Raw genomic sequence first — 124,838 nt, 5'->3', positions numbered from 1 at the left:
ACTGTTGGGAAGTAATTTGCTGATTTTACACTTGGTATAGCTTTCATTTCATAGAAAACATAAGTTATACCATGGCCAACCTCAGTTTGGGAATATCTTAAGAGGAAGCATGCAGTCATTTTTATGCATCTATGTAATTATTGTTGTACAATACAGTACTTGAAATAACAGAAGAGGGGCTTGGACTGTCAAGTATATAATTTACTGAATGTTCCACCACTTATGCTGTCCAGTGCCCTCTGCTGACTAACCTTCCCAAGCTGAAAGAGGTTTTGTATGTATCGTTCTCATTTATATGCATATATGTACAGTAATAATTGTTGTACAATACAGTCTCTGAAATAACAGAAGAGGGCTTGGATTGTCAAGGATGTACCAGTAATTAACGGAATGTTTCACCACTTGTACTACCCTTTGCCCTCTGCTGACTAATCATCCCAAGCTGAAAGAGGTTTTGTATGTATTTCTACCCAAAGATTTGCTGATATGATGCATCCAAGAGAAAAGTGACTGACATGCTGCAAGTGTGAAGTAGATGTGGTGGAATACTAGGGGAATCTATGACCCTGATTGTGTGTGTTTTGAGGAAAGTCCTATACACTATGAAGCTGAATTCCATCTCCAGCTCAGTATAAACTAGTGAATGCTCAGTCATTTTGTAAATATCGACTGCCAGATCTTTTAATGAAACTTATGAAATTCTATTGTTTAACTCATAACCAACCATTTCCTTCCCAAAAACTTTTTAGCAAGAATTGGCTGTGTCAGACTTTTGTATATATTGTATCTTTATTTTTATTGCATCTGATTCCTTAACACCCACATGCCGGGCAATATTTAACGCAGTCATCATCTCACTACAGGCAATTTCTCAGAAACCTCTGAAAATTGCTTGTTTTCAGACCTTAATACAGAATTCTCAGAAAGTATAACACACAGGGAAACAAATTAGCAACCATTTTACTTACCAACTCTTCCTCTTACGAATGAAATATCCCCAGATTTGTGGATCCATGCGTTGATGAGTAATGACATGAGGAAAAGAACTAATTCGTCGTGAGAGGAGGCATTCGTGCATCTGCCCGTGGCGCCAATAGTGGCATTGCTCTCAACGCGATAACTTACTCCACTGCTAGATAAACTAGATGCTGTTGCATCCAGGGCATGCCTTATGGCACTATCACTGAGCCCTTTTCTAGTATCCTTGGAAAGAAGCTTGGCAGGGGTGGATAATGGACTTGGCTACATGCGGCGCAGATGGAATCAGACAAAGAGGACCCTGAGGAAAACGTTTTACACCTGACAGAGGCACAGGACAGACTGACTCTTGCCTGTGTGGTATAGAGGGACTCCCTCCCTACCATTTGGTGGCAAGATGAAATGGCGGCCGGTTCAAACGGTGGCTGGAAGATACTTGCGTGTATACATGTCACCCGTCGGCCCCACTAAAGCCTGATTTTGACGTGTCGCCCGGTGGATGGGGGTTAATTATAGTAGAGTCTTCGTACAACACGAGATAGGTTATGCAGAACCTCGTGCAAAATCAATTTTGCGCTAAAACGTGACATATGTTTACATGTTAAATATGAGGTTAGGTTCTAGGAGCCTCATATTTTTCATTAAAAATATATTTATAGATAGATTACTAGAAATACGTCTGCCCTAAGGCACCGAAGACAGTGTGTTTACATATGACCTCACTGACTGGACAAACCAGTGCATAGCTACTGCATTCTAACCTAACCTAACCTAACCGATTAGTTTTGCCCCCTAATACTCCCCATAAAAATTTTAATCACCAAGGATTGTCACTAAGCCTCATGAAAATCCTCATTACAAATCAAGCAAAAACTTCACCTAAACAATACGTGAATAACAGCCGGCCAGCATCACACATATTTCGTCACGAATCACTTTCAAAGCCCATTAAAAAAAAAAAAGCAGTGTGAAACTTTCTGAAAGCCATTAGTCATCAATAATAAAGAAAAAACAAAAGCTATAAAGAAGTTATCAGCACGGAGTGATTGCATATTTCACTTTTCAGATACACACGAATGCAGTAAGCGTGAAAAATCAACAAGTCAGCCAAACAGTATAATTTGTATGACAGTATAATTCACAAGACCTGAACTCACATAATTATCTTGCCTAACTGTTTATGTCAATACGTAGTGTCTTCACCTGTCATAAGATCTGAATTTTCTTGACCAAAGACGGTCAGTTCATAACAAAGCTTGAGCACAAAGCTTTTTTTTTATTATTATTATGTGGTAGGTGGGGGCGCTTACCATCCACTCACTTGATGTAGTGCTGCTCTCAGGTGTCTGCCCTTTCCTCTCTTCCATCCTTCTTTCCATCCATCCTCTCCTGTCTTTCTTTCCTTCAGTCTTTCCTTGTCCTTCTGCCTACAGGTGACTTTGCACTCGCTCTTCTGTCTTTCTTCCTTCATTCTTTCCTCCTCCTCCTGTCTGTGGGTGACTACACTGAGTGACAAGCCAAATGGTTTCTTGTACACCAGAAAACCATTTACTATGCTGGGTGGTAACCATATAACCAAATTTTGGCGCCTGGTGGTTTAGTGGGTAATAATTGTGCTCCAACCGGATTGAGCTGGTAAAGGTTTATATCCAAGGGGTGGTTGGGGTTGATTGCTTATGTAATGCCACTCAGGGATGAGTGAGGCTTGTCACTCTCATCTTAAATGTCAGGACCAACTGCCTAGCCCTGGGCTCCTACGCTCCTCTTGGGCAACGTAGGATTGGCTGGTGGATGAATGGATGGATTATCCATCATCCAATCCTACATTGCTCCATGAGGAGTGTAGGAGCCCGGGGCTAGGCAGTTGGTCCCGACATTTAAGATGAGAATGACCAGCCTCACTCATCCCTGAGTGGCATTACACGAGCAATCAACCCTAACCACCCCTTGGATATAAACCTTCACCGGGTCAATCCGATTGGAGCGCAATAATTACCCACTAAACCACCAGATGCCAAAATTTGGTTATATGGTTACCACCCAGCATAGTGAATGGTTTCCTGGTGCACAAGAAACCATTTGGCTTGTCACTCAGTGTAGTCACTCACAGGCTGAAGGAGGTGGAAAGAATGAAGGAAAGAAAGATAGAAGAGGGAGTGTAAAGTCACCTGTAGACAGAAGGACAGGGAATGAATGAAGGAAAGAAAGACAGAAGAGAATGGAAGGAAAGAAGGATGGAGAGGAAAGGGCAGACACCCGAGAGCAGCACTACATCGAGTGAGTGGTTATTATTACAGTATTATTATTATTATTATTATCCCGACTCATTTTATGTCTGATCGTTTGCATTTAAGCTCCAACGCCACACGTGACTTTGTGCAACAATTTTACATTTTCATGTAGAATAAATGCTTTTTGTTTTGTTCATAGCACTTTCAGGGTGCTTAGGCATAACTGAAGTTAGTTTGGAACCACATGCTCAGTTTTGAGAGGAAATGAGGAGCAAGGATATAAGAAAATAAACTTCTCATCACAGCAACCATTCACACAACACTGAGGTAGGCAGCAGGCTGTGGCAGGCGGTATGGGGGTCACGTGGGTCGGGTTGGATAGAGGACCAACAAAAGCATAACACATGCGTTGTATCTGGAAATCCAGTACCAAAACGCACCCATTTCCCACAGTTTCTGGTGCAATTGAGTGGCATTACTGTGCTATTAAGTAATTATGGGAGAAATTAAATGTGCGTTATTGTAAGATCGTTGTTTTGGTTGGTCTAAAATTGCGACTCTACTGTACCTGTTTTCTCCTTCAGTTTTTTTTCAATAGCTTACATTAGTTATTTTAGTTTGAGATCTTCCTAAAGCAGTAAAATTTGTCTCCTTGTTTTTGGGGTATAACAGGTTTTGGCACTTGGTCATAAACTACTGCCACCGTTACAAGACTGTTCCAGAGGATGATAATGTAGTCCAAGTATCTTCACCGTACAGGGCTCATTCCATTGATAGTGATATCACTCTTTGTCAGTCTCTGTAACTGCTGCGTCATTTGTGTATCCCACCTTGGTACCAAATTACTTCATACTGCACACCATTTGCCCATGCATACCAAGTTTTCCATATACAGTCCAATTGCTTAATACATGAGAATTTGGGTGGTAGAAGACCTCACCCTCTAGAAGTTTTGTGCTTTACAATTAACACACCTTATGGGGAAAATTGTAATTGGTAGGGTGGCTGCCTCAAAAGCCACCCTTTTGGCCCCAAGTCTGTCATTTTGCCTACTTATTGTGGGATATTAAACACATGCACACAGTAAGTATAACCCACACAATGGCCTCTTACCTTAAAATCTATGCAGGAAAGACTTACCGGGTAGTTGACTTGAAGAGATGGGGTTCCAAGGCAGGGCAAGGCAGTTGCAGTGCCTGGGCTCCAGCATCTTCCACACTGCCCGACTCCATCATACCACCACCACCAACACGCTCCACATCCGTCATGAACCCCTCAGAGTCCAAGGCAGACACAACAGATGCACCATCGTCATCATCCTCAGCTGATGTTGAGGACACTGGATCTCCTTGTTGTGGTAAAGAATGGTGATCAGAGTCTGATGCCCTCAATTCACTTCCTTGGCATGCCTGTCTGGCTAGTAATGGAAGCTGTTTTGTACGGCATCTAGAACCTCTTGAGCTATCACTTTACAGTTTTCATTCATTGTCATTTGATCTTGAAGTTCGTGAAGGGCTGCCAGGATTTTGCTCATGTTTTGGATCGGAAGATCATCACAATCCACAGCCATGACTTGTCATGATCCGCGCTGATGTCATAACCCACGTCATTTCCTCACGCGCTCAACAGGAGTAGGTCGTGCTCTGCAGTGCAACATTGGATCCAGCTCACTTTGCTGCCTCGACTTCGCGTTTTCAAAACCATTTCACATTCTACTGATTATTTAATTATTTTACCCCCCCTGTCGCGCTCTAGGCATTTTCCGTCAAAGAAACTTGTGTAGCAAATGGACTGTACTGCACCCCCTTAGGACAGTGTATATCCTAATACAGTATTGTTTTCTGTTTGTGTATGGGGTAGGAAGATTTAGAGCAACATTGCATGATTTATGTGTGACATACTTCAGAGAAGTTTCAGTTCCCTCTCTTCCTCTCCTGTGGTGTAGAAGTTATTAACCCGCCCCGCCCCGTCGACGTATGGGTACGTTGCAACATTTTGCATTTGCCAGTCCCAGCGACGTACTGGTACGTCGTGCAATTGCAAGGTCCCTAATTTGCACAATTTTCAATTTTCGCGCGTGATTTTTCATACATATACACGGGACACCTTCCTCTATTCCTCTTCAAGATGCCAGGCAGGGACAATGCCTTACACCGCATAACCTCCCCCCCTCCCCCCCTCCCCCCCTCACGCCATTGTCTCGGCAATTCACCTGTTACCAGTGACCTGGCCAGTAAAGATATTCAGGGCCAGAGTGATTCCCCAATTGATGACAATGTGGAGGACAAAGTTTACATAGCATCAGAGGAAGAAACAGTCAGAAATAATGATCAGGTAATGTGGCAAAAGAAGGTCAGGTATGGTGATGAGCTAGTGAGTGAAACAATGCTTATAATGCCTATATTACTGTTTGAAAACCAATATACTCTCGTACTACATGTAGATTCGTACCAAGTAAATAAATAAATACCGTTTATGAGTGGTGTGAAATAGTTGTCCTCCCATAGAACTCGTTTTCTTTGGTGCCAGCCTGTTAGAAAACCCAGTCAGGTAAGGAGGTACTGGTACCTGGATCGAGTATTTTAAACCTCAGGTGAGCGATTTCTCTTTGAATTTTCGATGTTTCTCAGCAAAAGCGGAGGTTTTAGCCAAAAAAAAAAAATTTGAAAATACCTCGGGATTGGGGGATGTCAGAGGTGCGAAATAGCTCGGGACGTGACGGGTTAAAGGGTCTGGTGTCCAGCTGCACTTTGTTCACATTAACATGGCCTGAAATTTCCATTTGTCTATCTAGAATTAGAATGTTAAAGCATAACATGCTTACCATCCACTCACTCAACACAGTGTTGCTTTGGGTGTCTGCCCTTTCCTTCCTTCCTCTTCTGTATTACTTTCCTTCATTCTTTCTTCTTCCTTCAGCCTGTGGGTGACTTTACACTCCCTCTTCTGTCTTTCCTTCATTCTTTCCTTTTCCTTCTGCGTATGGGTGACTCTACGCAGTGACAACCCAAATGGTTCCTGTACCCCAAGAAGCCATTACCACGCTGGGTGGTAACCATATAACTAAATTATGGCACCTGGTGGTTTAGTGGGCAATTAAGGCACTCCAGTCAGATCGAGCCTGTGTAGGTTTATATCTAAGGGTTGGTTGGGTTTTATTGCTTATGTAATGCCACTGAGGGATGAGTGAAGCAGATCACTCTCATCTTAAATGTCAGGACCAGCTTGCCTAGTCCCGGGCTTGTACGCTTCTCATGGGGCAACAAAGGACTGGATGATTGATTGATGGATGAAGTGTAACAAAAGGATAACATTAGAATCTGGTGGTATTTGTGAAGTGCAGTGGAAAGGCTGATAGCCATAGTGTTGGCTTATTCTGCCATTGTAGACTGCTGGAAATAGGGTCTGAAAGTACAGAATCTCAGATATAGGCGTGTTCTCAGGGAATCTCAACTTTAATGGGAGTAAATCCTCAAAGGTCATTATGAGCATCATCATTAATTTCTTTCTGTTGAACGTTTTGACCTAAGAGAAAAAATCTCCATCAGCTTAAGATGGACGTACTAAAGGGGTCATTGATTGGTGAGACACATTAGCTATCCTGAAGTGGAAGGGGGTTGGTTTCAGCCACCAACTGACTCGTGCCAATTTAGTGCTATGTAACTTAAGTGCCTAAGTTGTATAGTTGGAGACAGAAGTTCACCCAACAAATCACCTCTTCTGCCTCTCACTTTCACAGTGCTGGTTATCACGTGTTCTGCTTCTCACTTTCCTTTGCTGGTTAATATTCTTGTACTAAGAAAGGACTGGTGTTTCTTTGCCCATAGATGGTTTTGCTTAATATAAAGCACCTGGAAGGAAAGACATGCCCCAGGTGTGAAGTAGATGCAGTGAAACAGTAGGCAAACATTTGTCCCAGACTGTACATGACTGCTCATTGGGATTCAAAGATGTCTTTGTCCTGGCAAAGCAGTGGTGTATTAAAGATAAAGAAATTACATCTGACATTTGCTTTTTCATCCATCCATCCAGCCATCATCCAATCCTAGGTTGCCTAATGAGGAGCGTAGGAGCCCTGGGTTAGGCAAGTTGATCCTGACATTTAAGATGAAAGTGACCAGCCCCACTCATCCCTGAGTGGCACTACATCAGCAGTAAACTCCTACCACCCCTTGGATATAAACCTGCAGCGGATCAATCCAATTGGAGTGCCTTAATTACCCACTAAACCACCAGACATTTGGTTATATGGTTACCACCCAGTGTAGTAAATGGTGTCCTGGCATACAGGAAACCATTTGGCTTGTCACTCAGTGTAGAGTCACCCATAGGCAGAAGGAAGAGGAAAGAATGAAGGAAAGAAAGACAGAAGAGGGGGAGTGTAAAGTCACGCAGGAAGAGGAAAGAATGAAGAACGGAAAGAAGAGAGGAAAAGGCAGACACCCAAAGCAGCACTACATCAAGTGAGTGGATGATCATAATTTAAGTTTTTACTTTTTTGATACTGAATGCACCCTTACCAAGAGTGAAATCCCTTACGACATGTAAGAGTTCCTCAGTGTAATGTATAGTACAGTATTATCTGCACTTGTTGTATAGCACAATAGTGTTTCTTCTGATGTTTTTGGTACAGTATGTCCCTTCTTAATTGAATACATTTTTCTGTAAGTAGTCAGAATGATATACTGTGTATAAAGTATCATCATATTGAAGGGGCTAATGGAGACTGTAACTCCATCAGTACAAGTTGTCTCCAGAGTTGAGTACAATTATCTAATGGTTGCCAAATTGAAATAAAAATGTCATCATATTACACTGGTTAAGTTTCTTTAAATATGTAACAGTAGAAGTTGCATACAAGGGCTTTGTGTACATAATTGTGTAGGGACAAGTTGCTTCAACTAATAAATGAGGTGCTCTTCCCTTGAATCCTACGTACTTTCCCACAGCTGTTAAGTGCTTCACCCCGTCCAAAAAAGTTATCCACTTTTTTTTTATTATTTATTTATTTATTTTCTCTCCTGTGTCCACCTGTGGGCATAGGCATCACAGCCTGCTCCCAAAGCCTAGTAGTCCTACATACTATACACCTGTACATATCACCACTTCAGCACTAACACCCATCGTCCATATTGAATACATGCTAGGGCTGTCTCATACTGGACTGGTTTATTGGTGTTAGCGGGGGGTATTTTTATGACGTTGACAGGGCATATTTTTTTTTTAAATAATAATAATAATAATAATAATTAAACTGGTCCCTGCTCTAGCCCAGATTCGAGCCTGGGTCCATCAGGACTGCAGGCCACCTTTCTACCAATTCAGCCACTGCCTCCCCTTTAAATGTTTCCAGGTTGTGATGTTGATATGGATGAGCTGGAAAGTGTTAGGAGAAGTACTCCGAGATAGTTTGGCCAGGTGAAGAGAATGGAGAATGAAACTGCCTATGAGAGTATATGGGAGTGAGGTGGAATTGGAGAGGGGATGGGAGAAACTCAAGATGAAGTGGAGTGAGAGAGGGGAAGGGGGAGACAAGATAAGGTGGAGGGGTTGGGTGGTGAGGTATATGAGTGAGGATGGTATGAGTTGAAGGGAGGGCAGTATGATGGCACAAGACAGGGTACTATGGATGTGTTTTTGGCCACCTCAGGGATTAAGGTGTCTGGCTGTATATAGATTGAAAGATAGATTGCAAATGTTCTGGTGGTAATGTTGATACTACAGAGGTGTTGGGTTAGAGGAGAATCTGTGTTAACCAACTACAGGTCAAATTCACATGGTTGCCAGAGGTTTTCCTGTTGTATGATAGCTGCCAGGGAAGTTGGGTGACCTCCTGCAGCTTGAATGATATGAACTATGGTAGCCTTGCCTGGGGCTATCCTGTGCTTCTAAACAGGGTAATACAGAAAGGAATTCCTTACTGTTTTGTTGTATAAACAATATTTAATGGAATCCTTTGTTTATAATCAGTTAATGTATTATATGGTAATTTTTTGTGATAGATGTCAATTAATGAACATTAAGTATTAACTTTAACCAGCTCACATGACTCACTTTGCTGCATAAGTTCATCTGATATTGGCAGGTGTTAAATACTGAAGATGTGATCATGACAGGGTTAATCTTTGTATGCTATGTGAAAAAAAGTAACCCAGAATGCCATGTGGGGTCTTGAAAGACCTCGACTTAATTTTTGGATTATCTGTCATATGCACAAGTTACAAATGTTAAATTTTGTACATATGTTGCCCAGGACACGGCGCATGTAGCCAGTCCACCACGTGTCCCTTTTGTGTTTTATAATTGTGTTTTTTTTTGCGTGTGTTTCTTAATGAAAGTAAAATTATGATTCTCTCAAAATATTTGAAAGTTTGCACACATAATGAATAGTGTGGCATATATTTTTAGATTACATCATTCGTGTTCATTCAGCATGCTCGTAACGTACAAAAATAATTGTATTATCAGTTATAATACCATAGAAAAAAAAAAAATCGTGAAAATAAAATTATGTAAAAAATTTGGTTGAATCTATGTTCAGAACATAAACATGATTGATATAATCCAAAAACCCCTAAAAGATTTTTGGAAATGGGAGGGATGTTCCATGATCCTCCCCTGCTGACTGTAGAACATCTCAGCATTGAGTGACAAGGTCAATAATATCTATAATCTGGGGAGGGGGGAGGAAGAATGCTAGGTGGGGTACCGGACAACCCCAAATGAAGTTTGGGACGTCCAAACTCCTGAACTGTAAGAGTCTTTCCACTCAAATGTTGTGTGCTTATACACTGGCCAAACAGAATCATTGTTCACCAGATCCCTAAAACATTGAGTGGCTGAAAGGCATCATTAAGAAAATGTGTTGGGGTCAATCTGACCCTACTTGGTGTACGAAGGGTTAATAGCAAATGTAAAATATATTTGAAGTACTGTATACGGAGTGAAAGGAGTAAGGTTGAGGTATGATGGTTAATTTGGAATTGGTACAGAATGTGGAAAAGGCACTAGAATTTAGAAGACATTGCTGTAATAAATCCATTGTACAATTTGGGACAATCCATCCATCCATCATCCAATCCTACATTGCCCCATGAGGAGCGTAGGAGCCCAGGGCTAAGCAGTTGGTCCCAGCATTTAAGATGAGAGTGACCAGACTCACGCATCCCTGAGTGGCATTACATGAGCAATCAACCCCAACCATCCCTTGGATATAAACCTTCACCGGGTCAATCCGATTGGAGCGCAATAATTACTCACTAAACCACCAGGCGCCAAAATTTGGTTATATGGTTATGTAATATTTCTCCTCCTCTGCATTTTGTTTTCATCTGCTCGTTGGTTATGAATAATATAGGAATTAAGTACGGATATTGAAGATAGTGTGTTTTAGAATTCTTAAAGAGAAGTATAAAAAAATCACAGTAACACTGGTGAGGCAGAGTGTGAGTTTGGGAAGAGAAAATTGAAATGAGAAAATTCGATATTTACAGTAAGGACTGTGACAGAGTTATTAATCAAGGAATAAGAGCTTTGGAGGAGACCTGTGGCAAGGTGGAGACCAGTGTTTAATCGGCTAGTGTGAGTATAGCTTTAATTATAAATTGTGGCAGGGTTGGTGTACAACACATACAAACTTTCACCATGGTTAATATGAGGTTATGTCACAATCAGAAATTTTGCCAGCATTTCCCTGCTGTCTGTAGTGATGGGAGCTATGAGGTGAATTATTTTTAATTGACAGCCATGTGAAGCACACAATGACTAGAGGATGAGGAAAAGGGATATTCTCGAATGTTTCAAGTGGAAAGAGAAATTTGGAAGGCAGGAGGTAATGCAGTCAGAGGATTACATCAAACTTTTGTTTGTGACAGATCAGCCTGTGAAGAAGGCATCCATGGGATGCAACTTACATCCCTGGGGGAATGAGTTTGCCAAGTCAACACTGAGCCTTGTATTTTGCCACTCATCCTATCACTGGACTTTGAACAGTGATCCATGTGCAGTAAGTGATGTCACTGGACTGGATGCGTTTTTACGTATTGGAGGTAGGGTTACAGTTTCAGCACTCGCAAGTTCTCATCACCTGTTTTCAGCTGAGAAAATTATCTGGTGTTAGCTGGAACAGAACATTAGCAATGTCTCCACCATTTGAAGTGGACTCTCATGGGAATTGTATGTTGATGATTTGGTGTTGATTGCAGAGAATTAAAGGGAGGCAGAGGACTGATGTAGGAAGTGGAGAGACAGTATGGTGCACAAGGGCTTGAGAGTAAATTGAGATAAAACAAAGATGATGGTATCTAGAGTTGGTGGTGGTACTGTCAAAGAGGAGGGAGAGTGGCCATGCATGGTTTGCCGCAGGGGCATGGGAAGTAGTTTAATTTTGTGCAGTGTTTGTGATATGTGGGTGCATAAGAGAAGTAGCAGTATTAGAGGTAAGCTGCAAGATAATGCTGATTTCATATGTGCCGTGTGTCAGGGAGAACTTGCAGAGATTGTCAGAAGTGAAAGGATTGATCTTCCTGGTGAGTCTCTTGAGTTTGTGGAAGAGTTTTTTTACCTAGGAGGCATGTTATGTGCTGGAGGTGGGGTTGGAGCCATCTCTTTGGCTAGTGAGAGGAGTGGTTGGAAGAAGTTCAGGGAGATGTTGCCTCTCCTGACATTGAGAGGGCTCTCCCTCTGTGCTAAGGGATCTTTGTATGTGGCATGTGTTAGGAGTGTAATACTATATGGTAGTGAGACCTGGACAGTAAAAGGAGGAGGATATTCACAGGCTCAGACATACAGAAATTGGTAGATATGCAGTGCATCCTTGAGTGTGAAGCCTTGGAGGGCTTGGTTACGATGGAATAGTTAAGAGGTAAGATGGGACTGGAGTGTATTGGTGTTATAATGTACAGAGGTAGATTGAGATGTTTTGGAGATGTGGAGAGGAAAAGGGATGACAGGTGGGTGCAAAAAATGAGAAATATTAACATGAGGGGTAGGGTTGCGAGAGGCAGACTGAAAAAGACCTGGAACAAGGTCATTGAGTGTGACCTCAGGGATAAGGGACTAAATAGGGAGGCTGCCAGAGATCAAGCGGCATGGTGAGCTGCCATTAGGTGACCAAGGCTGATACCTGTAAGCACGTTGGAGCCTTTATAAACGAGATGAAATGAATGCGAGTGTTAATGGTGACAGTATTAACACTCGGGCACCTGTAATTTACTCTCAAGTGAATAAAATGATTGGGCTTTAGCTGAAATCAGTTGTCCCAAGTGTGACAGATTTAAGGGATTTAATCATCCCCAAGCTAGGCAACTATGGCCATATAGCCCTGCTAGGTTACGGAAGCGTGCTACCACACCCGGCATTGTGGTGACACGTCAGAGGCTTGAACTTGCAACCTTGCAATTACGAGTCAGGCACCCTACCTCTGAGCCACTGCGGGCCCTCCAGCTGTGACAGATTAATGTTTTATAATACTATTCTGGGGTTCCTGGCAGTTGTCATGCTGCATTATGAAACAAAAAGCATTGTTGGCAACATGACTATTGTATTAGTTTGTCTCTTGTAGCCCTTGCCATATAGTGCAGTTCTCATTTCAGATCTGAAGAAGGTACCTATAAGAAATGCATTGAACTTCTTGGAAAAGGTGGCAGTTGCTATCCACTCTTTGATATACTGTACCAGTACTAACACTGGTATCGAAGAGTAAGAAAGAGAATATGAAATTTGGCGGATGTGGCACTAGGAAAATATATGAATAAAAGTCTAAATGAATATGTACTCAGTTACAGTTTACTACGTTGGGTGGTAACAAACCAAACTACACATGGTGGTTTAGTGGGTTAAGTCATTCCAACCAGATTGATTTTAAGGGTTTATGTCCAAGATGTTGTTGAGGTTTATTGTTCACATAATGCCACTTGGGAGAGTGAAGCTGGTCACCCTTGCCATTAATGTTTTGACTGAGTAGCCTAGCCCCAAGCTTCTGTGCACCTTATGGGACAATAAAAAAAAAAAATATGGATGGTAAATAGATGCAGAATTCAAGGATGGTGTAGGGATGTGGTGACCCCACTGTATAGACAGGGTCTAAACTTTTATACTATTCAGTTGCGTCTGTTTTGCTTTCCTCCTTGATGCATCATATCATGAAGAATCATCCATGGGTACAGAGGCTTTAATGTCTCTGTTAGCTTAGAAATATTAGCCAGTGGAAGTGAATGGAAAGGTACAAAAGGCTAAATACAGTAAGGTAAATATCTGTCCCTGACTACCTTTATGAACAAAAGTTGACCAACAAGCCTTGCAAGTATTGTATCCTGCTTTCCATTATCCTCATTACTCCTGAAATGTCAGTGTATCCTTCCATTTGATACTTTTTTGTTACTTGTTTCGTGTTGCCATAACACATACTGCATTTTCATATAACACCCTCCAGAGGGAGGGGGAGGTCAAGGATGAGATGGAGTGGATAGATATATGAGAGAGGGATGTGTGAGCTGGGAGCAGGGCAGTGAAATGGCAGGGGACAGGGTGACGTGGAGGCAGCATGTTTATGGCCACTCCATACAGTATTAAGGCATCTAGCAATAGATAGATAGATTGATAGACCTTCCAGTGCCAGTCACTAGGGAAGGGGAACTGAACTGTGATCATGATACCATACTGGTTCTTCCAAACAGATTGGAGATGAAAACATTCTTTGAATTAGCTGCCTGTCTGCTGCTGACTCTTGTCTCATTACTATAGTGTTATATTACTCTCATTGTTGTAATAGTACTTCTCATCATTACCAGTTATTTGTACAGTGCTCCTTTGGCATTCCTTTCCCTCTGCAGCAGCATGCAACATCAGCCTGTCCACATGCATTCCATTTCTGTTTACCTCAAATGCTAAAAGATGTCTGTTATGCTCAGTCATGCACATGGACAACTGGTTAACTCTGAAATTGATTCTCACTGTATCTTTCCTTATGCGTGTGCTCATCATTCTGTCAGTACTGTTCAAGAACTATAAAATGAACACTTCTTGCTTTTGAGTCATATATTTGTCTTTTTGTGGGAGGGGCTTTTTTTTTAACCTTTGAGCTTTTTCCTGTCCCTTCAGTACAGTGATGCCTTTAATATTCTGTTCTGGCTGACAGGCAATTTTATTTTGCATTCAAGAGTCCCCTCTTTTGAAAATATGACATATGTCTCTGAATTTCATTTTGGGGGTCCTTGAAGTAAGAAAAAAAAAAAAAAAAGTGACATGCTTTGAGTGTGATATCAAGTACTGTGTATTGCTATTGTAATTAACCTGGAATATAATTGTTTTGTTTTTTCTTTTCTTCTTTCCTTGCTTCTTCCAGACAGTATTATTAAATTTAGAGAAGGTTTGTCAAATACAAGGAGTTACTAAAATCCATATCAAATCCCTGGTGTTCAGAGAATCTCCTAGTCTTGGTAATATCACATAGTAGAGGCAAGAAAAAGTATGGAAAACATGCCCAAGCTGAGTTGACTGTATTCCATACTGGATACAGAAACTCTGATGCCACTCATAATACAATTCATACAAAGTTCTTTAAAAGTCAGACTACTGTACTTTGAATCCACCTCCATACTTAGAAATATTCTGTCTATATGTGGGAGCATTCAGAGTAAGAGGAGTGTCACTGGTACTGTCATGGTCAAAAGTTTATTGGCACTGTTTTGTTGCCGAGATGGTGGAAGGTGTTATGTGAAATATTTTTTTGTGACTAATATGAAGAGCCCAACAAAAAAGAATGAGAAGAAAAGACAATCTCTGGTAGCAGTTCGAAGTGTGTGTGTACACACACACACACACACACACACACACACACAAGAAGCATATAGACAAGATTGAAAAAGTTCAAAGGGCCGCTACAAGATGGATACCAAGCTTAAGGGACCTAAGCTATGAAGAAAGACTAAATAAACTGAATCTACCAACACTACAGGAGAGAAGGAAAAGAGGTGACATGATAATGCTATATAAGTGCATATCAGGAAAGGAGAAAATAGACATAAATGATTACTTAACATATGGAGAAGCATCAGCAAGAGGACACTGCAAAAAACTCATAAGAAGAGAGGTGATAAAGACGAAAGGAAATTCAGTTTCCCAAACAGAGCAATTGATCAGTGGAATGCACTACCGAATGAAATAGTGTGTGCCAAAACAATTTCCAAATTTAAGGATATGTACGATAAATATGGTTTAAGACACGGGACAGTACGAGCTTGACTCATTCCTGTAAAGATACAATTAGGTAAGAACAATTAGGTAAGGTAAGAACACACACACACACACACACACACACACACACACACACACACACTGCTCGCTGGCGCAGTGGTAACGTTCTCGCTTGCCATCTGGTAGATGGGAGTTCGCGCCTCGCTCAGGTTGCGAAAAGTTTCACTGACGAAGTGGGTGGTTACTGCCCCCCTTGAGCAAGGGGACGGGTGTGTGGGTGTGTGAAGGTCACAGCCTTGCCCTTAGATCGGACTATATGAGCTCTCAGCTCCCTTCCGGGAGGGTAAAATGCTGACGATCACGACCATCAAGTGATCCTGACCGACCCGGTGAATTACACACACAAAGAAGGATATAAACAAGATTGAGAGAATACAAAGAACAGCAACTAAGATGGTCCCCAGTCTGGCAGACCTGTCATACAGAGAGAGGCTGGAAAAGCTGGATTTGCCTTCCTTAGAGGAAAGGAGAAAGAGGGGAGACATGATTGCAGTGTTTAGGACCATGATAGAAGTAGATAAAATTGACCGAGAAGATCTGTTTGTATGGGATAAGAGAACAACAAGAGGACACAGAATGAAATTTAAAAAGTCAAGCTACTTGAAGGATATCAAGAAATATAGCTTTCCTTACAGAAGTATAGACTTATGGAATAGCCTGGACAAAGAGATCGTCCAGTCTAAAAACTTAAACGAGTTTAAAGCTAAATTTGACTTATTGAGAAACAGCAACGGAAACCCACGAGCATAGTACATTCCGTGTATATCACAATTAGGTATATTAGGTATATACATAAATATTTGGAACGACTTAGACAAAGAGATGGTGCATGAGAAAAACATTCATGTGTGTAAAGGTAGACTTGATAAATGTGGAGGAGGAATCTGAAAGTTAATGTAAACAAAAGTAAAGTTATGATGTTTGAGAGGAATGAAGTCACAGAGTGTGCAGTGAGGTTGGATGGTGAGGATATGGAGAATGTGAGTGCATTCAAGTACTTGGGTAGTGTGATGAGTAAGGATGGAACTTTGGGGGATGAAGTGCGTGAAAGGGTACAGCAGGGAAGGAAGGTCGTTGGTACACTGAAAGCAGTGATGAGAAATAGGGAGGTGAGTATGTAAGAAGTCACTGCATGATAGTATTGTAATCCCTACCCTGACGTATGGAAGCGAGGCGTGGACCTTGCAAGAGGGGAACAAGTCAAGAGTGAGAGCAGTGGAAATGAGTTACTTGAGAGGAGCATGTGGAGTGACGTGGAGGGACAGGTTGACGAATGAAGAAGTGAAGGAACGCTGTGGGATGGATGTGGATGTGGTTGAGAAGATTAGGAGAAATACACTGAGGTGGTTTGGACATGTGGAGAGAATGGAGAATGAAAGACTGACTAAGAGGGTGTATGTAGGTGAGATGGAGGGAGGGAGAGGGAGAGGTAGACCGAGGATGAGGTGGAGGGATGGAGTTGAGAGGTATATGAGGGAGGGGGGGGGGTGAGTTGGGAGGAGGGTAGTCAAATGGTGGGTGACAGAGCGACGTGGAGGCGTTTTGTCTGCGGCCACCCTTTGCGGGATTAGGGCATCGGGCTATAGATAGATAGATAGATAAATGTGGATATGGAGACAGGACAACACGAGCATTGCTCAATTCCTGTATACTACAAATAGGTAAATACAAATAAGTAAATACACACACACACACACACACACACACACACACACACACACACACAAGTACTAGAAAATAGGATACTTTCTAGTAAAAATATGAAGCAAACAACAACAAAAATGTGAGGGAAGGATACTCTTTAATGGACAAGAGTAATGAAAAATGTGAATGCCAGGACACAGTTCAGGCCAAAGATTACTGTCAAACTTTTGCTCATGACGGCACTTCCACAGCCACCCACATCACCACCAAACATCTTTTTCTTCCCATATTATTTCACTGCTTCATGGGTAAATGCAACTAGGAGGCTGGAATACATGATGAAAAAGGCAGTACTGCTGGGGTACACAGAAAACTGTTGACAGGGAGAAGTGAGATGACCACTTCACCAGTCACCAGGAGCTGTATTCCTGAAGTATCTGAGCTGATATTGTCAATAAATATGTATCTGTAACAGCTAATTATAATCAGGAATTGCATTTTGTTGCATTTTTCACTTTAATATTCATGGTAGCCGGTTTGGTAGCTCTATGAGTAAAGAAAAAGTATAAACATGGAATCATGTGCACAGCTTCAGCTCAAGGACAATTATGAATATGATCAAATGACCTCAGTTCCTAGCCATAGAAATTTACTTAAAAATGTATCATATGGTCTTGTTCTAAGTCCTCTGATGAGGAGGTCAGGACTCACTTCACCAGTGCCTAATTTCTGAGATATTTAGATAAATAATCCATTCATCCATAATCCAGTCCCTTATTGCCCCATCAGGAGCATTTTGACCCAAGGCTAGGCTCAGGCCAGAACATTTAAGGCCAGAGTGACCAGTTTTCCCCCTTTAATACTTTAAATACAGTATACTGTGGATTATATTTCAGGGGGTTACAAATAACCACCACTATCCTTTTTATTGTCAGTATGTTTTTGAATTTTACTGGCAATCTCTGTTATATGTAGCCTTTTAAACATTTATCTGTTTTACTAAGTCCACACTAAAGAAAAATTACTTATTAAAGCTGATGGTGATAGGCCTTTTTTCCCTAATTTACTGTGACAATAATTGTGGAATGTTTTCCTGTGATAGAACTTTTCTCTCACTTGAACTGAAAACTGCCTCCAGTCTGGTAAATGCCAGACACCTTAATCCCATAAAGGGTGGCCACAACCAAATCACCTCCATATTGCCCAGTCCTCTGCCATTTAGCTGCCCTCTCCACATCTCACACATCCCTTTCTCATATATTTCTGCAGTCCATCCTTCCATCTCATCCTTGGTCATACCCTCCTCCTCCTCCTCCAGTTTCCCCTCGTGTCACTCATACACCCTTCCAGCACATTTATGGCATTTCAGTGTTGATATAATTTGCATGAGTTACCTACAAGAACATGCTAAATATACAGTTACAGAAATAAACTGGGTAGGAAGAAGTTCTAGGGAGCCTCCTTAGCTGACAGGAATACTCTGTATAAACTTATTCATCCAATGGGGCTGAGAATTTTTTGTAAAGCAATAGCCCTGTATCCTTTAACCCCTTGAGTTTGATGATATTTTATATTATTCTTGCAAGCTCCATGTAATTTAAGTGAAGAGGCAGATGAAGTTTTAAAGTCCCATTACTAGTAGGGGACTCTTCAAAGGCAGAATAAAATAATTTAGTAGTAGCAAGAATAAAAATTAAGTTCTTTGGCTGAAGGGGTTAATTTTGGGTTTGGTATGGCTCTGTACTATGCTAGGTAAATTCTCTCATGAAATTCATGAACTTGCAGAGTTGTTGTAATTGTAAAGATATTTATGTATTTATTTATACGGTATATTTATTTATTTAATGTATTTTTACATAGCCTCACACAACTACAATACACACATAGATACTGTATAGCAGTATGAAGAAGTCAGTGTATTAACACTACATTTATTTTATGATAATGTTTGTAAAGGTTGCAGTATTTATTGCCAGCTTTCATATAATGTACTGTGCTATCAGATACAGGCAGATGACTGTGTGTGAAACCAGGCAAACATGCTCGACTTTGTTTATTTTCAGTTACTAAATTTTAATTTTCAGTTTCATTTATTATTATTTTTTTTCTGTGTAAAGCCACATGCATACCTGTTCCCTACTTACACAGGTTGCATACATTTCTGTATGGCAGTGTTTCATGTTTGCAGTGATCAAGCTTTTTTCCTCCTGATGGTTGTTTTCCAAAGTGGATGATCACTTGCAGCATTCTGGCCACCGCCTTAACCCCAGTCCTTTCTCAGGACCTCATCACATGTTTTCCATGGCTTGTGAACCAGGGCAGCACATCATGCTGTTACTTTCACACATTTTCTTTACATTTCTAAGCCACCTCAGCCTACTAATGCACATCACTTCACAAGTACTTTCAGTGCCATAGAATCCTCTTATCAACACAGACTGTTCTCTCCCTCTATGGTGCAGTACACATCCAGTTTCATCACCATCAGATCTGTGAAAATCTTCCGTGTTGATTGCCCATGTTGTGCCAAAATATCTATCTATCTGTTGCCAGACGCCTTAATCCCGCACAGGGTGGCCACAAACAAATCGCCTTCACATCGCCCTCTCCACCGCCATTTCACTGCCCTGCTTCCAACTCACACCCCTTCTCTTATATACCACTCCACTCCATCCCTCCATCTCATCCTCGGCCTCCCCCTCCCTCTCCCCCCCTCCACCTCACTCACATACACTCTCCTTGTCAGTCTCTCACCCTCCATCCTCTCCACATGGCCAAACCACCTGTGTGTTCCTCCAAATGCTTCCTATCACATCCACATCCACACCACAATGCTCCTTTATATCCTCATTTGTCAGCCTGTCACTCCATGTGACTCCACAGGCTCCTCTTAAATAACTCATTTCCACTGCTCTCACTCTTGACTTGTGTCCTTCCAACAACGTCCAAGCTTCACTTCCATATGTTAGATTTGGTATCACAATACTGTCATGTAGTAACTTTTTCACTTCCATGCTCACTTCTGTTTCTTATCACTGCTTTCATGGAACCAGCAACCTTTCTTCCTTGTTGTACCCTTTCAAGCATTTCACCCTCCAAACTTCCATCCTTACTCATCACACTTCCCATGTACTTAAACGTACAGTACTCACATTTTCCATTTCCTCCTCATCCAACCTCACTGTACATTCACTGACTTCACCTCTCCCAAAGACCATCACGTTACTCTTCCCTACATTCACCTTCAGATTCCGTTTCTTACACACACTCCCAAACTCATCCACCAAGCCTTGCAGCTCCCTTTCATCTTCACTTAACAACACGGTATCATCTGCAAACAACAGTACAGGGAGTTTCCAAACACTACCGTCTCTCACTAGGGCCACTCCAACATCCATTGCCCTACCTTGTATCTCTTTTATTACCCCATCCATATACAGATTGTGCATACACAAAAAATAAAATATCCTGTTAATATGCAGGGAGAGTCCATTCAATATCAGAAGGGACATTAGCTCTCAGAACTTCTTCCAGTCACTTGTGGGTCTTGCAGTTGAGCTAGCTTCTGCAGCCACTGTCCTCCACTGGTATAATAATATCTTCCAAGTAGCAAAACTCATCAGCACACCCAAAACCCAGATCTATATCACTCTCTTCCAGTCTTGGATGGACAACATGATCTCTCTTAGATATAGGACACTCATGATTTGGTATGATTCTTAATCTACATTTCGCACCACCACCACATCTCATTATGTATTCAGTGTTCACAGTTGCCACACAAGGTGAAGTTACTGTTGCCCTCCTTTCTGCATGCAGCACAAGACCACACAAACCACTCTTCATCAAGCCTCTGTTCATTTCACAATCCATAACTTTTGTCTGCTGTCTGTTTACTCTTGAATTACTGCCGTCTATCCTCTAAATTTCTCCAAAGCACCCTTCTTGCTGTCAGCAGTCAGCAAAACTCACTTGCATACAACTCTCAGAGCAACCCTGACCTAAATCCCTAAGTGTTTCATGCACCATGATAAACAGAAAAGGAGTCAAGACAGTCTCCCTGGTACACAATCACCTTTACTGTAAGGTTTTTGCTCTCTGCTTCACTGACCCATACATTGAACTATATTATGTTTTCAGTATTGTGTGTACCAGACACTCGTGCAGACCTAATATTTTCAATCCCCAAGATACAGTGTCTCTTGACATCCAGTTGAATGTTTCTCCAAATCCTCAAAAACCAAACAGAGTTTCCCTTTTTCCTAGGAACTTTTGTAATTGATGAACTTTGAAAATAACATCTGCTATACTTCCGCATGGCACATGTCCAAATTGCATTGTACAGTATTAGTTTTCATCCTACCCAAACCTTCTCAGAAGCTTTCATCATCTGGTCTAACATTTTCAAACCCTTTTTGTTGCATATAAACATTCACAATCACTCTTCAGTCAGTCATCCAGCACAAAGTCCTCCTTCACAGTTGCAGTGATTTAACCGGTTACCATCCTGACATACAAACTAAGATGCAGATACTTTATAATGGATTTATGACTCAAGAAAGAATTTAATTTGTACAGTATATACTGATACAGTATTTCAGCAATAAACTACTGCAATATTCCTCCAGCTAATACAGAAGATGGAGGAATTCAATGATGTTACAGTGTAGAACAATACATTTCTAAAAAACATATCCAGGAAGCATCAAAGTGTACCATACTGTGATTGCACTATTATATATATATTAAATACAGTATTCCACACATGTTAGATGCCAGCACTAAGTATTTTGAGTCAGGGGTTAGTGATAGAAGCACTTCCAGGTTTACTAAGTAATGTGGGTAGGTTAGTGAGACTCAGGTGCAGTGAGCTTTGTAAATAATTAGTGGGCTGACTGGCTAGTTGTGCTATGATGATTGTTGGTATGTGTGATTGTCATAGTGATGTACAAGGCAACTGTTCTCTTCAGGTTGATCCATATCATGTTACTTTTATAACTGTAAAGTGTGCACGTCATAGAGTGTCCTGGTCTGTATACTATACCTTAATTGAAATTCATTGCACAGTTGCATTAGAGTTTCATTCCTGTGGGGTTTCAGTTGTGTATACTGCATCAGAACACAATACCTGTACTGTATTTTATTTCATAATGTGATCATCATACCTTGTAGTTAGTATTGTGTAGGCCATGTTTCATTGCATTTTTATCAAGTATTACTAGAGTCTTTAACACCTGGGGCCATAGACCAGGCAGCCTAGGAGGTTATATAGCATCTCTTCCCTGGTGATTTATTGTGTCTAGTTTAACCCCTTTAATACAGTAACATACTGTATTTTATATTGTATCATTGCCACCACCAGACAGTTTATTCTGCTTTGGAGAGACATGGAACTTGAGGAGTAAGATAAAATCCTCACTAACTCCATCACTACTTGAGGTCAGGTGAAGCAAGACAAAAGTAAGAAAATACATTTATCAGATTGAAGGTGTTAATACTATCATAGACTGCATGAATAACATACAGAATATTAATGCACCATATGCAAACCTAAACTGTTAAGGAAGAGATGCAGGAAAGCCTCATTAACCATCATGAAGTTGGGTTCTGGACCTGTATCCTAATTGGCTTAAAAAGCTTTCCAGCACCTCCTTCTTGATAATTAAATTTGCATATGATTTCTGAATATCTCTTCATGCTGTTCATGTCTTTTCTGTAAGGCATAGATTGCAGAAATAACAATACAAGAGAATGCCTGTACTGACATGCCCTCTGCAGAAATATACTGGTAAGGAAGAGTTGCCGGATAGCCATGTAAGCAGATGGGAAAAGGGTCTTGGCTATCTGAAGGATGATTTGGTTCCGTTATTACCCTTCGTAGAATATCAGAGTACAGCAGGCCCTTGTTATGTATCACTTTTATTATGTACATGTACTGTATACTGCAGTTCCTTTGTAGATGACATAAATATTGCCATTTAAAGTTTCATTAATGCCTGTGATGCTGATTTGCCAGTTTTTCCTGCATGCTTGCAGTTAACAGATCTGCTGTACCCGGCATGAATGGGGTTGAGCAGCTGCAGCATCAGTAGCAGCTCCAAATGAATAGAAAAAGTTGTGATTTATTGGAGTACATTGTGAAATATAATGAGGACCACATATAGTTGCTTATTTTGCTCCCGAAGTGACTGTCTCTAGGAGCTTGTATGTTTAGTGTAGTGAAATTACAGTATTAGTAGAAGAATACAGTATGTTGTGTGAAACTGAAAATACTCTATGGACAGGTATTAATGAAAACTTATCACAGGAATGTGGCTGTGTTCACTGTCTAGGCTTGGAGTTTTGCTGGTTGCAGGCTTATTTTATTACAGTATAATCTACACTATTATAGGAGTGGCATGGTGAAATACATTGTTCATCAAGTAAAGAACTGGGGGACACAGAGAATTAGTGCAGCATAGGCAGGTTTCTTTAACCAACTTACAGTAATGCCTCTTTACAGCCATGAGCCTTGGCTTGTGGTCACCCTCCACCACTATCCCTGGGTTGAGGGAAGTTGTAGCCAGGGTTTCATAACAGTGAAGATGTGTACTGTTTGAAGATTTTGAACCACATGATTAATAATTTCTTTGGAAATTGTGCTACCATCTCCACTTCTAAGTACAGTGCTACAAGAGGTCTCATTTCAGTGGCCTTTTGTAACACTGGTGTACTGTATTTGTTTACATATCTTGCTTACTGTGTTGTAACAAGCCTGCTGTAGTAATGAGACCACAGTAGATTAAAACATAAATAAATGTAGTGGTACCACATAACACCCCCAACACACCAGCCCCTGTAGTGCTTAGAAGTGGTGCTTGTACTGTACCTTGTGCAGTCTAGCAAAGCCTCAAACTACTGTGCTACCTGAGTGCTAGACAATAGGTCTTCATCCAATGTGAAACCCTTGGTTATGACATCCTTCCAGCCAGGGCAAGATTACAGGGTGAACAGTAACAATGGCTCATGACTCTGCTGTACTGTGCACATTGTTTTCTGGTGTGTCCCACCCAACACCTTATCATACATGTATTCACCACTGGATATTCACTGCATTAAAGAATAATTAATTTTTAACCCCAGACAGTAGTAAACTTCAAAAGTTGTATGCATGGAGTTTGTGTTGCACCTGAGAGTTATATATGTAGTGAGATGTAATTACCTTATATTAAGGTCTTTTCCTATCCTTTTTATAAGGATACAATACATTATTCAAAGCAGGGGTACAGTTTGCTGTACAGTACTAGTAGTTAGTGTGGATGAGAAGTCACTGTATTGCTCTCCCATGGTGAAATTAAGATGTAGAATATTTGTGTGGGTTGTTATTGTTCATGCTATTAAACCCTTCAGTCTGATGATGTATGTTAGGTGTTATTCATGGTGCCTACCGGCAGTTGTATTCAACTTAGGAAGGACCTCCAGTACTGAAGGGGTAAATGAAAACTCTGACCTCTCCAGTTTTAAAATCTAAGCTGAATAAAATCGTGTGGAGGATGGCAAGATTGTAATAATGAATGTCATCAGAATGTAAACGTTAGGCTTATGCATCCTCTTGATTTGTAGACCCATGGCAGACACCTACTAGTTCTTCAATGCTGTTATAATAATGGTATTGTGAAAAAACATCTGTACTCAGCAGCGGAAAGCATTTCCAGTCTAGTCAGTTGTATAAGCCTGTATTTGTAAGAGATAAGTACCATAGTTCATGGTAATGTGAAAAGTGTATCATAAATTGTTAACTAGGATCTTTGCACTAATTTCATGCTTGGTTGTCAGCCAGAGCTTAGTTATAACTGTTACAGCAGTAAAGTATTCTAATGATGAATTATCAGTAACAACTAATACATAGTTTGTACGTACATATTTATTGTGCCACTTGTATACCTGGTTGGTTCACCTATCAGGTGTTACATCAGAGTATTATTTATAGGTTTCAGTGCACATTATCTGATGGGGATTAAAGAAAAAGCTAAATATTGCCTATTATTACACAGTACCTCCTAAACCTTAACTAGATAATTACTGTGCCGTTACCCAATTGTAGCGAAGAATAAGTGAGCGAGAAATTATCAATTTATTTACCACGTTACTGTTAACTTACATTAAACTCTTTTGATCATCATCATGACAGGATGATCATGAAGTCTACTGTACAACTCCATCGATTTGTGTTCGTATGTAAAACGCAGAATCAGCTCCTCTTGATATCGTAATCACATCAGTGCGAAATATAGGAATGTTGTTGTTATGTAATTGTATCAAATAATAATAGACTAGGGAGAGTTAAAAAATATAAATAATTTGTATAGGGTTTTGAGAATGGACACTCCATTGTTCGTACGGCAGGCAGGCGTGCTGCTGCAGATATTGCCGAGGCAGCAAGGCAGGATGTTTTGCCCCAAGGAAATGATATGCAGTATACATATAAATTTATTATATTTTTGGTTAACGTAGCTGTTTTATATAATAATTAAAACAGTGCAATTTTATTTTTCAAATTGTTCGATATGTTTTCCCGTTAGCAAGCATCCCAGAACAACAAATCCGATAACTTTTCAGTTCTGGATCATATATTATGGTGTGAGGAGGGAGCTGGTTGGTGTGGCCTACTTTTTTACCTTTCCGTATTAATCTTTCATTGAAAATATAGTATTTTGCACAAAGAACTGAATAGCAGACGATGCGCAGAGTAGACTCTGGCGGCAGGGTAGGCAGAAAGGTGAAGAACACTTGAGGTGGTGTAGAGGAGAGCCGCCATATTCCCTGTGTAAAGCGGATGGAGGCAGCTGTTATAAGACTGCTAGGCTGACTATAGCTCGCCATTCTCACCCACAGTGTCAGTTCCACCAGCACGCACTCCTTAACTGCCTTGATCACTGCCAGAGAACCGTGAATGCACGTTCTGCCCGAGGAACAGGAGGTTTGATCGTGCCTAGAAGTAATTTGTTTGTTGTGACCAGTATCTCCCTTTCTACGGTATAGAAAAATATCTTCAAAAAATTCTGGAGATCGTACGTGAAATATATGACTAGCTCAGTGGCACCCTACAAGGAAATAACGTGGTGCAGGCGAGGTGGTTGTGTTGAGGTTGATCAGGTGGTGGGCAGTAGAATTGATTGTGAGTGGAGGGCGAGGTGGAGGCTGGAGGTGTAAGGAACCCAAGAACCCAGTGGAGGTGAGAGGCCAGGGGTGCAGGAGTGAGGTAGTGGGGGCTCGAGGCCAGGGGAGGCAGGGACCATGGCCGTGCAGCCCTCCAGCAGCGCCGTGAGGGCCTTGTCCCTCGAGTACCGCGGCCTCCAGGAGGAGCCAGTCGAGGGATTCTGTGTCAAGCTGCTCAACGAGGACAACCTCTTCGAGTGGGAGGTTGCCATATTCGGTCCTCCTGATACTCTCTACCAGGGCGGATACTTCAAGGTGAGCCCCACTCTTCACCCACAAGTCAAGGCTTCCTGGTAACCCATATTTGTTGGACACAGGTCACACGTCATTGAGGCATGGCCACCTCCATGAAAATGAAACATAATTTCAGGGTTTCGTATATTGCCTCCACTTACCTTCACAGCAAAGGTGGATGGAGGTTATATATTCACCCCTGTAGCCAGCCGTCGAACCACGTAACCTTTTCTTACTGAATTGTGATGGATCGTTACTTGATAGAGGTTAGCGACACAGTGGTACCGTAACTTAATTCATTACTCGATCATCTAAAGTAGTTTATCGTTAGAAAAAAAAAAATCCTTCGAACCTGTCATTGGAAGCCTGAGACTATACTTTAAGAATTAACACACCGACCAAAAATGTGAAGTTAAATCATAATCATCCCAGCATCAACAAATGCTTGGGGTTGGAGGTCCAGTAATAGAAACTTTGATAATTGAAACCGTAATTTCCTTAGTCATAAGCTATATTCAGTCACACAGATGTGCACCACATTACTGGGCAAAATTGTTGTCAACTTAGTAGCATTATCCTAAAACCCATACAGTGGCATTATCCCAAAACCCATACAGGATTGGACTGACATGTAGGATGGAGACGCTTCCATTCACTGCCCAAGCGTGGAACCCTTGTCGTTGTGTGTCACTACTATTGCTATTGAGGCCACATTTCGAAGTTAAACTCATTGGTTTGCATGTAAGACATAGCCTATACACGCCAATTACTTTGCAATTTTTGTGAGCCCATGATGGCACCAGAATTTAGTCACTACTGGAGAGTGAGGCATGTATAATCCTACAGAGTGAGACGTACATGTATGCCAAAATTCATGTACGCATATGTTGAAGTTCGTCACTACAGTGACGTCTGTTTAATTATTGTCACCGCCAGACGATTTTATGCTGCATGGGAGACATTCGTATGATTTAAGATACAGCCTTCATCAACCTCAGCATGTTAAAAGTATCGCAGAGAAATTGTGAAACTATTATTTAAAAGAAAAAAAATCCAAACTTGCCTGATTTAGCTTAGATGTTGTTCAGATGTGCGTGGGTGAAGTGAAAGAAGCGTACATGTTTACAAGGCGTTATCACGCAATATAATTATAATGGCTGAGTTCATTGTGGAAACTTTAAAACCTTCGCAAGTTTTGGTGTGACCAGTTTTTGTTACTTTTTTTTTTTTTTCCTACCGTATGATATTCAGCTTGCGATTTTTTTTTTTTTTCCCACAATCCGATCACGTACCTAAATGTTCTGTCAAGTGCCAGGCACCTTAATCCCGTAAAGGATGGTCACAAAGAAATCGCTTCCACGTCGCCCTGTCCTTTTGCCAGTAGGCTGCCCTTTCTCCCAGCTCAGACCTCCTTTCTTATATCTTCATCCCCCCCATTTCATCCTTGGTCTCCCCATCCACTTCTCAAATATCGGTACTATCTCCTACCCTTGAACTGAAATAATGCGATGGGAGAAAATAATAATAATAATAATAATACGTCGGATTCAAGGGGTTAATATCCGCTGAACACATGCTGGTCAGTTGTGAATAACGTAACGTAACACTTTAGGTCGAATGATTATACTCGTTTTAACTTGACCCATGTTTTCGTCCTTTTGCAGCTTATTTCGCGTAGCTCATTGGCAGAATAAAACAGTACTACGGCTTTACATCTTTTCCATGGCACTTCATGATAAACAGTACAATTAGTCTAGTGTTAGGTAATCCATTCCATGAAAACTCGGCATTCAAAACTGAGAGATGGTGATTTTCTGCCAAATTCAAGTGAAAAGGTTATAACTAGGTAAAGGAATGACGGGAGCGATCTCAGACCTGTATTATGGTCCATTCAGTACGGTGCGGTATATATATATATATATATATATATATATATATATATATATATATATATTGTAGCTTTTTTTTTTTTTAACCAGTGGACATGGGAATTTTTTTTTCTATTTTCCTTTAAAGAACAAACATACCGGTAACCTACAGGAATTTCCACTCGTAGCCAAGATATGTGTTTGTGAGAAGGAATTGGTCATAGCTTGTACTTAGGAAATTGATCGTAAGGTTGTTAGAGGGAAGTGATCTTAAGTTTGTTAGTGGAAAATGATCGTAAGATTGTGAGAGGAAATTGATCGTAAATTTGTTAGTGGGAATTGATCGTAAGTTGTTAGTGGAAACTGATCGTAAGTTTGTTAGTGGAAATTGATCGTAAGGAGAGGAAATTGATCATTACGTTTGTGGGGGAATTGATCGTGTGTGTGTGTGTGTGTGTGTGTGTGTGTGTGTGTGTGTGTGTGTGTGAAATTGATCGTAAGTTTGTTAGTGGAAATTGATCGTAAGGAGAGGAAATTGATCATTACGTTTGTGGGGGAATTGATCGTTTGTGTGTGTGTGTGTGTGTGTGTGTGTGTGTGTGTGTGTGTGTGTGTGTGAGGGGATTGATTGTAAGTTTGTGAGAGGGAATTGTTTATGTCTGAATGCTGGCCTTGGGTTTTTTGGCAGCCTACTTGCGTGACACCTGTGTATCGTATCACCTGCACTATACTCTGTTTAGTTTAACCTGGCCCAAAATTGCCATATTGAATGTTGAGAGGTAACAGTAGATTGACTAGAATATTCTGCTAGTCACGAGGAAGTATTATAGAAAAGCAGTGAACTACGGAATATTGGCCGCAAATGAACACTGATCGCTGCCAAGTAGTGAATTGCAGTGCATTTATTGTTTACTGCACTACGTTATTATTATTATTATTATTATTATTGTTGTTGTTGTTGTAGCTATCATCACACCATTTATTCAACTAAGGACAGAGTTAACTATCTTGTTCACAACTCTCATTGCTACTTTTAGTCCTTCCTACATTGAATAAAATCATTTGCAGGAAGGAAGAATAGATTATAAGACCGCACCGTGTTGCTGGAGTTTAAGTCCACCACACTGACCTAACGAAATAAAGATAGAAATGCTCCTGTCCATACAATATTGTGTACGGTATTTTATGTACGAAATATACAGTACACCAGTTAGATGGGCTAAGCAATGAAATAAGCTTTTAAAAATTGCGGAAATGCGCAGTTTTTGTGGTTAATAATTATAGAAAATTACGATATCAGTCTGCATTCACAAATACTGCATATTGTAGACCTAATGCAGCCTAAACTCACAGTGAGTGAAAGCAGCATCCAGGTATCTTCCCGGAGTTGCCTAACACTGACTAACTGATCTATTGCAGCCACTCTACTGGCTTATGTTCTTATGTACCGTAATAGGCCTATCCTTCAGCCCTAACCTTGACAGCCGCATTAGTGTGTGGAGTTAGGTAAGACCGCCATTACAGCAGGAAGGGGCTGCTAGAGTATGGAGAGGCTGCGAGTCAAGTAGAAATAAACGCTTTTGGTAGAAATTGCACTGAAAGTAATTAGCCTATTATGAATCTTAAAATTCTTTACAACTTTAAATAAGATTTAATTATATTTTGGAGATTAGTGGAATCTAAGTGTTCATATTGCAATGGATTAAAAGCCCGTGGGTGTATCGCTGTGGTTATTTTGCCGTCAGTTGTACAACATTGTTATTTCCACGGAATTAGATACCAGGTATCTTGAGGCTAAATGAAATACCGGACACTATGATGAAACAGTTTGTCAGGTCCTTTATGTCTGTTAACGAATTTTCATGGCGTTTCGGTTAAAAAAAAAAAAAAATACTAGATAAGTTATCATAAATGAGGGAAATCGCGACGTATAAAATGTCATGGTAAAATGCATAATAAAACTTCATTGTCGTAAACAACGGAAATTCTATGGTTTTGTGTTCAAATACTGATCATGTTTAATTTTTACAATAGCTACCGTACGTTCGTTTACCATAGCCTATGTATTCAGTTGTATATTTTGTGTAATAACCAGTCGAACGTGTAGGAAAGTGGAATATAAAGAATAGGTGATGTAACTATCAATTTGTAGAGAATACAAGAGATTCTCAGTTCTCCCGATCATAATCAGGTCAAAAAATACCGCACGATGTGTACGGTATATACAGTATATAGCAAACAACGAGCTGTGGCAAACGCCATTGAGGTTGTGGCTAGTTTATACTCTATAAAGATATAATTCTGAATACTGGAAATAGCCCTCCCATAGGTGGAAGTACCATGAAAGCAACGTTTGTGGGAATCCCGGGGTGACGTCATAGTGGTGTTACGCAGCCTCACCAAACTTCCCCTGTTGCTGACGCCGTATGCAAAGTCTTTATTATATTATTATTATATGGACTTTGGCTGCATGACCTACCGGTACAAACCCAACCTAACTTCACTTACCAGTCTAACTTAACCCAGCCCACCCTAACCCAACAACATAATCCAGCCCTCCCTAACAATCCAGCCCAGTTTAACTTGCCAGCCCAGTCCAACCTAACCTGACCTAAGCCAACCACTCAAGCCACCCTAACCTAGACCAGCCTAACCTAACCAAATGTAACCGCTGCAGCATAGACACTGACACTCTTCGGAATACTTCGTGCTACTCTTCAATGTTGTTACCGAATATTACATCTTTGGTAGTTTAGACAAGTACTGTGAGGAAAATATGAGTGTATATTCCAAAGCTTAGTCGAAATTCCCTCAGCTGAATGAAATCGTTTTGTACCATGAGACAGAATATTTATTGTGTTTATTATTGTCCTGGTAACCTGGTTTTTGTAACGTAGCTAGAGAGAGAGAGAGAGAGAGAGAGAGAGAGAGAGAGAGAGAGACGGCAACATGGTACACTGGTGGGGTACACACCATGGGACAGCAGCATGCCAACTAGCGCGTTTGCCTTAGCCTGACAGAGATCCTTAACCTCATTCACCCGAGTTGGTTAGGGGTGCGAAGATTGGAGAGATTTGACTAGTAACCGAGGAGCCTCACTGTAGTTCATGGAGCCTCGAATTAAGGTTTAACTTGCGAGGATGACATAGTTCCGTAATGTGAAGGCAAACTATTAATAGACTAAGCTACCAAAGGCTACTATGTCATGGCCGAGCTCTTGGGTGAAGTTTGTGTCCCTCGTCTCTGCCCACTTAGCAGTGCTGTTAGGGACCTTGATGTAATTTAGATTGTTGCTTGTTGTACTGTTTGCTAGGGGAAAAAAACTAAAAAATATCGGCCTTTATAACGTTCGATATTAATTCTTAGCTGTATTTATTTCACTAAACGCTTATATAATTATGTAATTGCTCATGTATCATCCCTCTGGCCGCTACCACGTCACCCACTCATCCGGCTTAACTCATTCAACTCAACATATAGGCCTACGTCTCTCTCTCTCTCTCTCTCTCTCTCTCTCTCTCTCTCTCTCTCTCTCACACACACACACACACACACACACACACACACACACACACACACACACACACACACACACACACACACACACACACCTCACTCCCACACAATCAATAAATTCACGATTTTGTCAAGAACACTTCTGCCCTACGTGAATATTCAGTTTCAGGCGAAGGGAGGGAGTGGCATGTGGTGTGATAGGGTGATGCAGGTGTTGTGGTGCTAGGGTGATGGTGTTGTGGTGATAGGGTGATGCAATTGTTGTGGTGATAGGGTGATGCAGGTGTTGTGGTGATAGGGTGATGGTGTTGTGGTGCTAGGATGATGCAGTTGTTTTGGTGATAGGGTGATGCAGGAGTTGTGGTGATAGGGTGATGGTGTTGTGGTGATAGGGTGATGCAGTTGTTGTGGTGATAGGGTGATGCAGTTGTTGTGGTGATAGGGTGATGCAGTTGTTGTGGTGATAGGGTGATGCAGTTGTTGTGGTGATAGGGTGATGGTGTTGTGGTGATAGGGTGATGCAGGTGTTGTGGTGATAGGGTGATGCAGGTGTTGTGGTGATAGGGTGATGCAGGTGTTGTGGTGATAGAGTGATGCCTCCCTTGCATTATTTTACAGATATTTTTTTGGCAAATGCTCAGATGAAGTTGTGTCCATGGTGCCACCTCTCCATGCCTTCCCTCGTGCTACACGGGCATCTGGTAGCGCTCATGACTGGAATGTCACTCAGCCATATTGCAGAACTTCTGCCTATCAGAATTCTTTCATTCCCCGAACTGCATCTCTCTGGAACTCGCTTCCCCAGAGTTGTTTTCCTCCAAATTTCAACCCACAACTGTTCAAGTCTAACTGTTACAGATATTTTATGAACAGAGGACACCAGTAATCTGGTGCATGGATTGTTTTTTTTTTACCCGTTTGTTTTTCCTTCCTCCGTTCTGTTATTAAAAAAAAAAAAATTGTGGTGATAGGGTGATGCACGTGTTGTGGTGATAGGGTGATGCTGGTGTTGTGGTGATAGGGTGATGGTGTTGTGGTGATAGGGTGATGGTGTTGTGGTGATAGGGTGATGGTGTTGTGATAGGGTGATGGTGTTGTGGTGATAGGGTGATGGTGTTGTGATAGGGTGATGCAGGTGTTGTGGTGATAGGGTGATGGTGTTGTGATAGGGTGATGCAGGTGTTGTGGTGATAGGGTGATGGTGTTGTGGTGATGGTGATGCAGTTGTTGTGGTGATAGGGTGATACAGGTGTTGTGGTGATAGGGTGATGCAGTTGTGATGATAGGATGATGCTGTGGTGATAGGGTGATGTTGATGTTGTGGTGATAGGGTGATGCAGGTGTTGTGGTGATAGGGTGATGGTGTTGTGGTGATAGGGTGATGCAGTTGTTGTGGTGATAGGGTGATGGTGTTGTGGTGATAGGGTGATACAGGTGTTGTGGTGATAGGGTGATACAGGTGTTGTGGTGATAGGGTGATGCAGTTGTTGTGGTGATAGGGTGATGGTGTTGTGGTGGTAGGGTGATGGTGTTGTGGTGATAGGGTGATACAGGTGTTGTGGTGATAGGGTGATGCAGGTGTTGTGGTGATAGGGTGATGCAGGTGTTGTGGTGATAGGGTGGTACAGGTGTTGTGGTGATAGGGTGATGCAGGTGTTGTGGTGATAGGGTGATACAGGTGTTGTGATAGGGTGATACAGGTGTTGTGGTGTTAGGGTGATACAGGTGTTGTGGTGATAGGGTGATGCAGGTGTTGTGGTGATAGGGTGATGGTGTTGTGGTGATAGGGTGATGGTGTTGTGGTGATAGGGTGATGCAGTTGTTGTGGTGATAGGGTGATACAGGTGTTGTGGTGATAGGGTGATGCAGGTGTTGTGGTGGTAGGGTGATGGTGTTGTGGTGATAGGGTGATGCAGTTGTGATGATAGGATGATGCTGTGGTGATAGGGTGATGGTGTTGTGGTGATAGGGTGATGCAGGTGTTGCGGTGATAGGGTGATGCAGGTGTTGTGGTGATAGGGTGATACAGTTGTTGTGGTGATAGGGTGATGCAGGTGTTGTGGTGGTAGGGTGTACTGTTGTTGTGGTGATAGGGTGTACAGTTGTTGTGGTGATAGGGTGATACAGCTGTTGTGGTGATAGTGGGTGAGGCAGGTGTTGTGGTGATAGGGTGATGGTGTTGTGTATAGGGTGATACAGTTGTTGTGGTGATAGGGTGATGCAGGTGTTGTGGTGATAGAGTGATGGTGTTGTGTATAGGGTGATACAGCTGTTGTGGTGATAGTGGGTGAGGCAGATGCTGTGAGATGGAGGGTTAGGTGAGGCAGATGCTGTGAGACAGTGGGTGAGGCAGGTACTGTGAGGTGGAGGTGAGGCAAGTGCTGTGAGACAGAGGGTGAGGCAGGTGCTGTGAGATGGAGGGTTAGGTGAGGCAGGTGCTGTGAGACAGAGGGTGAGGCAGGTGCTGTGAGATGGAGGTGAGGCAGGTGCTGTGAGGTGGAGATGAGGCAGATGCTGTGAGACAGAGGGTGAGGCAGATGCTGTGAGATGGAGGTGAGGCAGGTGCTGTGAAATAGGAAAGATGCAGGTGTTGCGAGACGGGAGTGTGGCGGGCGGGGGGGGGGGGCACAGTTCAGTGGTGGGTGCAGCGAGTTTACCTCCACCCTCCTATCCCTCCTCCTCCCCCTCCCCCTCCCCCCCAGCGCCCTCCAATGCAACTTCCACAAAAACCCAGCACCGATTTAGCATCACTGTTGAAGAGAGGTGGCTAGTGAGAGGTGGGGCGAGGTGTGGTGTGTGTTGTGGCATGGTGTGTGTTATGTTTGCTAGGGTGTGGTGGGATGGGTGTTAGAGGATGCGTTGTGTATTGTGTGGTGGGGTGGAATGTGGTAGGCGGTGCAGTGTGGTGCGATGGGGTTATTATTCTTTTAGGCTGTGTAGTGTAAGGTGTGTGTGTGTGTGTTATAGTGCCGGTGCGTGTTATGTGATGCAGTGTGTGGTGGGGTGCGTTATAGTGCGGTGTGTGTATCGTTACCTAGTGTCTGGTGGGCTAAGTGTTGTTATAGGCCAGTATAGTTTGTGCTGCCTTGGCCCTCATAATATACGGTACGTGTGTGTGTGTGTGTGTGTGTGTGTGTGTGTGTGTGTGTGTGTGTGCTTATCTCATTCTAGTAGTTCAGTTACTCTTCTAGGAGCTGCCTAGCATGGGCCAGCCGGCCTACTGCAGTTATCCTCTCTTCTTATGTTCTTGTGTGTGTGTGTGTGTGTGTGTGTGTGTGTGTGTGTGTGTTAGTATTTTTTCCACAGGTACGATACTACGATACTGTTGTGTTTGGTTGGGTGTAGCTTGTGATATGTGTTATGACGCTAAGTAGGCTAGTGTGTGTTGGGGTGAGGTGAGAGGTTTGTAGGTTTGTATTGTGTGTGTGGTGGGTTGAGGTGACGCTGTGTAGTGGTGCATGCTGTGGTTATCTGAACTGTGGTATGGTGTAGGAGTGAGGCGGGTGTGGTGGTGTGTGCCGTAATGTGGCAGAGTGGGGTTTGAGGTGTAGGCTATTGTGGTAGTATGCGAAAGTTAATCGGACGTAGGTAAGATGAAAGAATGTTGATACCTGTGAGTGTGTTTTTAAAGTGTAATAATGTGCAGTGTTATGTAGCAGCAGTAACTGTATGGTGTCTAGTAATTTTTGGCACTGCACTGCACGGTAACAGCAGCGTAGCTAAATACGGTAGTTTATGTGAATTGTGACAGAAATATGGTCATACCTGGGGCAGTGTGAGGCATGGTAGTAGTGTATGATATTGTAGGCTAGTTGAGCAGTGTGTGATTGTGTGACAGTGTTGACGAGGTCTAGCACTGTGATATATAGTGGTGTGGCAGTGCGGCATGGTAGTACTGTTGTGCAAGAGGGTAATGAGGTACGGTACGGTAGTTGTTTAGCATGGCAGTGTGAGGCAAAGGCTAGTAACAGTGTAGCCTGGTGTTGTGTGGCCGTATGTGGTGTTACATGAGAGATGCAGTCTGGGACAAAAGTTCGTCTCATATTTCACCTCTCCTGCTTTTCACTCCCCTCTGTTTGCAAATATTCCTAAGTTGAGGGAGGCTTGATTTGTTTCTCCGTCCACTGATGATTCCCTTTGACAGGATGCGTCAGTGAGGAAAGTGGCTGACATGCATCGAGAATAAAGTTGAGGCAGTGGTACAGTAGGCCAGCTTTTGTCTTTACTGTGCAGGAGTGAGGTGTGTGCAGTGAGATGGAGGGACAGCGTTGTGGTGGCGACCGCTCTGGAGGGAGTGGGAGGGGAGGAGGGAGGTGAGGGGAGGAGGAAAGGAAGCGAAGTACGAGTTAGCAGTGAGGGGCAGGTGGGTGGAACACGTGGGGGCTCTGCCAGGCCTGACCAACACCATACCGCTGGCAACTCTCACTATCGTCTGTTTCTCTGCCTTTGTATCAGTCCTACCCTCCATCCAACAACCCTGAAACTTTTTTACCCTTGTTATTATTCATTGTATATCGTCTTTTTCTGCGCCTATGCCTTGTCTCCGCCTTACTTCCACCCTAAGACATGAATCCTTGTACCAGGCCTTTGTTCTCCGAGTCGACTTATCGTGGCCTTTGCAGGCAGCCTTGTGTGTCTCCTACTCTTTTCCTACCCCACCCCCTTTGTGTTTTAGGATATTTGACGAAAGGTATTAAAACTCCCATTATTTATTTATTTTTAATTCTTGATATTTACAAATTGTTTTCTTGAATTCTTGAGAAGTGGATGGGTGAGAATAGCCTCATTTAGCCCCATCATTATCAGTTGGTTCGCATAAGCTAAATAACATCGACTGGAGGTAGCAAGAACAAGCAATTACCTCATCTTAGTGAACGGGTTAAGTGACGCAGGAAGCCTTCTCAACATTGTTCCAAGAAAACACCCGGCGCCTTCATATATATTCCTTCTGTTCCTTGTGACCGTAAGTTTCATCACCATCCTTCATAATTTCATTGAGGCCTCCTGTTTTTTTTTTTTTTTTCTAAACAAAGTAGAAGTATTTGACATCAACAAGAGTAAACGCCAGAAGTACATCAGCGTTTTAAATGTGTTAGTCTATTTCCGACGCAACTGAAGTACCTCTGTGCAAGCTTTTTCAGACTCAGGAGTTGTCCCTCATCCCATCCTGTTCGCGTTACACCATCCTTTTAGCCTACCTCTCACCTAACGATCCATTCACCTTTGTGTTTTTACCTGACACATATTATGATTTTTTACCTTACGTCTGTTATATACCGGTATATTTTTTATCTTGCGCAGTTATATATATATATTTTTTTACCTTACGTCTTTTATATATTTTTGATCTTACGTCAGTTATAACTAATATTTTATCTTACGCGTACTGATGTCTATTGATTTTTACCTTACGTCTATTATGATTTTTTTTTAGTTATAGCCTGTATATATGTGATATAGTGCGTGTGTACCAATAGGGCTGTAGCACTTGGCCACTCCACCTTGTACCGATGTGATTCTCTCTCTCTCTGTTCTGCATAGGAGAGACTTCGACGTGGGGTTAGGTACAGCTTTCATAATTATCCTTTCACCAATAAGGCCTGTGCACTGAGGAATATGAACTCGTCTGGAGGTAGCGCAAATGTAGCCAAAATGACGCCTTCGTAGTTAGCCTAAAGTGCTAAAAATGTTGTTTCTCTTCATCCACCCTGTTATCTTGCTATCCCGGGACGAATTTACACAGACAAGGAAAAGCCTGTTGGAATAAGGATTTGACGAATTGCATGTGTGAGCCAAACTATATATATATATATATATATATTTTTTTTTCACGTTGCACCAGCTTCTTCAAAGATATATTATTTCCTGGGGGTATAAAAAAGTTAGTTCCTTCAGCCCAATGACGTATTTCTCAGCCTTTTTTATGCATGCTGCTTACACACGATTTTATTTGAATTTAGAGGAGTTTTAATTCAATTTTAGGGAGACTTTTAAAAATGGAGGGGTCGAGTAAGCTTCCATTAACCCGTTCACTACTAAAGGTCCCTTCCAAGATAAATAAAATCGTCTGGAGATTGCTGGAATAAAAATTGATAATACGTCTTATCATTAAAGGAATTAATTATGGAACAAAACGTCCTCGGATTGAAGTCTTATTAAATCACAGGGCGGAAAAAAGTTTTAAAAGTTTCACGGCAACATACAAGAAAAACGATATATTTTGAACACATAAAGATGATGTGGTAGGTGGTGGCGACCATTATCCACTCACTTGATGTAGTGCTGCCTACTTCTTCCCTACCCTTTATCATTCTTTTTCTGTGCCTGCCCTCCTCTCTTCCTATTTCTCCCATCTTTCCTGTCACTTCTTATTGCTTTTCTTTCCTTTACAGGTGGCTTTACATTGAGTGACAAGCCAATTGGTTTCCTATAAGCCAAGAAATCATTTACAGCGCTGGGTGGTACCGGTAACCATATAACCAAACCATACGTGCTCCCTACGTGTCAGCAAGTGGGTTGGTGGAGGGTTAGAGTCCCTCCCCGTAAAACAAATAACTCAAAGTCAAATGGCCACACCTTACGGGATTATGGCGTGTGGCAATAGATAGAAAGATGATTTGCCAGTTTCGCCAAATTTAAAGTGTCAGTATCCGTTCTGTGGAAAAGCAGGGATATTTTTAAAGCCCGTTTGCCAGTCTGCCAGGATGTACAGTACAGTAAGTACCACTTTTATGGAGAAAGTTTGTGGTATCGTTGAGAACATGTATAAGACGCTTCTCATTTTTCTCAGATTTACAGTAGCCGTTTACCAATTGTGTGTACAGTTTGTGATGGCTACTTTTGAACACCTAAAGCTGATTTGTCATTATTTCTACATTTGCAGTTCCTATACAGCCTAAGTTGGGTGCAAAAGTGGGTAGCTACTGTATATTTTTTTTTAAAGAGGGTAGAGCTTGTTTGCCAGATTCACTAGATATACAGTAGCTAGCTTGAACATTTTTTTTTTTTTATGGAAGAAAGAAAGAACCAAAGGCCAGGAGCCCGCAAGACTGTTCCGTCAAAAAAAAAAGAAAAAAAAAAAGTAACAGCAAAATTCATGATCCATTCATTTCGAGTTGTATGGAAAAATATTATGGACGTAAAAACTAAAATAGATTTGTATGTTTCCATATATTTGTATGTATGTATATTTGTATGTTTCCGTATATAGAAGTTGTTTGGAAAAATTGGTATATAGCCTATATTTTGAACATAAACTAGAACTGCTTTGCCAGATTTACAGTTGGTATACCTGTATCAGTTGTATGGGAAGTTGTGATACATTTTGCAACCCATCCTTGGCTCGTGTTCTTGTCGGTTAAGGAAGCTCCCTAACACCTTTTCCTAAGCGATTTTTTTTGCATATTACACCTTATTGTTCTATTCTTTGTTACCGTATATAAATCCTAACACCGCCTTATTATGCACAGATAAATTACCGTACAAAAATATGCCGTATTAACCGGCCATACCCCAAAATAAATCGCTAAGGAAGAGGTGATAGGGAGCCTCCAGCCATATATCCCGTACCTTGAGAGAGAGAGAGAGTGTTGAATAAAATCGTCGAGTGGCAGGTAAAAATAAATAGTAAATGCACTCTTAGATTGAGCGTATAATTCCAGCTGAGATTTATGCAGTCGTGAATCTTGGACCGTATTGTTGATAGGAAAGGAGGGTTCGTAACATCATCTCCGTAGCGAATTATTTTGCAAATTACCGTACCGTACATCATTTTATCTTGTGTAGGCCTAGTTGAGTGTTTGTAGGGTATCGTAGCGGCTGGCATGCAAACTCCTGTATTAACGGTATTATTTTTATCCATCTGTAGGACTGAGATGCTTATTAGTATTATCCATCTGTAGGACTGAGATGTTTATTAATGTCCATCTGTCGGTTATAAAATGCACCTTTGTCCACTAGATTTCATTCAGGCCTCAGTCAGGTCAGCAATGAGACACAGACGGAGTGGAACAGAATTGAATATTTTACTATGTCTGCCACCCTTTAACTGTGCCTGCCACCTCTTAACTGTGCCTGCCATCAATTGCCTCATTCCTCATGTTCTCCTCACCGGCACTTGTCTTCATCTGTTAACCTCACTTGTTTTGTTATCTCCTGTTATCCTCACATGTTTTTTATCCTGTTATCGTGGCCTTGCACATCACCCATCCTCCTGGCCCTGGTTATCAAAATTCACAGCCACTATCACAGTCCATGTCCGGTCAGCAGAGTCTGGTCTCTTGTTTGCAGTCACCGTCCATTCATTTAAACTCGAGACAAGTCCCTCTAGATGCAGTCAGTAGTTCCTTTACACTCGAAACTTAAAGGTATCTCAGGTCAACAGTTGCAGTCAGTTGTTAATTTACTTTTTCAGAACTTGATGTATCGTCATGTTTAGAGTTTGTCAGTTTTTTTTTTTTTAAATTGTTATTTCTTGGCATAATTTGACGGGATCTTTTTGTCAGTATTTGCAGTCAGTATTTTTTCTTTTCCTTTTTTTCTTTTTATTTACGTTGTCAAATATCTCATGTCTACGTTTCAAGTCAGTATTTTTTTTCCTTGTAAAATTTAATGGGGTCTCGGGATATCCACAGCCGAAGTCAGTAGTTCTCTCCCAGTCAGAATGTAATGGGATCTTGTCAGACTAACCAGGAACATTCAAACTGGCGTGAAAAATCATATCTTCGCTTCATAATTTCGAAACCCAAGACTTACGAAAAGGTTATTGATGTCAGCGGTAGTCTGCCTTTCAGAGACTGCTGCATCAGTGTCCTCTTTCTTACTGTAACTCAGACACTGCACAGGTTTCGTTTGTACAGTTTGTTGTGGCTTACGTTGTGTATGAACTGCTTCTGTGTACGTACCGTATGTCTTCACTCAGTGCAGCCACCATAAACACCTCAGGTAAACTAAAGTAACTATGAAGGGTGGAAAAATAGGGGAAAATAAACAAAAACTAAAATGAAGCGCCGAGAACTCCGGCCCCGAGCAGTCTATGCTACACAAAGCGTGGCTCGGTATGCCTCCCACGGACTCGCCATACAAATCCCATGATAGGGTTCATTGTGGGTTGAAATGAGACTAAAGATAAACTGCCAGCCCCATATTACCTTGACCTTTGACCCCGTGACCTTGCTGACCTAACCAGTTCATCGTCCCTCCTTACTGTATCACTGATAAACGTTTGGTCGAAATCCGTCGAGGGGTTCAGGAGATATCGCGCCCACAAGAATAAACTAAGGCGACCCCATATAACCTTGATATTTGACCTCTTGACCTAGCTGACGTAATCTGTCCATCATCTCCTCATACTGTATCACTGACAAAAGTTGGGTGTAAATCCGTCAAGGGGTTCAGGAGATATCGCACCCACAACAGTGTTACAGACGCACAAACCCACGCACGCACAGACCAGTCACTCAGTGCCTCCTCCAACATAGATAGGTGGAGGCACAATGAGTCAGAGTGAAAAATATAAAAAATAAAATCCTTTCTAATAATAGTTGTTGGTGTGGAGACGGTGTTTGTCCAGCAGAGTGGTCGGTAGCCTTCATACCTGGCGGGAACCTTGATCACAAAGGCTAGTCTACCTGAAGTTTACAAGCTCTGTCATTTGTCGACTCTGCTGTACTCTATTCCTCTTCCTTGAGCAGCTGTGTGTGTGTGTGTGTGTGTGTGTGTGTGTGTGTGTGTGTGTGTGTGAGAGAGAGAGTGTGAGTGACCGTAGTGCTCACAGTTTTCATTTTTTTCCAGCCCGATGACTAACGGTACCACATTTTGTCACTTTTGCTACCTCCAGACAGTTTTATTCAGTATAGGAGAGACTTAGGAAGAAGGGAGTACCGTATTGTTGCTTTCACTAACTCCTTCTTCACTACAAAAGCGGCCTTAAAATTATCATAGGACATCTGGAGGTACAGGAGTCAAGAATTATAAGCGTCACTGTTGCCTTCTTTCTCAATCGTGGCCTAAAATTACCACCACTCCGTCATGAATACTGAGTTGTAGCCAGAGATTAACACAAGGCTATGATGCTAGTCGCGAAGAAGTGCTGTGGAGAGGATGTTGAGCTGTAGCATAGTTCTGCCACTGAGATACGTGATGGAAGCTGCTGAAGGGCGTGTTGTGGATTAGTTACCACCTTCCACTTCCTCTAGCACCGTTGCCTCGTCAGCTTGTTAATACTCTCAGTTCTCTGTCTCTGCCTTCTGGTATTACCCTTATTCTCGACGGTTACGGAGGCTCCCTAATGCCTCCTCCTGAGCGATTTATTTTTAGATACGGGTGGCTAATATCGGTGTGTGTTATGCCGAGTATGTTGGTAGTACTGGAATGATTTAAATGACACAGGAGAAGATAGCAAGGAGTAATAAGCAAAATAAATCGCTTAGGAAGAGATGTTACGGATAATTAAGTTTGCCCTTTCCTCTCACCTCCTTCATGAGAACACCATCCGTATAAATCAACTTTCTGTACCATTTGTTAATTATCCAGCATGCTTACTTTCGTCTAGTTACTTAATACAGAGTACGTGAAGGTATAGGAAGTCCCTAAATATGACTTTACCGTAAATATATAACTTTAAATATGACTAAATATGACTTTAAATATATGAATTTTATTATGACTTTAAAAAATACTTTAAATGTATGACTTTGAATATCACTAGACCCATGACTTCCAGTTGTAAGCTTCCTGTACCGTAAGAATACATGTTAGACTGGAAAGGTTAAATTGTTTTGAGATTTGCATCTTGTTTCCAAAATCAAGGCAAGAAATTGGTGGTTTGACTCCTTCATGATTTCCAGTTTGGACCTTAACCCTTTCCGTACGATGACGTTTTGAACATTGTTTCTGTCCAGACGATCTATCTGTCTATGTCTGTCTGTCTATCTATCTGTCTGTCTGTCTATTGCCAGACGCCTCAATCCTGTAAGGGGTGGCCACAAACAAATCGCCTCCATGTCGCCCTTTTCCCCTCTCGATTTCACTGCTCACCCCCCAGTGCCCCCCCCCCCCTCATATACCTCTCCACTCTACCCCTCCATCTCATCCTCGGCCTCCCCCTCCCTTGCCCCCCCTCTATAGGAAGCTAGCCTATATTCAGCCCCTATAGTTCAAAATAGCAGAGGACAAGTGGAGGCGATTTGTTTGTGGCCACCCCTTAGGAGATTGGCCTGTGACAATAGATAGATGGATAGATGGAATAAATCCGCTTAAACCAGTTGATGTTAACGGTGTTAGGTTTATACTCACGTCGGGTAAGGAAGCTCCCTAACACCTCTTCCTTAGCGATTTATTTTGGGATGTGGGTGGTTAATATCCATCGCACGTTACTTATGAAGAGAAGGGCGATATTGGAGGGATTAATGGATGACAGGCGATGACAGTAAAGTGTGATAAACAAAATAAATCGCTTGGGAAAAGGCGTTAAGGAGCTTCCATGAGAAACCAGGCCTCTCATTCCACTCGCCTCTGGGTTTGTATTTTCAGTGGCAATAAAATGCTTCGTAACACTTTTTTCATGGCGATTTATTCTGTATCTTGCCTCTTTGTGTCCTCTTGTATTTTGCTGTATAAGGAAGATATTGGGATGTAGTAGGAAATATAAATCGCTAAGGAAAAGTTGCTACGGTCTGCTGTACGGCCCTTACCAGCCTCAGAAACATCAACGATTCTCTCTCTCTCTCTCTCTCTCTCTCTCTCTCTCTCTCTCTCTCTCTCTGTGCACTCCTACCAGACTGTTTTATCTAGGTTATGATGGCTTGTATTCTCGTAGGGTAAGGAGGCTCCCTAACACCTTTTCCTCAGCGATTTATTTTTGGATATGGCTGGTTAGTATCCGTATGTATGTTATATAGCCTATGCAGAAGATGTCGATGTTAGAAGGATTTACACAGTACAGAATAGGAAAGTAAGGTGTAATAAGCAAAATAAAACGCTTAGGAAAAGATGTTAGGGAAAGGTGTTAGGGAGAGTAAAATAAATCGCTTAGGAAAAGATGTTAGGGAAAGGTGTTAGGGAGAGTAAAGTAAATCGCTTAGGAAAAGATGTTAGGGAAAGGTGTTAGGGAGAATAAAATAAATCGCTTAGGAATAGGTGTTAGGGAGCTCAACCAACGAGACTAGGGTCCTAATTCTAACTTCTAAGCCTGGAATCATCTCTTGAGTTTTCATCCTATCTCTCTGTGTCTTCCTTACCTACCTCGTTATCGCTGTTTATCTCCGTTATCTTTATCTTATTTGTCTTGCATGGAGAATGTGGAAACGAAAAATTACCTGAACACATTTATTCATTTATTTATGTAGAAGGAACGGGGGAAAGAAAAATTGCACACACACACACACACACACACACACACACACACACACACACACACACACACACACACACACACACACACACACACACACACGCACGCACGCACATACCGTTTAGGGCGAATGTAGAGTTGAGAGCCTGGCTAGGAGAGTGAATGGGAGTGAGGCAGGTGGGAGGTGGTAAGAGGTGTCGTTACTGAGTAGGGACAAACACGCCTGGAGGCCCTGTTTGTAGGTCACCCATCATAGGCTAAGGCGTCAGGCAGGAGACAGATAGATAGATAAGCAGGTAGATAGATGGATAGAGATAGATAGATAGGCAGGTAGATAGATTGACAGATAGATAGGCAGGTAGATAGATTGACAGACAGATAGATAGACAGATAGATAGATAGGCAGGTAGATAAAGTACCGTTCGTCTTCAAGGACTGTGGGCTACTTAGACGACATAGGCAAGGCTGATGTTACTACGACTTATTTCGCGCAGTGTTTATTTCGCAGTGTTTGTGCGCAGAATGTTTATTTGGCTTTATGCGCAGTTTATAAGCAGCCTTTGTTTCGCATCGTGTTTGCTCAGAGGGCTTGTTTCGCTGACCGTGTTTATTTCGCAGTGTATTGTGTTTATGTCGCTGAGTGTTTATGCGCGGTTTATCAGCATTATTTCGCTTTGTTTGCGCAGTTTTTCGCTGTTTGTGTGTAGTATTTATGTCGCTGAGTTTTTATGTGCAGTATTCATTTAGCTGTGTTTATGGGCAGTGTTTATTTCGCTGTTTATGCGCAGTTTATTTCGCTGTGTTTATGCGCAGAGGGTTATTTCGCTGATTGTTTATGCGCAGTGTTTATTTCGCTGTGTTTATGCGCAGAGGGTTATTACGGTGAGTGTTTATGCTCAGGGTTTGTTTCGCGCAGTGTTTATTTCGCCGTGTTTATGCGCAGTGTTTATTTCGCCGTGTTCATGCGCATTGCTTATTTCACTTTATGCGCAGTGTTTATTTCGCTGAGTGTTTATGCGCAGTGTATTTCGCAGAGTATGTTTCCTGTGTTTATTCGGCGTCACACTGAACGCTGTATTTAAAGGCTTAGTACATGCTGCCCTGGTCTTATCTTTTCTTTGTACCGTTTTATTACCGAATGATTGTGCATAAATAACATACTAGAGGATATTGAAGTGTATTTTGCTGACTAAATAGCTAAGGAAAAGGCGTTACGAAATCTCCTCAGCAACTTAAACTGCGGACCTTCAGGGACTGATGAAATGATTGAGTAAATATCATCCACTCACTCGATGTTGTGCTGTCTTTAGGTGGCTCTACGCTGAGTGACAAGCCTAATGGTTTCCTTTAACCCAGGAAACAAGTTATCACGCTGGATGGTAACCATATAGCCAAATAGTAGGCTGATATGGAGCCAGCTATGGTACACTGTTAACTGGGTGGAGATCCATATGTGGCGTCCATCCGGGAACTCCCCCATTCTCTTCCCCGCCCCACGCCGCGGCAAGGCGCTGTTTGCCGAAAGGGAACATCCATTCATTGCTCGGGATGGTCCTGTAGGGGCGGTTACTTGCCTGGGGTTGATGGATCTGCTCGCCTTGACAGTTTGGGGTTGCTCAACAAAACGTTAACTAGTGCACCGTCAAGGTCTGATCACCTCATCACTACGAGGACGTCTTATTTTAGCTTATACTTGCTATCATTTATTTATTTTTTTATTTTTTTACGTAGGAAAAAATTTTAGTACTCAGGGGAGATGATGTACTTTGATATTTTTTCTGCTGCCAGACGATTTTATTTAACAGAGGGTTAAGCGAAGGCCATAGGTAACCCATCCAGTGCTAGGAAAATGAAAAAAAAAAAAAAAAGTCTTGGGATAGCTTAGCAAGACCAGGAAAATACCGCCCATCATCAAAATAAAGACTGATGAAGGCAGCATCTGAGACCTGAAGTTTGACAAGCCTCTCTAATTTAATACATATATACCGGTACTGTAATTCTGGAGATGCCAGGAATTGATTTTAAAAAGTGTCCCGGTGCAACTAAGACCAAATTTAAACCATCATTCCCGCGTTTATTATCCACAACACCCCCGATTTAGCGTTTAATCTGGGAAGTGCATGTTCGTTATCTTGATAATATGTTTTTGCTGTTTTTTTTCCGCAGAGTTGGTTTGTATATGTTTTGAATTGTGTCTTTGCAAAACGTAAGAAATGTTGGCTGTGTAGTGTTGGTCTGTGTAGCATGGTAATCCGTCTTAGCACTTCTGTCGAGCGAGATTACGACACTAAACTGTACTCATTTCACCTAAACTTGGCCCAGCTTTTCGTCCTTTTGTACCTTATTTCACGTAGTTCAGTGGTTGAAACATTCGATGGCTACTACGGCAGAACATCCTTCCCATAGCACTTTTTCGTGACTAGCATCATTTTAGCGTTAATCCATCGTTACAACCCAGCATGTAAGATAGAAAGATATCAATTTTGAGCCAAGGTAGGATAAGAAGTATAGGTTTTGGACGAACACGTATCACAACACTCATTACGTCACAATAATACGTCAGCTTCCACAACAACAGGAGCGAGAAACGTCAGGCTGAACTAGAACGTGAGTAGGGAAGTGGTTGAATGCGACTGGCGACGAATAAGACTGAACCGCGTAACAAGCAAACGTGATCAGGAAAGTAAATACAGGCAGTGGTGGTCAGTTCTTTGTGCCAGTGATAGAGTTGTGTAAACGTATGAACTGTGAAATGGAAATGATGCTAGTGGTAGAAATGTGATGAGAAGTTGTGTATAGAGGTATGGACAGTGAAATGATGATGGCAAGAGTGTGTAATTGTGATACGAAGCTTTTTAAAGGTATGGTGGTGGTAGTTGAGGTTTGTAAAATATGATATCAAGTCTTGTGAAGGTATGAGCAGTGATATAATGAAGGCAGTAGAGGATGTAAGTTACTGTGTGGCGTTGCGTGTGTGGTGTGGTAGAGCTGGCGTGGCGTGTTTAGTGGTGGTGGTGGAGGGTCGCATGGTGGACTGGTGGTGGTGGTGGAATCAGCTGAGCGCGTGACGTCACACCCAGCTGGACCCTCTCCCTCCCTCCCACCCACTGCCCCCCTGCCTTCCTCTTCCCTTGTCTCTCTGTTCCCTCAACCTCTCCCTCCCTCCTCCCTCCCACTGTCTGTCCCTTCCTCCATCTCCCTTTGCCTCTTTCCTCCCCTTTTCTCTCTCTTCTTCCTTTCCTCTGTCTCCGTTACTCCCTGCCGTATCCCTTCTCCTCTCCCTCTGCTCCCCCGCCTGTTCTCCCTCCCCTCATACTCTCCCCCACCCTGTTTCCTGTGCTGCCTTGCTGGTGGTAGCCTCCTGTGTGACGGAGTGAGTGTGAGGGTGCCACATGTGACGCCCAGAGAGCTGTGTGCTGTGGCAGAGAGGTGACTGGTGTGGTATGGTGTGTGGTGGGGTGAGGTGTGTTACGTGTTGTGGGAGACGGGTGTGTGGTGTGGTTAGGTGTGGAGTGAGATGTAGTGTGGTGTGGTGTGGAGTGAGATCTAGTGTGATATGGTGTAGGATAGTGGGGGAGAGATGAGTTGTGTGGTGTGGTGGGAAAGGGGTGAGTGGTGTGGTGTGTAGGGTGGAGCGACATGCAGGCTAGTGAGCTGTGGTGTTGTGTGGTATGTGGTGGGAGGGGGAGGGGTGCTTTGGTGTGGAATGAGGTGCAGTGTTGTGTAGTGTGATGCGTGGTGTGAAGGAGGGAGGTATGGTGTGTAGGATGGGTGTGATCGAGGAGGAGTGGTGTGGTATGGAGTGTTGTAGTGTGGTGTGGTGGGAGCGGAGAGGTGTAGCCTAGAGTGGTTTGGTGTAGTGTGGTGTTTGAGGGTTGGGGTGAGTGTGGTGGAAAGAGAGAGAGAGTCAGTTCTCTTCCGCCTCCACATCGCCCCTCACCGCGCCACCTAGCCTATCATGCAGCCTTACCTTCTTGGAGACATGAATAAAAATACACCTCTATTTTTCTGTCTAACCTGATTGCTGCTCCATTTCCCAGTGTTAAATTAGAGAGAGAGAGAGAGAGAGAGAGAGAGGAACTGTGGGTCTTGTGAACTAAAAATAACGTCAGATTGTGGTAGGCGATGTTGATTATGTTTATGGTGGATATTGTGTAAGGGAGGACAGTTAGCCTAGCAACATACTAACCCACATACTCAGGGACACTGCTTCTTGTATAAACCTCAATAACCAGTAAAGTTAGACCTGCCGATGTTTTATAAGAGGGAATCCAGCAAAGAGAAAACTATATTGAGTATTGAATGATGCTTTGTTAACGCTTTCAACACGGTAACGTTATTTGTTTACGGGTAAGTGTTTATTTATTGTCTCTTGGCTGCTAAGGACTGAAGGGGATAGAAGTAATGCGTGTTAAGTAGGCTTGGATTAACTCTCACCATCGATGACTGTGTTAAGGCCGCGTGTGCAGTTGTGTTGTGGGGGAATGATACCGTGAATGTTTTAGTAGGTGGAGGGGAGATGTGAAGCTTGCAGAGTAAGGTATGTGTGGTGGGTGGTGGGATGCATTGAGGCTGCTGGTGGTGGTGGTGGTACAGGGGAAGGCAACAACAGCATGTGAGGTGAGCTGAGGTTGAGGTGGTGCCGCCAGCTTGCCAACTTCGTCTCAGGTCAGCGGCTGGCAAGTGGGGCACCTGCCTTGCCTTGCATCGCCTCACCTTGACTCATCCGCACCCATTCTGTACCTTTATCTTACCATACCGTACCGTACCAGGCCGCACTGTACCCCACTCACTGCTGCTTCTTACCCTGGTTGGGTTAGTCACATGGATGCCAGTTTACTCGTGTCCTTGTTACCCTGTTTACTAAAGCAAGTCACCTAGTCACATGTGAGGCTGGATAGCGCTATATACGTTGTGTATGGCAAGAGTGTTGGCCCTCAGGGAACGAAGTGATAAGTCTCAGGTCAGTGTGTGTACTGTATATACGTATATAGCAATTATCCAAATATGTAAATTACTTGATTACGCGTGATTCGTTGATTTGCTGATTTCCATGGGGAAAAAGAGAAAAACCACCTCCAGAGTACTCTGTGTAGCTTGCATCGTCAGTGGATGTCTGTATACAGAATACACAGTGTTCGGGATATTTCGTGTTTTTTCCTCTTAAGTCTCTCTCTCTCTCTCTCTCTCTCTCTCTCTCTCTCTCTCTCTCTCTCTCTCTCTCTCTCTCTCTCTCTCTCTCTCTCTCTAATTTGGGTATTTTAAATTTTTGCAACAGGTTTACCAATTACCGGTACTCCTTTTATGCTTTCTTGATGTATGCTTTGGCGGATGTTGCTTTGAGGATGTATTAAAATGCAGGCAGGCACTTTAAATGGCTATAAAACAGTGTGTGTGTTTAGAGTGTTATGTTGTGAGAGCAGTGGTTTTGAGGACTGTGTGCGGTAAGGTACCCGGTATACTGTAAGTGTTCTTAGAATAATTTAACCTTCAGTTGTAAGGAAAACATCGTTGGTGGTGAAGGGTGGGAGTTCCTTGGTGTGTGTGTGTGTGTGTGTGTGTGTGTGTGTGTGTGTGTGTGTGTGTGTGTGTGTGTGTGTGTGTGTGTGTGTGTGTGTGTGCGTGCGCGCGCGAGCGTGCGCCAGCGTTTGTTCTCACCTCACCTCACCTCAGCACAAACAAGAGAACAAGGGAGATGGCTGCCTTCCCTCTTTTCCCGGTACCGTAGCACGAGCCTCGTCCCCTCCCACACCACGCGGGAGGGGGGGGGGGAGAACAAGGGACGTACCAAGCACCTCAACTCCCTCACTCCCATGACGCGTTTTCTTCATCTTCCTGCTTCCAGAGGCTTTTATTAAGTGATCTTTGCAGCTATTGAGATAAGGTAACAACAGTCATTAACTCTTGCATCACGACAAGGCTACTGAGCTGAGTAAAATCGTTTGGTGGAAGGAAGAATACAATATACTCTTTTTACTCTAACTTGGCTTGGTTTCCCATCTTTCCATCATCACGGCTCGGTTTTAGCGATAGATTAACACCAGAATATGATGCTGGTCGTGAAGAAGTGTGATGGGAAGGATGTAGAGCCACAGTATTGCCTTATTCTGTTATTAGGATACGGGAAATGGGACGGCAACCTGGTTCGGGTAGAGTAGAACGACGGCAGACGACGTTACTTGATTTGGCTTTAGGGGGTTTGCAGGATAAGCCAATACTAGCAGTCGTAAACCAGTGTCGCGTAATGGGTTTGTTTTGGCGTGTTGTCTTTCTTGTCTTTTGTAAACGATTGTCAGTAATTTTGTTTATTTCCTACTCCGTTTTCATTTTCAAACTCTTGTCACTGTTTTCTTCATCGTTTTTTCTTTTTTTCTAGTTATAACACCATTTGTTTTGTTTATTTCCTACTCCGTTTTCATTTTAAACTTGTCAGTGTTTTTTTTTTTTTAATTATAACGCCATTTGTTTTATTTCCTAGTCCATATTCTCTTTAAACTCTTCTCACGTTTTCTTTGTCGTTTGTCATTTTCTCGTATTTTATGTCACTGTCGTATCTTTATTTTTTTATTGTCAGTAATTTTGTTTTTTTCTGTTTAAACTTTCAATAATTGCTTTGTTTCGCGTATTTTCCTTTTTATTTCTTTCCTCAAACCCGTCTTTTTTTTTTTTTTTTGCGTTATTCCTTTATTTTTAAATATTGTCACTACCAGTAATTTTTTTTCTTTTTTTCTTTTGCTTTCGTTGGTTTGGTTGTGGGTAGGTGTGAGGGTGAAGAGTGTAAACAAACTAGTAAACAATGAAAGCGGATTGTTAGAAAAGTGTAAATATGGAAAGTAGGGTGTTTTTTTTATCCTTCCCAGTACTGTTAACCCTGCCTCTCCCCAACCCCTATCTCCCTCTTCCTCTTCCCCCTCCCTCTCTCACCCCCATCCTCCTCCCCCAACCTCCATCTCACCGTGATCCTCGGCCTCCTCCCCCTCTCCCCTCCCTCTCCAACCCCTCCCCTCCCCTCCACCTCCTCCCCCTCTCCCCCTCCCCTCCCCTCCACCTCCTCCCCTCCCCTCCACCTCCTCCCCCTCTCCCCCTCCCCTCCACCCCTCTCCATCTTTGTCTCCTCTCGCTCTCACATACTTCACCCCCTCACTGACACTTATCTTTCTCCTCAAGACGCGTTTCACCACACGTCTTCCTTAGAATAGATCCTTAGTGTATCAGTGTACCTCTCTCTCTCTCTCTCTCTCTCTCTCTCTCTCACACACACACACACACACACAATAACGTAGCTCCGTGTATCTCTCTCTCTCTCTCTCTCTCTCTCTCTCTCTCTCTCTCCACTTGGTTCATTTACACCATTCCCGGAAGCCCTATTTCCACTTCTCAGTTTACCTCTCCCCTTCCATCCTCTTCTCTTCCTCTGATCCATTGCCTCCCCCTCCCCCCTCTCCTTCCGCTCCTTCCCAGATCTTTTTCATATTCCTTCGTCTTTTTTCCTTATCTTTTCATATTGCTTCGTCATCATCCCTTTTCTTTTCATATTCTTTCGTCATTATCCCTTTTCTTTTCATATTGCTTCATCATTCCGTATCTTTTCATATTGCTTCGTCGTCATCCCTTATCTTTTCATATTCCTTCATCATTCCATTTCTTTTCATATTGCATCGTCATCCCTTATCTTTTCATATTGCTTCGTCATCATCCCTCATCCTTTCATATTCTTTCGTCATCATCCCTTTATCTTTCATATTCATCATTATCTTTTCATATTGCTTCGTCAACATCCCTTATCTTTTCATATTGCTTTGTCATCATTCCATATATTTTCATATTGCTTTGTCATTTTTCCTTATCGTTTCATATTGCTTCGTCATTCCATATCTTTTCATATTGCTTCGTCATCTCTTATCCTTTCATATTCTTTCGTCATCATTCCGTATCTTTTCATATTGATTTGTCATTTTCCCTTATCTTTTCATATTGCTTCGTCATCATTCCTTTTCTTTCCATATTGTTTCATCATACCTTATCTTTTCATATTGCTTCGTCATCATTCCTTTTCCATATTGTTTCGTCATCATCCCTTTATCTTTCATATTCATCATCATTATCTTTTCATATTGCTTTGTCATCATCCCTTATCGTTTCATATTGCTTCGTCATTCCTTATCTCTTTTCATATTGTTTCATTCCTTATCTTTTCATATTCCATCGTATTCATCCATTTTCTTTTTTCCTCGCTTCGATGTAAAACTCTCCTCCCTTTTTCCTCTTATTTTCTTGCCCCTTTACTTTCACCTTTCCTTCCCCTCTTCAACTTTTTATTATGTAGTTTTTTTTCCTTTTCCTTTCCACCTCTCTTCCCTGTCCACGACCTTCCTTCACTCATATTATCAGTGTTTACCGTCTTTCACCTCTCGCTTTTCTTTCTTTCCTTTCCTTTCATTCTTTTACTTCTGTTTTACCCTGCTAGCTTTCTCCCCCTCCCTCCCTCTCCCTCCCTTCTTTCATCCTCTCCCTTTTTTTTTTTCATCTCAGTCTACCCTTCTTTTCTCTCCCTTCCTCTCTTCCTGTTTCCAGTTTTCTCTTACCTCATTCTTTCTTCTCCACATTCCCTCCTCTTCCTAGTTTTCCCTTCATTTTCCCTTCTTTCCCGTCCCCTGTTACCTGTTTTCTTTCTCCCCTCTAATCCCTCTCTCTCTCTCTCTCTCTCTCTCTCTCTCTCTCTCTCTCTCTCTCTCTCTCACCGTGAGTCATGCATCCCGACTTCGCAAAAAACCGTCAACTTCTTTGTCATCACAGTCACCTTTATCAGAGAGAGAGAGAGGGGGGGGGTATGAGGGGGGGGCGTGAGAGAGAATTGTAATGAGTAAGGAAGAGAAGGAAACTTAGCTTGTTGGAAAATGACCAAAGCTTGTGAGTAAAGCATAGTGGTGTGTGTGTGTGTGTGTGTGTGTGTGTGTGTGTGTGTGTGAGAGAGAGAGAGAGAGAGAGAGGAAGTGCAAAGTGAGTGAGGAAGTGCATGAGTAAGTGTAGAGTGAGTGAGGAAGTGAATGAGTAAGTGTAGAGTGAGTGAAGTGCTTGAGTAAGTGTATGAGAGTGAGGAAGTGCAGAGTGAGTGGGGAAGTGCATGAGTGAGAGAGGAAGTGCAGAGTGAGTGAGGAAGTGCATGATAAGTGCATGAGTGAGTGAGTGAGGAAGAGCATGAGTGAGTGAGTGAGGAAATGCATGGGTGAGTGAGGAAGTGCAGAGTGAGTGAGGAAGTGCAGAGTGAGCGAGGAAGTGTAAAGTGCAGAGTGAGTGAGGAAGTGCAGTAAGTGCATGAGTGAAGAAGTGCAGAGTGAGGAAGTGCATGAGTGAGGAAGTGTAGAGTGAGTGAGTGAGTGAGTAAGTGCATGAGTGATTGAGGAAGTGCAGAATGAGTGAGGAAGTGCAGAGTGAGTGAAGAAGTGCATGAGAGTGAGTGAGGAAGTGCAGAGTGAGTGAGGAAGTGCAGAGTGAGTGAGGAAGTGAAAGAGTGAGCGAGGTCCCGTCAAGGCTTCGTGCAGCAGAGGTGAAAGTGTTCCTCATCTCATCGAGGTTCTTCCTGTTCCCCCCCCCCCCTCCACCACCACCACCATACGTTTAGCAAATGGGGTGGGGATGAGGTGGTGGTAATTGTGGTAGAGGTGTGGTAGTAGTAGCAGTAGCAGCAGCAGTAGTAGTAGTAGTGATTCGTTTTGATGTGTAACAGCAATAAAATGGAGCACGGTACCGTACCTACAAACCAAGGGAGGCAGTACTGAGAGAGAGAGAGAGAGAGAGAGAGAGAGAATCCTGAACACTTGAATAACTAGTGGTTCACCGGAAATCCTTTAAACAGTGAAGAGTTGGTTTCTTGTTTTGACGTCACTGATAGACTGAAGGATAAGGCTATTGTGTGTGTGTTCTAACCCTCTAATCCCTGTTTTAACCTCCCTAATCCCTCTCTGATCAGGTGATGGCCGGGTTTTATCAGAGTGGAGGGTAGATTCAATTAGGCTGGTAACCAAGGAGATCCGTACCCTATAACAAAGGCTTCTCCTGCCTCATGACTAAGGTTTATTGAATTTCATGTACCCGGATGTGGAAGTGACACGGTACCGTCAGATGAAAACAAGCTGATCTTTTATTTGATTTATTTTTTGCATTAACCTGGCCCAAATTTTCTACTTTATAAGCTCATTTCACGGAGGTCAGTGGCAGATCTTTGTGAGCTACTGTTCACATGACCTTGATCTAAGATTGCCATTCCGTTGTCGTGAATGCTGGGTTATAGCAATAGATTAACACTATGATGCAACTCACGCAACAGTTCTACCTAAAGAGAGCCACAGTATTGTCCTCTTCTGCCTTTGAGTACGGTACGTGAAATAAACTGCTATAGGTGAAATGGATGAGCCTTCTTATTTGCTAGCCTTGTCATATTCTTGTAATTTTGTCACTCTTGTAGGAGTTGCCTAGCATGAGCCAAATGACCTACTCCAGTTATCCTCTCTTCTTATGTTCTTACGAAAATTTGTGTCAAGTTTAAGTGGGTGAACTCTAATGCAGTATCATGGTTTGGTGTTATTCAGTTACAGCCCGGCATTAAAGATAAGGAGACAATTTTAGGCCAGGTTAGTGTGAAAAGACTATAGCATTTGAAGGATAATGGTGGGGCTTGGTTTGTCTGTGGTCTGTGATCCGGAATGAGTCACACATCACACAAAGAACAATTAGTCATGCGTGAAGATCCGTCTGCTATATACGAACGTTATATTATGCAAGATCTAATGGCGGGAGGAAGGGGGTAGAGAGGAAATTCTGAGTGATTTTGGAGAAAGGAATGAGGAGGAGGAGGAAGACGACGACGTTAGAAAGAGGAAGGATGGAGAGGAAAGCTGAGATATAGAGGACAGGGTGTTGCGACGGAAAGAAGAAAGACGAAAAGGAGAAGGGAAGGTATCATGTTCTGGATAACGTCACACGATTTAAATAAACTCATGATCGCCCCAAGAAGGTTAAAAAAAAAAAAAAACGATTAATATATTGGTTGAGAATTAAAAGTTTGTGTTTTAAATCACGTAGCGCCAAAGTTAAACAAACACAGAAAACCGTATGTCAGAGGGGTAACTAATATATCGACTTTCGTGTTGTGAAAAGAGATTATATTTGACCTACTACGACTTGACGTTAAGTGGATTCGTGTTCATTTTCTCTCTCTCTCTCTCTGTCTCTCTCTCAAACACACATACACACGCAGGTGAATTTTATTATTATTATTATTATTATTATTATTATTATGTACGTAGCGGGAATGTGACTACGCTTTCCTGTACTAAGAACTTGCCGCTGAGAGAGAGAGAGAGGTATAGTGTACAGGATGAGTCGCTAAAAGAAATGTGCTGCGAAAGATTCCGAAGCCATTTGGAACGCCTCCCGCAACACTTCCACACTCATCACTCTTCCCACAGACCCGATTTCGTACTTCTCCAGCCTGGGATAGGGTTCATTTTGGCCATCACTCTCTTTTTAAGTAGAAGTGTCGATGGTCGAGTTGAGACTGGTGGAGAAGTGTTCGGGGTAGGAGAGAGAGAGAGAGAGTGATAACAGAGGGCATGAACCAGGTGATGCCAACTTAACTGTGGTGTCGTCAGGTTGAATCACCCCCCCCATCTCTCTCTCACACACACACACACACACACACACACACACACACACACACACACAGGGGGGGGGAGAGATACCTGTGTGTGTGTGTGTGTGTGTGTGTTATCCCTGAGTCACCCTCCCGTCTCTTTCTCAGTTGTCTTACTGTATAACTCTGGTAGTATTCTTCCCCTAGCAGCTCCCTAACACACCTTCCTCAGCGAATTATGCTTCCCATCCCACATTAACATCCTTCCTAGCACATCTGCCTGAGCGATTTATTTTTTTCTATCACATTAATATCCTTATGTGACTACTATATACACACTGGCTATTTATTTGTAGGCTACAGATATATACCACAAATTTTACCATACAGAATATAAAGTTGTAATGTCCTGGTTAAATCGCTAAAGAAAAGTTGCGACGAAACCTATATATATTGTTTTCATGGATAATTGTTTAAGACGAAGAATTGTGAAACCCGTACACATTGTCCTGAAAAAGTGTGGTGGTTTCCAAAGAGGTATCAGTGAGTTTCAGAAGCTATCATTCACCCCCTCCTTGTTTATCGTAATGATGTGGCGCAGTATGTCTGTGCAGTAGTACATTGTCAGGGTTATCAGTCGCCCTTGTTGACGCTGTTATTATATTATTATTATTAGTATTATTATTGGAGGTGGTGGTCGTGAGGTTAACGTTACTATTGTTGGTGGTGGTGATGGTTGTGATGTTATTTTTATTATTATTATTATTTGGTAGGTGGGGCCGCTCACCACCCACTCACTCAGTGTAGTGCTGCTTTGGGTGTCTGCTCTTTCCTCACTTCCTTCTTTCCTCTTGTCTTTCATTCTTTCCTCATCCTTCTGTCTACGGGTGACTTTACACTCCCTCTTCTGTCCTTCTTTCCTTCATTCTTTCCTCTTCCTTTTGCCTGTGGGTGACTACACTGAGTGACAAGACAAATGATTTCCTGTACACCAAGGAACCATTTACTACGCTGGGTGGTAACCACTTCACCAGATTATGGCGCCTGGTGGTTTAGTGATTACAGCGCTCCAGTAGGATTCAGCAGGTGCAGGTTTATATCCAAGGGGTGGTTGGGGTTTATTGCTCACGTAATGCCACTCAGGGATGCGTGAGGCTGGTCGCTCTCATCTTAAATGTCAGGACCAACTTGCCTAGCCCCGGGCACTTATGCTCCCCATTTATCAACATAGGATTGGGTGATGGGTGAATATTATTATCATTGCTGTGAACCCTCTCATGTTACCGTCTCGTGCTTTCCTCCACCTGACGCCAGAGGATTATAATTATGTGAGGCATAGGTAGTCATAGGCCGGCAGCGGATTGGTTTTCCGAGTCAGTCATTAGTAACCATATATTAAATTGTTATCCTTATTACCGGTATAAGGGTTACAGTGACCGTTTTTGACGATGATTGCTAAAAAAAAAATGTATACACCCTTATTTGCATAGATTAATATAAAAACGAGGCCTTGGAAATTGTCAGATGGCTTCGATACATGTGAAAAATCAGTTCTGCCATATCAGTTTTTTCGGACACAGTTGTACGAGTGTCTTGATTTTTTTCCCCATGTGAAGGCAAATTGAGGTAAATTATGTCACTACTGAGACGTTGTGTTGATATGGCAGTAGACTGATAATTTCTCATGTGTTTTGACCATGTGATAGACTCTGTAAGGCCTCGTTTTCAAATTAATCTATGCGCGTAACGGACATTTTTTTTTTTTTTTTTTGTCACCAATGTTATCGTCAGAAACGGTTATTGTGACAGTTATAAAAATGATTTAAAATTCGTTGTGACTAATGAATGCACCCGGACAACCAATCAGCTGACGACTTTCAAACTTGGAACACATCTCTGAAGGCATTGTAAGTCGCTTTTAATATGACGTAACACCTCTTCCTAATTGACTTATTCTGGACGTATCATCTCAGTATCCTCTTTATTGATGCAGGCTATGTCGATATTGAAGCGGTATAACACACCGGAGAATGTTATAATGTTTGCAAAATAAATCGCTAAGGAAAAGGTGCAACGAAGTCTGTGCCACCAAGTAAACAGTCCTTAGATAGAGAACTGCTTAGCTATATTGTACGACGTTACATGGAAGTACGGTATCTGCCTGTGTGTGTGTGTGTGTGTGTGTGTGTGTGTGTGTGTGTGTGTGTGCGTAGTGACGTCACTTCCTGTTTCCTGGCGTGAATCATTGTTTACTTGTTAGATGGTAAGTTTTTGAGGTGGCGTTTGTCGAGCTGGTATTATTATTATTATTATTATTATTATGGATACTGTATGTAGCCTACCTTTATGAATTGAAAGGATGTCTGCCTACTGATTTTACTACTACTACTGCTACTACTAATACTACTACTACTACTATTATTATTATTGATACTAGGCCTATTATTATTATTATTATTATTATTATTACAAGTATTATTTTGTGTTGCCGATTTCGTCACTGGAATGATTGTTTTCCTGTCATTAATATACTTTTTAGAGATAGTCTGCCTTTTCCTGTTATTAACGTGTGTGTGTGTGTGTGTGTGTGTGTGTGTGTGTGTGTGTGTGTGTGTGTGAGAGAGAGAGAGAGATTTTAGTCTAATGTAAATGAAGCCAGGCATAAACTGTCATACATACATCACCCCAGTGCACAGACACCGTAACACCTGTGCATTAGCGATTTGTTTTGTTGGGCGCACTGCACCTTAACATTCGATTGTATTATTTTTTTGTATCTGTAATATCAGCTTGGTTTGCGTCAAGGACACGAGAGAGAGAGAGAGAGAGAGAGAGGAAAGGGACATTACAGAATCAGCACAAGAAAGATACAGGAAAATAATCGTTACAAAATCTCCAGAGTGAAAATACAATAGACGTTACAAAACAAAGAAAACGGAAGTACAGCCGTTACAAAATTTCAAAACTGGAAAATACGGCCGTTACAAAATTTCAAAACCGGAAATACTGGCGCTACAAAACTTCAAAACGAGAAAATACGGTCGTTACAAAATTTTCAAAACTGAAAATACGGGCGTTACAAAATTTCAAAACAACGGAAATACGACCGTTACAAAATTTCAAAAACAGCGAAAATACGGAAAAATAAGCTGTAAAAAATATATGAAGGAAATACAGGCTTTACAAAGTTTCCAATATAATGACTACATTTCTCTCTCTCTCTCTCTCTCTCTCTCTCTCTCTCTCAAGGATAAAGAAGTGAGTCTATAAATCCGTGTCTCTTGTTACAGCAAATGAGAGAGAGAGAGAGAGAGAGAGAGAGAGAGAGAGAGAGAGAGAGTACCGTAATTAAACTTTCTACCGTACCGTCCTGCCTGTTTCCGTAATTTGTACCGTACTCTGTCTGCTTTCACTGCTGCTACTGTACCTTTTGCCCTTTTTATTTATATTTAAGTATTATTTATTTTATTAATTTATTTTGTCTTTTTCTTCCCCTCCAATCAACCCTTCCCTATCGATTTCCTCATTCTGTTGCCCCCCCCCCCATCTTTTTTCTTTCCGTCAAGCTGTTTCATACCTCATTTATTTCCTCAGTGTTTATAATCGTGTGTGTGTGTGTGTGTGTGTGTGTGTGTGTACCCCTTCCTACTTCCTCATGTACTCTTTCTATTTCGTAACCATCTTTATGTTCAGCTGTCATTTCGTCTCAGGTTATTTTTTTCTGATTTAAACATTTCCTCTCTCCATCTTCATCTTCCTCGTTGTATTTCCCTGCCATGTATAATTTTTTCCTGTTCGTTTTAGGTCTCCATTTCTTTGTAAAATATTTTCCTCTCCTCTCATCATTTCCTTTGTCCTTCCTCATTTGAATTCCCGTTTTCTATTCGTGTTTCCCAGTTTCCTCCACCCGCCACCATCCTCCTTTATTTATTTCCTACGGCATCCCACTTCCTCACATTTTCTCTTCGTCAGTCAGTTTTTGCTTTATGCCTACCTCCTTTCCACTTCCTCATTCTGTTTCCTACCCTCCCTCACTTCCTCCTTATCCATTGTTTCCTCCCTCGCATCAGGGCCACCTTCTTCCCCCTTCCTCATTCTGTTTCCCGCCTTGAGGCTCCCTTGCTTCAAACACTTCCGTCCCCATTTTATCTCCCCCTTCCTCTTCGTCATTCTGCGTCCTCTTCATATTTCTTCTTCTTCATCATTCTGCTTCCTCTTCATCATTCTTCCTCTTCATCATTCTTCATCCTCTTCATCATTCTTCATCCTCTTCATCATTCTTCTTCCTCTTCGTCATTCTTCTTCCTCTTCGTCATTCTTCTTCCTCATCATTCTTCTTCCTCTTCGTCATTCTTCTTCCTCTTCGTCATTCTTCTTCCTCTTCGTCATTCTTCCTCTTCATCATTCTTCCTCTTCATCATTCTTCCTCTTCATCATTCTTCATCCTCTTCATCATTCTTCATCCTCTTCATCATTCTTCCTCTTCATCATTCTTCCTCTTCTTCATCATTCTTCCTCTTCTTCATCATTCTTCCTCTTCATCATCATTCTTCCTCTTCATCATTCTTCCTCTTCATCATTCTTCCTCTTCATCATTCTACTTCATCATTCATCCTCTTCATCATTCTACTTCATCATTCATCCTCTTCATCATTCTTCCTCTTCATCATTCATCCTCTTCATCATTCTTCTTCCTCTTCTTCATCATTCTTCCTCTTCTTCATCATTCTTCCTCTTCATCATTCTTCCTCTTCATCATTCTTCATCCTCTTCATCATTCTTCATCCTCTTCATCATTCTTCATCCTCTTCATCATTCTTCCTCATTCATTTCTCTGCATACCAGCCAGTTTATTCTCTTTTCATCCTTACACTCCTCCATCTTCATTCTCTCTCTCTCTCTCTCTCTCTCTCTCTCTCTCTCTCTCTCTCTCTCTCTCTCTCTCTCTCTCTCTCATTTAGTCTCCCTTAGCGCAGTATGGGTCGCTTACTCCCCTACCACACTGCACCGCCTCCCCTCCTCCCCCTTCTCTTTCCTCCCCTCTCCCCCACCACACTGCGCCACCTCCCCTCCCCCCCTACCACTCTGCACCATTTCCCTCTACCTCTCCATCTTTCTCCCCTCCCTCCCCTCTTCCACCTTTCTTCCCCTCCCCATGCACCACCTCCCTCACCTTTCCTCCCTTGCCCGCCACACCGCATTACTTCCCTCGCCTTCCACCCCTTCCCTCCACCTCCCTCGCCTTCCACCCCTTCCCTCCACCTCCCTCCCCCTTCCCTTCCTTCCCCTTTCCTCTTCCCCTACCACCCTGCATCACTTCCCCTCCCTCCCTTTCTTTCTATCTTTTCCCTCCAACTCCCCCTTCGTACCTTCCCTCCACCTCCCTCCCCCTCCCCTTCTACACTTTCACTTTATGTCACGCTTTTCCGAACGGTAGAGGGGGGAGGCGGGAGGAAGGGGAGGGGAGGGGAGGGGAAGGTATGGGAAAGCCAGCAGTGAGAGGAATTTAAGAGGAGAGGAGGAGAAAAAGAGGGGGGGGGGGCTGGATGGAAGGACAGGGGGGAAAGGGAAAGAGAGAGAGAGAGAGAGAGAGAGAGAGAGAGAGAGAGAGAGAGAGAGAGAAAGGGGGAGAGGAAAGACGGGGGAAATGGAGGGTAAAAATAATATATCGTTTCTACCTATCAACCACACGAGCATCAGTCACTCAGGGCATTGTCACTCTTCTCTTATCCCTAACACCTCTTCCTTAGCGATTTATTTATGGCTATGGCTGGTTAATATCCCTATGCACGTTATTTGTGTAGAGTATGGCGATGTTTGGAGGATTTATGTAACACAGAATAGGACGTACGGTGTAATAAGCAAAATAAATCGCACAGGAAAAGGTGTTAGGGAGCTTCCTTAACTGACGAGAATACGGGCCAAGTACTTATGAGATTCCCAGCTAAGAATAGATAGATAGATAGATAGATACGACCCGCAACAGTGGACGACACAAATAGGTCCCTAAATGTATTGCTGCTGAGAGAGAGAGAGAGAGAGAGAGAGAGAGAATGGCGTAGCTCTGGCAGATGAGCTTAAGAAATAGATGAGGAAAGAGACGTAGTTCAATATCGACGGTGGGTGTTAGCGCCGAAGTGGTGACATGTGGAGGTGTATGGTATGAAGGAGGACTACTGGGCCTTGAGAGCAGGTTGTGAAGCCTATGCACAGCGTCGGACACATAAAAAAAAAAAGATGGGTAGGAGAGAGAGAGAGAGGGAGAGGATAAATAGTGCGGTAATGGTATGGAAAGTTGAGGGAGAGAGAGAGAGAATGACGTAGGTTTGTCTGATAAGCTTAAGAAATAGATAAGAGGAAAGACGCAGTTGATGACTGGTAGGACACACACACACACACACACACACACACACACACACACACACACACACACACACACACACATATGAATAGTGCGGTACTGCTATGGAAAGTCGAAGGGAAGTTAAAGGTAGTAGAAGAGGAAGTGAACAGTGACCTAGGACTGATAATAAAGAGGGGAAGAACGATAAAGAGAGGAATGGAGAGGGAAAGAGTAGAAGAATGGAAGTGACTGAGAAAAACAACAAAGAGAGATGAATTTTGAACGTAAAGAGGGAAAGAATTGGGTGAAGGAAAGTGAGAGAGAGGACAGAGATAGGGTAGAAGTGACCTGTGTGTGGAGAGGGAAAAAGAAGAGACGATACGATGTTGGGAAAAACTGAGAAAGAAAGAAAGATGTGAGAGAATCAAAAAGGAGAGAGAGAGGATGTTATGATGTGAAAAAGTACGGTAAAGAAAGATATGAGTGAATTAAAGAGGAGAAAGTAGAGAGAGTGTTATGATGTGAAAAAGTAAAGAAAGAAAGGTGTAAGTGAATTAAAGAGGAGAAAGAGAGAATGTTATGGCGTGAAAAAGTAAAGTTATGGTGGGTAGGGAGGGAGGGAGGGGGAGGAAGGCTGACACGTATCATGCAACTCAGACAAACCTTTGGGTAACCTGCCACGCTCTGATTGTGTGGCCTAAGCTGACGCAGGTTCGAATCTCGTAGCGGACTTTTTTTTATTTTTATTTTTTTTCTTAATAGCGAGTTCCTCTCACACCCCGTCCTCAGCTGTCTGCCACCTTCATAAATCCCTCAGTTAGCTCTCAGAATCTTATTTTGAGGGGCATTGGAAAATTCGTAAAGCATCTTTAAAAGCGATTTATTGTGCATATTAATCCTCAGTATCATGGAACAGCAGCAACAGTAAAAAACAAGAGCAGTCCGAGATTGCAAACCTACAAATGGCGGAGGTGTTAGCTTGTAATGTTTGTGCCAGCATTGCAGGCATTGTTTATCGAGCTAGAAACAAATATGTGGAAATTGCCACTATCCCGCAATAGTTAAGAATCCTTTAAAAAAAATTCCTGGGTCTGGATGATGATGTGGATCACCATTGAAACCCAGTGGATTGTTGCTTGTGTCGTACCCTACTCTTCCAAGAAATTTCAGCAAAATCCGTTCTTAACTTTTTGAGCAATCCCGCTAACTGACAAACCAAAGCAGACAAAAACATAACCCTCTTGACGGCGGCAAAAATAATAACCAACAGTAACGACAAATAATAATAATAATAATGATGATAATAATAAATGAGGCAGCTTTCCAGGCAAGCCAGTCTCGCTGGTGGCCATCATGATCTGTGGTGGTGGGAGTGTCGCCATGGTGTGTCTTTGTGTTGCAGCTTACATAAGTGTGACGTGACGTGACGGCCGCACTGTTACGCTCACTGCCTCACCCCCCACACACACACACTTTCTCCACCACCTTCCCCACCACTCGCTCATTTGTCACCCGTCACTTTCCTCCCCCACTCACTCTGTCACTTCCTTCCCCCCCACTCACTGTAACTTTCCTCTCCAGTCACTGTAACGCTTTCCTCCCTACACGCATCCGTCACCTTCCTCCCCCACTCACTCTGTCACTTCCTTCCCCCCCACTCGCTGTAACTGTCCTCTCCTCCAATCACTGTAACGCTTTCCTCTCTCACACGCACCCCTCACTCTCCTTCCCCACTCATTTTCACTGTTTCCTTTCCACCAGTCACTCTGTCACTGTTTCCATTCCCCCTTTTCCTGTCACTCCTCTCCCCCACTCACTTATTCTGCGGTATGGATAGCTAAAATTCGAATCATAACCACTTTCCCATGGTGAAATCGAACTCGGGTCCTTTTAGATAGCAGACGGCCTCATAACCTCTTTCCCATGCTGAGATCGAACTCAGGTCCTTGTAGATAGCAGATGGCCTCTCGAACCACCTTCCCTACCTACCCTAACACCTTCCACTGGCTCACTCATTCTGTCCACTGCACCCTCTCAACCTCTTCAGTACGATCATGTATTTTTAACTTTCTCCTTTCTGTAGTCAGACTGAAGGATAAATTTGACTAGTAACCAAGGAGACTTATTCCCGCCTCACAACTAAAACCTTTCAAATTTCGCGCCATGACTGACGCTTCTATTCCCGTCGGTTAAGGAAGCGCCCCAGCACCTCTTCCTTAGCGATTTATTTTTTCTGTATGATTGGTTAATATCGTTTGGTACGTTATTTATCGTGAGTATGGTGATATTTGAATGATTTAACACAGAAGAGGACGGCAAAGTGTAATAAGCAAAATAAATAGCTAAGGGAGAGGTGTTAGGGAGCTTCCTCTAGTGGTCCAGTTTCCTCAGATGAAGAGAAGCCAATTAGAGCTGCTACTAGATTTTATACAGCTTTTTATTTATTTATTTATTTATTTAAGGAAGAAGGAACCCAAGGCGTGTTTTATTGACGCGATTAACTCGGGATTTATCTGATGCACCCAGTCTGAGAAAAGTATACTAAGAATCGAATCGTTTGGAGGTGACAAGATCACACACACACACACACACACACACACACACACACACACACACACACACACACACACACACTGGAGATAGCAAGAAAACACACACACACACACACACACACACACACACACACACACACACACACTGGAGATAGCAAGAAAACACACACACACACACACACACACACACACACACACACACACACACACACACACACACACTGGAGATAGCAAGAAAACACACACACACACACACACACACACACACACACACACACACACTGGAGATAGCAAGAAAACACACACACACACACACACACACACACACACACACTGGAGATAGCAAGAAAACACACACACACACACACACACACACACACACACACACACAGGATGAACAGAGAGAGGACAGGGCCAAGTCTCCATGTCACCGTTCGTCCTATGAAGAGCAACTATCAGCCACGGGGGAACAGATATCGTAGGTTACATTATGCAGAAAAACAAGGGAGTGTGCATAATAACCCCTTTCTCTAGTTCATCCTATACAAAAAAAATATATATATATATTACTACAAAATATGATCGTATGAAACTTTAAGTAGGGGAATCGGACGAGGTATTTCTGTAGTGGCCTTTGCAGCGTAGAGTCCGATGCCTATCCTTGTCACATCCTTACCCACGTTCACCCACCAAGTTGGGACCGTGATGGAAATTCGAAAGTTGCGTGTTGTGTGTCGAGGGTAGAGTGGGCCTTAGCAGTGTCCTCTCTCTCTCTCTCTCTCTCTCTCTCTCTCTCTCTCTCTCTCTCTCTCTCTCTCTCTCTCTCTCTCTCTCTCTCTCTCTGGCAGCAGTACCATTTAGGACCTGAGTTTAAGTGTGTTGCGTGTTGTGTTCCAGGAGAAAATAATGACCTAGAAAGTACATTGCGTTACTCCTCACCATCTTCCCCACATCTTCGTCTTCCCTACCACTTATTTTTTTTTCTTCTTCTGGCATTTCATCACCTCACTCCTAATTTCTCTCTAGTGTGTTTATTTTAAGCTGATAAAGATCCCTAATCTCCTTCAGTTCAGTTGATGGCCAAGTGTAGTCAGAGTGGAGAGTCATTTTTAGCTACTTCTCATGGAGACTCACTTCTTCCTCAACTATAGTCCTTTTATATTAACTTGGCTTCGGGTTTATTCCTGTTTGAGTTTGTTTCATGTTGCTCACTGGCAGAACAATGCTACAGCTCTACATCCTCTCCATAGCACTTCTTCATGACCAGCATCATAATCTGTTACAACTCGGTATTTCAGATGGAGAGATGGCAGTTTTAGGCACGAGTTACAGCCTTCCTAAATTAGACTAACACTGATATCTTTGTGACCCTTATCGAATTCCATGCAGCCTCGATTGTGTACTTGGGTTGTAAAAGTAGCCCAGTTCCGTCAGATGAAGATAAACCAGGTACCTCGCCATGCGTCACTGCCGTACCTATCACCTGCCATCCTTTCACTTATTTCCCCGTCTCTCCCTTCGCCATCCCACACTCCATGCCCTCCACTGGTTTCCCCTTCCTGTCCACCACTTTTCCCCAACCCCCCATACCTCTGCCCATCCCCCATTCCTCTCTCCATCCCCTCACCCCCCTCATTTCAGTCCTCCCCTGGCCATTTCCCCTTCCTTCCCTCTTCCCTACTTTTCTTTCACTCGTTTCGTCGTTCCATCTCGCCCCTATCCACATCCTCGTCCTCTTTCCTTTTCTTCTCTCCTCTCTTTCCTCTTCCATTTTCTTCGCCTTCCCTTCCCATCCATTCCTTTCCCACTCTGCAGTTTTACCCCATCCCTTTCTCATCATTTCCCTTTTTATTTTCCCTCACTGTTTCCTCTGCTTACTTGGTCTTCTGTCCCTTCTCTCTCTTTCCCTTCCCTCTACGGTATTCCCTCGCCTTTCCCTCTCCGTTCTACCTTTCCCCCCCTCGCTTCATCTCCCTTCCTGTACTTTCTCGTACTCGTTGCTCCCTTTCTCGTTTCCTCTCGCTTTCTTTCATACCCTCTCCTCACCTTCCTCTCCCCTCGTGCCTTCTTCCCTTCCTGTCCCATCCCTTCCTTTCCTTTACCTTCCCTTCCCTTCCTTTACCTTTCCTTCACTTCCTTTACCTTCCCTTCCCTTCCCTTCCCTTCCCTTCCCCTTCCCCTCCCCTTCCCCTCCCCTTCCCTTCCCTTCCCTTCCCTTCCCTTCCCTTCCCTTCCCTTCCCTTCCTTTACCTTCTCTTCCCTTCCCTTCCCTTCCCTTCCCTTCCCTTCCCTTCCCTGTCTTCCTTTCGTTTCTCTTCTCAATTCCTTTCCTTTCCTTCTCTTCCTACTCTCCCCTCCCCTCACTTCCCCTCTCCTTGCAGCAGTGCAGTGTTGAGGGGAGAGGTGCATGGTGAGTAAGGGGTGGGGGTGTGCGGTTAGTGAATGGCGGTGGGGGTGAGGGGGTGCGTGTTAAGGGGGTGAAAGGTGCGTGGTGGTGGGGGGGTGTAGTGGTAGTGTACCCCTCCCCCCAACACTGTTACAGCAACACTCCGTCACGCCTCACTTTCCTCCTGCCCTACTTCAGTCACGTGACGTCACACCCTGGCCACTCCATTGTCTTGCTCTCTCTCACCCCCCACTCCACCCCCCAACCCCACACCACACCCCCACTCCACCCCCAACCCCACACCACACCCCCACTCCACCCCCAACCCCACACCACACCCCCACTGCATTGGAAGGAGGGTAAACAGGTCGCTAGGTTAGAATGTGGTTGAGGTTATGTAACGTTACGTGAACTTAAGTAGAAGACAGAGTGGTGTTTAGGTTAGGTTCATTTGCTAAGTTAGGTTCATTTGCTAGGTTGTTTTGTTGAGGCTAGGCTAAGCTAGGGTTAGATAGGCAATTATGTTAATCTTTCTTGGAGTAGGTAGTTGCATTTTGTTATCAGTGTTGTTGCTAGATTAATTAGAGTGCTAGGTTGGGTTCTTGCTGGCTAGATTTACGCTAACGTTGCTGAGTTAGATCCTTGTTGCTATGTTTTTGTTTCCCTTTTGTTTTCTTTTTGCCGTAACGTTCTTAGGGTAGGTTAGATTAAATTCCGTACTCTCGTGGGGTAAGGAGGCTCCCTAACACCTCTCCCTTAACGATTTATTCTCCAAACTGCTCATCAGTATCGCCTGGTTTGCTTCTTATGTCTTTTCATTATCGACATTGATTGCTTGAATAACACACAAGAATTTAGTAACGGAGCAGACACGGAAATAAATCGGTAAGGAAGAGGTGTTAGTAAGCTTCCAAAGTACAGGAGAATACTGACCTAAAATCCTCCCTTCCCACCCACCAAAGTAGATTAGATTCAGCAGTGTTAGGTTGTCGCTGCCGATAGTGATGTTGATGTAGTTGTCGTTGTTGTTGATGCTACTGTTATTGATGTTGATGAAGAGGCTGTTGTTGCTGTTATTGTCACTCTTGTTGTTGTTCCATAGCCTAAGCGTTGCCATTACGTTGTAGCGGGAGTTTGATCGTAGGATAGTGTAGGTAAAAAATGGTGTTAGATTTAGCATTTGTTCCGAGAAGCTTGACATGTAAACAAAAGTGTCTGGCTGTGTTTGTATTAAGACTTGATTGCGTAAGGGATTAATTTGTGCCTCTTGGTGCGTTGCAGGAAATTTTTAGGTTGGGTTAGGTCTGGTTTGATAAGGTTAGTTAGGATGGAGAGAGAGACTGACGAGGAGAGTGTATGTGAGTGAGGTGGAGGGGGGGGGAGAGGGAGGGGGAGGCCAAGGATAAGATGGAGGGATGGCGTGGAGAGGTATATGAAAGAGGGGGATGTAAGCTGGGAGACGGGCAATGAAATGGCGGGGGACAGGGCGACATGGAGGCGATTTGTTCGTGGCCACCCCTTATGGGATTGAGGCGTCTGGCAATAGATAGACGGATAGATAGTTAGGTTTAGGAAAGGTTTGGCTCTTTGGTTAGCTGTGGCAGTTGTTTTGGTAAAGTTTGGTGTGTTTATGGTAAGTTTGGTTGAGTTTAGGTGGGTTAGGCTAGGTTGGGTTGGATTTGGCGTGGTGTGGGTTAGATTAGAGAAAGTTGGATGGATTGGGTTAGGTTCTGTTACAGTATATGTTAGAAGAGGCCAGGTGTTGTTAGATTTGGTGTGGTTGAGTTAGTTGTAGAGAGAGGCGTAATTCAGGTTGGTATGGCTGGGTTTGGTTGATGTTGGTGTGAAGTGGGTTGTGGTGGGTTAGAATGGGTGTTAATCTGGGTCGAGTACTGCATAATATTTGGGTCACCTTACACACACACACACACACACACACACACACACACACACACACACACACACACACACACACACACAATGAGTTTTTACTTTTCCTACAGTGAGTTTAGCTTGAGTGAATTTGTAGATACTAGGCATGTGTGTGTGTGTGTGTGTGTGTGTGTGTGTGTTTCTGCTTGCTTGTGAAACACCGTGAGAGCAATCAGGGGAGTGTGTGTGTGGCGGTATTGCAACACACACACACACACACACACACACACACACACACACACACACACACACACACACACACATCGCTGCAGGAGGGGAATATGTTAACTTGCTTGTGTTGAGCAGAGTTTGCGGGGAAGGGGTGGAGAGAGAGGGGGAGAGAGAGAGAGAATCGGTTAATAGTAGCTAGGGAGTGTAATGCTGAGTCAGAAGGACGAGTGAGGTGAGTCATGGGGGAGTGGTATGGGCTGGGGAGGTTAGTCAGCAAAAATATATCCATTCGAGTCAGGAAGCCCGCTGAGTCAGAGGGAACCAGTAGGGAGGAATGAGTCAGAATGGGGCGATGAGTCAGTGGGGAGATGATGAAGGGTAGGGGGGGAGGGGAAGTTATTGACTATTATAGCGAACGATTGAGTCAGAAAGCACAGTTGAGTCAGGGAACGGAGGGTAGGGTGATAGGGGTGGGGGTGAGTAAGGGGGGAGGGAGGTGGTAGGGGAGAGATAGGGAGGGATAGAAGACTTAATGAAGTGGGTCATAGACTGGATAAGCGATTGAGTCAGGAAGTCCAGTGAGTCAGATGGAACAAGGTTTGGGAGAGGTGAGTCAGATCCATAGTGAGTCAGGATGATGAGGAAGGGGTAACAAGAGGGGGGGATAGTCCAAGGCATGAGCAAGGCAAACGAACGAGTCAGAAAAGCGAGTCAGTGAGAAAAGGGGGGGGATGGGAGGAATGAGTCATTTTGAGTGAGTGAGTCAGGGTGGATGGAAAAGTAGGAGGGATGAACGAAAGAGTCAGGAAACACAGTGAGTCAGCAGGAATGGGGTAGGTAGGTGTGAGGGAGTGGAGCTGAGTCAATTGGTGGTCAGAAGAATAAGTTAGACAAACGAATGAGGCAGGAATGTCAGAGGGAACGTGCGGGAGGGATGAAGGTGAGGTGAGGAGGGAGGGAGGGAGGGAGGTGGGAAGAGTGAGACGGGGAGGGATAGAGGAGGGAGGGAGGGGGTAAGACGGGGAGGGGTAGAGTCAGGAAGCGTAGTGACTCAGAAGGTACGGAGGCTGGGAAGGGTGGGGGTGAGTAGGGGGAAGGGATGTTAGTCAGTTAGAGACTAGATTAGACAGACACAGTTAGTCAGTAAGGCGGGGGGAGGGGGAGGAGATACGAAGCTGAGGGGGTGGGGACGGCGAGAGTAAGGGGTAGGGGTGAGGGGAGATGGGGGGGGGAGGCAGCGAGGTCATATGGCGAGGACGGTAGAGGTCAGGAGGCCACAGAGGTGCGGGTGTGGAGGTCAGGCTGAGTCTTACATATTTATAGCTTCACCTGCCCTGCCCCTCACTCTCACCCTCACTCACACACACTTGCTTTAACATTTAACACACTAATTAACATTGTGTTTTATTTACTCCTACTACTACTATCCCTCTCTCTCTCTCTCTCTCTCTCGCACACTTGACTACCTCTCTCTCACACACTTGACTATCTCCCTCTCCCTCACACTTGACTATCTCCCTCTCTCTCACACACTTGACTATCTCCCTCTCTCTCACACACTTGACTATCTCCCTCTCTCTCACACACCTGACTATCTCCCTCTCTCTCTCACACACCTGACTATCTCCCTCTCTCTCTCACACACCTGACTATCTCCCTCTCTCTCACACACTTGCTTTCACATATAACACACTCATTAGCATTGTGTTTTCTCTACTCCTACTACTGCTTGACTATCACCCTCCCCCTCACACACACACTTGCTTTCACTCTTAACACACTCATTAGCATCATGTTTTATTTACTCCTACTACTTCACTCTCACCTCCACCTCACCCGTTTTCACATACACCCGCATTAGCATTAAGTTTTATTTATTCCAACTACTAATTGACATTTAGTTTTCTTACATAATTAGCTTTACCTGGCCTTCACACTCCCTCCTTCCTGTTCACGTAGCCTACTTGCATTAACATATCAATAACAAATTTACCATCACGACGTATCACTCATTATTCTTGCCAGCACCGGACGGCTCTACTCAGCTTAGGTACACGAGTATTTATAGGTCACCCTCCCCCTCTCTCACACACTCACCATGACATACTTTGAACATATAACGTCTTTTGTGTCATTGTTGCAGCCTCCACACCCTGCTAGTGAGGAGAGTACCCTTGTAGTGGACGGGTTAATGCTGTGTCCAACCCCTACAGTTTGGAAGCCTCCCCTAAACTAAATAACATTGTCTTTAGTTAGGTAGAGGAGTTATATAAACCAGTGCAGGCAGGGACAGTCACACCAGAAAGTATCGCCCAGGTAGGGTACGATGATATCCGAAATGACCTAATCATTATAACTTATGAATTCTCGGTAAGATTTATTTGTAACCACTTCGCTGTACATATAACAATACGGACTAGAAAATGTTATAAACAAGCCATATATTGCATCCTTGAGAGAGCAAGTTTATCAGCATGGGGAAAAAATCGTTGTTCAGTTTCCAGTTGCCATCGTCGGGTGTCTCAAATTGCTCAAGATCAAGAGAGGGAACTGATCTAGAAATTGCTTTGCGTCAAGTGTTCACCGATACTGTTTGGTGTGAGTGTACAGGCGATGCAGACGAACAGATGTAAACACTAGACGCTACAGCATAGTTGGAACTTTGATTTTACCCATTGTCCTTCATCTTTAAGTGATTCCTCTCAAAATGGAATCCCTTCATCGTTTGCCTAACCCTAAACCCTCCACCAAGTTTGGTCTAAATCGGCAAAAAAAAAAAAAAAAAACTTAAGTTGACCTTGCCATGTGACTGATCTTTGACCTGTTTTCCTCTTGCTTGGCCCTCGACCCTTCCACCAAGTTTGCTTAAAATCGGATCGGAACTGTTAGGAGAAACACACACAGGTGGTTTGGCCATGTGGAGAGGATGGAGAACGAGAGACTAACGAGGAGGGTGTATGTGAGTGAGGGGGAGGGGGGGAGAGGGAGGGGGAGGCCAAGGATGAGATGGAAGGATGGAGTGGAGAGGTAGAGGGGGGTGTAAGCTGGGAGCAGGGCAATGGAGTGGCGGGGGATAGGGCGACATGGAGGCGATATGTTTGTGGCCACCCCTTACTGGATCAAGGCGTCAGGAAATAGATAGATAGGAACTGTCAGAGAATCCTGGTTCAGTACAACTTCGTCCCTTACTACTTAATGGTATATACATAGTCAGTCACCGGTACGTAGTCAGCCAATGACGGTGGGATGTTAAGGTGCATGTCAGCAGCTAAAAATACGTCATTGGACTGTGAATCATCCCTTCCATGCGGTGACGTCCTTCTGCATCTGGTTATTGCTGCTGGTGTACGGCATGACTGGGGTTAGCTGTGAGGTGCGTGCTTTCCGGTACGTATTTATAACTGCACGTGCCATCACCCCCCCCCCCCGGTACGTATTCATAGCTGCACGTGCCATTACCATACAGTACACTTGCACAGACATACGGAGCCATGAATAACACCTCTCTTACAATCTTCCTCCCGATTTCTTGCGTGTGGCAGGTTGAGTCGGCGATGTTAGTGTCCTGTGCATCAGTCATTCATTCTCTACTCCCACTGCCACACCTACGCCCACACCAGCAGACTGAGCCGCACCCACAACCCATAAGAGCCCGCCAGCTGAATTTCATATGCAGTGCTTTTACCAACTTTTTTTCTTTATATTAAGGGCGTCATTATAACTGTCGTCTCACACTTATAATTCACATATTTACACACACTTGCCATTCATATATTATTCACTCACACTAACCATTCACATATTTACTCTCACTATTTACATATGAGAGAGAGAGAGAAATACATCTACAGATTCAGAGTTAAGTTCCACACGGTCTTTCTTCTTCTTCTTCTTTCATTATTATTATTATTATTATTATTATTATTATTATTATTATTGTTTTATTATTCCACTTTTTCTTCCTCTTGTTTCTTCCTCTTTCTACTACTACTGCTACTACTGGAGAGAGATGCCTTCGCGTGGTGGCAGCAGTATGGCGTTGTAGTGAAGCTGCCTGGTCATACAAACAACCTGCATCACTCCCTTCCCTATCCCCCGAAAGGATGATGGTGGACTGTGGAAGGTCATCTTTGGCCTGCAGTCGACCGGGTTCATGTTTATATGTGCCTGGGATTGCAGCTACACACACACACACACACACACACACACACACACACACACACTCTCTCTCTCTCTCTCTCACCCTGATTTTCATCCTTTTGCAGCTCATTACATGTAGCTCAGGAAATGACAATACTGTGGTTTTGCATTCTTCCTCTAGCACTTCTTCATGACTAGCATCGTATTGTAGTGTCAGTCTATTGTTACAGCTCAACCATTGATCAAGGAGAGATGGTAATTTTAGAGCAAATAAGAGGGGTATACTACTACTACTACCACCACTACTACTACTACTACTATTATTATTATTAGTTCTACTAATAGCCTACTGCTAGTACTACTACTACTATTACTACTACTATTACTACTACTATTACTACTGCTACTACTATTACTACTACTACTACTATTACTACTACTACTATTACTACTACTACTAGCCTACTACTATTACTACTACTACTAGCTTACTACTATTACTACTACTGCTACTACTACTACTACTACTACTATTATTACTACTACTACTAATACTACTACTGCTACTATTACTATTACTACTAGCCTACTACTGTTACTACTACTACTAGTTTACTACTATTACTACTACTGCTACTACTACTACTACTACTACTATTATTACTACTATTACTACTACTACTGCTACTATTACTATTACTACTAGCCTACTACTGTTACTACTACTACTAGCTTACTACTATTACTACTACTGCTACTACTACTATTGTTACTACTATTATTACTACTATTATTACTACTATTACTACTACTACTACTATTACTATTACTACTACTACTAGCCTACTACTACTACTACTACTACTAGCTTACTACTATTACTACTACTACTACTACTACTGGTACTAGTACTACTACAATCAACAACAGTAAATAAATCAATAAATCATCAGTTTGGTGTGGTGAGGGGTATAGTGCTGGAGACGTACTGGTAGTGAAGGGATTACGTCAGGCAGGGCTTCCTTGACTCCTTTACTACTCTCCCTCTACTTTGAGAGAGAGGGGGGGGAGTGTGTGTGTGTGTGTGTGTGTGTGTGTGAGAGAGAGAGTCAGTAAGTAAGTGTGTGTGTGTGTGTGTGTGAGAGAGAGAGAGAGAGAGAGAGGTTGCATTAAGGGAAGGCCAACCCCCATTATTATTTATTTATTTATTTTTATTTTTATTTTCTGAAACAGGTGACAAAGGAGGAGCGTGTCAGGCGTCTCTCTCTCGCTGCTGACTGCACACCTTAATGTGGGATGCAGGCTAAATACGCCCTTAGCACCGTAGACGATCTAGATACTACCTCTCTCTCTCTCTCTCTCTCTCTGGAAGTCTATATGAAAAAAGTCTCCAGTTTGATGAGCCCCCCCCCAAAAAAAAAACAACAGCAACAACAACAGCAAGAATTAGGTAAAGGAAATGGTATTGAATAAAGGAAATGGACGGAAATAAAGGAAATAGCGAGGATAATATCAGGGAAATAGTAAGAGTAAAGGTAATACGTTGGTGGGATGGAAAGGGGTAAGGGTTGGCGGGAAAGTTGATAGGGAGAGCGTCGGACTGAAAGGGTTGGCAGGAAATGGTGATGGCCACGCGTGTTTGAGTGTACATGTAACGCCACTCAGCTATCATCGTGTGTGTGTGTGTGTGTGTGTGTGTGTGTGTGAGAGAGAGAGAGAGAGAGAGGGAATGGCTGATGCAAGCTTAGTAAATTCGTCTGGAAGTAGCAGGCGTGTGTGTGTGTGTGTGTGTGTGTGTGTGGTGATAATGACTGATAAGCTTCATAATATCGTGTGTATGTATCACTAATAACACAAGTAGCAGGTCATTTGCAGTATGGACCCAGGTTCGAATCCCGGCTGGGGCAGGGAACAGTTTAAGGATTTGAATTTCATAAAAGCACACTTTCCTGATCTACCAGATGACCCGCCGACATGTCATAAAAGTACCCCCGCTAATACCAATACACCAGTCCTGTATGAGACAGCCCTAGCATGTATTCAATATGGACGGTGGGTGTTAGCGTCGAAGTGGTGACATGTGGAGGTGTAGGAGGACTACTGGGCCTTGGGATAGGCTACTGCCCCCGAGATATAGGCCATGAAGCCTTTGCCCAGAGTCGGACACATAAAAAAAAAAAAAAAAAAAAAATTACCCTCTCACCATTATTGTCCATCTCAAGCCAAATCTAATCAGTTGTAAGAATAAAGTGGTAAAGACTGTGGTAGTGAGAGGGTTTAGGAAGAGGGGCAGTGGTGATAGCCACGTAACTTCACTCTCCTTATCATTCTGCTGGTGATAATGATTAACCTCGCACGGGTGGGGGGGTCAGCCTATCTCTAAAGTGCATTCGTTCCAGCCTGACAAAATCCTGACCCCTTTTTATCTCAGTTGATGGCCAGATGTTAGGTTATGGGGTTGATTTCCAGCATGGCCAAGATCCCTAACCCCTTTCTGCTCAGTTGATGGCCAGGTGTAGTCAGATTGTAGAATGTCTGGCCAAACTCCCTAACACCTTTCAGTTCAGTCGATGTCCAGGTGTAGTCAGATTGTAGGGTAAACACAGTACCTGGCCAACATCCCTAACACCTTTCAGTTCACTCAGTGTCCAGGTGTAGTCAGATTGTAGGGTAAATACAGTACCTGGCCAACATCCCTAACACCTTTCAGTTCAGTCGATGTCCAGGTGTAGTCAGATTGTAGGGTAAATACAGTACCTGGCCAACATCCCTAACACCTTTCAGTTCAGTCGATGTCCAGGTGTAGTCAGATTGTAGGGTAAATACAGTACCTGGCCAACATCCCTAACACCTTTCAGTTCAGTCGATGTCCAGGTGTAGTCAGATTGTAGGGCTGCTTTGACTATACTCAGCCTGTTTCGTTTGTTCTCACCTGGCCGTGATCCGTAGCCCCTTTCATCTCAATTGTTGGCCAGGTGTAGGCTAATCAGATTGGAGGGTTGATGTGACTATACTCAGTTCATATTACGTTGGCATAAAATTACTATCTCAGTCTTGAATATTGTGTTTTAACAAATGATTAACAGTACACAGATGCTAGTCACGAAGAAGTGCCATGGAAAGGATATAGAGCCGTAGTATTGTCTTATTCAGCCATCAGGCTACCAGAAATGGAATGCAAGATTATGAAAGTTTCCGGCAAGTGAAGGTGAAGGAAGTTTAGTAACCAAAAGTTATTCCTGCCCCTTAACAAGGCCTTCAGTTTCATGGCGCTATTCAAGTTTTGGGTGTGGCGATACTTTTTAAACAGAACAGAGGAAGGAAAAACAAATGAAAAAAAAAAAAAGTAATCCGTACATAAGATTATTGGTGTCCTCCATTCGTAAAACATCTGTAACAGCTGGACTTGAACAGCTGTAGGTTGAAGTTTGGGGGGAAACAACCCTGGAAGCGAGTTTCAAAGAGATCAGTTCGGGGAATAAAAGATTTCTGATAAGCAGAGAATAAAAGATTTCTGATAAGCAGAGAATAAAAGATTTCTGATAAGTTGTTCTGCAATTGCATCAGATGAAGATAAGGAGATTATAGCAATTAATTTATTTTGTCATTATCACCTCCTTGTTTACCTGTAAGTCGTATTATCACCACTGTATTTGCCCATAAGTCGTATTAGCATCCCCTTATTTGCCTGTAAGTCGTATTTTCACCACCGTATTTACCTGTAAGTCGTATTATCCCACCGTATTTGCCTGTAAGTCGTATTATCACCGTATTTTTGGTCATTATCGCCATCGTATTTACATCTGCACCATATCATCACATAGTTCCTTCCCTCCGTTAGTCATATATAAAATTATTTGCTTTCGTGCCATAGTGTCACCAGCTTCGGGTCTTAACGGTCATTTCCTTGTTTAAATATTTTGTGTTTCCTGTATTTCGTGATTGTTTCCTTCAGTGTTATATTTTGTCATATATATACCGCTTAGTGTAACAGTGGACGTGACATAATTCTAAGTTATCATCATTATATTTATCTCCGTTAATCGTACTGTCTGCAGCATTAAACACACACACACACACACACACACACACACACACACACACACACACACACACACACACACACACACACACGGGACGGTATTCTCGTGTGGTTAGGAAGCTGACTAACACCTCTTCCTTACCGGTTTATTTCTGATTCTGTTCCGTTGCTGTATTCTTGTGTGTCAGTCATGCAATCTGTGTCGATATGAAAAAGATATAAGAAGCAAAAAATAAAAATAAATAATAGGATATTAAATTTAGTTTGAAAAATAAATCGCCAAGGAAGAGGTGCTAAGGAGTCGACGAGAATACGGGATGTAGTGTAGTTTATTCACTTTAACTTGGCGAAGGGTTTCATCCTTATTACAGCGTATTTCACGTAGCTCAGTGTAAGAATGAGATAATAATTCGGCTATACATAATAATACGGCCCTACATCCTTTTCATAGCACTTCTTCGTTACTAGTAGCATATTCTAGTGTCAGTGTAATATAGCTAAGCATTCAGGATGGAGAGATGGCTGTTTTACGCCTATACTCCTGTTGCACTAACTTGGCCCAGACTTTCATCCTCTTTCAACATATTTCACGTAACTCAGTGGCAGAAAAAGACAGTATTATAGCGCTGCGTCCATTTCATAGCACTTCCTCGTGACTAGCATCGTACTGTAGTGTTAATTCATCGTCACAGCTCGGCAGTCAAGATGGAGAGAGGCAGTTTTAGGCCAAGTTCAAGTAAAACAAATGTATATATTGTTGAAGTGAACAGAACTGTAGCTTGTCCATGAGACGCGTGGTTGACTCTTGAATCACCAGTAACATGACTTTTATTATTATTATTATTATTTCCATACCATTTTTTATTTTATGTAAGAGATGGCCGTAGTAGTAAATGTTTTAATGGAAGCCTATATGTAACCTCTCCAGTTTGAAAGGGTTCCCTAGCAGAGTAACGTCGTATATAGAGATAGTGGGAATGAGAGAGAGGTCATCGTAGTGCGAGTGATAACAGGTGACTTTATCTGTTCAGCCTTGATGGGTAGGTGAGGAAGGCTAACATCAAGTCTATATGTGCTGCCTTCAGGTGACGCTACACTGAGTGAGAAGGTGACTGGTTTCTCATAGCCTTGGAAACTGTTTACTGCCGTACGTTGGGTGGTATCCATGTAACCAAATGGATGCCTGGTGGTTGTTTGGGTTAAGGCGCTCCAGTCAGATGCAGCATTTAAGGTTTATATCCGAGGGGAGTTAAATTTATTGGTAATTCGACTCAGGAGAGAAGGAATGGTCACGTGCCTTAAATGTGTAGTCTCGGCCTCCTCTACTCAGTGTGGCAATAAAGGACTGAATGATAGAAATAGTTGCGTGGAATTTGTAGCTACATATTGTACCTGCAGCGAACAGGGATGCCGTAAGTTAAAGATGTTGGAACGACTGTAGGTTAAGTAGGTCATAGGCGGTTGCTTGGGGAGGAAGGGAAAGCATAAAGTATTGTAAGTGGCGGGGGAGATTTCGTAACAACCCTTCCTAAGTGATTTATTTTGCACAGTGTCCTTCAGTATCCTTTTGTACGGTATTGATACAAACTCTGGCAATGTTAGGTTTCTAGTGATATAAATACCGTGTCATAGAGGTGAATGTTAGGGTTTAATAGGAAAAATAAATCGTTAAGGAAGTGATGTTTCGAAGTCTCATGTCATCTTGATTGCGTCCGGAAGTTTCAGCCCCTTGTCCCTGCCTGTGTGTGTGTGTGTGTGTGTGTGTGTGTGTGTGTGTGTGTGTGTGTGCTTGCACGCGTTTTTCCTATTCCTGTAAAATAAATTAGCGTGGGCTTTGAACGTCTGGGTATGTGGGTAACCCCCCCCCCTCTCTCTCTCTCCTATCCTATACCGGACTTCTGCGTGTCACTTCTCCATCTCTCGTTTCTCCCAACATGTTTCATCCATGACAGCTGCGTATCAGCATGACAATAGCAGTGTAACGGTTGTATATATTTTAGTAAGGTGACCTGTACTGTCGTCGGCTAAGGAAGATCATTTTCATATACTGTATATATATATATATATATATATATATATATATATATATATATATATATATACACCTTACTGTCCTCTTGTTTGTTACATATATCACTGTAGTGTCGCCATACTCTGCATAAATAGGCCTAACGTAGAAAAAGATATTAACTTGCCATGTCCACAAATAAGTCGCCGAGGAAGAGGCGTTAGGGAGCTTCCTGTGACGATAAGACGAACCGGAATGTCAGTTGAACGTAATGATGGATGGGTTGTCGTTTTTTGACATTTGCGGATGCGGTTGTGAAAAAGTAATGTCCGGAGATGGGTATATATACAGTATATATATATATATATATATATATATATATATATATATATATATATATATATGGACAAGTTACAGCTACGCCAGTGAAGGTGAAATTTATCATCAGGATGTGGAAATTGACCGCTTGCAAGTTTTGGTCAGTGGTTTTGGGCGACAAGGGAGTTCAATATATCGACATTATTAATTTTCTTAGTATTAGCATAGATCGCGTGTAGAAACATCGTGTGAAAATAGCTTTGACATAACATCAAGTATTTGCTGAATGTTTTGCTTCGATTTAGCCGTAAATAAGGAAAGTGCAGTATCGAAGAGGGTCCTTTTTTTTTTTTTTTTTCCACAGTTTGAAAAATTGCAAAGGAGATGAAAATGAAGGTACATTAGCCGAAGATATGCCAGTTGAAGAATAGTACTTTTAAATTGATTGCCTAAATGACTCTCATGTAGTTGATAGGCCAAAGACATACGCAAAAATCTTGTTCATAAGCCGGTAGCCAAAACGCACTTGTGCTGGAAGCTGCCATGTTAACGCTTGCCGTAACACCGAACCCGACTAACCTTCCTATCTGTAGTGAACTTTTCAGGTGTTTATCGACTGAGAGCCTGCATATTACTTTACTACATCATTTTCACCTTAACCTGGCAAGGATTTCGGTCCCTTTGTACCTTACTTCACGTAGCTTAGTGACCAAAAAATCATGCAGCTCAAGGCCAGTAAGACTTGGCCTTGATGAAGGTGCCCATCCTTCCCACAGCTCTTCCCGCTTACTAGCATTATATTCCAGCGTTAGTGTATTGAAAGGGTACAACAAGGAAAAAAGGTTGCTGGTTCCTTGAAGGCAGTGATATGAAACGGGGAAGTGAGCATGGAAGTGAAAAAGTTATTACATGACTATTGTTATACCAACTCTGACGTATGGAAGTGAAGCTTGGACGTTGTTGGAGAGACACAAGTCAAGAGTGAGAGCTGTGGCAATGAGTTATTTGAGAGGAGCCTGTGGAATCACTTGGAGAGACACGCTGACAAATGAGGATGTGAAAGAGCGTTGTGGTGTGGATGTGGATGTGATAGGAAGCGTTAAGAGAAACACATTGAGGTGGTTTGGCCATGTGGAGAGGATGGAGAATGAGAGACTGACTAGGAGAGTGTGAGTGAGGTTGAGGGGGAGAGAGGGAGGGGATGGCCAAGAATGTAATAGAGGGATGGAGTGAAAAGGTATATGAGAGAGGGGTGTGTGAATTGGGAGCAGGGCAGTGAAATGGCGGGGGATAGGGTGACGTGGAGGCAATTTGTTTGTGGCCACCCCGTATGGGATTAAGGCGTCTGGCAATAGATAGATAGGTAGTGTATATTGTAACAACTGAGCAGCTAGGATGAGGGGATGACAATTTTAGGCCAGGATAGAGTGAAATGAGTAGTCTGCTGGTAACATACGTAGGTACAGCACAGCCAACCAAAAAAAGCCTCGGCCCTCTTGCGGCACGCTTCTTTCTTAAACATGGACGAGGCATTTTGATATATGGGGCATCTTGTGATCGTAAGTGAATATATTAACTGGTAATTATTAGAACTAGAAATCACACACACACACACACACACACACACACACACACAATCACTGAATGGGTGGTATTGTTTTGATGCACCAGATTTATAGATTCCTGTGTGTCATCAGAACTCGCACGTTTTCCCAACCATCGTACCTTAAGCGGCCGATACTTTTTTATTGGAATGGGACAGAAGGAAGTTTGTTATTCCAGTGCATCTTCACAGTTATGGCATTGCTTTCCCCCCTTACATATCGTATCAGAAACATTGTGCTTAATGAATTACGTTTTATCTCGCTAGGCCTGGGAATACAGTATTGGGTTGCCGAGGGGAGTGAGAAGTATATGAGAGGAAGTAGGAACTATTTATCCCCGGCTACAAGTAAGTCGATATAGGCCGATAGCAGTACCTCTATGATTTTTTTTTTTTCCCCGCACGGCTACGGTATCCTGAACTGTTAATATCATTCGCGCATTTTGTCCAGCTTACTTACTACATACGGTAGTTTTTTTTTTTTTTTCCAGTAATTATAATGAGATAAAAATCAACGCTATCCGTGTAATAAACTTTAGAAGTGAGTAGGCTGCAAGGAAATGGTACTCTCTAAAATTACTCACAGTTTCTGCTGTAGCTAATGAGTATCAGTCATGCACTTGTAGATGAGATGAATGAATTGAATTTTCCTTAGGTACCATAGGCTTTGTAGAATGAAAGGAAGATTATACTTGTGTTATACATTATTGGCAGGCATGGAGCTGAGGCCTGACCTTGGCCTCGTGGCACTTTGATATCCAAAACTGCTTCTGAAATTGGCGTAGGCATCCAGGCTAGGAGAACAGTGCACAGGCCTAATGATAGTTTTGAGACCAAGTCCAAGAGATGGTTTGGGAGGATGAACCCTTCCCCCTCCCCCCCACACACATTATGTTATAGTAGACGTGGTGGCATACACTAAAAACTTATGAACAGCTTTTGAGTAGCTTGACAATAAGATAAGACATATACTGTATACTGTATCTTAAAACCTGTCATAGCTACAGGCATACTCTCAGCCATGTCTGTCTCACCATTTGCAGTACCGGTATAGATTTTTTTTTTTTTTTTTTTTTTTTTTTTTTTTTCCTGCTGTCAAATAATCAAAATTTTTCTTGCTATGTATCGGTCATATTGCTTTCATCCCTTACCATCCTCTAAACTGCCTTTTACCATTTACCACATAACTTACTCTATTTGTCAGAATAGTTTTGGGGGTTGGGATGGGATGGGGCTTGGTTCTGTGCTAGAAGGTACATGCCATTGCAGTTCCCAAGCTGCTGCTTCCACTCAAAAGAGAGGGGCCTGAACCGGGGACTAGCACCCCAGGAGGCTGCCTTATCATAGGGTGTATAATGGTGGGGCAGTTGCAGTGCCAAGGCGCACTTGGAGGGTGTCCCTGTAGCTGCCCTGGCAGGGTGCCCTGAGGCCACTACCACAGCCACTGGTCATGGCTGGTGGACTTTGGGTCCCAGATCCCACGCCTGGACTTGGGACTGTGCAGGTGGGCAGGGCCTGTGGTCTGTCTCTCCCAGTTGTTTTATCCCTGCCAATTATGACAAAAAAGAAAACAAAGACAAAGTATCCTAAGTCTGCAGAAACCAAAACACCCAAGGGGATCAGAGTGGCATTGCAGAATATGGGAAGTTTGAAGGGTAGAGTGGGGGACGTGAGCAGGGCAGTGAGTAGGAGCTGGATGGATATTGGCTGTGTGCAGGAGATCAGATATAGGGGAGGATCAGCTAGAATAATTGCCAGGAGGGATAGTCAGTACAAGGTATTTTGGCAGGGTAGGGCAGATGGATATGATGGTGTGGGTGTGTTGGAGAAATGGATGGAATAATGTCATGAATGTAATGAGAGTAGTGAAAATTTTATTCAGTGGGGTAGCATTTTCATATAAATCAGTGCATGCTCCACAGGCTGGCTTGGAGGAGGTAGAGAAGGATAGATTCTGGGATGATTAATGTGTAGTATGGGGGATGATGAGATTGTATTTTTGGGAGGGGATTGAAATGGTCATGTTGTTGAAGCAGCTCAAGGATATGAAGGAGTACATGGGGTCTGCACATATGGTACAAGAAATGAGGGAGGGGAGAGGATACTTGAGTTTGGGGTGGCAGTGAACATGATTGTGTGCAGCACACATTATAGGAAATGAGAGAGTAGGTTGATTACATATGAGTCTGGGGGAAATAGCACCAACCGTAGATAGACTTTTTCCTGTTCAGGAGAGCTGATAAGAGGTTAGTGAGGGATGTTAAAGTTACAGGGAGCGAGGAGTGTGTGCAGCAACACAAGTGACATCGTGCTTAAGGAGCAGGACATGAAAAAGAGGATCTGTGCACCTAGGAGGAAAATATGGATGTTGAAAAACCAAGCAGTAAAGGATGCCTTCTATAGCGAGATGAGGAGAGTGGTGGCTGAACAGGCTGTTGACAGAAGTGCTAATGAATGGTACAGAGTTGTCAAGAACAATCCTGAGAATTACTGATTCAGTGTGTGGATGGACAAGGGGCTCCCCCAAGATATAAAGTACCGTAACTTGGTGGTGGGATGAGGGTGTAGAAGCAGCAGTTAAGGAGAAAACAATGCATTTCTAGGAATGGAAAAGGGGTGATAACAAAGAGGAATACTGTCCTTGGCTGCTAAGTGTAAGGCTAGAAAAGAGGTTCACAGGGCAAAACCTGAGTCTCAGAGACTTTTACTGGATGACCTAATTAGAGTGGAAAGGAAGAATATGGTATTTAAGGTGACAAATCAGATGAAGAGGGAAAACAGCAATATCACAGGTGAGAAGTGTGTGAAGAATGATGAAGGAAAGATAGTGGTGAACAGTGGGGATGTTAAAAACACCTGGAGAGAGCAGTATAACCAGTTGTTGAATGAGGAGTTTGACTGGAACAGGAAAGATGTGTCGATGTTGACTACTGAAATGCTGAAGGCATCAAAAGATGTAGGAGTGGGGTTAGTTTCTAACTTGATAATTATGATTAAATATGTGTGGAGAGGATGGAGAGCAAGAGACTAAAAGAGGAGAGTTTATGCGAGTGAGGTGGAGGGGGAGGCCATGGAGGAGATGGAGGGATGGAATGGAGAGGTACGGTATATGAGAGAGGGGGGTGTGAGCTGGGAGCAAGGCAGTGAGGTGGCATTGGACAGGGTGACGTGGAGGTGATTGAGGCGTCAGGCAATAGATAGATAGATAATGTTGTCACAGGTGATCGACTGAAGAGTGTGATTGTAAATGTGTGCAAGGGGAAGGGTGATGCCCTGGAAAAAGGGAATTAGCCTATAGAGGCATAAAACTTTTGGACCAGATAATGAAGGTACAGTCAGGTCCTGCTGTTTGTGGGAGTTATGTACCAGAACACGCCGCAAATGTTGAATTTCGCAAATGGCCCAACCCTACTGGAGAAGTCAGTGAATTCATTGTTTTAGCTATTCCTGTTACCTACAAACCCACTAAAATACCTGTAAATACATTTTATAGCGCATTCATACTTCCCCCAAAGACAGTACTGGATGATACACAAGTCCTTCTGGGTACAGTGTACTGTACTCACCATGTGATGATGACGATGAGAGTTTGCTGTGTGCTGAACAACACATATGTATACAGGGTAACTGCACAGTTTAACTGTATAGGCCAATATTTCTCACAGAAAACATGCAAAAAAAATCACTCATGAACCAATAGGGACAGCTGATGCCATGGGAATAGCAGGAAATATCTTGAAATAATTTCCGAGAAATATCAGTGAATATGTGAATCTGCGAATAGCAGGGATTGACTGTACTGGAGAGAGTTCTAGAAGGTATGATTAGCGAAAGAGTGAACATTGATGGGATGCAGTTTGGGTTTATGTCAGGCAAAGGAACCACTGATGCCATATTCATTGGTTGACAGCTTCAGGAAAAATATTTTGGAAAGAAAAAGGATCTGTACTTTGTTTTTGTTGATTTGGAGAAGGCCTTTGACAGAGTCCATAGGGAGGTGGTGAAATGGGCACTGAAAAAGCTTGGCATTGAGAAGTGGCTGGTTAGGGTGGTTATGGCTACGTATGCGGGTGCTCGCACCTCGCTGAGAGTGAATGGATATATGAGTGATGAGCATTCAGTGAATGTTGGTGTGCATCAAGGGTCAATCATGAGCCGCTTGTTCTTTATCACGGTACTTGAAACCCTCTCTCATGACTTAAGAAATGGACTCCCGTGGGAGATGTTGTAAGCCAGTGGTTTGTTGTTGATTGCAGACTTGATCACAGAGAATGAAATGGAGGCAGAGGAAAGATTTAGGAAGTAGAGAGCTGGTGTGAGACACAAGGGCTTGAGAGTAAATGCAGATAAAACAAAGATGAAAGTATCCAGGGCTGGCGACAGTACTGTCAAAGAAGAGGGAGAGTGGCCATGTGCGATTTACCACAAGTGTGTGGGATGTAACTCTGTCTTGTTCAATGTTTGTGATAAGTGGGTGCATAAGAGATGTAGCGATATTTAGGTAGACTGCAAGATACAGTACTGGTACTGTAATTCTGATTCCATGTGTTCAGTGTGTCAGGGAGAGCATGTGGAGATTGTCAGACATGAAAGGCTTGATCTTGTTGGTGAGTCTCTCAAGTGTGTGGAAGAGTTTTGTTGTTATTTTGGAGATATGTTATGTGCTGGAGGTGGGGCTGGAGTTATCTCTGTGGCTAGAGTGAGAAGTGGTTGGAAGAAGTTCAGGGAGCTGTTGCCTCTCCTGACATTGAGAGGACTCTTCCTCCATGCTGAAGGATCTCTGTGTGCAGGATGTGTTAGGAGTGTAATACTGCTTGGTAGTGAGACGCGGACAGTAAAGAAAGAGGATTTTCGCAGGCTCAGATGTACAGAAATGACAATGATTAGGTGGATGTGCAGTGTATCCTCGAGTGCGAGGCCGAGGAGGACTAGGTTTACAGTGGAAGAGTTCAGAGGTAGGATGGGTCTGGAGTATATTGGTGTTGTGATGAGGAGAGGTAGATTGAGATGGTTTGGGCATGTGGAGAGGATGGGGGATGATAATTGGGTGCAGAAAGTGAGAAGTGTTAATGTTAAGGGTAGGGTTGCGAGAGGCAGACCATATATACCTGGGGCAAGGTCATTGAGTGTGGCCTCAGGGATAAGGGACTGAATAGGGAAGCTGGCAGAGATCGAGCAACATGGAGAGCCACCTTAAGGTTACCAAGGCTGATGCATGCAAGCATGTTGGAGCCTTTAAAAATGAAACAATTCATCAGGCAGTCCTATAGCTATCATGTACCAAAGTTACCTTGCTTCTGCAGGTTCATGAGAGAACTGTAGGTGTGTTTACTCAGTGTAGAACCTGCCTTATTGCTGGTGGTACGGTTTCAATCAAGTTTTCTCTGGGTTCCAAAGTCATTGTGTAGTTGATATAATAGTATGTTAGTTAATAATTGAACAGTTACCCATATTAGCTCTCTCATCACTAGTTGGAATGTCAAAAATGTTCATGTAGACTGTGAACTGTTGTACAGATAATGACACTGACCAGTCTGGGAATTTATACGGTATCTTAGCAGTTATTCCATCTTCACTCTGTATTGCTGCCTGCCCTCTTTATGTGAAGAGTTAGAGGCAGAAACAGAAAGGTGTGAGAGCTGTGCCTACTGCAGTAGAAAGAAGGGTACTGGGTCATGCTCTGCAGACTAGACATGTAACTTGCTCGTAGATTGGAAGCTATCTTTTGTTCTGTCTGTTACTGGGGCTGCATGTCAACTTCTGTTTATATTATATAGTATCAGCTTCATATCTGTTAAGTCTAGTATTGTAACAAGTTCATGTTATGTTGTAAGTAGACCAGTCAGAAAATGACCTTATGAGAGCAGTTATAATGTATAGCGTATTCAGCAAGACAGAAAAATAGGTTGCTGTAATTGATGGGGAAGAGGAAAATATGTTTTGTTAGTTGCAGAACTACAGAATCTGGTACACACCCAGGATGAGGGGCGTGATATAGCTAGGTTTTATTACAAAAGTTTTTTTTTTACCTGTTTTTATGAGGCACTAGTGGGTTTTACTGGTCTTTTAAATGTTTGAGTTGAGAAGTGTTAGGTTTAAGTGAACATGTCTATAAGTACTTATACTGTTGATGTGCTCAGCTTTGAGTTTGCTGTGGGTAGGGGTGAGCAAGGGGTGAAGGTTATTTGTTTTAGGACAGACTTGGCAGGTGTCATTTGAGTGTGTAGATGAACTTTGTTTTTTGGGTGATAGAGTCTCTTGCTGTATTGCTAGGGCTAAGAGTCAGTAGAAGTTTAAGGAATAGTTCTCTCTTGACATTGAGGAAACTCCCATGACAAATTTGTACAACGTATGTAAGAAGGTAATACTGTTTTTTTTTTTTTTTTTTTTTTTTTTTTTTTTTTTTTGAGGTACCTTAGTCTACTGTATTTACTCAGTACAAAGGTGGCTTGGTTGCTCCTCAGTAAATATGTAGGCTGATGCCAACTGACTTTACAACCACCCCTGGTGAACATTGTGTTGGGGTTGGATTTACGGAACAGTGATGACACAAAAATGGATGTAAAATTAAACCTTTTTGAGATACCAAGATTGACCAGCCCCTTAAGTAGTACTGCTAAACTAACAGCAATTATGTACAGTATAGAGACTATGAGTATAAAGGCATGAGAATAAAGAACATTCCTCACTTTACTGCAGTGAGAAATGAGCAAGATGCTATACTGTTGTGCATTAGAATGGTACCAGTGATGGCAGGATCAGTTTAGCAATTCATAGTATGGTAACTATACACTGCTGATTGTAACCTTTCCAAAAGCTGACACTTTTACACTTTCAGTGCTAAATTTCTACAGCTAATAATGAAAAAGTTGTATGGGAATGATGTAGAACCACAGTATTATCATATTCTGTCATTGAACTATGGGAAATAAGGTGCAAAATTATGAAAATCATTGAGAAGTTAAGGTAAATGAACTGCAACTTTTTGTCATCTTTGCAGGCACATGTTAAGTTCCCGCCAGACTACCCATACTCCCCGCCATCAGTGAGGTTCCTGACCAAGGTGTGGCACCCCAATGTGTATGAAAATGGTGACCTATGTATCTCCATCCTACACCCCCCTGTTGATGACCCTCAGAGTGGTGAGCTGCCGTGTGAGCGCTGGAACCCCACTCAGGTAACTCATGCCACGACTCTTCTGTACATATTTGATTTCATAATCTTATTACTGTACTGTTGTAGTTATGAAACTGCTTCAGTAATATATTTGCTGTTTTAAATTTATGTTCATACTGTACGTAGCTTTGTTAGTATTAGAAAACTTTTTTTTTTTTTTTTTTTTTTTTTTTTTTTTTTGATAAATTTATTCTTAACAAGAGACCCATCACGTTGAAAGGGTTAAGCATTAATTCATTCATATTTTGTATGGTGGTCACATGCGGTAGATGCATTCCTCAGATATTTGTATTGACTCTTGTGCTCCAGGTAGGGGTCCTTCCAAAAAACAACCATCCCCACAGGTGTGCATATGTCCCTCCCCCCACCTCCCCACACACAGAGAAGCATACAGGTACTTAGAAAAAATTCATCAGTGTCTGAGAAAATGTCTGTACAGTACTTACAAAATGGTTAAACATTAACAAGCATCGTTGAGAAGCATTTCCTAACCTCCACGTGGCGTGGTGGGGTGCTGGAATGAATGGTATTTAGAGGTAAGATGGTGACATTGTGGTTACACCATACGAAGCTATGAGTTTACCAACCACTTTTGTGCTCAAAGAGCACTTGTGGTGCTTGGAAATATATATAATTATTATTTGTCTCATCAGGTTCCTTCCCTTTCCTCATCCCTAATTATCTCTCTCCTGTTCACATCACCCATGACATCAGTTAGCTTGTAATCACTGCCTCCACCACTAATTAACCCTAATCAAATGCCATTTCACTTAGGATGTGTATTACTGTACTTTCATATCACACTGTGGCTGTTGTTGTTGAGTAACCACGATGTCATGTGCGCAAAGTTCCCACGTGCAGGCAGTTCTCATAGGTGATTAAAATTGGGGAGGTCTGGGGGGCTTGCCTCCCAGTTAGGTTAAGCTAGGTCAAGTTGGATCATTAGGTTTCCTGTAGGGGAAGTTTGATGTACATACAAATCCATTGGCATTGGCTGCTTCACATACCCAAATGGTCCTGCTCATGCTCATTAGGATGAAGGAGAACTTTCTACACGTGGAACTTTTTGTATCCAACTCTGGTTTGTCTGGCTGAGCAGACCCATTAACTGTAGGCAAGCAACTGCTGCAGGGTGATCCTTTGCAGTAAACTGATGGTCCCATACAGTAGACAGTGCCTCGCTACAGCAAGGTGCAGGGAAATGTGTGGAGGTTTGGTTCCCTGGTGGATGCCGGTGCCACACTTGTGCCTCTCCACCCAGTTAACAGCATCATATTAGGCCCCACATAACCCCATTATTTGATTGTATGGTTACCACCCAGCGTTGTACTGTAAATGGTTTCCTGGATTACATGAAACCATTAGACTTGTCACTGTTTAGAGCCACCTTCATCCATCCATCCATCATCCAATCCTATGTTGCTCAAGGAGGAGCATTGGAACCTGGGGCTAGGCAAGTTGGTCTCCTGACGCTTAAGATGAGAGTGACCTGCCTCACTCATCCCTGAGTGGCATAACATGAGCAATAAGCCCCAACCATCCCTTGGATATAAATTTACACCAGCTCAATCCAATTGGAGTGCCATAATTACTTAGTAAACCCCCAGGCGCTGTAATTTGGCTGTATGGTTACCACCCAGTGTAGTAAATGGTTTCTTGGTGTACAGGAAACCATCTGGCTTCTCACTCAATGTAAAGGCACCCATAGACAGAAGGAAGGGGAATGAATGAAGGGAAGAAAGACAAGAGGGAGTGTAAAGTCACCCGTAGGCAGAAGGAGGAGGATAGAATGAAGGAAAGAATGGCAGGGGAGGAATAAATGAAGGAAAGAAAGACAGAAGAGGAAGGAAGGAAAAGAGGAAAGGGCAGACACCCAAAGCAGCACTACATTGAGTGAGTGGATGGTGCTGAGGTAATAAAATGTGACAGGAAAGATGGGAGAAACAGGAAGAGAGGAAAGCAAAAACAATTTAAAAAAATGATAAAGGTGAAGAAAGAAATAGGCAACATTACATCAAGTGAGTGGATGATGGTCACTACCATGTACATGCATCACAGTGTGGTGAAAGGTATAAGTAAGATATGGTGATTCCTACGAACAGAATTAGAAACTGGGCCAGTAGTAACATGTCAGCGGCATCATTTCAGTGTCTGAGGTGAAGGGCCACTTCTGCAATTGATTTGTGTCCATGTTAGTGAAAAAACTTCCAAACATCAGAAGCCTCATTGGGGATGTATTGACCTTACTAAGGATTCCATGTTACTTGTGCACTTGCCAATATAACTGCTAAAGGTGCATGGAAGCAGATATTGCAAAGTGAAAAGTTTACATGGCTAGCTTCATAACAAACAGCAGTAATTGTGGAAGTGGCCAAATGATTATACCCTTTTTACCGTAACGTGGCCAGAAACCACTCTTTTTCGATCTTGACTGCAGAGTTGTAACCAAAAATTAGCACTAGGACTTAAAACTAGTCATGAAGAAAAGCTATGGAAAGGATGTAGAGTCACTGCATTATGTTCTTCTGTGATTGAGCCACAAGTTCTGTCCAAAGAGAAACCAAACTTTTTAAATAGCTCACCAACTAGCCTGCGTAGCGTGATCTTGGTGGGAGCGCTGTGTAGCACTGACTTTGAGCTTTAGTCTGACACAAGCTGCATCACACCATGCAACTTGGTCATCAAGGTACATGCACTTGAGTGAACATGTGTTTAGTGCACATGGCAGTTTGTTGCAAGTTGAACAATGAATGATATTGAAGAGCAATGTGTTTGCATGAAATTCTGTTTCAAAATGGGGAAACTTTTATGGAGACTTTGCAGATATTGCAACAGGCCTATGGGGAGGATTGCTTGAGTCTTAACCCCTAAAGGTCGGTCCCTGTTCTGGAACGTGTGTCATGGGGACGTTGGTCCCTGTTCCAGAATGTTTAGACACTCTTGCGTTCTCGGTCACTGCTCTGCAAAAAATGAACGTAGGACATTGGAACACCACACTTTTTAAAGCCAAAGAGTTGCACTTTGCTGGGTATGAAGATTTTTATGATAGGTGTAATAAATCACCTAGTTTTTATGAAAAATGCCTGCTCCTGTCAGTCGATTTTATGAACAGTGCCTGACCCCATGGGGTTAAGCTATGTCACAAGTCGTTCCAACTGTTCAGATCAGAAAGAACATCCACCAAAGACAATCCCAAATCTGGGCGGCCTTCCACGTCAACAGACGATGATCATGTTGAGAAAGTGTGTGCTGTGATCAATGAAAATTATTGCCTGACTGTTCATGAAGTGTCTAGAGAAGCAGGCATCCTCAAAGCTATATGCCATGCAGTTTTAACTGAAAAACTGAAGATGCATCTTGTTGCTATAATATATGTGCTGTGTCTGTTGACAGATGAGCAAAAAGAGAACCATGTCACATGTCAGTCAGGAGCTGTTTCGAATGCTGATGAAAACACTGAAAAATGTCATAATATGTGATGAAATGTGGGTGTATAGCTATGATGTCGAAACAAAAAGGCAGTTGTCGCAGTGGGTTGGAACATCGTCACCACAACCAAAAAAAATTCACAAAGTGCACTAAACACACGTTCGTTGAAGCACATGTACCTCAATAATTAAGTGACATGGCGTGGTGCTGCTAATGTTAGACGGAAGCCCAAAGTTGCTGCTACACGGTGCTCCCGTTGCTATCATGCTACGCCTGCTAGTTGGTGGTCTGTTTAAAAGTTTGGTTACTTTCTCAACAGACCTCGTATGTACAGTAATTAAGCTGCAGCAGGACAAAAATCTGTGCCCGGGTAAAGTAAAAGGACTGTAGCAAGAAAACAGATATAAGAACAGTTAAACAATGCTAGGTTTCATGATACCTCTACCTTCAACTGTCTACACCACACTACATGTGCATAACATATCACACCTTCTATTCACATCTTTAGTAATGGCCGCTGCAATCTCACGATCAAATGAGGTGGTATCTCGGATTGCCACCACCGGCAGGGTAGGGCTGGAGGCACAGGGTCCTCCCGGTCGCTATCAAGCGACTGTGCCAGCAGCGACTGTTGCTATTTCCGGGATTGCTCATCGGCAAAAAGGTGACGGTGCGGCCTTATTCTTTACCAACATCCGCGGCCTTACCACAAATTTAAACTCAGTTCATTTTTTCCTTCAGTCCATATCCCCTTTGGCCCTTTTCCTCACAGAACCACAAATCTCACCCTCTACCGATATATCTCCATTTTGTTTTCCAGGTTACCATCTCCTTACAAACTTTCGAAACAAGGGCGGCACCTGTTGTTATATCAAATCCCAATATGCAGTTGACACTATTTTAAACTTCACTTCATCCAGTTTTGATTACTCATTATATAAATTAAATTGCCAAAACATTACCAAATATATCTGTGTAGTTTATCGTTCCCCCAATGCTTCTTCGAAACCCAGTGTATTTGATTCCATATCCACTCAGTTGAGTAACCTTGACCTTGCCCTTGGCAATGAAATTACCATTTTGGGTGATTTTAACATACACAATGTTGAATGGTTATTGCATTCTGCCCGGACTGACGACGCTGGTCTGGAATGCGAGCTGTTTGCGGAATCGTTTAATCTCACCCAGTTGGTAAAGCAACCAACCAGAATACTTGATAATCCTGACCATAATGCCCATCTCTTGGATTTATTCTTGACAAATAATCCAGATCAATACAGGATAGAGGTACTGTCACCACTTGGATCCTCTGACCACAATCTCATCAAAGCCTCATTAGTTAACCCTCCTACATCTCCCCATTCCGAACCTGTCAGGGTGACCCGATGGCACTTTGACAGGGCAGACTGGGATGGATTTAGAAATTTTCTTGCTGATGTTCCATGGCAGTCTTTCTTCTCTAGTGATCCCAATTCTGCCCAGTCCCACATTTGTGACTTAATACTAGCTGGTATGGATTTATTCATACCAAGTCAACAATTCACTAAAAGATCAAACTCTCCAAAATGGTTTGATGGCAATTGTGCCAGAGCAACAGCCCAAAAGTCATTAACATATAACTCTTACTTAAAATCAAAAACACCTGAATCACTCTCCCAATTTAAAATTGCTAGAAATCATGCAAAAGCTGTATTAAATCTATCTAAATCAAACTTTCTTCAAAAGCAAGCATCAAAACTACTTAACAACCCTAATGACAACAGAATATTCTGGTCAACTCTTAATTCTTTCAATAATAACTTTAACAAGTCATCTTCCATTCCCCCAATAAAATCTTCAGATGGCAATATTACAAATGACCCACGTGGGAAAGCAGATATCTTTGCTAGTACCTTTGCAAGAAACTCTACCATAGATGATACCAGCCAGAATGTCTCAGTACTGGAACTTGATTCTCCCGAAATTGCCCCACTTAAAATACAGACAAGATTTGTAAAATCCATCCTAGACAATTTACCTACCAACAAAGCTCCAGGTCCAGATGGAATTCCGCCAATTGTTTTGAAAAAGTGTTCCCCTGAACTTGCCTCTGTCCTAGCTAAATTATTCAGACTATGCATACGTACTTCTTTATTCCCAAATTCATGGAAAGAAGCCAATATCCACCCAGTTCGAAGAAAGGAAGTTCGTCTGACCCCTCCAATTACAGACCAATAGCTATCACATCTTCTCTTGGTAAGGTATTTGAAACTTTAATTAATAAGCATATTGTTAAACATCTTGAATCCAACAACTTAATTAATGATAGACAATACGGTTTTCGCCACGAAAGATCCACCATTGACATACTCAATCTCTTAACTCATACCATCCATCAATCAATTGATCTTTTTGGAGAAACTCATGCAGTAGCTCTTGATGTCTCTAAAGCTTTCGACAGAGTATGGCACCGTTCCCTGCTGTCCAAACTCCTTGCTATGGACTAACGTCTTTTGTTCCTTTGATTTCTTCTTATCTTAGTGACAGGAAAATAAGAGTAAAAGTAGATGATGTATATTCGAATTTCCACTCAATTAACGCCGGCGTGCCACAGGGATCAGTTCTGGCGCCAACCCTATTTCTGGTTCATATTAATGATCTCTTATCTGTCACTCACAATCCCATTCACTCATATGCAGATGACTCAACACTACATAGTTCATTCACACTCAGACATCCATTTACAAAGTCTAATATCTCTACCTCTCAACTCAATACAGCCATCTCCATAAATCAAGATCTATCTACAATCAGTGAATGGGGACAAAACAACCTTGTCTCTTTTAATGCTAGTAAAACTAAATATATACAGTTTACTAATAGACAGATATTGTCAGATTCGTACATTACCTTCAGTGCTACTAATATTCCCATCTCCAAAAGTATTGAAATTCTTGGTGTCTCACTTAACAGTGCCCTCAGCTGGACCTCTCATGTCAGATCACTTGCTAAAACCGCCTCAAGGAAACTTGGATTATTGTACAGAGTCCGTAACTTCTTCGCCGATGAGCAGTTAGCTATAATTTATAAGAGTCATGTCGCTCTCAGCTTGAATATTGCTCACCCTTGTGGAATGGTTGTGGAGAGGTTGCATTAAGACAACTAGACAAAATTCAGAATAAAGCTGTTAGAATCATTAACAACCCCTGCCATTACATATAAACTACCTCCCTGCAAGTAAGAAGGAATGTTGCCTCCCTTGCATTATTTTACAGATATTTTTGGCAAATGCTCAGACGAAGTTGCGTCCATGGTGCCACCTCTCCATGCCTTCCCTCGTGCTACACGGGCATCTGGTAACGCTCATGACTGGAATGTCACTCAACCACATTGCAGAACTTCTGCCTATCAGAATTCTTTCATTCCCCGAACTGCATCTCTCTGGAACTCGCTTCCCCAGAGTTGTTTTCCTCCAAATTTCAACCTACAACTGTTCAAGTCTAATTCTTACAGATATTTTATGAACAGAGGACACCAGTAATCTGGTGTATGGATTATTTTTTTTTTCTCCATTTGTTTTTCCTTCCTCCGTTCTGTTATTTAAAAAAAAAAAAAAAAAAAAAAAAAAAAGTTAAACAGGTAATGTCTTGTAAAATTCAAGTGATAACTACATCAGCCGACTCCGACTCCGCTCTTTCTTTACCCCTGAACAATTGCTGACTCTATACAGGGGGTTTATCCGCCCCTGTGTGGAGTACAACTCTCATGTGTAGGGAGGCTCCCCACATACAGCTCTTCTCAATAGGGTGGAGTCAAAGGCTTTTCGTCTCATTAACTCTCCTCCTCTTACTGACTCCCTTCAACCTCTGTCTCTTCGCCGCACTGTTGCATCTTTATCTCTTTTCTATCGCTACTTCAATGGTCACTGCTCCTCTGAACTGTCTGCTTGAATTCCTCCACCTCTACGACGGGCGCGTAGCACCCGCCTGGCAGCAAACTCTCATCCCTTTTCTGTCCAACTCTCTAATGCAAGAGTTAACCGTTACTCCCAGTCTTTCATTTATGCAACAGGTCAGCTCTGGAACTGTCTCCCTTTGTCTGTATTTCCTGCTGCCTATGATCTCCAGTCTTTCAAACGCAGTGTGTCCAGGCATCTCAAAATGATCGGATCTTGAATTTGGCTCTCTATTGTATTTTGTTTTTCTCTTGGAGGGAACTGTTGCTGCGGGCTCATGGCCTTTGGTTTCTTCTTCCTCGCGTTAAAAAAAAATAAAAAAAATCAATGTTACTAAAGCAAATCATGACAGCAAAATTACCAATAGAGTAGTGATTGCTTTTAATTTTCATGTATGATAGTGAAGGGAGACCATCCACTATATCAGTGTAGCCTGGGGGTGTCATTAACCCCTATTCGCTGTGTGATAGGACGTGCTGACACGATTTAGGTGGATGGAGGCCGCTGGGTGTCGTGTGTCGACATTTGCCACAGGTGCATTTCTACCATACAGTGCACCCCCACACAATGCGAACTCACATGGTGCGAATCACCTACAATGCAAGGTCAGCCCAGAAAATGCTTATTTTTATCGAATGCGAAATATGCAAATCGAACTTCCCAACATGCAAATCAGTCGTATGATTCCAAGGCAAAAATGGACTTCCCGCCATTACCGTACTACAAGTGTCGGGCTGGACAGTGCGAGTCAGTCACACAAAGGCAGGTGGCTTGCAATGAGCCAGATTCAAAATGGCGGGCGGCTAGCCCTTTATCTGCATGCCATCTACCAACTTTCCTGGGTAAACAGACACTTTGCCACATTGCCGTGAGAATACATGTTGTACCTCGCATCCTGTGGTCCGTTTAGCATCATAGCAGTATCCACCTGTTCATCATGGTCTCAGCTGTTCTGTGAAGGCTTTATGGCACCTCCAGGAAACCACAGTAGTGACGGTGAGAGTGACAACAAGGCACCCCGCCCCACGGGGCAAGAGTAGATTCTCCGAGCCTTGGTTACCCCACCCCCCTTCCTTCTTAACAAGCCCAGAAGCCACTTCATTGAAGGTTCTATTTTGTTGTTTTATTTATTGGTCCAGCTAGAAGTACCATTAGACAAAATATTAGCAGGGTAGAGCTGGCTGCAAGGGGACCCGAAGACCAAGCCCTGGGTGGGCTGTCCGCCATATACCATTCTTCCCACGAGTTCTTTGGTTCACACAATGCTAAATCGTAGAATGTGAGGATTTCTGCCGCCTGTAAACTCACATTGTGTGAGGGTGCACTGTAGTTGGAACTGGCTTATGTTTGAGCTCGTCACCAAAGGGTACGGAGAGACTCTCGCAAGCACACACAAGTGTGCTTCAATCTGTTCCATGATTTTGCCAGGTGTAGAATGTTTTCTGAAATCTCGTCCAATTTGGTTCCCACATCACACAGACCCTCTGCCTCATCCACCCCTGCCAAGCCTTTGCCCAAAGACAATAGGAAAGGGCTCAGTGATAGTGCTGTAGGGTGTGCCTTGGATGCCACTGTGTCTAGCTTATCAAGTAGTGGAGATGTTATCTCGTGGAGAGTAAAACCAGAGCCAGGGCTGTGCGCACATGCACGAAGATATCCCGCTTCAAGCATTGAAAGTAACTCATCTTTGTCACATCCTTATTCATCAGTGCGATAACCTGGAGACCTGGGGATGCTCTCATTCGCAAGAAGATTTGCTGAGCAATATGGTCTTTAATTTGTTTCCCTACTGGCTGTACTTTCCCGGATGTGAAGTTTTGAAAAAAGGCTATTTTGGGAAATATGCCTGTAGGGAGAGGGCGGCCATGCCATAATATGCCCAACGTCAAGGGCCTTGTATTTGCTGTCTTGATAATGCTGAAGGACAGTTCCTTCTATTTTCATTTAGGAAAAAATTACACATGCATTGTGGTCATTGATCTCTAAATGTAAACTAAACTATATCATGCCCCCAAGAGGAAAAGATGGGTCATCCACCAAGAATGTACAGTGCTGAACTGATGTAGCATAACCTAGGATTGCACGTCTCTGAATGGTTAATGGGGAATTGACCGTTATTGTTTTATCTTGATTTAAAATCTTTTAGAATGTAGGTACTGTAGACTAATATCACTATTAGGCTTGGTGATGGAGAGGGACACCTTCCTGGATTGGCACCAGTATAACTGGCAAGCTTTGCTTCATGGTTATGCAAATGTCCATAATCATCTTTCCTATCCCTTGAAATGAGAACAGTGGATTGCAGAAGAGGAGCAACATAGGATTGCAGTCCACTGGGTTCACATTGCTCCAGATGAGCTTGGACTGACAACAACAACAACAGCAGCAGCAACAAAAACAACAACAACAGCAGCAGCAGCAACAAAAACAACAACAACAGCAGCAGCAGCAACAAAAACAACAACTATGGGGCAAGAGTATTGGGCCTTTTTTTCTAAATAGTTTTTATATATTTGCACCATTGTCACCTTGCAAAAGGTGAACTGTTATGTTGTACTGTATTTTTTTTTTTTTTTTTTAAAGTAGAATCTTCAATATCTGAGTTGTATTGCAGTGCAGGCATGGTTTCAAACACAACAGTGTACAGTACTGTACTGAAACTTTTTCTGCTGTACTACAGTGGCTTCAAGACTCCGTACCCACTGTGTGATACTGGTTTACAAAAACTTTTTGGAATACCGTGTTGGACAGTGATCCCTCCAGATATGTGTTTAATTATTACACCAGTCCACTGAATATTTAAGGACTGCATATTTGGTGCCATAAGTGCCATCATACTTTGGTTGATGGATCACAGTAAACCCAAGGTTAAGACAGACTACTATACCTGACCTTCAAGAAAATTTCCCCCTCCCATCTCCTCCATACATGAATATAATGATGAATATAGGCACAGGGAGAAATTGGGAGTTGTCAGTTCTTCAGTTGTGTATTTAAATTATGTTAGAAATCATCTCATCCTATACGGTAATATATTATTTCCCTGGTGTGTTGTATCCTGGGGAACAAGCTGCCTGAAAGAATTTCATGCTTCAGAAATTGTGTTGTTAACACAATCAGTCAGAGAATATGTTATGGTAGTTTATTATTCAGATTTGGTGAGATTTTTTTATTTGGCAACAGTAGGGATGACTTTGTTAACCTCTTGAGTGAGTAAAGAGATCTTTTCCAAGTTAAATGAAATTAACTGAAGTAGCAGCAATAAACTAGTATAATACATCATATGATTGAGAGTAATAAGGCTGGATATGTTTAGAGTGTAACGTGCTTTATTGTCTGCAGAATGTGCGCACAGTGCTGCTGTCAGTGATCTCTCTGCTTAATGAGCCCAATACATACTCTCCCGCTAATGTTGATGCCTCAGTCATGTATCGACGCTGGCGGGACTCGAAGGGCAAAGACAAGGAGTATGAGAACATAATCAGGTGGGTTTTGAACTTGAAAGTGCATGCATATCACAAGTTTACCCTCATGCCTTTGATAATGCAAAGATAATGTTAATTAATTTAGGTACATCATTATGTGATAAGAAACAGGGAGGTGAGCATGGAAGTGAAACAGTTACTACATGACAGTATTGTGATACCAACTCTAACGTATGGAAGTGAAGTTTGGACGTTGTTGGAAGGACACAAGGCAAGAGTGAGAGCAGTGGAAATGAGTTATTTAAGAGGAGCCTGTGGAGTCACATGGAGAGACAGGCTGACAAATGAGGATATAAAGGAGCGTTGTAATGTGGATGTGGATGTGATAGGAGGCGTTAGGAGGAATACACTGAGGTGGTTTGGCCATGTGGAGAGGATGGGTGGTGAAAGACTGACGAAGAGAGTGTATGTGAGTGAGGTGGAGTGGGGGAAAGGGAGGGGGAGGCCGAGGATGAGATGGAGGGATGGGATGGAGAGGTATATGAGAGAGGGGGGTGTGGATTGGGAGCAGGGCAGTGAAATGGCGGGGGACAGGGCGACGTGGAGGTGATTTGTTTGTGGCCTTCCCGAACGGGATTGGGCGTCTGGCAATAGATAAATAGATTATTCAACAGAGTGCAGTGCAGAATTTACCTCTTTTATTATACTGTAATCATTCTTTATATTTCTCATGTTTGCATGATATGGTGAGGTCTTAATCAAATTCCTTTTATCTCAGAACAAATTCATGGAAGAGGCAGTCCCTCTGTGATTATCTCTTGTGTGTTAAAGGAGCAATGAAGCTTCATGAAGAGTTATATGAGTGTACACATCTCTACCATAGAAAGGAAAACTTTAACCTAAGACTGTGGCATCACCCTCGCTGAAGTTGTTGGATTATCGCAGGAAAATACACAGAGAGAGTAAAGAAAAAGTGTTGTTCCAGAGGAAAAATTACCCAGTGCTGTATGAACTTACAGCACCTCATAACAAAGTTACTGATGGGTAATTCATAGGAGTACAGTACAGTAGATGTTTCTGCACATTTTAAAATAACCCTTTCAGTACAATGTTTTTTTTTTTTTTGTTCTGAGCACTACCATACAATTTTATTCTGTTTAGAGGAGACCTTTTGAATTGGAAGGGTTAGATACATCCTCCACTACCCCCTCCATCATTAAAGGTTCAAGTTAAATCATACAGTATGATAATAGCCTGAGTACTTGTAAAATGAAAACAGTTATTGTAGTGAAAGGGTGAATGGTACTAGTCATTACTGCAGTAGGGTAAGTATTATCATCATTAAATCATTATATTGGATGAAGTCAAGAACTTGTCAGAGAAAAAGCATCCTCTGCCATATGTGAACAGAGGAAAATGATAAATTTGATACTTATAACTCCTGTGTTCCTTCTTCCCCAACAATTCCCTGATGAAGCTTGAAAGATGATGCTGAGAAATGGGAGTACAGCAGGAATTTATGTGGTATATGTAGAAATGATAATGTGTTGTTTAGAGAGTGTAGTGAAGTGCAGGCCTTTGTGGGAGGTTTGCAGAAGGCTTGAATAAATGGAGTTGTACCAGTGAAGTGGAAGAAAGCTGTGAGCATTTCTTGTATAGAAGTAAAGTTGATTTTTTATATACATACACTCATACATCATCTAATCCTGTAATGCCCCATGAGGAGCATAGGAGCCTGAGGCTAGGTAAGTTATTCCTGACATTTAAAATGAGAGTGACCAGCCTCACTCATCTCTGAGTGCCATTACATGAACAGTAAACCTCAACCACTCTTTGGATATAAACCAGCGTAGTCTTAATCCGGTTGGAGCACCTTAATTACTCACTAAACCACCAGGCACCATAGTTTGGTTATATGGTTACCACCTGATGTTGTAAATGGTTTCCTGGTGTACAGGAAACTGTTTGTCTTGTCACTCAGGGTAGAGTCATCCATAGGCAGAAGGAAGAGGAAAGAAGGAAGAGAAGAAAGACATAAGAGGAAGGAAGGAAGAGAGGAAATGGGAACGACCCAAGAACAGCACTACATCGAGTAAGTGGATACCCCCACCTACCACCAGAGATGATTTATGCAAAATTTTTATGGGTGAAGTCTTTTGAGTATTATAGGAAAGATTTATGGAAGGATAATATATAAGATAAGGAAGTTATCAAGTCGTTGGTGAGTGATAAACAGGTGGTTTGTGGATTTGCAGGAGATGTGTGGATCAGATACTTGAAATAAAAGTGATAGTGGAGGAATTACCAGTATGTGAGAGACTGTAAGGTATTTGTAGACGAGGAAGAGCAAATAACAGGGTGAACACTGAGGGATTATGGAAGGTAATATTTAAACATGATGTAGATGGGTAACTGGTTAATGCTGTAAAAGGTTCTTATAATGATAATAAACCTGGATGTTTGAGTGAGTGCTTCAGTACCAGTGTTGGAGAGAGAGAAGGGTGTGTCATGACCCCATAGTTGTACAGTAAGTCCTCGGTATAAGTTGTGTCCTTTGACAATCCTTTTTGGAATCAAGTCATTCATGTTAGAGAAAAATTACCCATTAAAGTTTTGTTGTTATGTATGAAGCTGCTTTGCTAGTTTCACCAGTTTACAGTAGCAGTTGCATGTTAATAAATTGTGATGTGATATATTGGAATACATCTCTTACTTACATTATGAAAGATCAAAGCAAGAGTTACGGAGTGAAAAGGGAATCTGGTTATGCATGTCGAGGGATGAAATATTTCAGATTTTATGTATGCAGATGATGCTGTGATCTATCTATCTATCTATTGCCAGACGCCACAATCCCGTAAGGGGTGGCCATTGACTTTGAGTTATTTGTTTTACGGGGAAGGGCATTAACCCTCCACCAACCCACTTGCTGACACGTAGGGAGCACGTATGGTTCGGTTATATGGTTACCACCCAGCATTGTAAATGGTTTCTTGGCTTACATGAAACCATTTGGCTTGTCACCTAATGTAATGCCACCTGTAAAGGAAAGAAAAGCAATAAGAAGTGACAGGAAAGATGGGAGAAATAGGAAGAGAGGAGGGCAGGCACAGGAGGGGGGGGGGAAGGCTAAAGAAGAAGTAGGCAGCACTACATCAAGTGAGTGGATGATGGTTGCCACCACCTACCACTAAGATGCTGTGATGCTTAATAATGTCCACTAGTGATTGAGATCGTTGCAGATTGGTTTTGAGCTCTGTGAATGTCTGTGAGGAGGGAGATTTAACAGTAAGTGTGGAGTTGTTGAGAGAGTAAGTGACTCAGTGTGGTTTGCTGGTGAATGAAGAGAGACTTGAAATGGTCATGTTGAAATATCTTGGAGCATTAATGGAAAAAAAGTAAATACACAAAATAAGTGGGGTGTTCGGTGGTTCAGCAGTAAAAGTGGTCAGTGCGGGAAGGCCATAATAACAAAACACAGAACTGAGACTGGAGGCTGCAAAAAGAACCTATGAAGAATTATGAGGTTAATGTAAAAATATGGTAATCCAGTAATGACATTACTCAAAAACGCAAAGTGGGAAGAAGGTCCAGATGATGATGATGGTGAAGAATATACTGTATATGGGTTGCGTATGTTGAATGTGAGGTAAGGAAGTGAATTTATTAGAGGGCAGAGGAGAGTTCTGTGATGGGGTAGTCATATAAGGAGAGTGGATATGACGAGGGAAGCTAATGGGTATAGTCAGTTTGAAGGTGTTAGGAGGCAGGGAAGGCCAGGAAGAAGAATGATTGTTATGGTAAATGAGTGTGTAACAAAGTAAGATATGGAAGCTAAGAAGGAACAAGAATTCGCAGAGAACTGTAATGGATGGATGATCTGTAATTGCACATCATTGGATCCACATCTTTAAAACTTTGGTTGTTGACAAAATAACTCTGTACTTTATTTTTAAAACACAACTGAAAAATAATACGCAAAATGATGTGTGTATTGCTTCTTGTTCGTGGGGTGGAACCATGACTTTGTAGGTTTGAATGATGTGTAAATGATTTGGTGGTCCATATCACTGGATGGTGTTAAGTAGTCTCTCTCTCTCTCTCTCTCTCTCTCTCTCTCTCTCTCTCTCTCATTTCTTAGGTAGACTTGAGGTTATGCTGATGATTATGTTGGTGATGTCTAATATATAGTTGTATTCATTCCAGTACTGTACTTTGTATGGATATGACAAGATAGCCTCATGAAATGTTGATCACACACTGACGCTACACCTGTCAGCCCTGAGGTAGTACTTTTATGCCCATCCAGTATCACTTCAGTGTAACACGTAAGAGAGCATTGCATAGCCGTCACCTAGTTAAGGAGTCCTTAAAAAGACTTGGTTACAGGAAGAGGGAGGTAAATGAAGAACTTGAAAAAACTATGAAGGCACATTTTTCAGAAAACAGGAAGGTATGTGGAGTTTATGGCAAGGGTTTGGCATTCGTGTTCTTTCGTGGTGAAGTGATAGCTGTTAAATTGACTGATAGGCATCATGAAGTGTGTAGCTGTGGATGTGTTGGCCTGTGAGGTGGAGTCAGGATTATGAGAGCTTTAATGAGAGTGTGGCCCATTCATTTGTACAGGATTAGGTAAGTTTCTCTTGTTTAAGTATTTTTATCCTTTTTTCTGTTTTTTTGGACCTTGCCTTGCCTCATCCAATGGTGGGGAAGGAGATAAGGATGATAGTGATGATGGAAGATGTGTGATAGTCCAGAATTGTTGTGTTGGGAACGTGTGGAAGTGTACCAGATGAAAATCTGAAAAATACTAACAAATGGAAGTTAAGTAAGGAACACATGGATAGACTGTTTTTAAAAATAATTGTAAATGGCAAGGAGTGATTGGTGGTAAATAAGATTGAGGTGACACAGGAGAGGTGTCCTTGGTGCCTAAGAGAGAAGACAGTGATAGAAGTGACATTCTGTGATATGCCTGAAGACAGGAAAGGCAGAAGGTGTTGTTGAGGTATATGAAAAATAATAAAATGTGTTGGAGGGAATGCAATGACCTGTTTGTGTATAATCTGTACCCGGTACTTAATTTCTATGGAAACATCACACATTGTTGTCACACTTCATCATTGATATTAAACCACTCAGCCAAAGAGCATCTGCCCATTACATATACATCTCTCCCAACAAGTACTGTACAAGATGCAGGAGCTTCAGGATCCTTCAGTTAATGTCTTTGTTATGGTGTGACGTAGTGTGGTATGAAAAGGTAGTATGTTGTGGTGTGGTGTGGCTTCACTAATGTTGTATAAGTTTATGGGACTAAAGCACCTTATATCTGAAAATCATCAGTGAGGGATGCTAATAATTCATAATCTCTCTGTTTTGTCATAGGCTTTTCAGGATCCAAAAATGCCATCTGTGTGTTGTCTTGTGTTTTGGTGACGAGATAACAGGTGGAGACGGTTGTCTCATTTGTAGTGGTTGATATAACAGCTGAAGTTGTTGTTTCTTATTTGCACTTGTTTGAAGAAAGGAGATGACAAAGGATTTTTAAAATCTGTTATGGAAAATGGTGGCAGGGACATTGGTCATTGTTCAACTTTACTGATTTAAACTACAGTAACCATAGGCCACAAGAAGAGATGAAGTAAGATTTATTATCTTGTTAATGTGCTTAATATTTTTTGGTTACTATCCCCCCCCCCCTTTTTTTTTTTTTTTTTTTTTTTTTTTTTTTTTTTGCCATTTATTTGTCAATCACTTTGCCTGTCACTGTGCCAGTTAACTGTTTTTATATCTAAACTGGCTACCAACCTTCCTTCATACTTTATCAACTACAGCACCTTGTCTTCTGCTCAGCTCCACATTTTCCTTACTCCCAATTGTGCATAGCATCTGTTTATTTTCATGCCATCAGTCCATTGTTTTCTCCTCACTCACCTACACACCTTTTGTTTCCCATTTCTTTCTGTATGCTGTAATTGCATTCCCTGTGTTATTCATTGCATCTCTTCTTATTGTATATCAGAATTGTTAAGGTAGTCTTAAGTACAGTACCTCAATGGCAGTAGTAGAAAAGAGAGGTGAATGTGCAGAGGAAGTTGAAAGCAGAGTGGCACAGTGAAGAATGGTGGCTGGTGCTTTGAAGGCCTTTGTACTAAACAGAGGTTTGAGTATGAAGCTGTAAGAGGATTACATGAAGGTGTGTTAATGCCAGCTTTAACCTATGGGTGCCGTTGAGTAAGCCGTCTCTCTGGCGAAGCACACCCATTAAATGCAGGCAAGCAATGTCCCCTGCAGGGCTGTCTTGTGCAGCGAACTGATGTTCCTTTGCAGTAGACAGCACCTCACTACAGCAGAGGTTTGGCTCCCAGATGATCGCAGCATTTGTAACTCTCCACCCAGTAAACAAAGATGCCATAGCAGGCTCTACATCACTTCATTATTTGGATACATGGTTACCTCATAGTATTGTAAATGGTTTCCTAGATTACAGGAAACTATTAGTCTTGTCACTTTGGGTGTGAGAGTGGTTTGGCATGAGAGTGAAAAGTCAGGAGTAAAAGAGTGGAAGTCAAGACTCTGAGGAATGGGATTGGCTTGTGCAGAATGCATAGGGAGGGAAACGATATGAGTATGGAGGTCTGTTGATAATGAGGTAGAAGAAGCCTTTCCTAAATGGTATGGTCATATTGAGAGATTGGATGTATGCAGAGTTTGAGAAGGTTATATATGAACAAATTTAAAGGTGGGAGGAGGTGTAGTAGGCCAAGAAGGTGGTGGATGGATAGTGTAAATGAATGTGGGATGTAGTAAGATAATGGAGGTTGATGAGGCTAGAGATTTGAGAGTGGATCAAGTTGGTTGTGTGAATTATATACAAGGGTTTGTCATTCCTTTAAACTTGATAGATGACAGATTGACTGTCTGGCCGGTGTATGTAAAGTGCATTTTTAAGAAAATGCCAATAGTCTTTGCCCACTTAGCAAGGTGATAATGTAATGCCTCCTTTTGTATGTGTGTCTGGCTGTTTCCAAAATATCTCAAAATCAAGTGGGCAAATTGTACTCAAACTTTGTTCCTGGGATATATGGCTTGTTTGTTAATAATTTTGGCAATGCTGCAAATATGCCTCCGATTGCCAGGGGATCTTGCAAGAAAAAAAAAAAGTCCAATTTTTTCTTTTAGCTTGCCATTATTAACCATATTCTGTCATACCCTCAGTGAAGATGTAGGTGCTTGTAGTGAAGTTTTATAGATCAGTTATACATATACTGTATTAGACTCGTGAAGAGAATGGTTATTTAAAGGGTAACTTGGACATTCTTCAAAGGACTGTTATGCTCAGTGACCTTCACCAGCAGAATAACCCTGACTTCAGGCTTCTGAATGCTGGCATGATATTTAACCTAGCAGGAGTAAGCAGTGAAATCCTAAGACTTTTTTCAGTTTTGGCACAGCTGTGATGATATGCCACTGATTGCCAGAGGAATACTGATGAACAGTCCAGCAGTATTTTTAGTGATGGTGGGCGTTATGCATTTGTGGCCGAATGCTTTGGCTTTTATTAGGTCAGTGAGTTGGGGTTTGGGTTCTAGGGGCTTAATTGATGTGTGTGTGAGAGTCTGGCCCATTTCATTTGGCATGTTATTGATAGTTCCCCCACTTTTGTATTTTTTCTCATTAATTTCAGGTTCATACCTCACTCCATCCATAGATGGGAAAAAAAAATGGTGATGATTGTCTCCACATACATTCTGTATTTATTTGTATCCTCTGTACCTCATTTCTTTTGCATTCTTATATAGTTTTGTACCCTGTGTGTCCTGTTGCCATGTATGTGATGTTCATTGCAAAGAAGCAAGTATTGTCATCACTTGGTGGTTCTTTTCATATTACTATACAGTAATCCCTCAATTATCCGACCTAATAAAGCCACAGGCATGTCTGGAAAGTGGATCCATCCGAATAATGGACATCTACCCGGGCCCCCCTGCGTACATAACCTAACTTTGAAAGCCATTGTAAAAGGCCACTACAGTACATCATACAACTTGTTCCTGTTCTTTAACACCACTCTGTCTGGTCAGGCAGACCTATAAACTACAGTCAGACAGTTACAATACCATGGTCAAGCAGACCAATCAACCAGACAAGCAATCACCACGCAGGGCCATACCCTGCAGTGACATGGGGAAAAAAAAAAATGCTACACAAGAAAAATGCACAGGGCACACAAAACATAATGGTAAAATAGAAGTAAATTATGGTAATATAGAATAAATAATGGTATAGTACAGTAACCTAGAATAAAATCAAAGTGAACACACGATTCCTCGTAGGGTGTTGTGCTGAATAACCTGCTAGCTCCTTGACTCTGTTGTACTGTGGCTGGTGAAGCTGTTGCACTGCATATTGCATCCTGTGTTGTCTAGTGGTGTACCCTGATGAGCTTAGCTGCAGTCAGAGTCAAGGAGGAGCTCAGGGGAGCAGTGGTGGTACATGATGATGGACTGCCCTCTTGAAGTGACTCAGAAGACTGCTGCAAACTCATGTCCAGGGGAGACACAGCGGCTGATGATGTGCTAGGTTGTGGTTCCGTCGTTGAAGGCGTGATGTGACGCTGTGATGGTGGCAGAGAAGAGGTGGACTGGGTGGGGGTCAGAGGCCTGAAGAAGGAGTTGACCTTGGACTGGTGATAGGAGCAACGATTCAGGCGTCAGATGACACTTTGTTGCACAGAACACAGATCCTCCACAAGGCGAAGAGACACCATCTCTCTGTCACAATCTGGATGCCTGGTATTCTCAAGCACCTGCTCGAGGTGTGCCTGGAATGTGCTTAGGCAGGGGATGGTGGGAGTACTGTAGTTCTCAGGGTTGTCCACATCGTCCTTGTCGTCCTCGTCACTTTCTTCTGGCAGGGCGTCAGCAACAGAAGTGGCGATCTCGACATCAGACATAATCTGAAAGCCGAGATCACCCCCATCCTCGTCTAACCACTCCCGCACATCATCGACATCCACAGCCTTGCCTGCGTTATGAAGGCAAGTGTGGAAGTTGTCCATGTCAATGCCCAGAAAGTCGTGTCTGCATTCATGTCTCAGATGGAGACGAGACCAACCACTTTCCAGGGTTTTCATGGAGACTTCCTTCCATGCACTCGCCCAGTTGTATACTGCTGACTTGTGGTTGTAGTGTTGCAGGTTTTCCAGTGTCTGGCCCCTGGCTCTGCTCGTCCTCATTTTCGAGAACAGTCATCACCTCGTCCAGGAATGTCAGTTGGTACACCCTCTTTGTGGCCACGATAACACCCTGGTCCATAGGTTGAATCAGTGCAGTGATGTTAGGTGGCAAAAACATGCACCTAATACAACTGTCATGTGCAGTGAATTCCTTCTCGGAGGGATGCGTGGCATCATTTTCCAGGAGATGAAGAGCCTTTACCTGGTCACGAGGGATTCCAAGTTCCTCCGTTTGATAACAGATGACCTCCTTGACAATGTGCCAGTGGAACCAATCTTTGAAGATCTTGGAGGTAAACCAAGTCTTCACAGCATGGTATCACACAACAGGAAGGACATCCATTAGCCCACGAAGGCAGTGGGGCTGCTTTGCCTGACCAACAATAATGGGCCTCAGCTGGTGCTTCCCACTAGCATTAGCACAGCACAAAGCGTATCCTCTTTGCATAGGCAACTTGTGGCCAGGCACACGCATCTTCTCATCTACCAGGGTGTTTGTGGGCACTGAGGGGTAGAAGAGGCCAGTTTCGACAGCATTATAGACTTGACCAAGAGTGAGGCCCTTGTTCTCAATCAGTCCTAACAAATTCTGATGAAATTCCTCCACTCCCACCTCACCAGCGTCCAAAACTTCGCCATGTGTCTTACGGTTTGTAAGGCCATGTCTAAGCTTGAGCTGGAACAACCAACCTTTGGATGCCTTGAAGTCAGGAACGTCGTAAAGATGGGCAAACTTCTCGGCAGCGGCTTTCAACTAGGTGCCATGCACTGGCATTCCTGCAGCCTGTTGCTGGTAGTACCAGATCAGTGTCAGACATTCAACATCAACATGCTGGGAGAAACTCATAACCTTCCATTTGGTATTGTATCAGTTTTTCTCACCAAAGTCTGCCATGTACTGGGTGAGTTTGTCACGGAGTTTCCTGATGTCTTGTAGGGGTGAGCTGGCCAGGTTGTGCTCCTTTAAGATGCAGGAAGTAGACCATCCCACATCAGTCATACCTAGGATCTACTCCTCCAGAGTCAGCACTATCGTCTTCCTTTTCCCTGGTGGAGGGGCCATCATCACACACCCTAGAAAGAGGCATGCAAAGAACAGCAAGGCCTGAAGCAGGTAAGGGACAGCCACAAGAGCCACCACGTGCGCCGCCATAACAACTGTCCAAGAGGAGCTGTTCACTATACATTCGCCACATGGGAACTGGGAACAATGGAGGGGATCTGTAGTGGATGCTGGGTGAACTGCCTAACCAGACAGTGTGGCATCACTGGGCTATTCCTGCCTGGCCGGGTGAAAATGTTCGCGCTTGCGCAGCCATAATTTCCACCCAGGTGCAAAAAATTTGTCTGGATATAAAGGAAAAATGTATGAATAATGGCTTCGAACAGCCAAATCACAGCGTCTGGGTAATGGATTGTTCAGATAATGGACATCTTGATAGTTGAGGGATTATTACATTTCTGTATATTGCCTATTTTCTTGTATATTCTCTGTTTTTATTTTCTCTCCACCTCACTCTCTCAGTTCTAATAATAATTTTCCCTTTTGCATCATGGCGCTGCATTGGTGCGTGCGTGAGACAGGAAGCAGGTGTTGTCATCCCGTGGTGAGGCGGAGCGTGATGGCGTTGTGGTGCCACTCACACAGGAGGACTACTGCATCAAGACTAAAGTCAAGCCCGATGCTGAGCCTGTCGACATGTATGACTTCTATGATGATGATTATGACATTGATGATGATGATGATGGAGATGATGATGATGACAACCTATCAGAGAATGGTGAGTCAGGGAGTATCACATAGTCCTGTTGCAGTTATAATGCAGTTTGTGAATATAGTTTCAGTTGGTGGCCATATTGACAGCTTGTATAATCCTGAAAGACTATTAGAATAGAATGTAATATACCCTTTTTATTTGTATATTGTAATAATATATTGTAATTCTTGTCATACATGATATTTCTAAACTGTTTCTCTTAAGGCATGGACCAGATGTGTGGGCCACAAAAACAAGGTCTGTCTGTATTGTCATAGTAGTACCTTGATAACACACTAATGCCTTTTGTTATAACTGGGTGTGCCGGAGGGGGCTGCCTTCACTTGGTGGTTCAGATATAACCACTGCCTCATACTTCCCCCTGTGCCCTTAAAGGAGGATGGTGGACTGCAGGAAAGGGGCAGCTTCAGCATACAGTCCATGTGGTTCATATCTAGATGAGTCTGGAGCCACAACAAAAGCAGCAGCAGTGTAACCGTGTCTTAGTTCACATTGCTTGCCAGGGTGCAGTGAACTGTTCATATGGCATGAATGTGAAAAAAATTACTATGATTTTATACTGTATACATTTAGAAAACTAAACTAACATAAGAAAATGCTGTTTATTGGGAAGTATATACAGTAGTTTTGGTCCAGCTTAGGCCTTCAGGATTTAAAAGAGGATCCATGTTGGGCCAGTCTGTTGCAGCTTCACAGTAAACTTCTTTCCTTGTGTGGATAATTCATTCATTTAAACAGCTCTTGGCATAATGCATTCAAGGCACAGTACAGTATATACAGAGTGTTCCTTTGGATGGGAGAGAAGAATTACTACCTTTTTAATATCTGTGTGCCAGAAAAGGTGGCCAAAAGGTATCAGAATGGATGTATAGAAATCACCATGCTTTATATTGATGTAGGTGTGTGGCACCCTACTGCTCAGCACTGGTGTTACAAGTAATGTCACGCCTCCTACAATAAAAGAGGGAAGGGGAAATTATACTTGGATGCACTTTCCTGTTCTGATTTTATTCCTTCAAGAGATGAAAGAGCCCTGCAGTAGACTCTAGTTAGGCCCACTCTGCCAGAATACCAGAAATGGGTTTATAGTAATGGATGGGTGGATGGTTGGTTGAATGGATAACTGGTGTAGAGATTGCCTAAGGGGGGGAGTGTTGGCACCCTTGTTGCTGTACAGGTTGTTTACATTTAAGTAATAAGTCAGTAAGCAAGAGCAATGGAAATGGATTTGTTGTGAAGTGTGTGGATACAGCTTAAATTGAAAATGGTAAGAATATGATAAAACTTTGGGAATTTTAAAAGACCCAATCTGATAAAAGTGTGATACAGATGACTTTATTTTATTGCATTATAATGTAATCCTCTGTATAGAAAAAAAGTGTGTGTAGCCACGTGAGTCTGTTGATGCTATGAAGTATAGTATACTGACTGATATGATTTATGTACAGGTCTACATGTGTTGCAGGCATATGAGTCAAAGTTACTGTAAAGTATGCTTATTAATGATATATGTATACAGTATATCCATTGCCTGATGCCACATCTTTAGAGAGATGGCCTTAACGACATGACATTCAGGCAGTTCTGTCCCTACACAGTAATGACCTCTTCCCATGACACATCACCTACCTAACATACAGTACCTTCGCACTCTGTCTCTTCAACAGGATCTCTCTCTCTCTCTCTCTCTCTCTCTCTCTGACCTTTCTTTTTCACTGTTACACTATCCTTGTCAGTCTCTTGTTCGTCATTTGCTTCACATGGTTCAGTCACATTGTAGCATGTACAGTAATTCCTTGTTTATTTATCTGGTATTTTTTTTTGTACATTACCTGTACACTATATTCTTCAGGACTCCTTTTGTTATTCACTCCACAGGCACTTCTGAGGTTCTGTCTTCCACCTCTCTTCTCAGTTGCTACATCAGCATAATCATCATGCCTTTTTCAGGTTGATTATGATGTTTACAGTGGCTCCCCAAGTTATCAACTTCATTTATAATCCCCCTCCCCCCTTTTTTAAAATGAATTTAGCCAATGAATGCAAAATAATGTCTGCAGCACATGTTGAGGTTTATTGGCAGTGGTTTGAATTATTTAGTTGGCTTAGCATCGGACACAACAGTGCAGTTTAAGTTTCTATTTATGTTCACCTTTGGTTTGTATGTATCTGGCCACGGTTATAGGGGAATTTTCACTTTTTTTTTTTTTTTTTTTTTTTTTTTTTTTTTTTAAAAACCAAGTCTCGGAACCTACTTAGTATGAAAGTAGGGGTGCAACTGTACTTACTCCAGTATTGTGTTTTCCCCTCAATATTCTGTCTTCCATGCCTCTTCTGAATTGCTTCTTATGTATTTTTCCAGTTGCTGATAGTTCTTTCTTTTGGCAGAAATAGATGATGGCGATGACAGTGGCAATGGTGAGTCGTGATGGAGCCGTGCATCTGTGGCTCACCCACCAGCCCTTTAGGTCATAGCAACACAAGCAAAACCTTTCAAACATCCCACAAAACACCACACAAGGAAAAGCAGAACATGGAACTCTTTGCAACTCCAACAATATTCCATTGAAGCATAGTTATAAAAAAAATTAGAAAAAAGCCAAAAAAAAAAAAGGGCAGAAACAGCCAAATTTAGAAGTAAAGCAACTTAAAAAAATTAAAGTTGAAAAAATTTAAGGAAAGCAAAAAAACAAAAAACAAAAAAAAAAACTTTATGTATGTTACACAAAATTCATTTGTAGTGTAGTTACTGACAAGCATTGGTGAATGTATAGTATACAATATTGTATTGTACTTGGAGGTGCTCTCAGTGAAGTGGCTGTATATTTCCCTCATAATTTGTTCTTTTTTTATCAATCATCGTAATGAAAGAAGGACATGAATAATCAGTGTATGAGAGTGTGAGAAAGTGTAGCAGCACACAATGTCAGCCCAGCCACCAGCATAGCCCCACTCAACACAACTTTCATTTTCCCCATCAATGTTTCCTCAACGGCACCCAAGAACAGCAAGAGTTGTCGGCAGCAATCCTGGAGGCGGCAAGAAGTGAGCACTTTGTGACCAGGTTACAGCAACAACAGTGACAGACTATGCTAAGGAATACTGTTTAATTATTGCAAAAATTTGCTGCAGTAGCATTGTGTGGTTTGAATACTCCAGCTGGAGTAAGGCCTTCCTTAGGCTCGATCCCCAAGAGGTGACTGGATAAAATTTGATAATGTAATGCCACCAAGGGAATGTAATGCCACAAAGGTGGGCCATTTGCACTTAATTGTACTGGAGTAAGATGGCCTAATCTCAGGCCCCTACACCTCGGAGGAGGAAAAATGGGATTGGCTGATAATATTTTTTATTAAGCCCCATGGAACATAATTCTTGTAGCTTATGTAGAAAAGGTAGCTGACCTGAAGAATGATGAATTATTGACTGATAGTGGACAGTAAATTAACAGCAGTGCCAGTTTCTACTTGGGCTGTTGTTGGCACATAGTTGATAAAGGAAATTTTGTTGTGTGGCTGTCATGTGTGCTGAAGTTTATTTGAAAATCAGTAAGTCAAGTCCAGGTTATGAATTTATTTTGAGCATTATTGTAGATGTATGGTATTTGCCAACTATTTTGACATGTAGAAATAGACAATAAAAAAAATGCAAAGGAGTGTAATAAAACTCTCAATCTACTGGAAAAAAAGTAATAGAATAATTGATGTATAGTACAGGGAAGGCCCTTAGTTTTTTTCATTCAACAAACCCAGGAATGGCGGATACTTAAATCTTTAGTTTGATAGATGAACACACGGTGGAATTGAGTTCAGCTTCCTGATGATGTACAGAAAGTCCTTGTTATATGTCACTTTCATTGACATTCTTTTATGTTATTAAACCCTGTACTCTGGGCAATGCTGTCAGGTGTGCACACTTTTCACCCTCATATCCCCTGGCTTCTTCAACCCTGCTACATACCACTGCTTTCCTGTCATCCCACTCAGTGATAACCTGGGCCACTGAGCAGTAAGGGTGGCCAGAACTGCTTATGTTAGGTCTCAGATATCATTTGGTTTCTGATATTATTAGCTTCTGCTACTGTACTGTATGGCCAAAAGTAACCATACGTTTTGCCACAGCAGGTTGGTGAAAGCTGCAAAGATGTTCTTGGTGTCTGTCTGCAGGCAAAAGGACTGTTTGTCTTTTTTTTTCTTTAACCATATTCTCAACCCCTTCCATTTGAGAAGGAAAATTAGTTACAGGCGGAGCGCTTCGCTGACGTATAACGAAGACTTACTGTACGGGACATGGCCGGTCACCCACTCCACACACACAAACACAAACTATTGACTACTCTTTTATTTTTTTTTTTCCATAGTAAGGCAGCAGTGGCACAGTAAAGAATAATAATGGAGATGTGGCATGGTTGTGAGGTAGTAATGATTGGTGATGTTCCAAAGAAATTAGAGAATTAGTCATCATTATATATCAATTATTAATGTTCCTCTTTTGCTACAAGTCCCAATGAATTAAAGGTAAAATTGCATAGATTGAAGTTCCATTGTTCCCTTTAAAGCTGATCTGTCCATCCCCCCAATTTGCAGTAGCAAGTAATGGGAAGTATTCTGATATTTTTAGATTACCTCTTTAACTTATAATGAGGACTGTGTAGTAGGATGATGAGGTAATGTAAGCATACTGGTGAAATTGTTTCGTACTGGTGAAATTCATGCTGATAAGTTATTGGTACTGGTGAAATTGTTGGTTTTACCGAGTTTGCAGGAACTGATTGCCTGTTGTACACACACGCACACACACAAAAAGATCCTAGTCACTTTTCCTCTCAGTCTGTTACATTACAGATGACCGGCAGTTTTTTGTCGTCATAAATAAGTTCACATCACAAATGATAATTCCATCCATTCTAAAGTATATATAATTTTTCTAACATGTTTAACTAACTGAAGAATAAGTGTTTACTGCAAGATTCACCACGAGAGATCTACACTTTGAGTTCCCTTGTGAGTGGCGAGGACTTACATACCTTACCTTCCTCTCCCTGTCAGTGTCTGCATTATCATGCGTATATGTGCGTGTAAATTACAAGTAACTATCTCTCTCTTTTTTCTTCATTTTAATTCTCCAGAAATTCTCAATACTTCAGGAGGCACAACCTGGAATTTAGGAACAGCTGAACAATAATATTTGTGATTTTTTTAAATATCTGCAGTGATATCAAAGTACTGTATACTGAAACATAGCCTAGTTGTGTGAATTTTTGTGGTTATCCAAGATGCCGTGTGAAGTGGTGTACTGTATAAGGAAGACTCTATGAGAAGGAACTCATTGTACATACCTCATTGTCATATTTATAAATCACCCTTTCCGTGGAATGATGGAAGGCGGTTATGACACCACAAATCTGAAAATTGAGAAGCTGGAAGGATTGCTGGAAGTCTCTTTAAAGGTGCCCTAATGAATAATACATATTTCTGCAGCTGGCTTAGTGGAGGAAATGCAAATCACAACTTCCCACAATTTTTTTTTTTTTTTCTGTCAGCCTCTTTCAGGCTGAAGTTGCTCATTTACCTTTGTGTTGACTGAGTTGTACTGTATGATAGCTTAGGATTTATGGAAAAAACATGGATGCAGTAGGTGTATTACTCCAGTTTTTTGCCCAGCTCGAGAAGTTTGTTTAATCTTTACTCTGTTTGTAATAGAAACTTTTTTGATTTTGAAGGTATCTCCTTAGTTACATAACAGCAGGTTTTCTGTGTCTCTGTTGCAGATGTCCATGGGATGTATTCTGGTGGCTTTACAAGGTTTTACAACACCTCCTCCTTACCAGTTGATTTCAGTATCTGGTACATTAATATATGCTGTATGTTATGCAGTGAAAAACACTATCCTTAGGTGGAAAAAAAGACGTTAGGATGATGATGGTGATATTAATGCATTGAATGTTGGTATACTGTATAATAACAGAAGAGAATGGTAAAGTGTAATAGGCTAAATTAGTAGGGGAGATGTGCCTAGAAACCTCTTAAGCTGGTGAGAATACAGCCCTTTCTATTCATGGCATGTGTTCTTTTGGCTTTCTGGGTGTCCTACCACCTCTTCCTTCTTAGATTATTGGCCATGTGACACTTACCCATTCATTCCAAGGATGCTTTATATATATATATATATATATATATATATATATATATATATATATATATATCCAGTCCTGTGTTGGCCCATGAGGAGCGTAGGGGCCCGGGGCTAGGCAAGTTGGTCCCGACATGTAAGATGAGAGTGACCAGCCTCACTCATCCCTGAGTGGCATTACTTGAGCAATAAACCCCAACCACCCCTTGGATATAGACCTGCACTGGCTCAATGTGATTGGAGCGCTTTAAGTTACCCACTAAGTTCTTGCAGCTACAAGATGATTTTATAAAACTTAGAAGAGATGTGGATGCTTCTTAACCTAAAATATCATCAGGCAGTAGGAAGGCAGTGGAAAAAGCAAAAATAATCAGTTATCAGATTGAAGGTGATGATACTGTATATTATTGTTGGTGTTTGAATACTGACATAGATCCCCTAAATAATTGATGAGAGACTATGAACCTTTTTGTCTTCTGTGGAAACCTTAAGTTGTTTTATACAGGCTACCACAAGATAGTTTTGGTGAGGTAAGGTTTATTCCCATAATCAGAGGATTGAAAACAATCTTGGTTAACTTCTGAACTGCTTAAAATACCCTTGACGGGAATGAATGGGTGTGTGTTTAGCCTGAATAAAATATTCAAGTGTGCCCATAGCAGTTAAAGAGTTAATGAGCAATGTGCAAAAATCAGCAGGTAAGGAAGAGGTGCTGTAAACCTGGTAAGCCCTCAAGAATGCATCCTCACAGCTGAATAGTAGTTTTCCTGAGCTTAGACTGATGGCAGCAGGATGTGACAGCAGATGCGGATAACAATGTGTGTGTGTGACAGTCAGCCGTAATGTCGTGTTATGTTGTATCAGTCAGCTGCACAGCGTGACTGACTAGAAAGCACCCAACTGACTGGGGGCTGGATGTATAGTTGGCTTTGGAGATTTTGTAATGCCTCTTCTGGAGCAGTTAATTTTGTGCATCACACCTTCATAATCCTCAGGTTTTGGAAGAATCATACCTGCTATTCAATGCATTATGATACAAGGACAGTCATCTTGTATGCTCCAAATCAGACTACAGATGTAAACACTTAAATTCTTGTGACTCATTCTGAACAGTATTGTCTGGAATCTGGAATTGAATACTAGCATTGTTACAATCATGAGAGGGTTAGTAACTCCACCTTGAACACACTCAGGTTTGTATGAATCACTCCCAGTTCAATAAGAACATCCAGTATTCACTAAAAAAGATCATTATATCATGAGAGAGTTAATGGTACCTGTATAAACATTCAAGCTCATATGAACCACTCTGAGCTGACAAAAATTATTTGATATAGCTATTGGCACTAGTATTAACACTCAGGCCCAGTAATGTATGCTTACTTGAATAAAAATGATCTGGCATTAGCTGGAATAGAATACCAAGTTGTCTTGACCATGAGAGGGCTAAACAGATATACATAACAGACATGACGTAAGGTGGAATATACATGACTAAGGAAGAGGCAGCACTAAGTCTCCCATGCCAGTGAGAATATGGCCATGAGCCTGAACCAAGCTGTTAATATCCTTGTGTTGCTTCTCCATATTATCTTGCAACAAAATCTGCTGTACCAAGCTGGAAACAGACTGCTGCACTTTTGTATGATTAAATGTAAGGACTTGCAGGCTACATTTAGTGTAATAAATTGTTACGACAAAGCTGAGTTTTATGATATCCAGCTGAATGGTACGTAAGCAGTCCTTGTTATATGTTGCTTTTTTATTAACATTCTTCTCTGGGATTATGCCTACAACGAGCTGCAGAAGAAGCCCACTAAAGTTCCATTGCAATCAATAGACTGATTTACAAGTTTCAACCAATTTTCGGTACCAGTTGTATGGAAAATTTGTCATAGCTAATTTTAAAACATATCCCTGATGTAATAAGGACTGCCTGTATTGTGTTATGTACTGGAAACAGGAATGTAGTGAGGCCTGGCAAGAAGGATGCTTAGTTTACCAAAGGAATAGACCAAAAAATATTTTAATACATGTTAATCAGCCACTTCAACAGTGATGTATTGTCTTAGGCTATTCTTGCTGCAACCAGACTACATTCTTCAGTCTAGGAGAGTCTCCAACAGTTTAATTATCCTTATATCAACACCTGCAGTTCAAAGTGTCTCATAAGCTACATAGAATGTCAGGAGTGAGCAAGAGTAATCTAAAGACATCACATGATTCAATGGGGTTAACCTGTGGATTGCGCAATTACCTTTTTTTATACCACCCCGTGGTGCACAAAAATGAAGGGAAAACTTTTTTTTTTTTTTTTAGAAATCCAGGGCACCATCTAGTGGGGAAAAAAAAAAAAGATCTGTCTTTTCGTAGGGCCATGCTTAAGTTTACGTAGGGAAATAGTGAAAAAAAATATATATATTTTGTTTATAATAAACTTGAAGATAAATATCCAGGGCATCATCTGGTGTAAAGAAAAAAATCTCTCTCACTCTCCATCTTTGCGTAACGCCATGGCAAGTTTGCGTGGGGGTCAAGTTGTTAATGGTGATGCATGGTCAGCACAACCTGAGCTGTGGCTAGCAACGCAGCGCTATCCAGCCTGTGCTGTGGCTTGCAATCCACGGATTAAGGAAGAAGTAAGATGAGAGTTTAATTGACTGAAAAAGAAAACCAGTATGTCATAGATTGCATGAAAATTGCATCAACAAATGCTCGTCTTGTAAAAACAAAGAAATAACATTTTAAAAGATAAGGAGTTATGCATGTTATGTGTATCCTAGGTTAAGAGTAGGGGGAGGTGATGGTTGAATGGCTAGCGGCATTGGCTGCTGTTTGAAAGGACATCATGGGCTGAGGCAGTGAATAGCTTGATGATTTGGACTTTGTTAAAATAAACTGCTTGGTTGTTGCTTACTGGTAGATGGTGGTGACCATCATCCACTAACTTATGTAGGGCTGCCTACTTCTTCCTTCACCTTCATCTTCATTTCCATGTCTGCCATCCTCTCTTCCCATTTCTCTCATCCTTTCTGTTGCTGTCTTTTCACTTCAGCCATGAAACATTTGCCATGATTAAATGATTTTAGATAGGGGAATCTGGGGGACACAATGCGACTAAAAGCCCTGGTCCTATGGTTACCACCCAGCATTGTAAATGGTGTCCTGAGTACAGGAAACTATTTGGCTTGTCACTTTGTGTAGAGACCATAAGGCATCCCTACATTGGGTTAGTGAATGAAGGGCATCCCCATCTACCACTATATTGAAAATTATGTATACGAAGTCCTCATTGTGAATCAACTTTAATTTTTTGCCAAGCGTAGGGCTAGAAGAGAGGTATACAGGGCAAAGTCTGAGTCACAGAGACTATTACTTGATAACCTAAATCATGGGGAAAGGAAAAATATGATATTTAGGGTGGCAGGTCAAGTGAAGAGGGATAATTGGGATATTATAGGTGAACAGTGTGTGAAGAGTGATGAAGGAAGGGTAGTGGTGAACAGTGAGGATATTAAAGATGCATGGAGAGAGCATTATAACCGATTGTTGAATGAGGAGTTTGACTGGGACAGGGAAGGTTTGGAGCCAGCAGGTCCAGTGTCTGGCCCTTGGCCTTTGATTGATGCTGCTACTGTGAGTGAGGCAATAGGCAGGATGAGGGTGGGGAAGGCAGCAGGTGTGTCTGGGTTGACTGACGAAATGCTGAAGGCCTCAGGCGATATAGGGGTGAGTTTAGTCACTGACCTGATAAATAGGATTATTTATGAGTGTGTTGTCCCAGATGATTGGCTGAAGAGTGTAATTGCAAATGTGTATAAAGGGAAGGGTGATGCCCTGGAAAGAGGAAATTATAGAGGTATAAAGCTTTTAGATCAGATAATGAAGGTAATGGAGAGAGTTTTAGAAGGTATGATTAGAGAAAGAGTGAATATTGATGAGATGCAGTTTGGGTTTATGCCAGGTAGGGGGACCACTGATGCTATATTCATTGTTCGACAGCTTCAGGAAAAATATATTGGTAGGAGAAGGGATCTTTATTTTGTTTTTGTTGATTTGGAAAAGGCCTTTGACAGAGTCCGTAGAGAGGTGGTGAAGTGGGCAATGAGAAAGCTTGGCTTGGAGGAGTGGCTGGTTAGGGTGGTTATGGCTATGTATGTGGGTGCTCACACCCAGGTAAGAGTGAATGGAGATTTGAGTGATGAGTTTTCCGTGAATGTTGGTGTGCATCAGGGGTCAGTCTTGAGTCCCATATTGTTTATCATGGTACTTGAAGCCCTCTCACGTGACTTTAGAAACGGACTCCCGTGGGAGTTGTTGTATGCTGATGATTTGGTGTATGTAAAGAATGAAAGGGAGGCGGAGGAAAGGTTTAGGAAGTGGAGAGATGGTATGGGGCACAAGGGTTTAAGGGTAAATGCAGATAAAACAAAAGTGATGATATCTAGGGTTGGTGGCGGTACTGTCAAAGACGAGGGAGAGTGGCCATGTGCAGTTTGCCACAAGGGCGTGGGAAGTAATTCCATCTTGTGCGGTGTGTGTGATAAATGGGTGCATAACAGATGTAGTGGTATCAGAGGTAGACTGCGAGATAATGCTGATTTTGTGTGTACGGCGTGCCGGGGTGAGCAAGTGGAGATTGTCAGACGTGAAAGGATTGAACTTGCTGGTGACTCTCTTGAGTGTGTGGAAGAGTTTTGTTATTTGGGAGACATGTTGTGTGCAGGAGGTGGGGCTGGGGCTAGCTCTGTGGCTAGGGAGAGAAGTGGTTGGAAGAAGTTCAGGGAGCTCTTGCCTCTCCTGACATTGAGAGGACTCTCCCTACATGCTAAGGGGTCTTTGTATGCAGCATGTTAGGAGTGTAATGCTGTATGGTAGTGAGACCTGGGCAGTGAAGGTGGAAGATATTTGCTGGCTCACACGTACAGAAATGACAATGATTAGGTAGATGTGCAGTGCGTCCCTGCGTCCAAGGCCTGGAGGGGCTGGGTTTACAATGGAAGTGTTGAGAGGTAGGATGGGACTGGAGTGTATTGTGTTGTGATGAGGAGAGGTAGATTGAGATGGTTTGGACATGTGGAGAGGATGGGGGATGATAATTGGGTGAGGAAGGTGAGAAGTGTTAATATTGGGGGTGGGGTTATAAGGGGTAGACCGAGAAAGACATGGGACGAGGTCATTAAGTGTGACCTCAGGGTTAAGGGACTGAACAGGGAGGCTGCAATGGATCGTGCAGCATGAAGAGCCGCCATTAGGTGACCAAGGCCGAAACATGCAAGCATGTTGGAGCCTTTAAAAACGAAATAAGTCCATAATAAATTATGTTTATGTGAAGCTGCAGAGTGTGGTGGAGGTTTTTGGTGTGTTGAATCGAGCCAGTATTCTGAGGACTTGAATGATGAGTGAATGGAAGCCTGGCCCATTGAACTGGACAAACTTGGGCTGTCTAGACGTTGCTATTCCTCACCCTGCCCTTAAGGTGGGAAAGGAGGTCCAGGTGAATGATGATGATGATGATTCACTTCAGGTGGCTCTGCACTAAGTAACAAGCTTCATGGTTTACTGTAACCCAGGAAACCATTTACAATGCTGGGTGGTAACCACATAACAAAATAACAGGGTGATGTGGAGCCTACTATAGTGGCCTAATTATTGGATGGAGAGATGCAAATGCAGCATCCACACTTCCCTGTGCCTCGTTGTGGCAAGGCACTGTCTGCTGCAAGGGAAAATCAGTTCATCGCATGATACAGCCTTGCAAAGGTAGTTGTTTGCCTGCAATTGATGGGTCTGCTTGGCCAAACAGACCAGGGTTGCTTTGCTACAACTTAGCTGCCACAAGAGGCCCACTATTACCACTACACACCTCCAGAATGAGACAGTCCTGACTTACTGTATATTCAGCATGGATGATGGGTATTAGTGCTGAAATGATGATGCATGAGGCATACACTTTACCACTTAGCACAGGACCCATCCCATCCTTACTATTATGTTACACCACTCCGTACCACCACAAAGAACTAAATGAGTGAGTCCATTACACTCAGGCCTCAAAAGCATCTCCCTTCCTTCACCTTACACACACACACACTCACACACACACACACACACCATTCCCCATGAACTGCCACCAGACGTTTAGCACACAGAGACTGTCCCTCTGAGAGTAACGCTAGTTCACCAGGCCAAACTGTAATGAGACTCTCATCTTTTTTGTTTTCCAACACATAATGCAAGTTGCAAATAATCCAGTGTGTTCTCAATGTAATACAGCCTCCCACACAACTCATACATGCACCACAACAAACATACTTTTCAACATAACCTCAACAGAAGACTTGTGGGAGCTCCTGTTTGAAGTGACTGGATTCCTGCTGTACATATTTTCAGACAGATGAGCTTGGGGCACCAAAAATGAAAATAATTGTACATATAAGAGCATCACACAAAAGGCTGTTCATCATTCAAGTCACAAGAGTAGAGGACAGGCTAGCGGACAGGATATCACATCAAGGTATCAACATGTAGGCCCAGTTTGTAGCAGGGAGAATCTTTTCCCTGGTCCTGGTGTGGAGAACCAGCCTGATATCCACATACAAACCTACTTGCATATTCCAGCAAAGTTTTGAACACTGCAGTATCAGTGGCAGAGTGGCATGAAGTCAAACCTGAGAACTTCATTGCTGTCTGACATGTTTCCTAACCTCATTGTGTTATGTCATGCCTTCTCCCTACCATCCCTCCTTTGGTTTAACTCTTTCATTCAATAGTTGTCGACTCCCTTTTCAATTTATTTTTTAAGCCTGCCTTATTTTCCTTCTTTCATTCTACCTCATTTTCTGTCTCACTTCCTCTTCCTCCTTTCAGGTGTTCCCCGTCACCTTTTTTATTTATGTAATGTATGTATATATTTTGTACCCATATAAGTGTACATAAAGCAACTGAGTGGCTTGATCGGTAGTTTACATAGTATGTGTTAACTCTGTTATCCAAGTTTAACCCAACGATGGAAAGGTTGAGGGTCAGCCAATGAGGAAATCAAGGTCACACATATTAAGAAGAAAGGAAGGGGTGAGGCGTTGTCGGAGAAATGGATAAAAGTGACCTGAGGAAGGGCCTAGGTAGAATGTGATCACACTGGCCAACAGGTGATTGTCATAAACTTTTGTTTCGTGTTTTACTAATGCCCGGTATACAAACTTGGTAATACTGTATACAAATAAGCATTAGTCCAACGTTCTCAGTAAGTTTTAGGAAGACAATGAATCTGTAAAAAAAATAGCGAATAGGAATGTGTGTGAGTCTGGATGTGGATTGGGGTGGGATGAGGTATGTGAAGGTAGTTGTGGGTGGGAGAGGGCATGAAAGCATGCCTGGCAAGAGGCACACGCAGGTAAAGCTGTGAGGGCTCACCAGCTGATATGATGACCAAGAATAATAACTCATCAGAAGGACTGGCTTGTGTAAAAACGTGTGATGATGCAACATTTATTTAATGCTTCGGAAAGAATTACTTCACAAAGTATTTAATCAGAGACATTATACGGACTATTTTTTCTCTCGGAGTGGCTAGCGTGACAAGTGAAGCTGCCGACCCGTTAGCGCCAGGGTTCAAATCTTGGTGCAGGCAGCTGTTGTCACTCAGCTCAGGTGTCCAGCCACCCTGTATGGGTCGGTAAGTGAAATGAATACCAAGGGTAACACCTAAGGGAGGTAGCTGTGGTAACCTGGGGTGATACAGTAATTGGTCTTATATCCTAGGATTTTGGGTGAAAACCCGCCACAGGCTCAAAGGCCTAAGTTATGGAGATGAGCACCGCGGCTAAGCGCCTCTTGTCATCTGCCTTCATCTTTACCTTTTTATCATTTTTTCCTTGTTTAATTCTCGTAGTTAGGTCATATCAGCGACTGAAGCTTCCTGGTATGAGGTTCAACTTTTTTGTTTGATACAGCGAGAGAGAGAGAGAGAGAGAGAGAGAGAGAGAGAGAGAGAGAGAGAAATAGTCTTATATATATATATATATATATATATATATATATATATATATATATATATATATATGACATTTTAGTTTGTAGTATTTACTCTAATTGCATTTTAAATTGTAAGAAAGTTATGCTTGAATTAAAGAAAATAAGAGGGCTGTTACTTGGTTTTAGTTTATACGTGTGATACACTTTGCTTACGGACAAAGTACCGCGTGTTCCGCACCACGTGACTTACGACACGTCGGACACGAGACAGGCAGCCCACCCGCCTAACTTGAAAGGATGGTGTGCTAAGGGCTCCACAATTTTCTGGGGATTAACCAGGGAT

The 124,838-nt window shown here is 42.4% G+C and overlaps 1 protein-coding gene across 4 annotated transcripts; it reads left to right on the top strand.

Annotated features, from left to right (window-relative positions):
• Window positions 1-25,733: 25,733 nt before the first annotated feature.
• On the top strand, window positions 25,734-116,565 carry LOC145398768 (ubiquitin-conjugating enzyme E2 R2). 4 transcript variants are annotated; one of them, XM_080271579.1, is made up of 6 exons: window positions 25,734-26,561; window positions 88,404-88,580; window positions 99,285-99,427; window positions 110,193-110,389; window positions 110,591-110,623; window positions 112,781-116,565. In XM_080271579.1, exons 1-6 carry the CDS (start codon window positions 26,385-26,387, stop codon window positions 112,813-112,815), a joined length of 762 nt encoding a protein of 253 aa, XP_080127705.1. In that variant the 5' UTR covers window positions 25,734-26,384; the 3' UTR covers window positions 112,816-116,565. The 4 variants fall into 4 exon arrangements, with proteins under 4 accessions (XP_080127705.1, XP_080127704.1, XP_080127707.1 ...); XM_080271578.1 differs by having other exon boundaries at window positions 112,775-116,565; XM_080271581.1 differs by lacking the exon at window positions 110,591-110,623.
• The last annotated feature ends 8,273 nt before the right edge of the window (window positions 116,566-124,838 follow it).

This window comes from Coenobita brevimanus, chromosome 46, assembly GCF_032717465.1.
Source record: "Coenobita brevimanus isolate Jiangsu-jjx chromosome 46, ASM3271746v2, whole genome shotgun sequence".
In the NCBI taxonomy this organism is placed as follows: domain Eukaryota; kingdom Metazoa; phylum Arthropoda; class Malacostraca; order Decapoda; family Coenobitidae; genus Coenobita; species Coenobita brevimanus.
This window is presented reverse-complemented; position numbering and strand designations above follow the sequence as displayed.

Bases quoted from the DNA above. Each gene is read 5' to 3' on its own strand.
- LOC145398768 (XM_080271578.1), top strand. From the start codon at position 26,385: ATGGCCGTGCAGCCCTCCAGCAGCGCCGTGAGGGCCTTGTCCCTCGAG. The intron at 26,562-88,403 runs GTGAGCCCCACT...TCATCTTTGCAG, and splicing joins ACCAGGGCGGATACTTCAAG to GCACATGTTAAGTTCCCGCC. The intron at 110,390-110,590 runs GTGAGTCAGGGA...GTTTCTCTTAAG, and splicing joins TGACAACCTATCAGAGAATG to GCATGGACCAGATGTGTGGG.